Source organism: Microtus oregoni, unplaced genomic scaffold, assembly GCF_018167655.1.
Source record: "Microtus oregoni isolate MIOR12 unplaced genomic scaffold, Mior012 000025F_ref0000491, whole genome shotgun sequence".
NCBI lineage: Eukaryota > Metazoa > Chordata > Mammalia > Rodentia > Cricetidae > Microtus > Microtus oregoni.
Window position 1 is genome coordinate 33,958,042 of NW_024543084.1, and position 142,087 is coordinate 34,100,128.

Consider the following 142,087-nt stretch of genomic DNA (forward strand, 5'->3'; position numbering starts at 1 on the left):
GTCTAACCTTTTGGCATTGGATGGCCAGCTGGGAAGCACTTCCCAGAGAAGCCTATTTCTACCATAATCAACATTAATTTGTTGCCTACAGTCTTTTCTAGGGCTGTGCCCTCATGATATTTTTCCCTTTCATGTTTGCATGTCCACTAGTGTCCTTCCTTACAGATTTTTTTGGACAGCCATGTTGACAGGACTTCATGTAAGCATCTTCTGACATCTCTAAGAGACACAATAGCACAGCAAACTTCTGGATCCTCTGGGACTTACAGTCTTTCTATTCATCTTCTGTAATGATCTCAAAGTCTCATATCAGGAAATGTTTTGTAGATGTATCAGTTGGGACTGTGTACCATATAATCACTAATTCCTGCATTTTGATAGATTGTAATTTTCTGCAAGAGTCTCTGTTGCAAAGATATTTCTTTGGCAAGGGTGAGGTCCACACTTGTATATGAAAATTTGAAGGTAGGAACAACAGATGATATTTGACTTTCTGGGCCTGGGTTATCTCACTCAATATGATCCTTTCTAATTTCACCTATTTATCTACAAATTATGTAATTTTAACTTTTATGAAGATATATAGTTTTCATAATAAACACAAATAAGTTTTAATTATCTGTATATCAGTTGAAAGTCATTTAGGCTGTTTTCATTTCTGACTGTTGAGAATAGTGCAGTAATGAACATGGCTAAGCAATAACAGTGGAGTGCTCTGTAGAGTCCTTTGAGCATATGCTGAGAAATCGTAAAATTAGTTCAGGTAGAAGAATTATTTGTAGTTTCAGGAGTTACTCAAACTGATTTCTGCAGCAGCTAGACCAGTTTGCAATCAACATGGCCTTTCTCTTCACTCATTTGATTGTGTTCTTTAACTGTGCAGAAGAGTTTTAGGCTTATGAAGTCCTATTTGTGGATTTGACCTCAATTCCTGGTCAAATGGGTTCCTGTTCAGAAAGAGTTTTCCATCACACGTATTCTATATGGTATTGCCTATGTTTTCTTCCTGCAGTTTCTATACCTATACACAGGTAGATTTTCTATATACATACCACAAACATACATAGAAAGACATTATGGATACCTCTAATTAAAAATACTCTCAAAAAAGAAATGTTTAGTAATTAACCTAACCAAATATATGAAATATTTCCACAATAAAAATTTTTAATTTTTGAAGGAATTTTGAGGAAACACTAGAAAATGAAAAGACATTCCACGCTTGTTGGTTGGTAGAACTAAATCTACAGAAATGACTATTCTATCAAAATCCCTTTACAGATTCACTGCAATTCCAGTGAAAATCTGACATTCTTTACAGTAATACAAAAATTATCCTAAAATTCACAAGGAACAGTGGACTCCAAATACCTAAAAGAGCCCTTAACAAAAAGAACAATGTTAGAGATACTAACATGATAGGCTTCCAGACATATTAGAGCCACAGTCATAAAAGCAAATATGATGCAGACCCAAAAATAGACATGAAGGCCAATAGGACAGAATCAAAGACCCAAACATGACTACACATATATATTCTATAGCTATCCAATTCAATCAAGCTGCCAAAAACATACACTAAAGACAAGATAGCATCTTCAACAAACAGTTCTGGGAAACTGGATGCCCACATGTAGAATGAAGTTAGACCTGCTTCTATTACCTGGCACAAATTTCAAGCGTCTCAAAGACCTAAATGTGAAACCTGACAGTATTAGAAGAAAATATAGGCCGTACTCTATATAATATGGGTATAAGAATGGAGTTTCTGAATAGTACCCCAGGTACCCAGGAATTGAGACCAGCAATCGACAAGTGAGACTTCATGAAACTAAGAAGATTCTATATAGCTAAAGAAACAATCACTGGATGAAGAAGCACAAAGAATGAAAAAGAACCTTTGATAGCTGCCCATCTTATAGAGGATTAATATGTTGTTAAAAGAGACAGAACGTTGGTTTCCTGGCCGCCCAGACACAAATAATCACACAGAAACTACATTAATTATAACACTGGCCTATGGCTCAGGCATCTTTCTAGCTAGATCTCATATCTTAAATTAACTCCTTTCTATTAATCTATGTATCACCATAAGACTGTCTGAATTATCAGCTACATGGTGTCTCAGACTCTGCATTCTTTCTCCCTGCATGCAGTTTAATTTTCCCACCTAAGTCTATTATGCCCTGCCAAAATCAGCTTATTTATTAACCAATGGTATTAAAAAATATTCATGTCATACATAGGGGAACACATCAATATATACAATATATAAATAATTTTAAAATATCCAAAACAAAAACAAAACAATGTAAAAACTGGGCTTGGGTTCTAAAGAGAGTTCTCATAAGAAGAAATAAAAATGGTTAAGAAATATCTCAATTTATGTTAATTATAAATAGCAATTAGTAAAATAAAAACAACTTTGAGATTCTTATTTTCCTTGCTGTTATCATTATTTTATTAATTTTTATTGAGCTCTACACTTTTCCCTGCTCCCCTCCCTGCCTCTCCCCTCCCCTTCAAACCTCCCCTAAGGTCTCCATTTTCCCATTTTATACAGGAGATCTTGTCTTTTTCTATTTCCCATGTAGATTAGATCTATGTATTTTTCTCTTAGGGTCCTCATTGTTGTCTAAGATCTCTGGGATTGTGATTTGTAGGCTGTTTATTTTTTTTTTTTTTGCTTTATCTTTAAAAAAACACTTATGAGTAAGTATATGTGATAATTGACTTTCTGGGTCTGGGTTACCTCAATCAAAACAATGTTTTCTAGCTCCATCCATTTTCCTGCAAAATTCAATATATCATTATTTTTTCTGCTGTGTAGTACTCCATTGTATAAATGTACCACATTTTCATTATCCATTTTTGGTTGAGGGGCATTTAGATTGTTTCCAGGTTCTTGCTATGACAAACAATGCTGCTATAAACATAGCTGAGCACATGTCCTGTGGCATGATTGAGCCTCCAAAAGAAGGAAGAAAGAATCTTAAGCACTGAAGGTACAATAGAGGAAGTAAACTCATCACTCAAAACATTAAATTTAACACAAGCTTAACCCAAAATATCCAGGAAATTTGGGACACCATAAAAAGGCCAAACCTAAGAAGAAAGAGAAGTTCAATTCAAAAGCACAGAAAATATATTTAATAAAATCATAAAAGAAAACTTTTCCAACCTAAAGAAAAATATGCCTACGAAGATAAAAGAAGCTTACGGAACACCAAATAGACTGGATCAAAAAAAAAAGTCCCCTCACCACATAATAATCAAAACACTAAACATACAGTGTGATGATGTACAAAACAATCCCACACCAGTTCAGAATTATGAATAATAAAAGGGTTATTTATTTAAGGGGAAAACTTAGAGATTACTGTCCTAGATAGCAGTCTTCTGCAGAACAGGAATAGAGTCTGGCAGCCAGAAGCAGGAGCCAGAAGCAAGAAAGCAGGGACAAATGTACCACTGCTTTTACCATATAAGAGACCATGCCCAAGTGGACTGGTATCTTAAAGGCTATTGGCAGAAGGAGCAGAATATGCTCCCATAGCACCTCCCCTTATGTTTAAATAAGAGACTTCCAAACCCAATTCAAAACTATACACACTAGGAAGAGATACCAAGTATAATTAGAATTACAAACAGCATAAACAAATATTAAGCAAGGAACATATGCTAAATGTTATAATAAATATTCTATCCTATGGAGTCTTGTATAGGAAATGGCTTGGTCAGATAATAAGAATACAGTAACTGAATCTTTCTGGTCAGTCTGTAGGGGCTTCTCTCCCCGGCTATTGCCTCTCTTCCTATCCCATCCCAGCTTCTGCCCAGGCACCCAGTCCCTTCTTCGGGGACATAAGACCCCCCCAGCTCAGTCTGTATATGGGCCAGGACCGGGTGGTGAGTGCAATCGGGCGGGTGTTCCTTTGTTTCACTAAGCTTGCAGGCACCAAGCTAGGCCTTTTGTCTGCGAGGTCCCTGGACAAAAAGTGGTCCTGATCCTGTATCAGATGATCCATCCAAGAGCATTTGAAGGAAGAGATGGGCAGGCTCCAATACAAGAATTCCTCCAACAATCTGAAAATCAACAGGGTAACACCAGAACCCAGCGAACATACAATATGAAGACTTGAACACCCCAATACAGAAGAAGTAGAAAACATTGACATTATGAAAGCAAAACAGTCCCTTAAACAGGATATGAAAAACTCCCTTAAAGAAATGGATGAGAAGAATAATAGAAAATTTGAAGATACGAGGAAATCAGTAAAAGATACCCTAGGAAACCAAGAAAAAACAATCAAACAGATAGTGGAAACAGTTCAAGACTTGAAAACTGAAATGGAGGCAATGAAAAAAAACACAAACCAAAAACCTGCTGGATATGGAAAATCTAGGTAAATAAATAGAGATGACAGAGACAAGCATAACCAACAGAATACAAGATAGAAGAAAGTATCTCAGATTCTGAAGACACCATAGAGAAAATAAATGCACTGATCAAAGAAAACAGCAAATCCACCAAATTCTCATCACAAAACATCCTTTATTGTATAAGATTGTTTGGGATATCCTGGGTTTTTATTTTTTCATATAAAGTTGATTATTGTTCTCTCAAGGTCTGTAAAGAATTTTGTTGGAATTTTAATGGGGATTGTGTTGACTGACTGGGAGAAGATCTTCACCAACCCCGCAACAGACAAAGGTCTGATCTCCAAAATATATAAGGAACTTAAGAAACTAGACTTTAAAATGCTAATTAACCCAATTAAAAATGGGGCACTGATCTGAACAGAGAATTCTCAACAAAAGAAGTTCAAATGGCCAAAGACACTTAAGGTCGTGCTCAAACCTCCTTAGAGAGATCAGGGAAATGCAAATCAAAACAACTTTGAGATACCATCTTACACCTGTCATAATGGCTAAAATCAAAAACATCAATGATAGCCTTTGCTGGAGAGGATGTGGAGTAAGGGGAACACTCATTCATTGCTGGTGGGAATGCAAACTTGTGCAACCGCTTTGGAAATTGGTGTGGTGGTTTCTCAAGAAATTTGGGATTAACCTACCCTAGGACCCAGTAATACCACTTTTGGGAATATACCCAAGACATGCCCTATCATGCTACAAAAGCATTTGTTCAACTATGTTCATAGCAGCATTATTTATAATAGCCAGAACCTGGAAACAACCTAGATGCCCCTCAATGGAAGAATCGATAAAGAAAGTGTGGAATATATACACATTAGAGTACTACTCGGCAGTATAAAACAATGACATTTTGAATTTTGCATACAAATAGATAGAAATAGAAAACACTCTCCTGAGTGGGGTAACCCAGACCCAAAAAGATGAATATGGTATCTGAGCCTATAATTCATGATCCTAGAGAAGCTAAAGAAGAAGTTGAACATGAAGAAAAATATATAGGTGGGGGTAAGGGGAGATGATGAGAGAAAAGTGAGAAGGGGAGGATGGGGAGAGCTTGGGGGAGTGGGATGGTTGGGATGGAAGAAGGGTGGGTATGGGAGCAGGGAAGTATATATCTTAATTAAGGGAGCAATTTTAGGGTTGGCAAGAGACTTGACTCTAGAGGGGTTCCCAGGTGTCCAAGGAGATGTCCCCAGCAAGTTCCATGGACAGCTGAGTAGAGGGAGCATGAAATGGCTCTATCCTATATCCAAACTGATGAATATCTTGCATATCACGATAGAACCTTCATCTGGTGATGGATGGAGATAGAGACAGTGACCCACATTGGAGCACTGGAATGAGCTCCCAAGGTCCAAATGAGGAGCAGAAGGAGGGAGAACATGAGCAGTAAAATCAGGACCGCGAGGGGTGCACCCACCCACTGAGATGGTGGGGCTGATCTAATGGGAGCTCACCAAGGCCAGCTGGACTGGGACTGTTGGAGCCTGTGATGAAACTGGACTCTCTGAACATGGTGGTCAATGAGGGCTGACTGAGTAGCCAAGGATAATGGTACTGGGTTTTGATCCTACTACATGTACTGGCATTGTGGGAGCCTAGTTTCTTTGGATGCTCACCTTCCTAGCCCTGGATGGAGGGAGGAGGACCTTGGACTTCCCACAGAGCAGGGAACCCTGACTGCTCTTTGGACTGAGGAGAGGGGGGGGAAGGAGGTGGGGGAAGAGTGAGGTAAATGAGAGGAGGGGAGGAGGTGGAAATTTTTAATAAAATTAAAAAAAAAGAATACAGTAACTACGACTATCTAGTGTTCAACCCCATCGAAGGCCTGAGAAGGGAGATAATATTACTTGAACAGGCAGGAAGTACAATCAAGTAGCGTCCAAAGTGAGCAATATATGACAGAGACAATTAGCTACCTGAGCAATCACCCAAAGTCTCATTTTGCGATACTGAAGCAACCAACTTTGGCTAAAACCTAGCATAACTGACAGACCATTTTCAGAGGCAGGAAAATTTTCATAACCATCTTACCCTGTCTTGACAAGATTTGTCAGTCCTTCTTATCCATTTCTGGATAACATGTACCTTGTCAGTGGTTAAGATAGTGTCAGTTTCTTGCCCAGAGGCCAGTTTTGCCAAGAAGAAAACAAGCTCCAAGTGGAATGTCCTTGGTGCTCAACATTCTCTTGGGAATAGATTGGTGCTGTCAGAAGTAATCATGTCTCATGTCAAAAGAACCCTGAGTTATTTAAATGCCATGTTCCACAGATCCTTAAAGTGGTTGAAGATTACCTCTATAGACAAAATACAGTCTCTATGTTTCTAAGGAACCTAATTGATCTGACTGGATATACAACAAACATGAACAACTATTGTTCTATAATAATTAATACCTTTATAACTTAAAGACTAAAACTTCATGTCAGAATATTAAATAATCTGTAAATAATGTGCAACAACTGAGTAAAGTTACCTCAAAATGTGAACAATCTATAAGTATCTTGATCAGAGGTAGGAGTAATATATAATGCAATATGAAAATATATCCTAAACGTTGTACCATATACAAAATGTCCTAAACAGAGATAAGAACATACATATATACAATCTGACAGAATACATTTCATAATTGTACAAATAATATAAACAAAATAACAAATATAATTTTGTTATATACAATAACTATACCAATGTGATGTAAATTATACATAAATAATAGCTCACAAGTATTCACTCTTTTACCCATTATTATTATCCCTCTTTTTTAAACATAGTTTTCACTCCAACCCTTTATCTAGTACATGTAATAATCAATAATCCCTAAACCATGTTCCCAACCCTAAGGACAAACATTAGGGGATAGGGTGTATTGTCCTCTAGAATTGCTTCCTGCTGTCATGGGGGCAATGTTCTCTTAATAGGATCCTGCAACAATTAAGTAGTGGTTAAATTCCAAAACTACTGTCTAGTATAGTTGCAAACAATTTCTGAGCAGTCAATAGGGTTTTGTTTTGTTTGTTTTTGTTTTGTTGTTGTTCTTATTTGGAGTTCTAGCCAGAACATCATAAGAAGGTATACAATTTAAGCAGCTGGTACCTGCCCCCCACAAAAAAAAAATGGTCTTAGAATAGCGCTGTCCACATCACAATGTCATCTCAATTAGGTGGAGTTGTTGCTCTGGGGCCCCATCTTCTTCCTGGAAACTTCAAAGATTACTGCAGGAAAAGGATCTGTAGGAAACTCTATTGTTCATTGTGGAAAACATCAAAATAATTTATATAAACACACATTCAATGAAGAATACGATATAGACAAAATAGGCATGGAGAAAGTAAAAGTTTTCCTAAGATCTTCCTTCTGCCCCATGCCAGATGGCTCCCATGAGACAGAAACTCTGAATGTTCCTTTTAACAAGATTGTATTTAGAGAAGTACAGACCAATTGTCCAACTCCAAAACCATCTGAATATATTAGCATGTATGTGTGTACTTGTGTGTAAATATAAGTGTGACCCATACCTGCATTCATAGACCACATTCCATTTTCCAGATGCTCCTTAGTGGCTAGGTATTTTTTCTACTGTCAACATTCAAATATCTCAGGGTTTTTAAATTTTTGTTGATGTGTATTTTCCTGTAAAGATAAGAACAGAACCCTGCCCTTACTCTTATGAGCTTTTCTTACCACCTGTATGATTGTCACCATTGTGGATGAGCTGTCATTCCTCTTTTTCAAGAGCTTTCTCCATTTCAAAGCTAATCTTTATTAATTTTGATGGTATCCATAATTTTGCTTCTCCTGTGGAAACAAGAGCAAAACCCTTTCCCCAACATAGCATATCTCCTGGTTTCCATTGTGAGGTCAGCACATCCTTGAAATATACTGATTGATTCAATTCAGAAGTTTACTCCATTATCCAATGCCTCTTTGCTGCTGTTTTTTCCTTTCTTATTAGGGTTAAGAAAATTTAAGATTCATAAAGCATTATGCAATGTATTTCTGGGGGTATTTCCATCATTTTCTGTTTGTGCAGCATTTCCTTTATAGTACTATTTGACCTTTCTATAATTATCTGACCTGTAGGATTATTTGGTATACCTGCCATGTGCTTTATATTATATTAAGCAAAAAAAATGTTTTATTTTCTTAGGTACATATGCCAGACCATTGTCTGTCTTTATTTGTGCAGGTATACCCATAATGGTTATAACTTCCAATAAATATGTGATTACCTCGTTTATGGAAGTATGCCAGAATATACATTTTTCTCTGTCCTACTGAAGTTTTTTACTCATCCTCCACATTTAACACATCATTCAGACCAGTATTGTTAACAGCAGGCATTGGATTATTTAAATTTTCCTGTTGAGATATGTTCTCTACAGTAATTATAAATGACTGGAACACATCCATCTTGAGGGCCTGCAAGAGGCCCCCCATGGTGTTTTCCAATGGTGTCTGGTTGCTTTGTCTATCTTTCATTTACCTACATTCATTGGTCCATTTATAGCCTTTGACAGACCTCCTACACATACCTAAAGGCTGAGTCCTCCTATTTTTTCCAGTCCATGAGGAGACATTATTCTCAGAAATCCATTGTCTGCAGTCCCTTCTTAGATGTCCCATTCTACCACAATTAAAACATTTGGTATTTTGATTCTTCTCTTACCATTGGAAATTGGTTCTCATATCCAAGTTTCAGTACCATAGTCAAGTGTCTCAACATTCATTATACCAAGACCCATTTTATCCATGGGTGCTGACCTGATCTTTAAAGGCCCAAGAATCCATTTGCATTCTATGTTGGCATTTTCATAAACCAAAGATTCAATTATTATATGTCTAGCTTCTGGGTCAGTTACCCCTATTTGTGCAGCCCTAGTTAGTCTTTGCAAAAAGTCACTGAAAGTTTCTCTCTGACCTTGTTTAACCCTAAGGTATGATTCAACTCTATTTTCTAGTTCCTGAATCCTGTCCCAAGCTTTTAAAACTGCTGTGATACATAGGAATAAAATGTCTTCATCATAAAGAGCTTGACCCTGAGGATCAGAGTAAAGTTCTTCACCTAAAATTTGATCTAGAGAAATTTCAAGTCCTTTTGCTTTTTCTTGTTGCTCTAAAATTTTTGCCTCTTCTTTAAAAAAGCACCCATAAAGTAATTGCTGTCCACTTTCTAGGATTGCTGATAATAACTGAGTCCAATCTTGAGGCATTGCTTTGCTACTGAAAACCCACATTTTGACTACTTCCATAACAAAGGATGAATGTATTCCATAAGCTACAATTGCTTGTTTAATTTCCTTTAAATCAGTCATATGTATGGGCTCCCATGTATATTCTTTGACAGCCTTAGGTTACTTGGGGCCAGATACTTTTCCAATGTTATTACTGGAAAGGCAGGCATAACTCTGGTGAAGCTATTTTATAGATTTTTTTTATATGGAGGTTAAATTTTTCCCTTTTATCTTTTGTTCCTAGTCATCAAATTTGATAATTTCCTCAGTCTTTCCAAATCTGTTTATCACTGCCTTTTGTTATATCTGGATCTCCTGTCCAATGTTCTGCCCTCATTAAAGATTCCAAGATATGTAGTCTGTCCAGTAGAGATAATGTTTCATCCTTGGACATAATCTTTATAGTACACATATTACCTTCCTGGAGAGACATTCTATCATATACATTTGACAGAGTGCAATTAATACATTCAACAGAGCAAATTCTCTCAAATAATGTTTCAGCATCCACTGTCATTGATTGGGTTTTATGTGCCAAAGTGGCTGTTTCCTTCTCCAGAGTGCTGAATATTCCTTTAAATAAATTACTATCAGTCTGTTGACTGAGTTTTGTTAGTTAAATTGATTGTATCATCCTTCAGATTTCTTACTTCTTCTTAGAGAAGCTTGGTACCAGTCTGTACCATTTCTAAAAGTACCTCAATTGACTGAGTTTTGTTAGTTAAAGTGGTCATATCCTTCTTCAGATTTCCACATTCTTTCTTGAGAAGCCTGGAATCAGTCTGTAAATACTGTACCATTTCTAAAAATGCCTCATTATTAGCCCTATTATCAAACCATATCTTTGTGGGTTAGTAAGTGTATGTGTGTGTGTGTGTGTGTGTGTGTGTGTGTGAGAGAGAGAGAGAGAGAGAGAGAGAGAGAGAGAGAGAATGTGTGTGTATAAGGGAACAAAAGAAAGACTGTGTGTGTGTGTGTTGCATGTATGAATGCATGCCAGCCCATGCTAAGATCCAAGCAAATGTTGAGGGTATTCAACTGTCACTCTCCTTCTCATTGCCTTGAGACAAGGTCTCTCATGGCTATGACAACATACCAACTGGTAAATACTCGTTAACTGTGAAGATAAAACCAAAAATCCATCCAATGAGGAAAAAACAAAAAGATTTTTCATTAACTTCATACTTGAAGAATGGAGTTAACAAGTTCTAGAATGAAAACTAAATGATTATAAGGGAAGCTGGAGCTTCATAATGAAAAGAAAAAGAACTCATTTTTTTCAAGATTGCTCTATTTTTTATTCCTTTTTTATTGTTTTATAAATATTACCATTTAAAATTCTCACTTTCTCCCCTCCTCCCTTTCCCTCCCCTTCCACCACTCACCCTCCTCCCCACTCCCTCCAGTCCTACAAGAGGGCAAGGTACCCTGCCCTGTGGAAAGTCCCAGCCCCCCCCCAACCCATCCAGGCCTAGAAAGGTATGCATCCGAACAGACTAGGATCCCAAAAAAACAATACATGCAGTAGAAACAAATCCCAGTGCCATTATCAATGCTTTCTCAGTTAGACCCATTGTCAACCATATTCAAAGGGTCCAGTTTGATCACATGCTCAGTCAGACCCAGTCCAGCTGGCTTTGGAGAGTTCCCATTAGATCAGGCACATTGTCTCAGTAGGTGGACCAACCTCTCGTGATCCTGACTTCCTTGCTCATCATCTCCCTCCTTCTGCTCTTCAACTGGACCTTGGGAGCTCCATCCAGTGCTCCAATGTGGATCACTGTCTCTATCTCTATCCATCACTGGAATAAGGTTCTATGGTGTTATTTGAGATATTATTCATCAGTGTGATGTAATGGCGTAAATGAATGCAGACAGATTGTAAAAATATATACAGCATTAATGGAGAAATAGACTTACAGAACCACCGTTCCATCAGAGACCAGGAAAGCAGAAGCGAGCGCTGTGAGCATGCTCACCAGATTTTTAAGGAAACATTAGCCTTAGGCAGACATGCCCCCTAAGGGGCGAGACTTATCCCTACATCTCCTTTTTTTGTCTAAAAAAGACAGAACTAAACCAAATACAACTATATACAATAATAACAAATAATAAATATAACAAACAATATTGAGAACAAAAGTTTCGCTAAACATTCTATCTCAAGGAGTCTAAATAATGTAGAGAGTAACTACAATTATATAATCTTCAACTCCGTCAAAGATCCGAGAAGGGAATAAATATTACTTAACAAATGAGATATATCCAAAATGTGCAACAATTGACAGAGACAACTGACTACCTGGGCAATCACCCAAAGTCTCATTTGCAATGTTGAGTCAACCAACTTTGGCTAAGGCCTAACATAACTGATATATCATTATTAAAGGCAAGGAACTTTCTTAGAACTTTCCTACCCTGTCTTGGCAGGATAAGACAATCCTGTTTCATTGTCAGAAGTTGAGGTATGGGCTTTTCTTAACCCAAAGGCCAGTTCTGCTAAGAAGACAAGCTCCAGTGGAGTGTCTTTGGTGCTCAACGTTCTCTTGGGAGTAGAGTGGCATTGCCAGGAGTAATAGTGTCTTGTTGGCACAGAATTCTAGGTTAGATTAAAGGCCATTTTCTACAGCTCTTCAAAGAGGCTGAAGATTATACTATCTATCTTGAAGACCAAAAGAATAAACAACTGTGCAATATATGAAGACAATGATCTTCACCTGTAAACAATGTCATTACATATCAAATGTAAACAATGTTATTATATAAATAGTATCAGAGGTAGAAATGTACATTGTAATATGGTAGATGTATCAATACAATATAGACAAAGTTATAAGCATGCTCTTATACAAAAATAGAGGTAGGAACACTCACATTCAATATTCAATATATCAATATACAGGAAACAGTACCAATACAATTTTCTAAAAACAGTAATTCACAAATACCAATCATCCCATCAAACCAGTTAATCCCCCCTTTTTTTACTTACCCCTAATTCCATAAAATATCTCCCCATCCCCTCAACCCTAAACCAACCACTAAAAGATGTCCCTAACCCTGAGGGAAAACTCTGTTGGGAGAGGGGACGTCATCCTCTAAAATTATTTCTAGCTGACATGGGGGCGACGTTCTTCTTAGGGTCTCCTGTGAAAGCAAATGATGGTAAAATTCCCAAATCAATGTTTTTAAAATTGCAAATAGTCTCTGAGTATTTTGTGCAGGTCTAGACAAAATGTTGTATAAGATGTGCACCATTTAGTTAACCAAGTTGGAACTGTCTTGTGCAGCTGGTATCCAAAGCAGGTCTTGTAGTAGGGCTATCAGTATCATGACGTCATATCAACCAGGTGGAGTTTTGTTATGGGGCCCCATCGTCTTCCTGGAAACTCTAAAGATTACTGTAGGGAAAGTTGTTGTTTGTTATGGGAAATTTAAACATTAACAACAAGGACATATACTGACATATAAAGAAAGACACAGATATTAGGAAAAGCAAAGAAAGTTTTTCAAGTACATAATTATTCTTATTCTGTCCCATTTCATGGCTCCTGACCTGAGACATTAAATATCTCTTAACAACAGGCTTGGGATTGAAGAGGGACTGAGCCATAGTCCAACTCCAAAACCAGAAACATATTTACAAAGAAATGTTTTATAACACACACACACACACACACACACACACACACACACACACACATATATATATATATATATATATATATATATAAATTAATACTTAAAAAATGTGTCCATCCATCAGTAATTAAATATTCAGGGTCCCTTAATTTCTTTGAAGATGAGTATTTTCCTGTGGAGATAAGAAAAGAACCCTGCCTCCAACCTATCTGTATTACTTACCATCAGTATGCTCACCATCCTTGTGAATGAATTGTTATTTATCTTTTCCAAGTGGCTTCTCTTCTTCAAACCGAACCTTTATTAATTTTGATGGTATCCACAATTTTTCCTCACCTGTGGAGATAAGAGCAAAACCCCTTCCCCAACACAGCACATCTCCTGGCTTCCATTGTGAGGTCAGCACATCCTTGAAATGAACTGGTTGATTTAGTTCAGTAGACTTTTCCATTATCCAATGTCTTTCTGCAGCAGCTGTTCCCTTCTCATTAGCATTGAGAAAATTCAAGGTTAACAAAGTATTATGTAACCTATTTCTGGGGGTGTTTTCCACCCCTTTCTGTTTGTTCAACATATCCTTTATAGTTCGATTTGATCTTTCTATGACTGCTTGACATGTAGGATTGTATGGTATACCTGTAACATGCTTGATATTGTAATAATCAAAAACCCGTTTCATTTTCCTAGAGACATAAGCAGGACCATCATCCGTCTTTATTTGTGTAGGTATACCCATGATTGCCATGACTTCTAATAAATGAATGATTACTGAATCAGCTTTTTCTGAACTTAAAGCAGTTGCCCATTGAAAGCCTGAATAAGTGTCAATGGTGTGATGAACATATTTTAATTTGCCAAATTCTGCAAAGTGGAACACATCCATCTGCCAGATTTCATTCCTTTGGGTGCCCTTTGGATTAGCCCCTGCAGACAGTGGTATTTGGTCATAGAAAGAGCAATTAGGGCATTTCTTTACAATCTCCTTAGCTTCTTGCCATGTAATTGAAAACTCTTTCTTCAAACCTTTGCTATTAACATGATGTTTTTTATGAAATTCAGAGGCTTGTAGCACACTACCAATCAATAATTGATCAATTTCTGCATTACCTTGTGCTAGAGGACCTGGAAGACCCGTATGGGATCGGATGTGTGTTATGTACATAGGGCAAAGCCTGTTCCTGATCAAATCTTGAACCTGGAGAAACAATAAGGTTAGTTCTGTATCATCAGGTATAAATTCAGCAGTTTCAATATGTAAAATAATTCTTTCTGCTTATTGTGAATCAGTAACTATATTAATAGGTTCTTTAAAATCCCTTAGCACCACAAGAATGGCATATAATTCCGCATTCTGGACAGAATCATAAGGACTTTGTTCTACCTGACCCAAGTCTTCTGATTTGTAACCTGCCTTCCCTGATTTATTGGCATCAGCAAAGAATTATAGGCCCCAGTTATTGGAGCATCATGGATGATTCGAGGAAGGATCCAAGAAGTTCTCTTTATGAAGTTAAGTCGCTTGCTTTTTGGATAGTTGTTATTAATGTCTCCCAAAAAATTAGCACAAGCTCTTTGCCATGGTTCATTATCTTCCCATAATTTCTTTAGTTCATCAGCAGTGAAAGGCAGTATAATTTCTGCTGGGTCTATGCCTGCTAGTTGATGAAGTCTCAGCTTTCTTTTTATAATTAACTCAGAGACTTTTTCCACATAAGTTTTCAGTTTCTTACTTGGTTTATGTGGTAAAAAGACACATTCCAAGATAATATCATCTCTCTGCATTAAAATTCCTGTAGGAGAAATTTTTGATGGTAGTATGATGAGAATACAATCGAGCTCTGGATTCACCCTGTCCACATGTGCCTGTTGTAATTTTTCCTCAATCATTGTCAGTTCCTTTTCTGCTTCAGCTGTTAATTCTCTGGGACTGTTTAAATCTTTATCACCATCCAAGGTTTTGTTCAAATGAATTATTAGATCAGGTGTTATTCCAATAGCTGGTCGTAGACTGGAAGTGTCTCCTAACAGAATTTGAAAGTCATTAAGAGATCCGTAGGCGATCTCTCCTAATTTGTGCCTTTTGTGTCATACTTTTTGCAAACCTATTTTATAACTTAAATAATTAACAGAATCTCCCTTCTGAATCTTTTCAGGAACAATTTGCAATCCCCATTTAGGTAAAAGTATCTTTATTTCTTCAAACAATCTGTTCAAGTTATCCATGTGTGAATCAGATAACAAAATGTTGTCCGTGTAATGGCATACTATAGATTTGGGAAATATCTTGCGTATTATTTGCAATCGTTGGTTCACAAAATATTGGCACAGGGAGGGGCTATTTAACAAACCCTGGGGGAGGATTGCCCAGTGGTACCTCCTCGAAGGTTGAGAATTGTTATAAGTAGGCACTGTGAAGGCAAATTTTTCTTTATCTTCTTTTTGTAAAGGTATAGTGAAAAAACAATCCTTTAAATCAATAACTATGAGAGGCCATCCTTTTTTGTAATAAAGAGGGCAAAGGAATTCCAGATTGCAGAGGGCCCATAAGTTGAATAACCTTGTTGATGGCCCTGAGATCTGTCACCATTCTCTATTCACCTGATTTTTTCTTAACCACAAATACAGGAGAATTCCAAGGGCTGGTAGATTCTTCTATATGTCTAGCATCTAATTGTTCTTGTACCAGCTGTTCTAAAGCCTGTAACTTTTCCTCAGCTAAAGGCCATTGCTTTGTCCATATTGGTTTCTCAGTCAACCATTTTAGAGGCAAAGCTGTTGGTATCTCTGAAGGGACATCAATTGCTTGTTCTTGAACAGCCCGAATGGCCGGTTTTCTCCGTTTGTAATATCTTTTAATATTATTCTCAGAAATATAGGCTCTAGAAGTAGCAGAAATGTTAATTTGGGTATTCCATTGTTGTAATAAGTCACGACCCCATAAATTCATTGCAATATTGGCTACATATGGCCTTAATTTTCCTATTTGTCCCTCTAGCCCTATACATTCAACCCATCTCATGCTCTGCCTTACTCGAGATAGGGTTCCAATTCCCAGGAGCTGAACATTTACATTCTGAAGAGGCCAATATGGATGCCAAGATTCTGGGGTAATGAAACTTACATCAGCACCTGTTTCCAGCAGGCCAGTAATAAAAATGCCATTTGCGCACACTCTCAGCTTAGGTCTTTGATCATTTATAGAAGTTTGCCAAAACACACATAACTCATCTTTCTGATCATTGTTGCTTGTAACAGTAGGCATGGGGCATCCTAATTGTCCTGACGAGGCACCTTCTCTGCAGAAACTGGAAATGACTGAACCATGTTTGCCATGGGGGCCTGTGAGGCCCCTCCTCTCACGTTTCCCATCTGTATCAGGTTGCCTTTTTCTATCTCTTGTAGACCTGCATTCATTAGTCCAATGTCTGCCTTTTCCACATCTTCTACATAAACCTGAAGGCTGAGTCCTCCTATTTCTGTTATTTCTAGAAGATGCATTATTATTATTTCTGAAAATCCATTGTCTACAATTCCTTTTCATATGACCCATTTTGCCACAATTAAAACATTTGGTATTCTGGTGTCTCCTTTCACCATTGGAAATTGCTTCTCCTACCCATGCTTCAGTGCCATAGTCAAATGTATCAACATTCAGTGTATGCAAGACCCATTCTTCCAAGGGCGCTAATCTGAGCTTTAAAGGGCCCTAGATCCTTTTGCATTCCACATTTGCATTTTCATAAGCCAAAGACTCAATCATTATATGTCTTGCTCTGGGTCAGATATCCCTATTTGTACAGCCTTAGTTAGTCTTTGTAAAAAGTCACTAAAGGGTTTTCTCTGACCCTGTTTAACTCTGACAAATGATTCCATTCCCTGTCCTGGGTCTTGTACCCTGTCCCAAGCCCTTAAGGCTGCTGTACTACACATGGAGAGGGTGTTTTCATCCACATTAGCTTGTTCCTCAGGGTCGGAAAAGAGCCCTTCACCTTGAATTTTATCTAGGGAAATGTCAATTCCCTTTGCTTTTTCCTGCTGTTCTAAAAGTCTAGCCTCTTGCCTGAATAAGCATTTCCATTTCAATTGCGGTCCACTCTCAAGTACCACAGAGCTCAGCTGGAGCCAGTCTGAGGGGGTTGCTCTGCTTGTCATGGCACAAGATTTTAGCATCTCTTTAACAAAAGAGGCGTGCATCCCAAAAGTCATGACAGCCTGTTTAATTTCTTTGAGATCATTCATAAGGACAGGCTCCCATGTATCTTCCTTGATGACCCTAGGGTTTCTGGAACCAATCACCTTCTCTGTTGTTATTACTGGAAAGGCAGGTAGAGCTATAGGTAGAGCTTTGTGGAAATTGTCCCAGAGAGATTTACCCACAGATGTAGTTAAAATTTGCCTTTGCTCTTCTTAATCAGAATTTAGAAATTCTTCAATCTTTTCAATTCTATTCACCATTGCCTTCTCCAATGTCTGAATCTCCTGTCCAGAATTATGTTCCAAAGCCTTCATTGAGGATTCTAAAGTATGAAGTCTGTCCATTAGAGATAACATCTCATCTTTGGACATAATTTTTTTGTCATAAACTGTGCCTTCTTGTATTGACAATCTTTCTGCCAATCTGTCATAAGCTTTAGACAAAATTAGATTGTCACATTCAGCAGTTTTAATTCTCTCAGTTAATGTTTCAGTTCCTACAGAAGCTGTTCCCTCTTCCATGGTAATGAATTTCTCCTTCATATCAGCCACTAATGTTTCAGTTCCTACAGAAAGGAACTGAAGCTTATGATCCAAATCAGCTGTTCCCTCTTCCATAGTAATGAATTTCTCCTTAACATCAGTCTGTACCTTTTTAAAATTTTGCTCAGTTGATCAAGTCATGTTAAACAAAGATATGTTCTCTTCCTGGAGAACTTCAAACTGATTCTTGAAAAGATTGTTGTCATTCTCAATTGTTGTTAAGCATTCAATCTCTGCCTTAAGAATCCTGGATTATTCTTGTAAAGACTTTATCATATTTCTATATTCAAACCATTTAGTGCCAATGAAAACTATGAATCCCAGAAGGATCCAAGGATCCACAGATGTGGGGTGATAGACACCTCTTGTAAAATCTCCCACATGGTACAATTAAAAATACTGTTAAATTCTTGAATGGTAACGTGTTCAGACATTTAATTTATAAAAGAAAATTTTTTTTTACCTGCAATGACCGGTTCCTGCCAGTGGTGGTGTCTGTGGTTTTGGAGCCTGTCCTGGAACTAGCTCTTGTAGACCAGGCTGGCCTCAAACTCACAGAGATCTGCCTGTCTCTGTTTCCAGAGTGCTGGGATTAAAGGCGTGCACCACCACTGCCTGGCTGGCCTTAAACTCACAGAGATCCACCTGCCTCTGCCTCCCAAGTGCTGGGATTAAAGGCAGAATCCAGGAAAGCAGAAGAGAGTGCTTTATAGGTAAACATTAGCCCCTTAGGGGGCGGGACTTATCCCTACAGTGTGACAATGGGAAAAGGCCAGTTCAGGCACCCTCTCCTCTGCTGCCTAAGGACCTAGCTGGGAACATACCTGTGGACACCTGGGATCCCCTCTAGAGACAAGTCTTTTGCCAACCCTAAAATGGCTTCATTAATTAAGATATCTTCTTCTCTGTTCCTATATCCAGCCTTCCTCCATTTCAACCATCCTACTCCCCCAAGCTCTCCTGAACCCTTCCCTTCTCTCTGCCATTCTCCCTTTCCCCACCCCTCTACCCCCACGCAATGCTCCCAACATATGCCCGGCAATACTGTCTGCTTCCAATTTCCAAGGGATCTATTTTTTTTCACCGTTGGGTTCACCTTATTATTTGGATTATCTAGGATTACGAACTATAGGCTCAATGTCCTTTGTTTATGGCTAGAATACATTGATGAGTGAGTACATACCATATTCATTTTTTGGGTCTGGGTTATCTCACTCAGGATAGTGTTTTCTATTTTCATCCCTTTACATGCAAAATTCAAGATGTCATTGTTTTTTGCCTCTGAAGAGCACTCTAATGTGTATATGCTCCACACTTTCGTTATCCATTCTTCCATTGAGGTGCATCTGCTATGAACATAGTTGAACAAATGATTTTGTAGTATGATTGGGCATTTCTTTGGTATATTCCCAAGAGTGGTATTGCTGGATCTTGAGGTAGGTTGACTCCCAATTTCCTGAGAAGCCACCACACTGATTTCCAAAGTGGTTGCAAAAGTTTGCATTCCCACCAACAATGGATGAGTGTTCCCCTTACTCTACATCCTCTCCAGCATAAGCTATCATTGGCGTTTTTGATTTTAGCCATTCTGACCAGTGTAAGATGGTATCTCAAAGTTGTTTTGATTTGCATTTCCCTGATTGCTAAGGAAGTTAAACATGACCTTAAGTAACTTTTGGCCATTTAAACTTATTCTGTTGAGAATTCTCTGTTCAGTTCAGTATCCCATTTTTTGGGGGGGGGGGGGTTATTTAAAATTTTAAAGTCTAGATTCTTGAGTTCTTTATGTATTTCAGAGAACAGATCTTTTTCTGATGTGGGGTTGGTGAAGATCTTCTCCCATTCAATAGGTTGCCCTTTTTGTCTTAATGAAAGTGTCTTATGCTTTACAGAAGCTTCTCAGTTTTAGGAAGTACCATTTATTCATTGTTGCTCTTCTTGTCTGTGCTACTGGAGTTATACATAGGAAGTGGTCTCCTGTGCCAGTGTGTTACAATGTACTTCCAAATTTCTTTTCTATCAGGTTCAGTGTGGCCAGATTTATATTTAGGTCTTTAATCCATTTGGATTTGAGTTTTGTGCATGGTAATAGATATGGATCTATTTTCATTCTTTACAGGTTGACATCCAGTTATGCCAACACCATTTGTTGAAGATGCTTTCTTTATTCCATTGTATAATTTTAGTTCTTTTGTTGAAAATCAGGTGTTCATAAGTTTTTGGATTAATATCCAGGTCTTTGATTCGATTCCATTGGTCAACATCTCTGCTGTTAAATTCTAACTTTATTCCATGTGATTTGATAAGAGACAGGTGGTTACTACAATTTTTTTGTATCTGTTGATGTTTGCTTTGTTACTGCATATGTGATCACTTTTTGAGAAGGTTCCATGAGATGCTGAGAAGAAGGTATATTCTTTTTTGTTTGGGTGGAATGTTCTAAAGATGACTGCTAAGTCAATTTGATTCATTACCTCTGTTAGTTCTCTTATTCTCTGTTAAGTTTCTGTCTGGTTGACCTGTCCATTGGTGAGAGAGGAGTGTTGAAATCTCCTACTGTTAGTTTGTGGGTTTTGATGTGTGCTTTGAGTTCTAGTAATGTTTCTTTTATATATGTGCATGCTTTTATATTAGGGTCATAGATACTTCGGATTGAGACTTCATCCTGATGAGTTGTTCCTGTTATGAGTATAAAGTGTCCATCTCCATCTCTTCAGATTAAATTTAGTTTGAAGTCAATTTTGTTAGATATTAGTATAGCCACACCCACTTGTTTCTTAAGTCCATTTGATTAAAAAACCTTTTCCCAACCCTTTACTCTGTGGTAATATCTGTCTTTGTGGTTGAAGTATGTTTCTTGTAAACAGCAGAATGCTGAATCCTGTTTTCGTATTCATTCTCTTAGCCTGTGCCTTTTTAATAGGTGAATTGAGTCCATTAATATTAAGTGATATTAATGACCAGTGGTTGTTAATGCTGGTTATTTATTAATTAATTAATTAATTTATTTATTTATTAGTGGTAGAGTTTGTGTGTTGACCTTTGAGTTGTGCTGGTGGATGGTTGTCAGATGTCTGTGCTATTATGGGTGTTTCTGGCTTCCTTGGGTTGTCATTTTCCTTCTAGTACTTTCTGTAAGGCTGGGTTTATATCTATGTACTATTTAAATTTGTTTTTGTCCTGGAATATCCTGTTTTCTCCATCCATGGTGAAAGAAAGCTTTGCAGGGTATAGTAGTGTGGGATTGCATCCATGGTCTCTTAATGTCTGCAGCACATCTATCTAAGACCTTCTGGCTTTCATGGTTTCCATAGAGAAGTCAGATATAATTCTGTTAGGTTTCCCTTTATATGTTACTTGACCTTTTTCCTTTGCAGCTCTTAATATTCTTTCTTTCTTCTGCATGTTTTTTGTGTTGATTATTATACAGTGAGGGGATTTTTTTTTGATCCAGTCTATTTGGTGTTCTGTATGCTTCATAGGAATATCCTTCTTTAAGTAGGGAAAGTTTTCTTCTATAATTTTATTGAATATATTTTCTGGGCCTTTGAGCTATAATTCTCTTTCTTCTACCACTATTCTTAGGGTTGGTCTTTTCATGGTGTCCCAGATTTCCTGGATGTTTTGTGTTAAGAATTTGTTGGATTTGCTGTTTTCTTTGATCAATGAGTTTATTTCCTCTATAGCATCTTTAGTGTCTGAGATTTTCTTCTATCTCTTGTATTCTGTTGGTTATATTTGTCTCTGTAGTTCCTGTTAGTTTACCCAGAATTTCCATATCTAGACATCCCTCAGTTTGTGTTTTCTTCATTACCTCCATTTCAGTTTTCAAGTCTTGAACTGTTTCCATTACCTGTTTGATTGCTTTTTCTTGGTTTCCTTGGGTATCTTTGAGGAATTTATTAATTTCTTCTAACTTTCTGTGTGTCTTCTCTTCCATTTCTTTAAGGGAGTTTTTCACATCCTTTTTAAGGATCACTTTTGTAATGTTACATTTAAAGTTGATTTCTTCTACTTCTTCTGGATTAGGGTGTTTAAGTCTTCCTGTTGCATGTTCACTGGATTTTGGTGTTATCATGTTGCTTTTCAGGTTGTTGGAGGAGTTCTTGCATTGGTGCCTGCCCATCTCTTCCTTCAAATCTGGTCAGGAGAGTCTTGGCATCTTGGTCCAAGATGTGGCTGACTGTGTACTTGGGTTTTTTTTTTCTTGGTCTGCCCTCTCTTAGGTCCCGTTAGGACTGGAGTTGGCTCCCAGATCCCCTTTACCCTGAAGTAGGCTGTGGTGGTGGATCTAAGGACCTTGCAGAGGGGAAAGAGTGCTTGGTGGCAAGATGGGATGGGGTAAATAGAGAATGCAATAGCTGGGGAGAAGCCCAGCTGAATGGACAGAAACATCTAGGGAATTGGAGGGGGCTTGTATTCCATTCCTGGGGTGACCAGCCAGCCAGGCAGGCACACACCTACCACTCTGGATGGATCCCCTCAGTACAGGAGAAGGTCCTCTTGCTGGCCAAGGACCTACCAGACAAAATGCCAGGTTTGGCAGAGGCAGGGTCATGTGCAACAAAGAAACCCCTTTGGCAGGAGCACTCAACACGGGTCTCCAGACCCTCAGGCCTGAAGTATGCTGAGTTGGGAGATCCTAGTACCCCGCAGATGAAAAGGGGTGCTTGGGGGCAAGCTGGGATGGGATAAATAGAGAAAGCCAGTAGCCAGGGAGATGTCCCTCTGAATGGCCAGAAATATTTAGGGAATTGGAGAGGGCCTGTACCCTGTTCCCGGGGCCCCTGGCCAGCCAGGCTTGCACACACTTACTCTCCAGATGGATCCCCTCAGGCAAGGATTCATTTTTTAAATATTGGCAAAAGTTTACAGGTTTAAACATAGTCAAGTGTTCCTATCTCCTTTTTTAAAAAATTAAAATTTTGCTTAGGATATAAAGTGATGGGTTTCCTCTGAACATCTTCATAGACACAGGTCATAATACTTTGTCTCCACTGATACCTACTCTCTTTGTATGGTGTTCAAACCTACCATTGTCCACAGAAGCAGAGTAAGGGTCTGCATTATTCTAGGCAAATAAAGTTTGGGTATGAGTCTAAAAGAAACAAGACATGAAGTTGACAAAATCAGGCTTTATCAAACTTTAAATTTCTGCATAGTAAATAAGCAACAGAACCAGAGAAAACATCAGAAAAGGGGGGTAAAAAGAAGAATATGCAAGGAATTAAAAAAAATTCCCAAACAGAGAAAAACCTCAAGCAATCACAAACAATGAACAAATGACATCAATAGGCAGTTTTCAAATGTGTAAACATACAGGAAAAATTACTCAACTCCAGTAATAACTAAGGAAACGAAAACTAGAAAGAATTACATTAAAATACATCATCCCAGCTGACTATGCCAAAAATGGCAGAAATAATATAAAATATTATAGACATCTCATAGAAAAAGGAACTTGTTTATTTTAGGTGTGAATGTTAATTAATGCAGCTATTTTGAAAAACAACATAGATATTTCTCAATAAATATATTGAGACTTACATCATTTCCAGATTCCACTGCTGGAAAGTTAGAGACATCTGTACCTGTAGGCTTCTTGTAGCATTCCTAAAAATAAGCCAAATGTAGAGTACAATTAAGTGTTGGGTAAAAGTGTGTGTGTGTGTGTGTGTGTGTGTGTGTGTGTGTCCATAATAGAGTGCTAACGAGTGACCAAAATGTGAAATTATGTCAACAGCAGAAATATGACTAAACTGAAGGACAGTGTGTGAAGTGAAATAATACTCACACAGAAAGACAATGCACACAGAAGGAAGAAGAGTTATGGAAATAAAGTAACAGTAAAATGGTGGTTATTAGAGGCTGGAAAGAGTCTAGAAAGTTAAGTGAAAAAAAGGATGGGACAAGTAGAAGGAGCAGTTGTTTGGAGAAATACCTTCTCATGCTCTATAAGACAACAAGATGATTGAGGGATGCCAATTAATTACACATTTCAAAATAGCAAGTAGAATGTCAAATCTCTCTATTGAAAGGAAATGATAAATGTTTCATGATAGATGTACCTGTTGCCCCAATATGATCATGATACATTGCAGTGAAATATTACAGTGTATTCCTTGTATATCTCCATGTGTCCATTCAAGAAATAAAAAACTACACCTGAAATATCTGTGACTTTTTTTCTGAAAGTGTATTTATTTTACTGAGAGGTGGTGGTGATTTCCTTTAATCCCAGCAATTGGGGGTCTGAGGCAGGCAGATCTCTGTGAGTTCAAGGCCCACCTGGTCTACAAAAACTAGTTCTGGGACAGGCTCCAAAGCTACAGAGAAACCCTGTCTTGGAATAAAAAGAAAGAGAGAAAGAAAAAGTATATTTATTTTTATTTTATGTGTATGATTATCTGTCTGACAGTTTATATGTGTGTCACATGTATGTCTAGTGCCTTCAGAGCCTAGGAAAGGGTGAGCCCATGTAACTAGAGTTATAGTTTTGAGCCACCACAAAGGTTTTGGGACCCAGATCCAGTTTGTCTGGTAGGGTAGCAAGTCATTTTAACCACAGAGCCATGGCTCCATCCCCATTCAAGGGCATTTCCTCATGTTAAGGATACAGTTTTAAAAAATAATCTACAAAGCTCTATTCACATTAGCCACAAAAGCTAAAATAATGAGCAAAAAATTTGAAGAAGGAAGGAATAAATCTCTATGCAGAAAACATAAACTATAAAAGAGATAGAAATAGATACAAATGAGTGGAAAGGTATCAGATGCTGATAGAATAATTGTTTTAATTATTAAAGATATGCAAATTGATCTAAAGATTACATGTAATACTTATCAATCAAAATTCTAAAAATTAAGCTCAAAATTTCTATGAAAATCCCAAATGTTAGCTAGCCAACTCAATTTTAACCTTAAAGAGAAAAGCCTAGGCTGGGAGATTCAGTTGGTATCAAGCTCAGTTGGTAAAAGTATTCAGGTTCAGTTGGTAAACTGCTTGCCACACAAGCTGGCTTCATTATAACATATTGGGGAAACAGCACTCACATGCGAAAACTTGAAATTGTACAGGTGTTTCTTGCAAAGTCAAAGCTCAACTCAATATGGGTTAAAACATGAACCTAAGAAGTCAATAATCATCATAGAAATTCCATTCGAAACCACATGTGATTAGGTAATTCACATTAGCCACAAAAATTAGCCTTTTTGTTGATGTGTTTCTCCTAAACTCACTCTCGAGAGATTGTTCCTGCTTTCTCCTTAGATTTAGCTAAAGACTAAAGAAGCAGTCTACTCCCACTCCCAGGGGACGCACTTCAAATATGTTACGTATAATCCTGCACATTTAAGAAGACCCCAGATGACAAAAATGAGCTCACTCCTCTAAAACTCTAAACGCCAGGTTAGAGTTTGCATATAGAGGTGGGGGACATCTTCTTTTCCCATCTGGACTAAACACAAGCATTAAGTTACAAATAACAAGATAATAAATTTCACATTGTGTAACATTCCACTGGATAGCAATTAGGAGGTGCTAGGCAGATTCTAAATGTCTTGGTTTACAGCACAGCTGTAACATTTAAAGAATGAAAGCAGTTTAGACACCACTACGACCAAGGAAGAGATTTCTAACATTGCTCACGAAATGCTACATCATTTTTAGTAATTAGATTTTTTTGCTTCAAAATAAATGAACCATAGCTGTTTTTATTTATTTATTTATTTTTATTCAGTACCATCTACCTATGGTGACACCAAAAAGAACATTGTTCAATGAGTAACAGAAAAGACTCATCTTTTGTTTTGAGGATTCAGTGTTGTAAATTTGAGTTGAAGGTTTCAAATAGATTCTAGAATTGAGAATTGAGGCTAAGGCCTCAAATACAGAATAATCGTATGTAAATAATTTGACAAAATTAATGGTACCATGCAAGTGAATTACTAGATGAATATATTTCACACAAATGAAATCAATGAGATTATTATTTCAACAATCTGTATATACAATTAAAATGAAGCTAAACATTAGCTATATGTTTCTTTAAAGCTTCACAAAATCAATAAAAACAATGTTTTTACAAGTAGCTTATTTTGTAAGATGTACTATTTCAACAGCTAGCTCTCTAAGCAGTATAATGCTTTTATGTTGATTTGGAAGAACGTATTACATTTTCAGGATACTGCCATTATTTTTTTCTAGTTTTAATAAATTTTACATATATTAACAGAGAAAATATTTAAAAACTATGTGTTTGTGTCTCACAGAGTATAAAAAAATCTTCAAACATATACATGCAAATCATACATTTTCTCATTTAATCCTCAATAATTTGGAGACATAAGCATTTTTAGTCAATCATTTAAAGAAACTAAGTTTTAGGCACAGCAAGTGGGATGGCCAAGAATGCTTAGAGCCAAGCACAGCAAGTTGCTTGCTCATTCCATTTCATTGTGTATGATTTTCTGACCATCAATGAGAATAAAACATATATAATTTCCAAAGCTTATATGTTGATATTTTAGGTGATTTACATAGTTTTTCTTTTCACACTTTTTCAAACTTCTCATGAAAAGACTCAGACAATTGTTCAAATGCTAAAACAACGTTGTCTTCTTCATTTTCACACAGTTCACGTAAGGAGACACTGCAAATAGAAGAATACATATATATACTATTAGTCAACCTGAGGGTCGTGAGTATTATCTTAAAAAAGACTGTCCTGTAAAGAGATGAAATATTATTAGCAAATTATAAGGAATACTTATAAGAAATAAATCCATTAACCAAATAATGTATGTACAAACAAATATGAAGGAAAAAGGAACATAAGACAAGGAGTTTTGTGCAGTGTCTTTATTACCAAAGGGTAATTAAAAGGCTGCCAAATTCTATGCCCTTGGATCCTTGCTCCGTTAAATAGTACAACAAAATTTCTTTTCTCTGTATATCTTGTGAAAATACTTTGTGGGGTTTTGTTGTTGTTTTCTTGTTGTTTGGTTTTTGTTTTTGTTTTGTTTTGTTTTGCTGCTACTGCATTCATAAAATACTGTAATTCACAATAGAGAAGAAAATTTTCTTTATTTTCCCAGGTAGGTGAGAAAAAAATGAAAGCGGGATGCGGCCAGTAGAATAATGGTCCTCATCTAATTCATATGTCCTCACCTAAATCCCCAGAAACCTGTAACCATGTTATACTCCATGTCAATGCGGAATTATATCACAGAAGAGGCCACAGGTAATAGTTAATCTTGAATGCAGGGGGTTATTCTGGGTCCTCCAGGTGGAGCCAATGGACTTCTCCAGAGTGCTCATGGTGTGAGGAAAGTGAGAACTGATGTCAGAGGGGTGGGATGTGGACACTTGATTCACACTCTCAGCTCTCTTCACTGAACATCCCTGACCTCAAAGCCATGAGGAAATAATGAGCAAGGAACCCCTAAAATGATGCAGACAAGCCTTAAAAGTTGGGAAAGAGACAAGGTTTTCCACCTGAGTGTCCAGAATCCCAGTTTTACACAGTGGAACACACTTTTGACTTTTGACCTCCAGAACAGTAAGATGATGCATTTAAATAGATTTATATCATTAGGTGACAACTCGTTACATCAGCATTAAGAAACTGGTACAAAGGTGTGAAGAAAGGAAGAAGAAACACCACACTGAACAGTTCATAGAGTAGCCTTGGCTGAGATCAAGCACAATCTGACATCTTATTTGCCTTTCATTGTTTAATATTTTGCCCTTACTAGAGATCCATCTTCCCTGGGTCTTTACTCATCAACAAACTGAAATCTTTATCAGAAACATTAATTTAGTTCTCCTCAGTTACAGACTAATCACTGTGATGATGTCCTCTGATATCCACAACATAAATAAATTCTAACTATTTTTTGTACATAATCACAAATGTCACTTTCATAATGTAGTGTGTGTGTGGTGTGTGTGTGTGTGTGTGTGTGTGTGTGTGTGTGTGTGTGTGTGAAAGAGACAGAGGGAAAGAGAGAGATTTATAATTTAAACCTTGGCCATCTTTAGCCACTATATGAACTTCGGAATCAATGTTTCAATTACAAGTATTTGTGGAGTTAATATCCCGTATCATTACTCTGTTTCCTTAGTTCAGACCTTCATTCATTTCTGACCACCCTCACTGTTGCACACTCTGAGACAAACTGACACATCTCCACCACATAGAAAGACTGTAGATCTACGCCACCCTCACATTCACTGCTCTGTGTCCATGATGCTCAAAATATGCAGGCCTAATTCTAAAATGTAACACTGAATTATCTTCCTGAATCAGACTCAGATTTCTCAGGAACCATAAACTAAACTAAGTCTGTCTTCTTTCTATAAGTTGCCTTGTTCACAGTGTCTTATCACAGCAACAGAAAAGTTGCTAATACAAAAATTATTAGAGCAGAAGTTAAAAATCCTTGTACCTCAAATGTTTAAAAGTATCTCAAACCAATGATACAGCCACGTTGGTTAGATGAATGAATGAATTAATGTTATTTTTTCTTTTTCAGCCTGGCTTTGGACTTAACTCTAGTATCTCTGGAGGCTACTGAGTTACTCTTATGATTATACTTTGAATAACTTTGTGCCACCTCACCTAGAGATGTTATAGATCAGTGATCTGAACTTGGGGGTCATATATTAGATATTCTACATATCAAATATTTACATTATGACTCATAATAGTAGCAAAATTACACTTATGATGTAGCAATTGCATAATTGTGTGGTTGGGGTTCACCACAACATGAAAAATTGTAATACAGGGTCACAGCACTAGGATGGTTGAGAACCACTGCTAAAAATGAACAAAGCTATTCCCTCTGCTCTTGTATGCCTCAATTTCACACCATGTGTGTATATGTGTCTAATTCAGCTCTTATCAAGAATATAAAACAAATAATTTCTTATTAAGGATGTAATAATGATAATATTTATGATCACTTTTAATATATCTGTGATAAAATAAAGAACCCCTGTTAAAGTGTTGAAATACACTTAGACCTGAGGGACTGGATGATGATCATTTAGCTAGGTGACATTATATGGCCAATAGAGCCTAAGGATGGGATGCTCATATAAAGTTTAATATTGCTTGTGATTAACTGGGCTTGTTGCAGATCAAATCAGGAAGTAGCTATGCACTGACATTCAGACAAACCCCATAGAAAAAAAATAAGTTTTAGCAAGGTACTCAAAGTAAGCACATGATATAACCTGGAGACCTGATGGTACATCAGAAACATTGTTTGTTTAACAAGATTTTGCAATTGAGACCACTGGGAATATCAGGATGTGGTATCAACGATGCTCTGGACTAGTTTCCTGTTAGTGTTAGTGCCTGATCCTGAGACTCTCTCTAGACAGACCTTAATCTCCAAAGTAATATGTAATTAATTGTATTAGAGAACATAACCAAGAGGTTGTACAAATGGGGATTTATAAGCCCTCTAAGACGTGGAAATTAATGGTATGTGACAGGCTCGATGATACTTTTCCATACTCGGATCATGAAAAAATTACAATTAAATTTCTGAAAAATAGGAAACATGTAACATACCTGATAGATTTAATGGTAAGGTAAAAATCTTTCAACAAATGGTAAGCTTCACCTTGATGTATCCTAAACAACAGAAAAAGTGAAATTAATGACACAAAATTATTTAGTATTATTAATTATACCCCAAAATTATAGCTGTCTTAGCCATGATAACATAAGCAGTTTCCTATGTTTGTTTGTTTACTTGTTTGTTTGGGGTTTGGAGGTTTTTCATTTCTTGGTTTTTGTGTTTTTTAAGTGGGTGGCTCACAATTGGTCAGAGTCCTGAGGATAAGTGACTGCTGAGCACTAATACCTATTTGGAACATCTGTGTCACCTCATCAAAGAAGGACATCACAGAAGAGGAGACAAGAAGAACAAGAGCTGGAAGTGAGGGGAGTGCTGTGAAATGCCAGCTTCAGGGCATGGCATGAATCATGACTCCCAGCAGCTGAGGTCACCTGCACAGGGTCTGTGCAAGAGAGGGACCATTAACACGATGGCATGGATGAGAGGTAGATAGGCTCATAGGGTCTGCGAGCTGAAGAAGGGAGAGTTGTTTTTCTTCAGAATTGTAGTCACTGGTGGGTCCCTGTGCTCCACACTCATGCAGTCAGCCCTCATATAACTCAGTGGGTCACAAAATGAAAGAAAACAAAATTCGAAGACTCCAAAATGAGAGGATGATTTGCCAGGCTTTAGGGGTAAAATTGGGAAAAGATAAACGATGTGGATGAAGTGTAGCCATGTTGTTTTATATACAATTATAAGATTATCAATGATTAAGTTTAAAAAACAAAAAATATTATTTGCTAACACAACAACTACTTTCTTGACAATAATAAATCAAGTTGAATAGACAAGAGTGTTCTAGGAGTTTTCTGAGTACTATCAAACTTTTTATATCTTAAGTATTGTTCATATTTTCATATCACATGTAATATATTTAATTCATTAGTGTATTTGGCTCTAGATGTATGTGTTTCTCTAAACATACATATCTAATGTACTTGGCATAACTAATTATTTCTTGAAGTTATCAAGAGTGACGATACCTATTTACCAGTTCAAACCTCAGAAGGGATTCTTTCTTACAGCAGTTAAGTGCAAATGTGTTATGTGGCAGTTTTCTTCCTTGACTGTCCAACTTTTGTGTCCACAGCACAGTAATTGTATACAGAGTGACCTAAATACTGTTTGGTTTTTCTTATAGAATTGGCTTCCCTGGCAACAAACTAAAATAACGGTCTCAGATTCAGATATTAAACTTAGATACTTTATATTCTCTCAGGTCTTAAGCAACACCAGATTGCTACTTGTCATTAAAATATCAAATGATGCTTACATAGAACTCTAATAAGTATAAAGATATATTATATTTGAATATTCACAAATATACATTTTGAATATATATTTAGGTTAAGTCAGTTGGTATCAATGCCAAAATTTTGCTGACAAACTAGAAATAAAATAGTATAGTATTTCATCATCTTTGCCATCAGTCTGGAAGTGAAAATCTAACATACTTGGCAGGGTTAACCATTCCTTGGAATTATCAGGAGAGAACATACCTATTGTCCTGTTCCAATCCCACAAGTGATCCATGCTTATAGAAGTCAAGTGCATATGCATTAAGTGGCAATTTTCTTCCTCTACTATCGAATCTGTGTGGCCACAGCACTGGGGCTTGGGTGTGATTGATACCAATTGTGTGCAGAACGACCTAGAAATAGAATTTTTGAATGGTTATTCACAAGGAGAGAAGGTTTTTGACTTAGAACTTGTAGTCATTTCATCTTCATCAATGCTCTTCAAGAACACTCTGTTGGTAGAAGAGCAGCTGCCTTCTGCACACACTGAGGCAGAGCATCCTAGGGCATGGATTAACTCCACCTGTGAAGAGCACTGTCCCCAGAGCCTGTCAATGGCAAGTCCACCAGCCTTGCTGGAATAGAACAACACTGACTAGGAAAAAAAAAGTTAATTAAAAATTTTCCACATCTCCTTAACAATTCAGAGATTACCTTTGCAAATGCAGTTTCACAGAGCAGGAAGCCTTCAAGTCACAAGAGAATATTTGACTGAACAAACATACTGGTTTTCTGAATCAACATCCAGATTTTAAAAAAAATGTAGAGAGAGGATAGAAGAAAAACAATAAAAAAGAGAAGAAAGCAAACAATCAGTTTTCTGTCTGTGTTTTATGAACTATCTGCCTCATGGAAACAAACAACAGGAGTTCTGATATATACCAAGCCATGTGACTTAACATAGATAAAAATTACGGGTTAATTTAAGAGCTAGTTAGTAATAAGCCTGGATGATAGGCCAAATAGTCTATAATTAATATAAGTCTCTGTGTATTTAGTTGGGAGTGAATGACTGTGGGACCAGGCAGGGCAGAAACTTTTGTCTACAAATGGTGCCCAAAAGTTTGATAAGAATATCCACATGATGCCTGAGAATGCTTTAAAAGAAAAGGATTCTAGACGAATAAGAACAGAATCAATGTAGCTTCTAGGTAACTGTCTGTACTCCCGTTATGCTCTGTTTAATGGCAGCAAGCAGAGACTGGGCTCCTTTACAAAAGGTTCCCTGACTCAGGGTTAACATCAAAAAAACTCCCAGCTCTTTTAAAAGGCCTTCCACCAAACCCTTACATGGTGTTTATGAACAGTGGGTGGCATGCTTCTTGAGCCTAGGAACTCCACAAAGTTGTTGCAAAAAAAGTGACTTCTTCCAGTACCTCCACCATGAACCTAGATCCAGGAAGACAAGGAGTGGGGCAGATCCACTTGCCAAAGTCACTGCTTTAATCCTAGCCATGCCTCTCAGCAGATTAAAGACTCAGAAGAAGTTATAGATGAACAGTAAAGACAAAGTCACACAGTAAAAAAAAAAAAAAAAAAACCTTCTAGTGGTTTATAGTGTGTTTAAAAATAGGTGGGCAGTCCTTGGGCTTCCCACAGGTCAGGGAACCCTGATTGCTCTTTGAGCAGATGAGGGAGGGGGACTTGATCAGGGGAGGGGGAGGGAAATGGGAAGCGGTTGCGGGGAGGAGGCAGAAATCCTTAATAAATAAATTAATTAAAAAAAAAGAAAACAAAGCATAATATTTTTTTTTAAAAAATATAGACTTGGAAGGAAAATAAAAGAATAAAGAAAGTCTTAAAAAAATAGATAGCCGGGTGTATTAGTGCATGCCTTTAATCTCAGGCCTTGGGAGGCAGAGGCAGGTGGATTTCTGTGAGTTTAAGCCCAGCATGGACTACAGAGTGAGTTCCCGGACAGTAGAACACACACAGAGAATCTCTGTCTCAAAAATTAAAACACTTTAAAATTAAAAATAAAGAATTAGAACAAGAAAAAAAGTCGTAGAAAGAAAGAAAAGATACTGTATGTTATTGAATTGTTTTCTGAGGATTGAGCAACAACAGCTTAAAGACATTTGCTTATTAATGATGCTGGGTTAATCCACCCTGTATATTTTGAAAATGCCTTGATTTCAAAATTCAAGTGAAAAGATATGTTACTTTGAAGAAAAAAAAATTTGCTTTTGTTACCACAGGAAGTGAGAGGTTGTAGATTCATTCTTGGTTAAGAAAAATAAAGTTTGATTGAGGACTACCCCCTGAAAAAATCTACAATGGGAACAAATAGATGATCCAACATTTTAGAGCACCTATGTTGCAGTTTCTTCTGAGTTCTGCATCCAGAACAGCTTCAAGGCTGCTGGCTAAGATGATTTAGTCATACAGAATACTCCAGGCAAGACCTGACCAAAATTTGAAAATCCTAAATTTTTTTTTTTTTTTGGATTCCTGTAAGATTAACCGCACCCCCAAACATCAGGAAGTAGCCTAGGAAACTTTGCCCACATTTCCCCCCAAAAATGGATTATGAATGTTTGTCTTTACTTAGTGTGTTGGTTACAAGTTGCTACAGACAATGGTCAAAAAAAAAAAAAGCTAAACAAATGAGATGAAATTCAGGGTCTCATTTTGAAAGGAAAAAGGAAGAAATGCTGTATACTGTAAAGATTTGTTAGTAGTACTGGTTTAATAAAATGCTGATTGGCCAGCAGTCAGGGAGGAAGTAGAGGCAGAGCAGCCGGACTAAGAGAATTCTGGGAAGAGGAAAGGCAGAGGAGCAGTTGTCATCCAGAAGCAGAGGAAGCAAGATGAGAGTGCTGCACTGAGAAAAAGCACCAAATCACATGACTAAGATCTAAGAATTATGGGTTAAGTTGTCAGCGTTAGTTCATAATAGCTACAAAAACAGATGAATCTTACAGATATTAAACTAAACACAGGGAAAGATACTCCAGGAGAGTAAAATTAGCCATTTGTTCTTTTTTATATGATAAAACACAAGCATAAAAAATAGCCATTTGTAAACTGAATTATTTTCAGAAAAATTTGAAAAGTTGGGTAACTTAGTAGAGCACAAGGAAATGAAATACAGAAGAGGCATGAGTCTTCAATTTATGTGTATTCCTCTCTTTATAAGCCACTAGAATATAGCATTCAACTAACAAATAATACAAGTAAGTGAAATTTTTAGAGAATACACCTTATTCTAGTAAAACAAATTTATGTAAAGTGAATTGGGTCAAGTAAAAATCAGGCTATGGTCAAGTGGCATGAGTCTAAATACTTATAACAGATGCTTCAAAATGAAGGAGACAGAAGCAGAAGCTGCTTTCTAGAACTCTGTGGGCAGCGAGGGTGAGTTGGAACCCTCATGGGAGTTCAGGCATGCGCCTAAGTTTCTTCTAATTGATGCTAATGAAAGTGAGAGGGAATGAGTTCATGCACACACCTTCTAATAGATGCTGATATTGCAGCAACAAGATTCAGACTTTCTAGTTAATTCTTATTGTGTAAACACCCATCTGAATTTTCATGGAAATCTTACATGTAAAAAGGAAGTAAAGGTGATTGTTATATTTTATAAATTAATTGCATAATAAATGGAAAGCAGAATTATTTTGCTATTGTCTTCCTCCTCCTCTTCTCCCTCCAGTCCCTTCTCATCTTGAAACAGGAAGGCACTATAGCCCTGCCTGGAATTCATTATACAATAGTCAAATATGTAGCAGTCCTCCTGTCTCAGCATCCCCAGTTATGTGATAGGCATGAGCCATCACATCCATCTTGAAAAAGGAAATTATAATGTTTAAAAATTAATAGTGTTTATTCAACATTCATAACTACCAATCTCTTACATATCCAACCAGTTTTTTGCAGTGATCCATGCAAAATGAAGAAATCAAAACTTCTAAAAATTATTTTTTGTAAAATTATTTTTTCTTGATATGCCTGACTAGGTGATAATACGGGAGGCCCACAATTTTCTGAAAAGAAAGAAGGAGTGTATGGCTGGCAGGTTGAGAGGGAAGGTTGGGGGAAGAACTAGGAGGAGAGGAGAGAGGGAGAGAAAATTGTTATCTGTGATCAGGCTCGGAAAATTAATAAATAAAAATATTTTTTTACAATGGAAAGTACAATGTTTTATCATCTGTATGCTAGTGTTCCACAGCCTCGACAGCAGTCTGATACAGTACACCACTCAGACTGGAGCAAACGCCCCGAGAGACTGATTAATGAACATCACAGTTTACTCACGTTATCTGAAACTCCTGGATGAAGCAAATCCACATCAAAGTTTCCAGACAGACAAACAAATGGTGAAACTGCCGTCCTTCCTTCCCTGCAGCTCATCAGGTGAGACACAAGTGGCGAGTCTTCACGTTCCTTACCTGTGAATTCTGACCAGAACAGGCTGAGATAGATCCATTATGTTCTTCTTCCTTTAGATTTTATTTTTAGACCACAGCAGACCTGAGCAAGTGGGAGCTCACTGACTCTGGACTGACAGCTATGGAACCTGCACAAGACTGAACTAGACCCTCTGAAGCAGGTGGCAGCTGTGGTTTGGACAGTTTGTGTGGGACAGTGGGACCAGTGTTTATTTCCTACTGCATAAACTGGCTCTTTGGAGCTCTTTTCCCTATGGTGGGACACCTTGCTCAGTCTAGATACAGGGTGGAGGCCTTGGTCCTGCCTCAAATGATGTGACAGACTTTGTTGACTCCCCATGGGAGGCCTCACCCTCTTTGAGGTGTGGATGGGGGGGGGGTAGAAGATAGGGGGGAAGGAGAAGGAGAGGGTACTGGGATTAGTATGTAAAAATAAGATTGTTTTAAAAATAAAAATAATAAAAAAATTCCTCTGGTTTCTCTTGTCTCAGAGAAATCCTTGCTCCATTTTCTAGGACTGAGCCAAAGTCAGCCCTTAATCAAAACCGTTTAAAAATGACTCAAATTGGTTTCAGTTTCATTCTCCACTGCCCTTTTCACTGCCAGTCACAACCTCCCCAACTTTCTTTTGCTTAGCTTTTTTTTTCTTAGCAGAAATAACCCAATTATAATAAGGCAAGCTGACTTTTCTGAAGTGCCAGCCTTCTGAGATAAAAATGGTAGAATTGGAGACTTGGAGCACTGCCAATGACCTGCATCCCTGACATCCATACATGTCCTTGGGCAAGACTATTACTAAATTGCTCCACAGGGAACTGAAACACACTTACCAATTTTTGACAAGGGGAGTTGATATTCCTGTTTCATATCAGCCAATCGGGACACAATTCGCAGAAAAGCAGCAAAGTCCTCTGTCACTTGTGTGTTGTACTCAAGCAGGGCCTCACTGAAGTCCTCAGGGAGGTCATCAAGGAACACCTAAATGCCAAAGGTTTTTCAGAAAGCAGAGAACACCTTCCTTAAAAACTGAGAAGTTATAACAATGAAGGTAAAAGACCACACAGTATAACTTTATTGTTTCCAATAAAACCACTTTTTCTTTTTTTCTTGATTGAAATGAGGTTAAATTATTTTTGTTCTTACTTGCACTTGAAAGAGCAAATGCTCTACTCATAACACTTGCTCTGAAGCTCCCTAATCAAAAGAGCTCTTGTAAGAGCAGAAGCATGTCCTCCACTGCCACTGGACTCATGAGTAATTTCAAAGGTTCTAGGGACACATTTGTAGAACAAAGAAGATAGATCATATTTTCAAGCTCAGAATCAACTGCACCTGGTTTAGAGGTTTTGAAACTCTCACTGTCTTCATTGGACTTACACTTTTGATCAGTTTTTCAACCTGTACACATGAAAGCTCTGTATCTCTAATTTTTTTCTAGGTTTGTGTTTGTAAACTACAACATATAAAATATGCCCCCACAAATCATCTTCATTTAAGACTTCTAGAGTAGAACTGAAGAACTGTGAAGAAAAGAACTGCACGTTTATCATCCATGCCATCACTGCTGTATCAGGAAGTTACATGAATATTGCTAAGAAAAGCAATGCAAAGCACCAAGAAGAGCAGAAAGAGTGATATAAACAATCTCATGGAAATAAATGTAACTGTTTTAATTAAATAGACAAATGCACATTTTCAAAAATGACCAAGCAAGATTAAAATATTAAAATTGGAAAGCTGTTTCTAAGATTTAGACTCCAGAAGTCAAGGGACGGTTTCCCAGACAACTTTGTAATGCTTTCTCAGAGATGACATTGTGACATATTGTCACATCTCCAGACACAATTCAACAATGAGGGTGGCTTTGGGGCTTAAATGTATAATTATCTGCATTTCATGTGCGTGTGAACATGAATATGTGTGGGGGTGCTCTCCACTTAATTTTTTGAAGCAAGGTCTCTCACCATACCTAGAGCTCCCTAATTAGGATTGCCTGCCCCAGGCAGCTCCAGGGATCCACATTTCTCTGACTTTGCAGTTTTGGGATGACAAGGCATGTCACAATGTCCATCTCTTCACGTGGATGCTGGGAATGCACACTCAGAGCCTCATGAGTGCATGGCAAGCACTGTATCAAGTCATCTTCCCAGCCCCTGTACACCCTTACATTAATACTGCATTTGAATGGAATTGATTAAAACCATGAATGTACTTCCTTCCTATTTATCCACATGGTATGTAACTTTTGAACACATTCATAGAGGGACTTTTGAGTTATTGAAAAAATCACACTATTTACAAAAGGAACGAATTAGTATATAAAACACATTAACTACCCCATACTCATAAAAACCTATTGCTGCTGAATCATTTATGGCAAAATTTATATAGTATTATTAATTAATTTTATCAGAAGATTTTACCTTTGATTGATAAAACTTGACGTTAGCATCTTGGAACTTGGCTGGAATATATTTTCTTCCAAAAAGATTTGCCAATACTAAAACCAGCTTTTCCATTATATCTTCAGAGAAATGTTTCAAGCCTGTGAAAAACAAAAGTTCCGTGTCATATATGTAAAAAATGGTTACATTATTTTTTTTCATTTCTAAAATAAATGCTATGTTCATTTCATAACAACTTTAGGGGTTGGAGAGATGGCTCAGAGGCTAAGAGCTCTTGCTCCTCTTCCAGAGGTCCTGAGTTCAAATCCCAGCAACCACATGGTGGCTTTACATCTCTCTATAATGAGACTTGGTGCCCTCTTCTGGCAGGCAGACAAAAACATTGTACACATAAAAAAAAAAAAAAAAACCTTTCTCATAACAACTTTAGAATAACTTCAGCTGTGGATGCTTCTCACTTGAGCTTTTTTGTTCCTGCATTTACCTTCATTATTATCTTTATCTTTCCTACTACTGGACCTTGCTTACTTTGACCAAATTTTGATAATGTCTCTGTCTTTTCAATGTTCTATGGTTGTAAGGAGACACAATGACCATTTCTTACAAAGAAAGCATGTAATTGGGGGGCTTATTTACAGTTTCAGGTGTTTTGTTCATTATAATCATGGCAGGGAACTTGGTGGCACACAGGCAGCAGCAAAGAAAGTCCATTTACACATTTCCTTCAAAAAAGGAAATCTTGCCATTCCCTGGTGAGCAAGTATTGAGCCTATGGGAGCCATTCTCATGCTAACCATGATAGCCTCTCTCACCTAATCAATAATATTTTATGCCTTCTCAACGCTTAAGACAAAAAAAAATCCAAAACTAAACCCGCAGATAACCTTCCTCAACTCAGATGGAGCCATAGCGCATTTGAGTCACTGCATTCCAAGAGCATGAAAATAGTAGGAATGGCCAAAATGTGAGAGTCAGTAACTTTGGATCTAGCTTCAGGCTAGTTACATTTGAGTATTGTCTCTGACTTCTTCAAAGACTAGAAACTTGTCCATTTATTTAACTTCTATATGCATTCTTTATAAAGTTATCAATTTTGGCTGCCTCTGTCAGCAACAATAAACATAAGCACACTTTCTCTTGCATGAAATGATTTTATCTTTTACAAATTTGGGAGGAGCAAAACTTTCTGAGGAGTCACAAAATGGAACATTTTTTAGAGCATAAGGACTACAGGTGTTGTACAAGGCAAAATATTTCCATCAGCTAATGATAGAAGAGAGAGCAGGAGGCATTGAAGACACCATGCACCAGGAAATATCACAACATTAAGCACAAATATTAGGAGAGGGCAATATTTATTTCAGAGACACTGTAGGAAGAATTTATTTTGAAAGTTGAGCCCAAAGTTTTTCCATAAAAGCTGTATGGGATTTATTATAACAATTTTGCCCAATATGGGCAAAATTTATATGTACAACTGACCTCAGACACATAATCCATGCAATAGCAGGTATTGAGGTACACTGTATAATTATATTAAAAGAAAATAGTGTTGCGGACAATATTCACAGATAATACTAGTGATTATCTGAGGGTGGAATTTTGAGTTTCATATTTTAATGTTTTCCTCCTCTGTTCTTCAAAGTTAATCATACATTTAATTATAAGGAAAACATTTATAAATATTGTATATTGTGCAGTATGCTCAGAATCCTGGAGGAAACACAGTTTTCAGGTCACAACTTACAGTATTGAATATTTTAAAATCATTGTCACAGTATAGGACATCTATTACTACTGATTTCACTTTATCTTATTTGCAAACCCATAATTTGCCTATGTAATTATCATTCTCCTTTTTACTTAAAATAAAAATACTAAGATATATATATGTGTGTGTGTGTGTGTGTGTGTGTGTGTGTGTGTGTGTGTGTGTTTGTTATGCTTAACTGATATTTTCTCAAGTGGTTATTGAGTAAATGTATTCCTGAAGTTCTAGTTTTCTATAAATCTGTCAGGGTTTTTTCCCAGCATGGGAAGATTTTATACACACATATATATAATTTTACACATATATAACATATACCTTATATTACTTGATAATAATCATATACTAATAATGATACATTATTTAAATGCCGTATATATAATAATAAAATATTATTTTGATTATACACACATGCACACACACACTATATAACCCTCAAACTTACCTTCATGAGTTGGCTGACAGAGATTATGGAAAAGACCTCTTACAAGAAAACTGACAAAAACAAGATTAGACGGTTCATGGTAATGTAAATGTGATACAAGGCCAGCAAACCCCGTAGGGTTACCTTCTTGATCTATATGTCCCTAGAGAACAGAAATGCTTTGTTAGTTTGACTCAACTCACAGAATTAGTATCAAGTAGATTGTCCATTATCAGTTTAAATTACTACATGCCAATAAGAATATAATTACCAATTAGCCCAACTTTAATAATTGCATGAATTACAAGTAGCAGTACTCATTGGATATTGTCGTCTAAGATGTACAATAATGCAATGTGATTAAACAAAAATCTAGGGCTGGAGAGATGGCTCAGCAGTCAGCAGCACTTGCTGCTCATCCAGGCAACCTGAGCTCAGTTTTACAGAATCCACACTGGGTGCCTCAATTGAGTCAGCTACAACTCCAGTTTCAGGCACCCTCATGCCCTCTTCTTGTCTCTATGGGCACCTACAAATATGTGACATCTATTCACATATATACATGTATGTAGATAAAATGTTTTGCAAACTTGTACAACCATTCTGGACATCAGTATGGCAGTTCCTTAGAAAATTGGGAATCAACCTACCTCAGGACTCAGCAATACCAATCTTGACCATATACCCAAAGAATGCTCAGTCATACTACGAGGACATTTGTTCAGCTATGTTCATCACAGCATTATTTGTAAAAGCCAAAACTTGGAAACAACCTAGATGACCCTCAACTGAAGAATGGACAAAGAAAATACTGTTCATTTATACAATGGAGTACTACTCAGAGGTAAAAAACAATGTCATCTTGAAATTTGCATGCAAATAGATGGAACTAGAAAAAAACATCCTGAGTGAGGTACTCCAAGCCCAGAAAGATGAACATGATATGTACTCACTCATAAGTGTATACTAGCTGTAAAGCATAAAAACCCTGTAGTCCATGACCATAAAGATACTAAATAACCAGAAGTCTAAGGAAAACATATATAAACCCAACGTAAGGAGAAATAGACAAGAACTCCTGACAAAGTTGGGAGCATGGGTGAGGGAGAAGGGACAGGAGAAGGGGAAGATGAGGGGAGGAAATCTTGAGGGAACAGGATAGTAGAAATGGAGGCAGGACAGAGATGAGAGCAAAGAAAGAGATATTGTGATTGAGGGAGTCATTATGAGCCAAAGAAGAAAACTGGCACTAGAGAAATTAAGATGACCCCAGCTAAGACCCTAAGTAATAGAGGAGAATGTACCCGAACTGACCTCACCCTGTAGTCAGATTGATGACTATCTTAAATGTCATCATTGAACCTTCATCCAGCAACTGGTAGAAACAGAAGCAGAGACCTGCAGCAGAGCACTGTGCTGAGCTCCCAAAGTCCAGTTAAAGAGTGGAAGGAGTGAGAATACGAACAAAAAGGTCAAGACCATGATGGGGACCCCCACTAAAACAGTTTACTTGAGCTAATAGGAGCTCATCAACTCCAGCTGGACAGGGAAGGAACCTGCATAGGACCAAACTAGTCCCTCTGAATATTGGTAACAATTGTATGACTGGGGAATACTGCAGGGCCACTGGCAGTGGCACCAGGATTTTACCTACTGCTTGTACTGGATGTTTAGAAACCCATTCTCTTTGGATGGATACCTATTTCAGCCTAGATATAGTAAGGAGGGCCTTGAACTTTTGTCCAGGAACGTGCCTTATACTCTCTGATGAGTGGATGGGGACTGAAGTGGAGTGGGAGGTGGAGGGAAGGGAGTAGGGGAAGGAGTGGGAACTGGGACTGGTATGTAAAATGGAAAAAGATAGTTAATTTTCTTTTTTAAAAAATAAAAATAAATATTTTTTAAATATTAAAAGATCAAGCCTGCTACTTAAAAAATTCTGTCTATATAGTAGGAAATTTATTACACACAGGCAGAGGACAGAGAGAGTGGATGAGAGAGAGAGAAGTGTGTGTGTGTGTGTGTGTGTGTGTGTGTGTGTGTGCGTGTGTGTGTGCGAGAGAGAGAGAGAGAGAGAGAGAGAGAGAGAGAAAGAGAGAGAGAGAGAGGTGCCTGTGTGTGTGAGAGAGAGAAGGGGGGGGAGTTGGTTCCTACCTCTTTCACCAGGAACTGCAAAGAATATAAGAAGTAAAGCTTTAACATGTCTGTGACTCGGGGACGTTTGAAGGATAACAATGAGTGCCTCAGAACTGACAGTGCCTGCAAAGAAAAGCATTTTAATTTAGTAACATTAAATGAAATGTCTTTGCAATAACACAGACTAAATTACATATAACAAGCAGAAACACACACACATATCACATAACTTATATAATGTGGATTACAAGATCTATACCCCTAAAGCAAAGTGAATCATTGTGGATTCCCCCTTTACTACTTTATTCTTTTCCAAAGGCTGTCTCCTCTCACTACAGCACACAAGGAAAAGGGGGTACCCTTAAAAGGGTTCCTTTTGGTGCTCTAGGTCACCCACTGTATAGGATACAAAATATATTACAGAACACAGCAACAATATACAAACTTCAATTAGATTTAATACAACACAATTTCCTTCATCATATAGCACATCACCTAACATAGCATGTATGTCCTTTAGCACACTAAAGAGCACTGTGGAAGTTTGAATGACATGGCCTTATAGGTTCCTATGTTTGTATGCTTGCTCCCTGGTTTATGAAACTGTTAGGGAAGGATTATCAAGTGTAGGCTTTGGGGCTTGAAAAGCCAATGCCATTTTCAGTTAGCTCTCTGTCCCTACATTGTGGTACTGTCTCAAGCTGGGAAGCCTCACCCACTACTCCAGTGCCCTGCCTCCCTTCCTGCTGCCCTGTTCAGGAACATGATGGTCAGGGACTCAAATGTCTCCAGCAGACCGTTCCTTCTATATGTTATCTTGGTCATGGTCTTATCACATTAGCAGAAAAGTGAATAAGATAAGCACAGAAAACAAAACCAGAAAAAAAATGTTTCTGAACAGTCTGAGCAGAAAAGTTATTATAAGTTTCAGAGCATGCAACATATGAGTTGCATGAGAAGGGGTTTAGATATATTATTCTGTATTTATGGCATTACTGCAAAATTATTAGAAGGAATTTGGCTGAAGCCAAAGGAGTGAAAATGTTCATTCATCTCCAGCGCCAAACAACTCTCTTGTATGTGCAGTATTCAACTTTTGTCTAAAATATCTATGAACTCACAATAAAAGCAAACTTTTTTAGCACCACTCAAATGTCAACCTGTCTACCTTTAGGTTGGAGAGTTTATAGAATGCAAGAAAAATCTCTGCTGTCCTTTAAAAATAACAACAAAAACAAGAACGAATTATTTTGTTTTTCATTATGTGTATACATGGAGGGGGCAGTATATGCAAGTACTCATTGAATCAAGAAGAGGCCATCAGACCTCTTGGAGTTATAGGGTGGTATGAAACACCCAGTATGAGCACTGGGAACTGAACTCAGGTCCTCTGCAACAACCTTACGTGTTCTTAACATCTGAGCCATATTTCTAACTACTACTGTATTTAAGTCCTATATGCTTAATGGTAGGACAGGAGGAAGAATAAAAGGGTTGAACTCCTCCTTTCCTTTACAGTGGGTTATGAAGGGAACCAAAAGGTTCCTTTACTGACACCCCTTTTCCTTGCATACAGGAATAAGAGGAGGAAGCATTTGGAAAACAGCAAAGTGGTGAGGGGATGTGGGGGGAAAGGAACTAATATTGGTTTACTCTGTCCTGGAGGTACAGAGCTTATAACTAAAGGCATACTAGCATGATAGATTAGTATTGTCACTGCTATGAACTGAGAAGAGCAACATAAATGAGGAGCAATTTATTTTGGGCACATGATTTTAAAAGTTGTTTTGATCCATAATGTGCCTGGCTCCGATGTACTGAAGCTGCTCACTTCACAGCAAGTCTGCACAAACAGACTTCCACTCTCCTTCTATCAAGGACCTCAGTATGAACAAGGCCACCTTCATTTGAGGACATTGCTGTCCTGCAGGCTAACTTTTCTCTAGGGAAGGCTCCACAGATCTTTCCAGAAATAAAGTATATATTAGTAGAATATTGTACCTAGTAGAATAGGTCCTGTTGTGGTCTGAATGTGGTCCCTAGAACATGCTGAAATCTAATCTCCATGCTGGCGATCTTATTGAGGGCTGGGACTTAGGGACATGATTAGAAGCAGTGGAAGTCTTAAGAGTAGAAGGTTCCCATGATGGAATCCTCTGTGATTGTACAAGAGGAAGGAACAGGAAAGGTCAGACAGGCCGGGAATTTCCTGATTACCAAACGATGTCCTGTCATTGGAACACTTCAAGAAAGTCTTTCACTAAATGTCACCCTGCAGCATTGAACCTCTGTAATCATGAGCCAAAACAAACCTCTCTTCTTGATAGTTCACGCCACCTGTGTCATTCTGTAACGGCCAACAGAAAACGAACACCAGTCCTTCTAACAGTGTGTTGTCACAAAAATAGAAATTAAATAATCTAATTGTGAGTTTCAAATTCATGGTCTCATACTCCTTTTATCAGACCCTAAAACATCAAAACAATGTTTTGGTTATGTTTTGATGTCCACTTGCTTACACTCTTATAAAGTGTGCAATCATACCTTGGAAAAATTTACTGAAAAACAAAAACAAAAATAATAATGTGCCTGGGCAGTGGTGCTACACACTTTTAATCCCAGCACTCAGGTGGCAGAGGCAGGTGGATGTCTGTGAGTTCAAGGCCAGCCTAGTCTACAAGAGCTAGTTCCAGGACAGGGACCAAAAACTACAGAGAAACCCTGTCTTGAAAATTCAAATAATAATAATAATAATAATAATGTGATCATTTTGGTAGAACTAGGCATGAGTATTTTTTTGGTTTGGGTTTGTTTGTTTTCCAACTTTCTACATTTTTCTAAACATTTATAATTAACTTACACTTTGTCTTATGAAAAGACATTTATACATTTTACATTTATAAAAATAAATTCTTTCTGTTTCTGAATGCTATAAACAGATGATAGCTGGCACTCTCAGTACAAGACAATACTGTCTATTATGCTAGAAGACAGTGATCATGGGAACACTTTAGTAACCACCCAGTCATAAATTCTGTCTAACAATGAAAACAAGCACAACTTATCATTGTTTTCCTTAGCGTTCTCCATCCCTCTCTAGAGAACATGGAGAAGCATCCTAAGCCTGATAACAGCACAGTAGAGCACAGGCCAGCCAGACCATTGGTAGAGGCCCAGGCTGGGAGACACAGCACCTTTGCCTTGCCGTCCTCTGGGTCATCTGCCTTGGAGGCCAGCAGCATAAGTCTCAGAATGAGAGAGATACTGAGAGGAAACTGGCCTCTCAGCTCAGGCACTTTGGATTTTATGAGTTTTTCTATTTTGGGCAGTGGAATATCAAAGAAGTAAACATCACCCAGCAGGTCTTGTCCTCGTCTTCCAGCCCGACCAGACATCTGGAAACAGAGCAGAATCATGCTGTGAGAACCATCTGAGTGTTTTTCCTAAAAGAATGTAAAGAACTAAGCCTTTTATATTGTTTTGGGGCACATATACTGTGCCTAGGGGTCAGCTAAAATAAATAGCCTTCTATTTGAAATCTAAAAAGTTCATCATATCTGAAGTAGGGTTATTTAAAATAATGTATCTGTCATTCCCATGTATCATTAATCATACTAAGTATTTGTGTAATGTTGTACAGAACTAGATCTATTTATAAAATCATATATCTAATGCTATGAATATACTATGTGTTGTGTAATATATAGTTATCAATTCCTGACAATGACTTATGACATAAAATATTCTATGACTATATATATTATGTATATAACATTACATAGTATATGATATAACATATATTTTGACACTATATGATAATGTATTGTTAATATTAATTAAACACGTCCACTATGATTTGAATTTGACTGGATATAACTACATTTGATGCTGCCAGCAGAAATATTGACCAAACATTTCTGAGAAGGTAACTCTATAAAGACAAACTCTGTTGTCTGCAGAACATAATAGAACGAGAAGAATCAATAGCAAGGAAAATGCTTTAATATCCAAGATCAAGACTTTGTGGTGAACGGCAACTGTTTGGGGAACTGAGGAAACCCTGGGTGAAGTGAATGAAGTTCTATATGAATGTATATCACTGACAAATATCATTGACATAGGGATGGGTTTGTCAAGGACCCAGTGCCTCAGACCCATGGGAATGTCAAAATCCCTTTTCGTTCCCCACAGGGAGTAAAATCATTTTTCGGATCCACATTTGGATTGTAATATAGTGTATGCAGAAACTGTCCATTGCAGCTTTCTCCTCCCAGATATTTTTGCCTAAAGACTTCTCCCCTACAGAGACTGCCCCTAAAATTAGCCACCCTGGCTACTTGTTAAACTGTATGCAATAACCCCACTTTTATGTTCAACTTTATATAAGAAACACACTGAGCTTCCGAGTGATATAGTTTCTCCATTGGGAGTCAAATCCACATGCTCCCAGCTTTTCTGTGTGTTTGTGCATCTGTGCATCTGTGTTTTTCTCACTAGCTTGTTAGGTCAGTTAGGTCAGTCTCTGGAGCTGGGCAGAGCATGGCAATACTGCGTGTACAGATTGTGGGAAAACAACCAAATAACACCACAGGAAAGTACAGACATTGGTTTGGAAACAGACTGTGTATCTAGAGTCAAGAAAAGTATTAAAAAAGGCTCCAGAATAGAAACCCATGCTCAGTTGCTCAGTAAATTAGAAAGTAAATGTTTCCATTTATTAATCCAGTAATCTGTGATATGGATCCTTTCTTATAAATTGCTTTATTTAGCCTGTGTGCATGACATGAAGTAATGATCACCCAGATTCTGCAGACAAGAGAGAAGTTTGAATGCCTTATCAAAGACCATACACATGATTAGCAGTGGTCAAATAATCTCATAGTCCTATGCTTACTCAATACCAGACAGACACCTACAGTGTTCTGCCATGAACTGGAACATTTACTAAATTAGTAGTTAAAGTATTTTTTTTTACTATTTCATGGCTGCCTAGTATGAACACATTATTTTACGTTAATATATATTTATTTACCTGTCTGAAATTTAAAGCATCCAGATATACTGAGTTTTGAGCAAAAACCACAGATTTACAAGGCATGTTGATTCCTAAAGCAAGTGTTCCCGTAGCTGTCACCACCTAAAATGGAATAAAACAGTGATTTTACACACTGATATTTTGGTTGAATACAAGTATTTCCATGAAATTGCTAAAAAAAACTTTATTTAAATCCCAATAAAACTGCAGTGGACAAACCAAGGGGACAAGACATATAATGTTTCTTCTTACTTTGCAAACATAGACAGTACATTCTCTAATGGAATCTGTTATACCTATTTCTTTACAAGGAATATATACTTTAGTCTTAATTGTGTAGTACAAATGTCACAGAGGAACTTAGAGGTCATATCTAAAATATTTATATTCTCTCATCACCATCTATCTTTCTGTTCTTTGCATTATTCCCTTAATATCTCTCAATATCACTGTCATTTTGTATACTATTAAAATACTAAAGTCTAAGACTCTTTTACTGTTGTATCTCGAGAACCAAGTAACACATCTGACATGGAATAAGTATTACATTAATCATCATAAGTAAAATATTAGGATAGGAATTTCTCTGTGAGAGGGCAGTAAAACTTTTACAAGCCTACATCCTGGTAACTATTTGATTTACTAATGTTCACTGAGAAATTACATAAGAAGAAAGTACATTTTATCTTTCTGTCATGAATTTTCATTATCACTAATCATAAACAGAAAACAATGTAAAGTTTATTTACATAATCTAACTTCTAGTTCATTTTTTTCTGATGTAGTTATTATGTCTTGACCTGTCCTGTCTTGTTGTGGAATTCTCTTTTTGTACTTTCAGAAGATATGTCTTTGCCAAGGCACCTTCAGATTGGTTTAATAAAGAGCTAAATGGCCAATAACTAATTAGACAGGACTTCCAGAGACAGAGAAGATGCTGGGAAAAAGAAAAAAGAAGTTGCCAGTCAGATAAGAAAAGAAAACAGAAGGTGCAAGATGGTAAAAAGGTAACAACACCGTGCAGCAGAACATAGATTAATATAAATGGATTGATTTGTTATCAGATCTACTTGGTATAACCCTAATCTGTCGGCAGAGTTTTCATAATTACTAATATGTCTCTGTAGTGTGTGTGTGTGTGTGTGTGTGTGTGTGTGTGTGTGTGTGTGTATGTGGCAACCTGAAGAAAAGTCCCTCTTCACTAACTCTTTAGATCAATGCTGTTTGTGGTTCTGATTTGTGAAGATGCTTTAGGATGTGAAATAATGTTTTTTAATTGTTTTGTAACTGGGGCTTATTTATGCCTTTGTCAAAATGAAATATGCTACTTGCTAAATTATATTAAATTATTTTTATTCAAATCTTTTTAACAAGTATAAACATTGAGAGTGTAGGAGCTTTACATTTAGAAAATGAAAAGAACAAGTACCTTCCTAAAATGTCTTCTCTGATGTAGCCATTTTGTAGCTATTATATATCAGTTGCGTTATTCTCACTTTATTAGTGACTAAGACATTGCTGTCAGATACTATTTTAACCATATCTCTTTCTCCTTTTTCTTTCTCTTCATCCTATCCACTCTTTCTTTTTACCTATGTGGTGAAAGAGAATTGTCTGTATTCTGTCAATCATGTTTTAAATAAATGCTGATTGGCCAGGCAGGTGGGAAAACCAGACAGGAAGTAGAAATGATGCAATGAGAACAGGAGAATTCTGGGAAGGAGGAAGTTGATTCCTCCCACTCCTGCCCATACCACCAAAGCAGCAGGATGTGATCTGCCCCACTGAAAAAGGTACTGAGACACATGGCTAACATAGATAAGAACAATGGGTTAATATAAGCTATAAGAGCTAATAAGTAGCCTGACCTAATGGGCCAATCATCTTTATAACTTATAGAGATCTCTGTGTGATTTTCTTTGGGGCTTGACGGTTGTGGGGTGGGACAGAAACCCCAACAAGTTAGCCCCTTCATGTTACACCTATGCCTTACAAAATGTAGGTTTAATAACTTTTAGTAGTCAGAGTCAGTTTTTAAATATTGCTCAAGATTCATATTTACTTGGCAACAATCTAATGGTCCTCTGTACACTTGCATGGATTATTACAATAAGCCTAACCAGGATGTACTAAAGAAAACACAGTAAGAATGTGCCCTGAAAGTCATTTATGGCAATCAGTAACAGTAGAAATGACATTCTGTACAACAAACATATTTACAAGCTCTGTTAAGCTAAGTTGAAGCCCCGAGAAAGCAGATATCTGTGCTATGATTTCAGCTGCCACATTAGAAAAAGATCTTCACCAAACTAAAATATAAATCCTTTCTAAATTTGTGTAGAGAATGTTTGTAGCAAAGCCACATCAACGAACCCTACATATAAAAACATAAGAATAAGTCATGCACCGAAGTCAACATAGAGATGCTTTGGTTTTGTGGGCAAATGTATGCAGTGAATGGTACCAGTCAAACCTCGTTCCCCAGTTAAATGACATAGAGCATATGCAAAGGTACCGCAGCCATTAAACAAAGTCCACAGCCCAAATAACTTAGGTATATGGGGAGGGGGGAGTAAGGAGTGGCTATATTTCTTCATTTCATGAACATTCTGCTTCATGTATTTACATTTTCAAATTTTACAAAAAAAAATTGACCCACCCTAATGAATCCTTTCCTAAAAAGAATTTCCACTAACTGCTTTTCTTTGGCGCTCATAGAGCTGTGATGAAAGCCAATGCCCCTTCTGGCCAGTTGCTTCAGTGTGTCACCTTTCCTTTGGTTGTCCACCCGATGAAACACCATCTGCAATGACTGCAAAATGAGAGATTTAAAGTATTACTTACATAATGCTCATTCAAATATGTTCAATTAAAATAATATGCATATTATATAATAATTTGGCCAAATGATATCACTGTTTGGCCTTTGCTCTACATCTACACATCATCAATCATCATCATTTTCAATAATAACAACAAGAGAACATTTTATGGCAACAAACAGTCACTACAAGTAAATTTTTCTCAGTTCTTGACATTCTCACTAGCTCTGGAATAGAAAACTCTACCAGCGTAGTAGATAACTCCAAGGGAAATGCAAGACTGTGGCTCATTCCCACTGGGACAAGATCAAGTGATGGTGAAAACTTTTCTAAAGTTCTTCCCGGAAAGTAAAGCAAAACTTTTATACTATAATAAGGTCAAGAAATGCCTTTATCCACATTGTGTCCAGTCGGATGTGCAATAGATACCACTACATGGTAGAATGCAAGTGCCCTCATCTTCCTATGTTCAGAAATAGCTTATTTGTGTAGTTAAGATACAAATGTAAAGTCAGTGTTCATGACAAAGTGATTGCAAAAGACGGGTGCTTTCAAGGGTCCTGGAGAATACAGAGTGATTATCTAAGGGTCTCTAAGAAGAAAGGAGGAAATCTAGTTGTGCCCAGTGTTATATAAAAAAAATCAACACTTGGAGAGAAGAGACAAGTTTAAGTTTCTAAACATAAAAGGATATTCCCCAGCTATTTTTGATTGTACAGTTATCTATAAGACAGAATGTCAAGGATCAATTAAAATAATGATGTACATACTGGACAGATTATGAAGCTGGCAAAATAAGACTCATGAAACAATAAAAATAAGCAAATGCATATGTGAGTGTGTGTGTGGTTTGTGTGTGTGATGATATTGCTTGTATTGAAACTGGTTGCATTGTTATATATGTTGTCTATAAACAGTAATAGTTTAGAGATGAGGGGTTAAACCAATTATAGATATCCCAATGACTTTGGTGAATTTTTTTAGCTGTAATATAGAAAGACCCTAATTTTAAGAAATGCTGTCGAAATTTAAATATGTTAGTCTGTATGGGTTAAAATTCTGACGTTATACAGGCTTTTATAGAAGATACCATGCAAAAACAGACACTTAGGTGACCTGTTGAGACACAATCAGTCTACAGATTCTAATCCTATCCTAAGGGTAGATTGGAAGGCCCTTGAATGCTGTATGCAGCAAAAGTTCCTGTCTGCTACATCTCTAGTTCCTAGAGACTTCAGTTATGGTAGCAATTGCCTGCAGTATGGCCAACACTGCCTACATGGAGGAAGACTACACTCTAGGAGCACTGGTCCCTTCTGGGTGCTGACCTCATCATCTATTGCTTTTTGATCAGCATACGTGCAGTCCTGGGGAATCTCCAGATTCTTCTCCAGACTCTTCATGAGGTAATCGCGTTCAGCTTCACTCATGATGCTTTGATCCAATCTTCTGGAAGGCTTTTGGCTTTTTTCATCTCTTTACAAGAATAATATTACAAGAAATCAGCATTTGCAGTCAATCTCTACAGAAATCTCAGAAATACTGCTTCATGAATTTATATTATCATAACTCAGTTTTTTCCCCCAATGTGTTTGCTCATCAGCCCCTGGGGCCTACGATCCCTCAAAATGAAGCTATTATGAATGTGACATTTTTTATGTAGTGTTTCCCAATGGCCACTGTATATATTTTTAAAATACAGAATAATCTATCTCCTAATAAAGAAAACAGAACATAAAAAATGTATAAGTTCAAGTTCAGGAATGTAAGAACAGATAACAAATTTATGGGAACAGATGATACAAACAATAACAGTGAAATACTGAAGAGGCAGATATTTGTGCCCATAGAAAGACAGAGATATAAGAATAAATGAAGTGAACAGAACCATAATATCCTAAAAGGGAAGTGGCAGAAAACACATGTAAAATAGTAAAAACATAACCCCAAATTGTTGAATAGTCAACAGCAAAAGTTAGACCCCATCAGATAGACGGCAGGGAAAAGAATACCAAACATGGGGAATTTTAACTGATTTCAAAGTTTATTCAGCACAGGTAGCTAAGTTGGAGAGTAGTGAAGTTGGAGAGTCTCAAGTCCTTAATGACCTCTGTGAACATAAGGAGGATAGGAGTTTCCAAACAACATAGTCACTGAAGGTGGAGAAGACCAGGGCAAGACACATTTTAGCTACACACTGAAAGCAATGACATTCCAAGGGTAAAAATGGTGTTGTGATCCAATCTAAAACTCACTCTATGGCTCACATGGTGGTAATGAGCCATGAGTTGAGGCAGAGTTGCATGGACAACGTGGGATGATCATATCAAGTTCTATAATACACACAGACTGGTAGAATCTAGACCTGCTTTAAACGAACATAAATTAAACTGTTCTATGCAAGTAAGGAATATGTGATGCAAGTCACCTATCTTCAAACAATTATCCCTCTGAAATTTAAAAACAGAAACAACCAAGCAGGAATTAGAACTTCATTATAGAACAGTTTCAATGCATGTTCCTACTAGGACATTTGGGTTTTACAAACCCTAACGTGGCAATTTGCTTAGTGAAACACTTACCCTATCTTTTGTTGTTTCTCCAAAGATTTTTTAACTTTTCGAAGTCTGTTAGCCATGACATGAGCTTCCTTATCAGCTTTGGGAGGCCTTTTCTTTTCCTCTTTCACCTCTAGGAAATCACAAGCATTTTCAGCACATCCTTCTACAGAATTTAATTTAAATCTGGAAGCAAACAAATATGTATTTAAAGATATATTATAGTAAGATTCAGTTTCTCTATCTTTTCTGGTGGTGTGTTACATTTCTCATGGCTATAAACAATGGCTGAGAAGAAGTAGTTATGGAAGGGTTTAAACGGGTTCACAGTTTGAAAGGACACAGTTACTTATACTGGGATAAGAGTAAGCATGGCAAAAAAAGTAAGAGGTAGCTAGTCACATCGTATCTATAGGCAGGAAGCAGAACACAAACAGAAAGCGGGATTAGCTCCAAGACTTCAAGGCTTGACCTCAGTGGCCCTCTTTGGTGGTTTGACTTGAGAATGGTCCCCACAGGCTCATGTATTTGAATACAAAGTCTGTATTTGGGAAGGATTAGGAGGTGCAGCCTTGTCACAGAAGGTGTTCAACTAGGATCAGGCTTTAAAGTATTAAAAGCCCAGGGCATTCCCAGTTAGCTATCTCTCTCTGAACCCTCCTTTTAATTATATAATCTCCTAGATCATTTGAAACAACAACAATTATATCAAACATTATTTCAACGCTGTCATTTCTGTACCACAGATGAGAAAATGGAAATATAGATTAAGGGGTCTACCCATGAGTATACACAGCATGGATGTATCAGAGTGTGTCTTCTTATCCTTGTCTCTGGTGGTGTTATTATGGTATTATTTTTTATATCATGCAGGTTCCAGTCATTTCTGTCATAGTGTATCTCTTTTCAAAAATCTATATTAGTTGAAAATAACTGTGCTTCTTATGCCTCTCTGATACAGAATTACATAGAATGAAAATGACCTAGAAATTGCACATCAGCGATTAATATTTTGTACCACCGAACTACACACTCATGACTTTTTGATTTTAGTTTCACCAAGATTCTCAGTATAGTTACAGTCATGGAATAGTTGTCCATCAATGATAAGGCTAAAGGGGAGAGCAGTAAAATTTATGCTGAGGCCTGCCCTTGAAATGTATGCCCTTAGGCACATATTAACATTTCCAACCTCTAAACACAGTCCACACTCTTTTTTCCAGACATCAGGGACAGACTGTTGGGGCTATCACTATATGATAAGTCACTAAAGATTAACTATCACACTGTGTGTAAGAAAGGATTTTCATAGTTTATCTTATATAATAATCCTTTATTCCTTTAAAAGGTATGAATTCCACACGTAGAATTTTACTTGTCATATTTTGATATCTTATGAACGCACTAGTATTCTTATGATTTTATCTGGGTACCTTTAGAATCTTGTTGTTTCCCAAAGTTCTTCCCTCTGAATGTTATTGAATGCCTTCCTGAAGTCAATGTAAACAACTTATAAGTCTTTTCCAAATTCTTCATATCTTTCTGCTAGTTTCCTCAAAGTGAAGATCTGATCTATTGTGCTCCTATTAGCTCTGAATGTGCCTTGGGTCTCTGCTAGGATTTCCCCTTTCTTCTGTCCTTGGTCCTTTGCAGGAAAATGGAGGAGGATAAACTCTTGCTGCTGTGGCATGACAAACTAATGCTCCTGTAATTTGAGCAGTCTAGCTTGTCCTTCTTCTTGTATATGTGAATTATGACTCAGTGCTTCCATTCTGTGGGAATCACTTCATATTCCCATATCTCCCTGAAGAGTCTGAAAGTGCCTCAGCCCGCGAGCCCATTGTAGCCACCCCCAACTCCTCTACCATGATGTCATCCAGTCCACTCCTGGGCTCTTTCTGTTATTTACTTTCTTAATAGTTTTTTCTATTTTGCTCATGTCAATATTAAATATATCCTCATCATCTCTGATGTTTGAGTGGCTGCCAAAGTTTTTCTCATTGTAATCTACATGATAGCTGTAGGGTCATTGTATAGGGTGTCAAAGAATAGTTTTTTTTGTTTTATTTCCCCTGGTTCTGTTAATAGATGACCTTGTCCATCTTTAATCACTGGAATCTGAGGAGCATATCTGAAAGTTATCTGTCTGACAAGATGTGTTTTATTATGGAGTCTAACCACTTTGACCTCTTTGCATATACCATATCTATATATATATATATATATATATAGATAGATAGATAGATAGATAGATAGATAGATATACAGCTCTCTATCCTTTTATGCTCTTCTTTTGACTTCCCTGCACAGATAGTTGTGGTGTTTTGTTGCCTTTGGATTGTCTCTTCATTTGTTCTTTCGTTTCCTTCTTTCTCCCTCCAGGTTGATTGTATCTGCAGTAAGTCATTCTACTGGTGTTGCCCTTTTCGCATGATCCATCATCTCCTTTGAAGCCTCCTGTATCACTCTTTTGATGTTCTCCCATTTGCTTTCTATATTTGTAAAGGGGTGTTTAATGATTTTCTTCATCTTTTGTTGAGCAGTTCTCTTATGCTCTCTCCGTACAGCTGAATTCATAGTTGTTTACAATTGATCTTCCTGTTCGCCTTGCCTGGCATGCCTCTCCTAAGTTTCAGTTGAATGTTGACCATAACAAGTTGGTTATCTGACCGTAAGTCAGCACTAGGAAATGACCAGCTGTTTTGCATGCTAGATAAAAGTTTCTTGCTGTCCAGAATGTAGTCAATTTGGCTGTGTGTGCATTTGTTAGGGGATTCCCACATCCAGCATCTTGATGGTTTGGAATGATTGAATTTTGTGTTAGATACGTACAAATCATTGCATAACAGAAGTCATGCAGTCATTCCCCTCTATCATTACCTACAATGGCACATGACCATTCATCATGTCACGGTTTTACAACTTTGTGCATTGTTCAGTCCAGGGTGAAGTGTCCATTTATACTGTCATTGGGTCTTCATTTCCTTATGAAGCTCCCTTGCCAAGTACTATTTATTTTAATCACCATGTATTCTTTTCACCTATTGACCAATTTAATTCTTTCAACAAGATAAAGGAAAAAATGCATATGCTCATATGCATGTGACTATATAAATGATAAAGCATTGTTTTCTGATTTCAAGACTGCAGTTAAGCTCTCAGACGTCTACACAGAGAATGGCTCCTGTTTCTAATATTCCATGGCTGTACTTGGAAGTGAAGCAAAAAAGCTATACAAATTATTCATGGCACAGAAAAGAGTTTTCCATTGCCCTCCATACAAAGGCAAAAGGAGCAATTTTATAGCAGTGTCTGAAAATAATCAAATAGGACCTTGTATCACCTGCTACCATTGTCTGAGTTTCTGGCACTAATGAGGATTCACTACTATATGTTTCTGTACATTTTCATAAGTATTGAACTTTATAATACAATGGTTTTATTTATTTAATGATTCTGTAGCTTGAGAATAATTTGAAATTGTCTCCTGTAAATAAAGTATTCTCTTATTGTTACATAGATAAATGGTTAATCTGTATACCTTTATCCACTAACTAAATTATTCTTTGTGCCATTTTATTAGAATTAGATCCATTAAACTAGTATGTTCAATTTTAAGTTATTACATTCTATAACATGAAATTTGGTAAGATATTATTGGCTCTAGGTCATAGTATCATCACAATTAGTTTAAATTACCAAAATATTTCATCAATCTATATTGCAGCATATTAAAAAAACTTAAATTTTGTGTGGGATAGCAATACTGATGGCTGTGTTCAATGGGTTCTGTGAAGAACCAAGATCTGAACTGAAAATAATTAATAAAACCTATAACAAACAAAAACAATAGTCTACAGTATAAAAAATTAGGTATCAATTTTAATGAAGAAAAATTAATAGAACATGGTGTGAAAGGTCCTTTTATATATGTGCTACTTTCATTGGTTAATGAATAAAGAAACTACTCTGGCCTGTTGATAGGTAGGAGAGGAATATGTAATGGAATTCTGGGAGAAAGAAAGCAGAGTCAGAGAGACATCATGGATTCGCCAGAGACAGACACAGGGAATTTTACCTGGTAAGCCACTGCCAGGTGGCAATACACAGATGAATAGACATGGATTAAATTAAGGTATAAGAATTAACCAAAAAGACTAGAGCTAATGTGCCAAGCAATAATTTAATTAATATAATTTCTATGTAATTATTTCAGGGCTAAGTTAGCTAGGAGGCCAGGATGAACAAGCAGGCCTTTCCCTCAACAATTGGAGCTCCAACATGTGCTAGCTAAATCCATGTAAAACCTGTTTATTTAGGTAATATTATATCCTTCTGGAGTCTTTGGTGGAGTTAAAAAATAGATAGATAGTTATACTTTTCTATAGTTAAGATAAAGAGAAAGTATATATAAATACTGTAAATGCGATTCTGTTTTGTTAATTGTAATTGTACTATGTTAAAACCTTCCTTTTTGTTTAAATAGAAAAGGTGAGATGGTGTGGGAGGTTCTTCTGTCTATGTGCTGCTTTCATTGGTTAATGATTAAAGAAACTGCCATGGCCTATTAATAGGGCAGAACTTAGGTTGGCGGGGAAGACAGAACTAAATTCAGGGAGAAAGAAAGCAGAATTCAGAGAGATGCTATGGATCCACTGGAGAAAGACACTGGGAATTTTACTCAGTAAGCCACTGCCACATGGCAATAGACAGATTCATAGGAATAAATTTAATTAAGATGTAAGAATTAACAAATAAGAAACTAGAGCTAATGGGCCAAGCAGTAATTTAATTAATATAGTTTCTGTGTGGTTATTTTGGGGCTAAGCTAGCCAGGTAGCCAGAATGAACAAGCGGGCATTTTCTCCAACAAGAACACTGAAAATATTTTTAAGAACTTAACTAAAACTGGGCATAATGGTAAATGCATGTCTACACTTCCAGCAGTGGGGAGGCTGAGGCAGGAAAACAGGCCTTGACACATACCAAGATCCTGTTTCAAACAACCAAACAGAGCCAGAACAACAAAAAGTAGAAAAAGAAAATTTTGTGATTTTAAATAAGTCATATGATTTTGACAAATAAATGAGCACCTCTTATAGTAATAAATACTAGACCATAGCAGTAACATGTATATCATTTCCTCCGCATTAAAGGAAGGAGCCTAACACAGATTATGTCACAATGCTAAATAACTTACAAAAAGAACAGTGCAGGCAACTTATCCATTTCCCTGAGCTTCTCAACAAGATGCGGAAAAAAGTCCAGCATCTGTCCTGAGTAGTCATGAAAATCGGGACTCAGCTTCTGCAGCACCATTCTGGCCTGTGACAGTGAACAGAAAGTGTTTGTATTAAAATGTGCATAGCAAAGAGAGGAATGGCCACTCGGACTAAACTCTTTTCATTGTTGTTTAATCTTTGTTTTTGTTGTTCTTCAAACTAATCCAAGGACACTACTGTGGCAAACCACAAGAAGGACACACACAAACTACAGACTTACTAACAAACTTCTGATGTACTGTACACCACACCTGTAATTGTTTGCGACAACACAAATCAGGCAGGAGGAAACGGGTTGCTTAGTTAGTGATGCTGTTTCCACTGTAGCAGGAGAAAGTACCCCCCTCCATGCAGCAGAGGCACACACAGACAACCTGACTAAGAGGTTTTGAATGACCAGATAAACACAGGGAAATGCAACCTAACTATAGCAGGTTTCCAATTGAAAGAAGGAACAAATCAAGGTATGAGGTGGGGAGAGATCACATGAAAAAAATATCATGTATGCAATTAAAAAAATTGCAAATCTCAATTTTTGATGATAAATTAAGACTATAAGCTTAAACAAAATAAATGTGTAAGCATATATTTCCAGGTGAGACTCTAGTACTTGAATAGTTCTTAAATATAAAATAAAAAGCATAAAGAATAAAACTCCAAAAACAGCTGCATGACAGGGACATGGAGCACATGAGCACACAGCAGTGTGGATACCTGCAAAGGAGTTCATAAAATCAGTCCTGAAGTAATTTCAGCATAACTGAGGAGGGGCTCACAGAGTCTCACCCTAGCTGACGAGCCACTGCCAAAGATGGCTGCTGTGGGAGAGGACACTCAGTGTTCTTCACATATGCTGATAGGTTGCCCACATTCCAGTGGACGGCCCCACACCTACTAACACACTGGAAGCATTGAGTTTAGGAAAGACCATGTGAAGTTGAAAGGGAAATGATAGGGGGACTATGGGAGGACTGGGAGGAGAGAGCTGGGAAGTAGATTTGAAAACATTATACACATGTACATGAAATTCTCAAACAGTGATTTTTAGAGAATTAAACTCCAAAACTAAGAATGGAAGAAAAGTATAAATGTGTTTCAGCTACTTGAGTCCCATCTCTATGCTGCTAAAACCATCAAATAATAATCCCAAACACGAGCCCTCTATTTTCTTGCATCTGCCATCAAATTCATGAAGAACCCATAGTCTCTTACCAAGTTTTAGGGCACTCTAGAGAAGAGAGAAAAAAAATGTTCTCTCTCTCTCTCTCTCTCTCTCTCTCTCTCTCTCTCTCTTTCAGAACCACTACATATCAAATCAAACTTAATCGTCTAAGTAAACATTGAAAACAACAAGGGAGAGATATGGTATTGTTGGGTGAATGACACAACTCAGGAAAACAAAACAGAGTGCTTTGCCCAAAATGCATGAAATTACCTGCTCCTCATTCCCATTTTTAATCCAGTTTGTGAATTCTTCCTTTAAGCTCTCCTCATATTTTCTAGCATCCAACTTTTTTATGACTATTTTGTTCTTTAAATGAGTGAAGTTCTCTGGACACAGGTTCTGGAAAAGAAAGACCAGGGAATTCTATAAAAATAATGCCAGAAAACTTAAAAGCATTTCTCAATAATATTTTTCATTGACAGTTTTATGATCTCTTAGGCTACAAGCAGCTGAGATTCTCTTACCTACCCGTAGCTTCTAGTATATAGAACTATGTTTGAACTCTTCAAAGGCAAAACGACAGAGCAAAAAGGCTTCCAGGGAAAACAACCAGCACTCAGAACACAGAGAACAATGTGAGAAGAAAAGGATCTGAGGACTAGAAAACCAGAGTGGGAAAGGAGACCCAGATACCACACTGTCTGGGAAGGAGAAAGAGGAGACATTTTCAGGAATTAACATAAAACACCATTTCTAGTCAATTTAATTGAGAAGGTATAAGGTAATCGGCTAATCATTTTAAATCACGAAATGTAAGTGGTAGAAATGGTGACCCTGTGTTTCTGAAGAGCAATGAGGGCTCTACCATAACAGCATGGATTCCGTGAAAATTCTTTACCTGGGCCTGGGGCCAACTCTTCCAGACTTGAAGCATAGCATCATATAGCTGGATGCTTTCTCGAGGTGAAAAGGCAAGGTCAGAAGGGAATCCATACTTTTCAATCTATGATTAAAATAAAATCAAACTTATTAATATTTTATTTTACCTAGAGGGTGTGAATATTTATAGGAAATGCTTTGATCAATAAATGTTAAAAATGGTGAAGATTGCATTAAGATGATTGTCTTTTAACCACGAGGGGTGCACCTACACACTGAGACAATGGGGATGTTCTATCAGGAACTCACCAAGGCCAGCTGGCCTGGGTCTGAAAAAGCATGGGACAAAACCGGACTCGCTGAACATAGTGGTCAATGAGGTCTACTAAGAACTCAAGAACAATGGCAACGGGTTTTTGATCCTACTGCACGTACTGGCTTTGGGGGAGCCTAGGCAGTTTGGATGCTCACCTTACTAGACCCGGATGGAGGTGGGTGGTCCTTGGACTTCCCACAGGGCAGGGAACCCTGATTGCTCTTTGGGCTGATGAGGGAGGGGGACTTGATTGGGGGAGGGGGAGGGAAATGGGAGGCGGTGGCGGGAAGAGGCAGAAATCTTAAATAAATAAATAAATAAATAAATAAATAAATAAATAAATAAATAATTTTTTAAAATTATATGTTTATGGGGGAGGTTCTGCCCCTTACCCCCAGGTCAAAAGAGGGTGGCAGATCCCCTGGAGCTGGAGTTATAAGCTGTTGTGAATCACCCAGTGTGGATGCTGGGAAATAAACTCAGGTTTTCTGCAAGGTCCTCTTAGCTGCAAAGACATCCATCTGCCCCCAGCCCCAAAGCTAGCTTTGTGTTCTCTTTTCAGTTATCACTTGAGAGTTGTTACTTTTGCAGTAAAACTAAAATGAAATAAAAATTAATCCAAGAATACACATAAGTTTTCAAATACATATCTTCTGTAGGGTCAAAGTCTTAGGGATGCTTAAGTTTCTTACCCTTTTCCATAGAGTTCAGTTTCCTGATTTCTAAAATAAAATATTAGTTTTGTCCTTGTCACTAATTTGCTGCGAGAAATAAACTAGGTAATAGATATGTGATGTGGGAGTGTCATATATCAATGTGTTGACTTCATTGGTTAAGTAATAAAGAAACTGCGTGGCCCTCATAGGTTAAAACATAGGTGGGAGGAGTATACAGAACAGAATGGTGGGAGGAAGAGGAAATGAGCTCAGACTCGACAGCTCTCCTCTCCTCTCCTGGGCAGACGCAGGGATAGCTCTGCTCTCTGAGGCACACGCAATGAAGCTCTGACCCAGGATGGACGTAGGCTAGAATCTCCCGGTAAGCGCACCTAGTGTTGCAACACAGATGATTAGAAATGGGCTAGTCCAGGTGCGAGAATTAGCCTAGAAGAGGCTAGATAAAAACGAGCCAAGCAGTGTTTAAATGAATACAGTTTGTGTGTTGTTATTTCGGGGCATAAGCTAGCCAGCCAGGCGGCCGGGGTGCTGGGGATGCAGCCCCGCTGCTCTTATTACAACAGAATGGCGCCCAGACGTGAAGGACTAAATCCACTTAAAAACCTGAGAAGGCTTAAAAATAAAGGAGAGAGAGTTTAACACAGATTTTTGCTGTTTGGTGGTGGTGTGCTGTAGAGAGATTTCCTGATTCGGCAACAGCAACAGAAAAAAACGCTGTGTCAATTTAAAGCACAGCTTCTTGGGGCTGTGCTGTCAGCGTGAACTCTGGCATTAAAGCATTCCAGTGGCTTTTATGGGACTGAATGTTTGTGTTCCCACTTGGGATTGGAAGGAGAGTGCTCTGCGACATGCTGATTGCTCAGTGCTCCCCGCATGCACCTGGGCAGAAGGCCGAATCAGGTTTAGGCAGGCGGGAGAGCATGGCATACGGAGACGTGTTTTTAGACTGCACAGTGCTCTGTGTGTCAGATTTGGATGTAACTTGGATGAAAAGAATTTCTGTGCTGCACGCTCAGTCTCAGAATTAAAGTGTTGAGTGCCGCTCTTACCTGGCAGCCCCAGAGCTAGCACAAAATGGTATGTCCTCCATTTTGAAATTTTCCTGACTCAGCAGCAGGAAAAAAAACCTGTGTTGTTTTAAAATGCTGGCTTTCTGGGCCGTCCTGCCAGGGCAAACTCTGACTGTTTGAGGCAGGAGGGCCAACTACAGAGAGAGGACTTGTGTGTTGTCTGTGGACATAATGCTGCAACTTACTTGCTGGCAGGAAGCTTGAAATGCCATAGAGTTGTGGCAGTAAACATGGCTACAGCCAGTACCTCAGCCATGAGGCTGGAAAGCTAAGGAATGGACTGGATCTAGCTGGCAAAGCCATGGCTTTAGTCCTACTGATATTGCTTGGTAAATTAAAGACTCATGTGGTCAGAAAAAGAGAGATATACAGTAAAGAGAGATTCAAAGAGAAAGAAAATTTCTAAATGGTTTACAGTATGTTAAAAATATATGCAAGCTAAAAGTTGAAGTTCTTAAAGTAAAAAAAAAAAGAAGAGAGTTGTTGTGTGTGGTAGTACACACCTTTAATCCCAACACTTGGGAGGCAGAGGGAAATTGACTTCTGTGACTTCAAGATGTGGTAGCACATGCCTTTAATCCCAGTGCCTTCAGAGACAAAGAGATCTCTGTGAGTTCAAGGTGTAGTAGCATATGCCTTTAATCCCAAATGCCTGGGAGGCAGAGACAAGTGGATCTTTGAGAGTTCAACGACAGCCTGGTCTACAGAGTTATTCCAGGTCAAAGATACAGAGAACCAGTCTCAAAAAGCAAAAAATAAAAATAAACAAAATAGAGGTTAAAATAAAGTGCACAAAGATGGAAAATACACAGAGAATTTTGATACTGTATGCTATTATGCTCTCTTTGAATTGTTTGCATGCTGAGGAAGGAGCAACAGCTGCTAAAAGATATTTGTTTATAAATGCTGTTGAACTAATCCAACATAGATATTTTGAAAATGCCTTGACTTTGAAATTTGGATCTAAGTACGTGATGCTTTGGAAAGGAGTTTCTTATTTTGTTTTCACAGAGGATGAGACCCTGTTCATTTCTTCTATTCTGATATTGTATGATGGACCACGCCCTTCTGAAGGGTTGCTGTGAATATCTTCAGAAAATTGCTTCGCTCAACTGCCAACTGAGATGAAACTAGCACACAGGTTATACCATGAAAGACCTAATTAACGATGCCCCCATTCAGCAGGAAGCAGTTTGGAGAGAAAAAACTGTGCCCATGTTCCCAAAATATTGTTTATAAATGTTCTTTTACATTTAAAAGGGGAAATGATATAGGTATGAATAATTTGCATTGGTATGGATTTTAAGGTCAATTTTGTTATATGTATATGTATTTCTGCTCTTGATTAAGGTATTGTGATTGTGTAGTTCACTTAAAAATGTAGTGTATATAGGTTGTTAATAGATAATCATTTATAATAGTCAAGTTTGTAGTCATGTTAGTTAGATTTTCTAGATGTGCATGGATATATTTCAGATAGGTATTCTTCATATCTTTCATAGACTATGAAATATGCTATTTAATGTTTTAATAACTTAGGGTTTATCATGACAATGAGACACTCTGTTCCTGGCAGCACCTATCTACTTCAAGAGGAAGATGGGCATCGAAGAGGATCCTTATGGAGTTTGATAGCCATTTGGGATCTCTGAGAGATCCCATTTGGGATCTGCCTGGACTATTGCATAAACTGGAAACAGAACCCGCAGAGAGAGGACTACTGAACTTGCCTAAAGGTGAGATGATCTTTCGGGGTTCCTGATTCATGAAGGAGTCTGCAAGACATTCTTCAGGACAAGCAGATAGTGACTGCCTTTGAAATTTCCTGCTTTGTGGAAATGTCTGCTGGAAACTATGGGCCTGTAGGCCGAAGATGGATGCCCCAACGGTACAGAGGAACTTTGGGTGACTGTACAAGCAGCGAGATGTCTCTGTCCTTTCTAGAGTTTTAAAAGTTGCTTACTTTTTGTTTGCTTAGGTAATATTGTATTCTTTGGAGTCTTTGATGGAGTTGAAGAATAGATAGATAGTTATAGTTTTCCATTGTTATGATAAAAGATAAAATAGATATAAATATTGTAACTGTAATTCTTGCTTGATAACTGTTTTGTTATCTGTAATTTTGCTATGTTAAAGTTAAAGCCTTCCTTTTTTTGTTTAAACAGAAAAAGGGAAAGTAATGTGGGAGTGTCATATATCAATCTGTTGATTTCATTGGTTATGCAATAAAGAAACTACTTGGCCCTCAAAGGTTAAAACATAGGTGGAAGGAGTAAACAGAACAGAATGCTGGGAGGAATAGGAAGTGAGCTCAAACTTGACAGCTCTCGGCAGCAAACGCCTCCGGGAGAGATGCCATGCTCCCCTCTCCTGGGCAGATGCGGGGATAGCTCTGCTCTCTGAGGCACACACAATGAAGCTCTGACCCAGGATGGACGTAGGCTAGAATCTCCCGGTAAGTGCACCTAGCGGTGCAACACAGATGATTAGAAATGGGCTAGTCCAGGTGCAAGAGTTAGCCTAGAAGAGGCTAGATAGAAATGGGCCAAACAGTGCTTAAAAGAATACAGTGTCCATGTAATTATTTCGGGGTATAAGCTAGCCAGGCGGCCGGGGTGCTGGGGACGCAGCCCCACCTCTCTTATTTCAACAGATATGAATCTTAGCCATATGTCTGACACAGCTATGGTTTATCAAATAATTTCATGCTTCAAAAGTATTAAGGAATTTAACAATTCTATGTTCCAAGATAGGGCTCAATCTAGTTGTTTGATTCAAACTGGCAAACTGACAAAAAAAAAAAAAAAACCTAAACCAAACTAAGCAGAGAACAAAGAAGTAATAGTAAATCACGATATAGTAACAGTAAATCATGATATAGTGGCATTCTATCTTTTTGTTTATTTGTAAATACAAGAGTTCCTATGCCACCTGTGTTCTTCACATTCAGTCCACACTGAGCAAGAGATGGAAGTGTTATTGTGTTATTTCAAGTGTTTCCCAGGGCTGACAGCTCTCCAGACAGCAGCAGCTGTGCCTGGATGGCATGGTAACTGATGACAAAGGTCAAACAAGGCTTCAGTTTGCCAGAAACAGAACATACATGGCCGAGGGCAATACCTCACTGGTGATCCCTTGCTTTTGTGGGGTTAAGGACAGCTCATTTGTACTCTCTTATTCTTACTTTGGGAAATCATTTTTCTGATATAGCCATAAAGGTAACAGACAGTTAAATGATTCTTCTCTTTATGTTGCTACAATTTATCACATTTTGGGATATTCTAAGCCACTTAGTTCTTTCATTTAATCTAAGTATAATAGAAAATATGCATATTTTTTACACATTTAGAATTTATACTCATCTCTAATTTTGTTCTATAGGAAATGACCTATGTAAGTACAAGCTATGAAAGTGGTTGGTAAAATTTATTGAACAATACTAAGGCTAGCATTTACTCTATATATTTGCTACCAAATCTTAAGACAACAGCATGATCTTTATAGAAGTCACATAGGGTCAGACCACACTGTAACCAATCTATTGCTTTTCAGTTACTCCATTAATAGCTACCAAGAAGAGAAGGAGGCACTTGGAGCAAACTCTGAACCAGTATACTTGAAGCTGTTTAAAGATATCATGCCTTAATCACTTTACACAAATCTAGTAATTTTTAGCTATTCTTAAAGACACTGGATAATGCTGAGAATGTCTCACCATGTATAGTTATCATCAAGGGTGTGAGGACACAAGGAAGGAAAGAAGGGGAAAAGAAGATAAGAAGACAGGGAGGCAACAAATGGATTTCTTTGTTATTGATGACTGAATTAACATATTCTTAGTATTCTATATTCTTAGTATTAATTGAGGCAATGAATTTCTTTCCTATTTCAGTTGAATTTGGAGTCTAAATTGGGATATTATCACTTATAAGAGAAACTTTCTTCAGAAACATTTTCCTAGAAAAACTCCATATTCAAATTTATTTTATTGCTTTAGAAGTCATTGCAATACACAGCCAAATACTGTCACATGGTGCTCATATATAAATGATATATTTGTGAACATATGACATATATGAGCATGTAAACATGATATACATAGTGAATCAGTATGTATTATAGACAAAACTTTCATATTCAACACAAAATTAATCAATGATTCTGAGATAATGAATGAATTACAACATTTACTTAGTGGTATCATAGTGACATAGTTGTCCATGTCTCACTTCCATTATTTGTAAAATGAAACTGTAGTGGGACCTCCATCATACAATTGTGGTGCTTAAAAGTTGTGAAATGTGCGACTATTTTAAAAACATAATTCCAATCAGCTACCCTTTAAAAACAGCTAGTATTCACACAGCAATGTGGTAGTAACTGGAGATACATGAGATTTATAATGCAGTCATTATTTCAGAACACTAAAAGACAAGGATTCCAAAGGTCCTCCTGTCTGTTCTTATGTCAATACTAGGTTGTTTTCATTACAGCTCTGTAGTAGAGTTTGAAATCAGAGATTGTGATGTCTCCAGAAGTTCCTTTATTTTATAGGATTACTTTGGCTATTCTGCTCTTTTCTGTTGTTGTTTTTTCCATCTGAAGTTGAATATTGTTCTTCCAAAGTCTGTGAAGAATTTTTCTGGGACTTTGATAGGCATTGCATTGAATCCTTAAATTGCTTTTGGTAAGTTGTCATTTTTAGTATGTTAATTCTACCTACCCAAGAGCATGGGAGATCTTTCCATTTTCTGGCATCTAAGCCTTTTAATGAATAGAATTAAAATTAAGGAGCCATTATATAGTATCAGAATGTAGAATATGCTTCATTTTTCAGGTCTTGGAGGAAAGAGAAAGAAATGTCTATTATTTTAAGCGCCAATGAAAGTTTGAATGAACCTTTCAAGGTTGTAGAAGAAAAAAGGAAGAAAGGTATATGCATGAAATGAAGAAATTATCACCCACTAACCATTCAATAGCCTTGTGGACATTATTTAAATGTCCACAATTGCTGAGTTATTACCAAAGAGCCATAACTTTATTGTCATGGCAATAGGAAGCATGTGTTCCTATTTAAGATCATACACATTAGTCATGTTTTCATGTATGAGGCTTTTCCGCATAAGGCTGTAGCAGCACTGAGAGGAAAGGGTAAGCACTGGCCTTGACACTCCATTAGTTGTGAAGACGTGGGTTACTTAAGAGAGCCAGGCAGACATGGGTCCTTAACAAAGGGGGATAAAAGGAAAATGAACAGAAATAATGTCCCCAGAGTAACAAAATCATCAAGTAAAAGTGTTTAATAATTTTTAAACTTTGAGGATTCTGATAGTATCATGACATTGAGAAACTAAAGAAATGAGAACACTGTTGTTCATTTTTTAAACCAAAAGTTTAGTATTCCCTCTGCATTCTAGCATCAGGTTGCACTTCAGTTGCATTCTGCACAGCATTATATTTTCAGCTGTTAGCCATACAGTGCTGTTCCTTGGAACAACTTTGGCAAAGGTCGTTACTTACATGATCTATGGTTAGTGCAGCACAGGGGTGAAAATGATCAAAGCAAACGTCACCCTGTCTCACAGAACATACATGCTTCTCCAGGTCATTGTATCTCTCTCCGTAGATCACTGAAAGGGGAAGAGTGAGATTTCCAAATTATGAGAAATGTGGTGAATGGAATACTTTTAAAGCAAATAGCCAAACCAAACAAAAACAAGGCTATACCACTACACAGAGCATACATACCAAGTCTAACTTTGTATGACTGTCTGGTTTGCCCTTGGTCTTCATGATGACTGCCACGGGAGCCAGAATTTCTTTTGGAAAAAGTTCTTTTCCCCATTGCACTGTCTACTTGTTTCCAGTACCTCTTTACTGACTGGAGCCACCTTTAAAAGTAAATATATTAGGTATGATTTTAATAAGTATTGTGCCCAATGTTTCATGTTTCAAGTACTTAGTCCAAGTCTTTGGTATTAAACGCTACAGAGTCATTAAAATGTGGGAACTGTGTAACAGAAGTCTTTGAGGAGTAATTGACAACCAGAATCAGCTATCACAAAGGTTAGACTAGCCACTGGTTCTTATCTAGCTCTCTCTGCTTCCTGTCTGCTGCCATGCAAGCAAACTGCCACCTCAGGCTCCCTCTTCTATGATTGAAGCCTCCCATCATTGCCTTTCCCACTGTGATGGGCTGAAATCTTTCTAAAACTCTGTGTCTAAATAAAGGCATACCTCCCTTAAGGTATTTTGTTTACTTCAACCCAAAAGTAACTCGTACATTATTTAAGCAGAAAATAGAAATAACCTACATGAAATTAAATAATTAAATTCAGAAAAATTTGTGTGTCTTAAAGTTTTCACAGAATTAAATAAGTATTATAGTCACATAAACTGAAATAGAATTATAGCTTCTTTACTATTAACTCTCAATCCTACATGAAGCATTTAATATTTCTGTGCCTGTCTTTCATGTTTAAAAATCAACAGACTTTTTAAAACTACTATTATCTAATAATAACAATGGAAATACTAGCACATCTGATATTGATAATATTTAAGATAAATTACTATATGCAAAGTACTAAGGAGAAAATGTGACATATGGGAGAAGCTAAGGAATGTGTTGTTATCAGTGCTCAACATTCAAACCCAAAGACAAGATATGTGACTTCCCATTAATAAAGCTTTGCTCTTGTTCTAAATAAATAAATCTATAAAATGTGATGATCTTGTAATCTATGGAAAATGTATCATTCTACCACCTTTATTTACTTTTCCTAGTAAAGGGGGGTAAAGAAAAATAAAAGAAATATGTAGCTATCATTGTATTTTTGAGCTATGACATAAATACTTCCTACGCAACTGAAAATCTGAGCCAAGGGTCACTGGGTGTTGGTGAAGCTGCACATTCATTCCTGCCTGTTCAGACCCAAAATTATTACACAAAACTGCATTAAGTAAAACACTGCTTGGCCAATCACTTAAACATATTTCTAGCTAGCTTTATATCTTAAATTATCCCATTTCTATTAATTTACAATTTACCACTACACTCGTGGTTTACTGGTAAAATTTCATGGCACGTTTGTCTCCTGCAGCAGCTACATGGAGTCTCACTGACTCGTCTTCTTTCTCCCAGCATTCAATTTAGTTTCCCTATCTAGCTCTATTCTGCCCTACCACAGGCCAAAGCAGTTTCTTTATTCATTAACAAATAAAAGAATCACATATTCAGAAGGACTTCCCACACCAGCTGGGTATTTCTTTGTAGAGAGTAGCCAAGACTTATCAGAAGGAACTAAACAGACAGTAGCTTGAATTCACAGAGTGCTATGAGTGAACCAGAAAATGAGACCTAAGCCCCATAAAAGATTATGAAATTCAAACTATCACAATAAATACACATTCTATACAAAATAGAACCTAATCCATACTCAGTAAGATGCTGGGGGTTGCTTATGGTAGCTGAAAGGGCCAAAAATGGACAACGGATTGTGACAAGGAGATGCTCCCAGATTTCTGCTCCAATTTCTCCACCAAGACAATGTACCTACAAAAGAAAAGAATGTTTTCAATTCACAAGTTAGTTTTAAGAATGGCAAGTTAAAATAACGTAAGGTCTTAACTTGGTCATAAGTATTTCTCATCAACTCCAGTTCGACTGGGAAAGAACAAGCAGAGGACCAAACTAGTCCCTCTGAATGTGGGTGACAATTGTATGGCTGGGGAAGACTGAGGGGTCACTGGCAGTGGCACTGGGATTACTCTCGACTGCATGTACTGGCTTTGGGGATCCTATTCTCTTTCAATGTATACCCTGCTCAGCCTAGATGTAGTAGGGAGGGCCTTGGACCTTCCATAAAGCAAAGTGCTTTAGGATTAGAGGGGGTGGGGTGGGAGGGTGTGTGGAGGGAATGAGAGGAGTGGAGGGAGTGGGAATTTGGATTGTTTGTTTTTAAAAATCTAATATATTAAAAAGAATACATATGATCTCTGAAAAAAAGAAAATATACTTTTAGAACCATATTTGAATTGATCGTTTGTTTTACTTTAAGATAATGATAGACAGAATCATTTTTCATTACTTGCTGGAGCATAAAACCCTTTGTTTTGGAGACTGGACTGGATTTCAATTTTTGTGTCATGAGTTTAATTCTGTTCCCTCCACAACAGCATCACCATTGAAGACCGGTTCCTCATGCATGCAGAACTGATGTGGGAAGGTCATTGGTTAATCAATAAAGAAACTGCTTGGCCTCATAGGTTAGAACATAGGTGGGTGGAGTAAACAGAACAGAATGCTGGGAGGAAGAGGATGTAAGCTCAGACGCCATGCTCCCCTCTCCTGGGCAGATGTGAAGAAGCTCCAACCCAGGATGGACGTAGGCTAGAATCTTCCCAGTAAGCGCACCTTGGGGTGCTACACAGATTATTAGAAATGGGTTAAGAGACTGAAACTAATGGGCTAGGCAGTGTTTAAATGAATACAGTTTGTGTGTTGTTATTTCTGGTATAAAGCTAGCTGTGCAGGAAGAAAAGCAGGCCCGCAGCTCCTTCAACACAGAACTCTCACCATTTCACACTGTTTAGTCACAACAGAAGTGAGCCAAGAGAATGGTTTAGCTGGGGAAATGGTCAGAAGAGAATTGCGTCCAATCTGGACTCCATCCAAAAGGCAGATGTTCCAAAGCAGAAAAGGCATAGAGTATTTATGAACAATAGGAAGTTAGCCTGAGATGTAAAATCAAACCTACCTCATCAAATATGACGTATCTGATCCTCTTTACCCAGCTTTGGCGATGAGGAGCCAGTAGCAGAATTTCAAAGCAGGCAGGCACAGTAACAAGGACCTAAAAACAGCAGTAGGGTGTGAAGTAACACTTAGAATGTGCATAGGTATAAAACTACATGAGGCAAAGCTTCATGAATGTATCTTCTAATAATGAAGATCTGATACTACATCTAAGAATTGGATTCATTGCACGTGTGATAATAGTTTGAACCACATGAAAATTTCAATTTTCCTGGACAAAATAATAAAATATCAAATTTGAAGTGCAGATTCTTGTTAATGAGCCTTCAAAAATGTGTCCAGCCCTGAATGGGACACATTTTGATCTCTTTCCAAACACAACAAACAGGAAAGGAAATGGAAAGAATAGAGAGCCAGGGGAAGGCATAGTGTATTGTGAACTGCCGTCTTCTGAACCAGGCCTGGCAGTTCCACCCATGCACTCATAGTAACTTGGTTATCTCTGTACAAAACCTGCAGATCAAACCAGTCAACATTCCAGCATGAATGAGGAAGCACTCTCAAGGCTACACCCCCGCAGAGGAGTTATTGGCAGGTGGTGGCTGTTGGGAAAGAGACTTGATACTTGGAGGCCTGTGGAATGGAGGGAGGGAAGGAAGGTAGAAGGAGAAAACAGGGTAGGTGGATATGATCTTAATACACCTCAAACACTTACAAAATTCTCAAGGAATAAATATAAATATGTTAATTAAACAAATATTTTAAAAAGAAAAATATATAGGAATCAAAGTCATTAATCTTAACATTCTTTTTGTTTTTCAAAACAAGGTTTTTCTGTGTAACAGTCCTGACAGTTCTGGAACTCACTTTGTAGACCAGGCTGTTCGCAAACTCACTGAGATCCGCCTGCCTCTGCCTCCCAAGCGCTGAGATTAAAGATGTGTACAACCACCACCTGGCTTAATTTTAACTATTTTGATTCCTTTCAAATCTAACACTAACAAAGAATTTGTGTTGGAAGGTATTTCTTTGAAAGCAAATTTTTGTAATACATTGCCTAATCTTCAATATAATGTTCTATAAACATGTCTTATCTTTCATTTCATCCTAATTATTAATCTGAAAATTCAATAAGAAAACTAAAACTTCATTAACAACACATTCATTAATTACAACACACTACTTTTAACTAAAATGAGTATATTTAACAAGAGAAAGTAATTATGATAATACTTTGCTGTCCACTAAGTTTCCATAGTTTAGTAAGATCTTTGAATCCTTTTGAATCTCATTGTAAAACAACTTGATAATGAACTATAAACTAAAATCTTAAATCAAAATGAAAGCATCTTTAAAGAAAATGAGTTCTATTTTTTACATTATTTAGAATGTAAACAAATTTATATTTTCACTGAAGCAAAATACAACATTGTTATATAACCTAATATCAAGTTTATTAAGTAGTATGGCAAACCTGGCAGTTCAGGGCATCGTGACGATAATCCCTAGTGAAAACGCCACACACAACTTGACCAGCTGGCAGAATTTTGGTGTAACGATTTTCAACAGTTGCTGCCACTTGATTCACAAGTGCCTGATTGACAGGAAAACAGATGTAGTAGTTATATAATAAAGTATAAATCATTGAAAATTAATGGAATGATGGAGATCTTCAAAACTATATTCTGTTATGAATTCAGAAAACTTAATAAACCCCTTTCTTCCAAAGTTTCTTTTGTCGTGGCATTTTATCACAGTAATAAGAACACCTAATGAAGACTACCCTAAATGAAAGTGTGGATAATTCCAATTCCACGAAAATGTTAATATTATCATTAGAATGAATAACTGTAATAAGCTAAGGTAAAAGCCTGACCCATGAAGGTATATTTCATTGTGGTTCAGAAATAGGTGTATTATTCATTACACAAAATCTGATGAATTAATACAAAGGCCAACTTCTCCATTATAAAAAGTAGGCAAATGTATGTCTGCCTCTCCTCTACCCTCAACCCCTCCACCACCCCCCCATCAACACCTGAGGCAGAGGGAACAGCAGGCCTTGAAGTCATAAGAACAGAGAACTGTCTGTCTGATCCCCACCAGCTAAAACTGGAGAGAGGTCTTGTTGCCTGGGTAACACAACAGAGCTAACTCTATTGGCACAAGTGAGGGTTAGCCAGCTCTGAAATAGTGAGCAAGGGACAGCTGCCCCCATCACTCATCTCTCCTGTGAAGGTATGAGGGAGCAAGGGAGAGGTTCCCTCCTCCCCACTCCCCGCCTATCAATGCCTGAGGCAAGATTAAGAACCACTCCCCGCCTATCAATGCCTGAGGCAAGATTAAGAACTAGCCCTGACAATCTTACCAAAAGCAATCTACAGATTCAATGCAAAGCCCATCAAAATCCCTGAGAAATTTTTCACAGACCCAGAAATAACAATACTCAATTTCAAAAGGAAAAGTAAAAAAAACCAAGGATAACCAAAACAATCTTGTACAGTAAAGGAATTTCTGGAGGCATCACAATCTCTGACTTCAAACTCTACTACAGAGCTACAGTACTGAAAACAACCTGAAGCCTGGTATTGTCATAAAAACAGACCAAAGGACTAATGGAACCAAATCAAAAACCCAGATATTAATCTACATATCTGTGAACATGTGGTTTTTGACAAAGAAACAAAATATATAAAATTTTGAAAAGAAAGCATATTCAGCAAATGGTGCTGGTATAACTAGATATCAACATGTAGAAGGATAAAAATAGATCCATAGCTATTGCCAAGTCCAAATGGATCAAAGACCTCAACATAAAAACAATCAGATTGAACCTCACAGAAGAGAAAGTGGGAAGGACACTTGAACACATTAGCACAGACCACTTCCTAAATATAACCTCAGTAGCACAGACACCTAGAGAAACAATTAATAAATGGGACCTCCTGAAACTGAAAAGCTTCTGTAAAGTAAAGGACACGATCAACAAGACAAAACAGCAGCCTACAGAATGGAAAAAGGTATTCATTCACCAACCCCACATCAAACAGCGGTCTGAGCTCCAAAATATACAAAGACTCAAGAAGCTGATCATCGAGACAACAAAAAATTCAATAAAAAATGGAGCACAGATCTAAACAGAGAACTCTCAATAGATAATATAAAATGGCTGAAAGACACTTAAGAAAATGCTCAACATTCTTAGCTACCAGAAAGTTTCAGATCAAAATAACTCTGAGATTCCATATTACACCTGTAAGAATGACCAAGATCAAAAACACTGATGACAACTTATGCTGGAGAAGATGTGGGGTAAAGGGAAGACTCCTCTATTGCTGGGGGGAGTGCAAACTGGTACCAACAGTTTAGAAATCAGTATGGCAATTTCTCAGAAAATTAGAAATCAACCTACCTCAAGACCCAGCAATACCACTTTTGGGTATAAACCCAAAGGATGCTCAATCATGCCACAGGACATGTGCTCAACTATGTTTATAGAAGTTTTGTTTGTCATAGCCAGAACATGCAAATAACCTAAATGTCCCTCGACCAAAGAATGAATAAAGAAGATGTGATACATTTACACAATGGAGTACTACACAGCAGGAAAAAATGATGACATCTTGAAATCTGTGGGCAAATGGATGGATCTAAAAAACATCATATTGAGTGAGGTAACCAAGACCCAGAAATACAAATATAATATGTACTCATCATAATTGAATTTGAGACATAAAGCAAAGAAAAACCAGCTTATAATTCACAATCCCTGAGAACCTAGATAAGAAAGAGGACCCAAAGAGAGACATACATGGATCTAATCTACATGGGAAGCAGAAAATGACAAGATCTTCTGAGTAAATTGGGAGAGTGGAGATCATGGGGAAGGAAGAGAGGGGAGCACAGACAAATATATTGCTTAATAAAAAGTAAAAATAAAAGAAATAGCCTAAAGTCATAGGAACAGGAAAGCTGTCCTGGCCCCCCACTAGATGCAAATCTTGGGAAAGCAGGTTCTGTACCTCACCTGGGTAGCACAATAGAGCCAAACTTGTTGGCAGAATTGTGGATGAATCTACTGCAAACTTGTAAGCATGGCAGAGCTGTCCTCACTACTCCTTTCATGTGGTGGCGTAGGAAGACGTGAGATGCCCCTTTTTACTCCACACCCCTCATTGCCTGCAGCAGATAATAGAGCTGACCCTCCTCCTCACCAACTGCAGCACTCAGGAAATAGCCCTGACCCTTGCCTGGGCAGCACAGCAGAACTGCCTGGTGGTCAGATGTGAGGATGACCCAGTACCAGTGTTGTGAGCAAAGGAGAACTATCCCCATTACTCACTAGACAGGGGGTAGCATGGGCAGAAGGAAGATGTTCTCCTCCCACCTCACATCCATCAATGCCTGAGATGGGTAGAGAAGTTAGTCCTGGTATTATAAGAAAGGGAGGGCAGTCCCTGCTGCAGCACTCAGAAGAATGGCCCCTGTAACTCACCTGAGCAACACAATGGATCTGACTCTAATGGTATAGGTGTGGGAGGGCATGAAAGCAGGAGAAATGGCCACACCCTTACTCATTGCTGCAAGAGAAGAATCAGCCCCGGCAAGGTTGGAGAGTTTACACTGGTGGTGATGAAAAGGGAGAGCTTGTTGGTGGACCAACCCAACAGCTGCCCAGGCCCAGAACTAGGGTCATTCTTTGGGCCACCCCAACATCCACCCCATCCATGATCTGCTGTAGCATGTGAAGGCACCTGATCCACAGACCCAAAGCTGCAGGATCTCCACAACACGGGGCAACAACAGAATATCCAAGAAGAGTCCTAGTGAGGGCCCAGCATCTATAATGTAAAAGAAGCCAGAGGGCTTGAACCAGTCAATGACTTTTTGCTATGAACACTTGAAAGTAAAGATCTATGGGCAAAGGGGTTACTGTTTGACTCACTGTGTCACACTGCAGGTTTCATGATGAGATTTTTAATTTTTACCTTTTTTTTCTTTTTTCTCTTAAATTTCGCTGTATTTGGGAGGGTGTTTAGGTGTGGACGCAGATGTGAAGGGACAGGGAAATGAATGGGATAAAGATACATTACATAAAAGATGCACAGAATAAACAAAAAAAGTAAAAAGGAGAAAAAGAAAAAAAAGTAGGCAAATGTGTCATCAAGTCCATCATGAATAAAGAAATAAGAAAGACCAAAAGTCATAAAAATAATACTGCCCAAATCATTAGCATTTAGAAGTCAAAATATGCAAATATACAAAATGTACATCTAAAAATTCTACTACTTCTGTGTATAGCAGAAACTCACTGAATAACAACAGAATTCTTGAGAAAGATTTGAGATTCGATCTCACTCCAATTAGAATGGTTAAATTAAGAAAACAAATGTTAACAGTCAGGGAAAATATGTGGAAAGAGGAACCCTTAATCACTACTGTTAAAAGTATAATCTGGTATATTCATTATAGAAATCATTACTGAGGTTTAACAAGGCATGAAAAATGAAACTACCTCATGTCCTAGCTACATCACTCCTTCCTGGGTATAGACCCCAAAGTCTTCCAGTCTTACTAAAGAGATACGTGCACATCCATGTTCATACTTCCACTATTTCAATAGCTAGAAAACAGAAGAAATCTTGATGTCCATCAGCAAACTAATAGAAAAATGTTGTACAAATATACAACTCTATTTAAACAAACACAAAAATGAAATTACAGAAAATGGATACAGCTGGGTATTATTATATTGAACAAAATAAAACAGGCTCAGAAAGACAAATGACATATGTTTTCTCTTATATTTGAATTATAAAATTTATATATATATATAAAATGTGGGAGACAGTGGGTATAGGACATTAAGGGAATCATGAGAGGGAGATAGGTCATAAGAGAAGAAGGGAAATAAGATAATAAAATATATATGACTTGAAAGTGGAATGGGGGCTACATGGGAACAAACGGGAGCAGTGGAGGGGGATTACATCATGGGAGATGTAATGGTGAAGAAGGGTCAAAAATTATGTACAAATATTCTATTATAAAGCCCATTATTTTGTATGCCAATTTTAAACAGTCACAATAGATAAACGAAACTAGATATACCACATATCCATGTCTAATATTTGAGTAAGCTTTGGAATAAAAAAAAATATTCCATGCACTGGATCCCTACCTTTGTGGGTGAAACATACACAATGACGCCTTCGTCACTCTCCTTCAGCACCTTCTCCATGCAGTAGTAGGAAGCATAGGTTTTGCCAGAGGATGTGGGGGCAACAATCACTGCAGATTCGTTGTTATCCACCACATCCAGGAGCTCTCGCTGCAGGGGTCAGACCATGATTTGCATCAATCAAACAAGTCATATGCTACCCAAATAGATCATTCCTTTACCATTCTGATTTTTCTGAACCTCAGTGATGGAGAGCTGCAGACACACAAAAAAAATTTAAAAGTAAACTCTGATAGATGGTTCATTCTCTCAAAAGATGCAATTTGTTTGCTTTTGAGCAGCTGAGAGATAAGTCTTACATGTGAAAATGGAGTAGAAAAACTAAAAAGAACTGCACAAGAAAGGGAGACTGTTCAGGAAAAAGATGGAGCCAATGAGGAAGGCAGTGAAGCAAGGTGTATTGACAGAAATGTGACCAAAGTACACACATACATGGAGAAAAAGACCATAATGAAACATGCTCTTTTGTACAAAAAGAATCACTCAAAAGTTGTTTTAGAATAAGATATTACTATTAGGAAGATAGTTTTTAATGTTTTATAGAAAAGTATAGTTGTTAGAACCAGCTAACACACATTTTTATGGCAGTAAGCAAATGGTTGAAGCACAGAAATATCAAGGATTCTTCATTTTGCTGCTTACCCTTGAAGGGTGACTATTTGGGAGTATCATCTTTGGAATCTATTATTTCATTTATCAAGTTGATGAATAGTCAAAAGAATGGACAACCTATGTGAAGGACAGAAGACAGAAGGTACTCTCAAATGACAACCTGCCATTCTGTGAATCTCGTCCTCCCCACATGCCACACATCAGGATGAAAAGGGCATAAAAAAATTAGAAGGTGTATGGAAAATAGGAATAAATTTTCCTGCCCTTTAGCCTACACTGAAATAAGACGTTGGTCTCCTGCTCATGGAAAAATCAGGATTTTAATATACAAGGTCTCAGCCCAACTAGCTTTCTCTATTTCTTGCTTTCAGTTTTAGGCTTCCTCACACAAGCTGATCCACCCCAATGTGATGCCATTCTGTTCACAAGCTGGCACTGGAAGTTAGGCTCATGGAGTCATCTGAGTATCTTTACATTAAAGCCAGGGTATCTCGGGTTTTTCATTACATTAATGAAAAGTGACTTACAAAATATGAACTGACTGAAAAGCTAGTCAGATTGAACCTACAAACTTGCATTTCTATAGGTAAATAATGCTCAAGTTATCATATATATATGCAGAAATGGTTACTTACAAATTTTGTAGCCATCAATATTTATCTTATGTGTGCTTACAGATATATAGTTAGAATGGTAGAAAATACATAAGCAATTTTCCCACTCTTTGCACTACACAAACTTCTTCATGAGTATATTGTTTATGTATGAAATTCTATTGACAGAAAACCTGGACCGTGGTACAGAATGATAATAGCTGTATAGCACAGACATCTTTAAACTTTGACTCTATGTATGGGAATTCATCCAACACCTTACCAAGGAAATGGTCTGCATAGTAAATGATTATTTTTAAATTTCTTTTTTTTTCAGCATCTTTATCTTTTTTTATTTTTTAAAATTTATTTATTTATTAAAGATTTCTGTCTCTTCCCCGCCACCGCCTCCCATTTCCCTCCCCCTCCCCCAATTAAGTCCCAAAGATTTCTGTCTCTTCCCCGCCACCGCCTCCCATTTCCCTCCCCCTCCCCCAATTAAGTCCCCCCCCAGCCCGAAAAGCAATCAGGGTTCCCTGTCCTGTGGGAAGTCCAAGGAACCCCCACCTCCATCCAGGTCTAGTAAGGTGAGCATTCAAACTGCCTAGGCTCCCACAAAGCCAGTGCATGCAGTAGGATCAGAAACCCATTGCCATTGTCCTTGAGTTCTCAGTATTCCTCATTGTCCGCTATGTTCAGAGAGTCCGGTTTTATCCCAGGCTTTTCCAGACCCAGGCCAGCTGGTCTTGGTGAGTTCCCAGTAGAACATCCCCATTGTCTCAGTGTGTGGGTGCACCCCTCGCGGTCCTGAGTTCCTTGCTCGTGCTCTCTCTCCTCTGTTCCTGATTTGGACCTTGAGATTTCAGTCCTGTGCTCCAATGTGGGTCTCTGTCTCTGTCTCCTTTCATCGCTTGCTGAAGGTTAATATTCAGGAGGATGCCTATATTTTATTTCTTTGGGTTCTCCTTATTTAGCTTCTCTAGGATCACTAATTATAGGCTCAATGTCCTTGGTTTATGGCTAGAAACCAAATATGAGTGAGTACATCCCATGTTCCTCTTTTTGGGTCTGGCTTACCTCACTCAGGATAGTGTTTTAAATGGAAAATATTAGTCCAAATGAGATATTTTAAATAACAATTAACTTTAACTGAAATTCTTTTAAATAAAATAATTAAATATTATGAAATCCATAGAAAATACAAATACTAACACAGAGAGAGAGATGACAAAAACAAATATTAAAACAAGAGAGAAAGGGGGGGAAAGAGAGGGGAAAGAGAGAACGAGAAGGCTAGAAAAATAAGAAATTCCATGATGCACAAAATTCCATGATTCTTACTTGATTATAAAATATAATAATTATTTTTATTCATATTTTTACCTGCCATGTATCAGGAATAAAATCTTGGACTCTGGGGTCTGGATCTTTTCTTTCTTCTCGTATCAAATGGTGGCCCATATACTGTAGTTGAAACCTAACTGGCCCAATTCCAACTGAATATTTATTCCTTTTTTTCATTTTTATGTCATCTGCTTCATCCTATATTGTTTTAAAAGATTATTTTGAAAGTAATTTAGGTTATACCATGATATAAATGTTGAAATGTTTATAACTGACTTTCTTCAATATGGAAACAATTTTAATCACCCTTTAAACATCTTGAGGACATTGCCACTTTTCTGAAACACAAGCAAATCAGTAGAAGTCAAGATTTTCAAACACTTACTCTAATATTTGTAGCTACAGACTGACATATTTACATCATCACCATTATAGATACAAGCTGTTTTGTTAGAATTAAGTATTGGGTTAGTTTTAAAAGTCTTCAGAAATTATTTGACATTTAGTCAATTAGTATAAAAATTTATAATTCTTGAGTAACTCAAATTTAGTAGTTGGATTAATCAAGATTGTATTTTTATGATAAATCAACATAAAAAAATCACTGTATTTGAAGGATGCTTTATGTATAGCAAATTACAGCTGTGTAAAAATGAAGATTTTACAATATGTTACCTGAGTTGGATACAAAGAATTTGCTAGTTCATCAAACCCTAAACACATAAGACATTTGGCTATGAGTTTCCGATCTGCTTCTTGCAGAAGTTCAGAGTGTTTGTCCAACAAGGAGTGAATTCTCTTCATCATATCAACAGCTATGCTAAAGTCTTTTGTGGTTTCACCTTCATACAAAATGCAAATAATAAAATTGTTATAAAAGTTATCAAAGTAACAAATGTTTATTAACAAGAGCAATCATCTAGGCTATACACTATTATTTATGAAACTTACTTAGCATTAACAAATGTTTGAGAATAGAAAGGACTAGATAAAAATCTTACAATTCATTATTAAAATATTCACTTGAAGTTTATAGAATTTTGTGAATTATAAAGCTTTCCTCTGTCTCATATGCCTATGTCCCCTTTGTTAAAAGGAAATAATTGCATGATTTTAAATATAAGATTATAATCTTAGCAACATTCCTTTATCCCTATTGTTCACAGAGAGCTACTGCATGTAAGCACCGAATCTGTTGACTCAATGCAATCCATCTCTTCCAGCGATCAGACCTAGACTCAGACAATCCCTCCATTCTCTAGCATCACACACACTGTTTCTCCCCTCTGCTTACATGTTAATTCTCGCTTCTGTTTTGGTTCCACCTTTCTTTTAGTTGGTGCACACTCTCACATATTAAACAAGTGCTACCAAACCTATATTGAAAGCTCTTATCCAAGAGGATGCCAAGTAAATGAAATAAAGGTCTTAACCTCCAGGAGCATTCAGTTCACTTACATAGTATGTGATATATGATTGGCCCACACAGAACACGAGAAACTACAGACATTATGGGAATCTGTTTGCTAAAAGGGGCTTTATGGAAAGATATTTTATGAACTGAACTTGGAGGATAATTAAATTCTGGTTGTATGAAAAACAAGGAGAAGGGCATTTGTGGCAGTTTCTACTCTTGATTTCTCCATCCACCATGTATTTCCAAAGATCTCTTATTTATGTCTGTATGGTATTGGGAATTCTACATACCTAGGTAAAAGTATGTGTTTCCTTGTCCTCCTTGTGATTAAAGTTGCCTGTGACTAAGTTTTGACTAAGGATATCTAAGAATACGATTTTGGTGGCCAGGAAAGTACATTAAAGGAGAAGGAAGAGCTGGAGAGATTCTTTAGTGGTGACAGCTTTCACCACTCTTACAGAGTTGGATTCCCAAAAACAATGTCAGAAGCCTCACAACAACCTGTAACTCCCGCTTCAGGGAATCTGACTCCTTTTCTTGCATCTGTCAACACTCAACACAGACACATACACACACGCAGACAAATAATAAATCTGAAAACACTTCAGTGTGCAAATGGAGAGTAAGCCAGAGTTATGTGAATGACTTATAGAAGGTCACAACTCTGGGCATGGGCACAAGGACATTGAACTTCTGACCTTTCCTGGAAAGATCATCTTTGTTCCTTAAGAGACTGCCTCTGTTTCTACCATGGGTCCTGCCCAATTTCTTGTTGCTGGACAGAAGAATCCAGAAATCCCAGCAGGGACTCTGCTATCAGTCTGCAGCACCTACAAGGAATCTATCAATGGAATAAGCACTATAATTTAAGTCACTCTAAATTCTGATCTCTATCGATAATATCCAGCTTCACAACCTTACTCAGTGTCTTGGTTGGAAAGAAAGATAAATACTTGCTAAGGTACATAGTACGCCTCTATCCAGTTTACACATCTCTACCTATCCAGTCCCACTTTATCCTTATCATCCCTATTCTCTTTCTTTGTTTATCCTATTTCCCTCCATAGAAATGTAAAGGAGAGTACATGAAATTGCCTCTGTGACTTTGGAAGAAGTCTGTATGGTAGGGGTGATCAGTGTTGAAGTCTGTTTGGTTGGTGTTGATTGCAAATTTTACAGGATTTATAATCACCTGGAGGACAGGCCTCTGAACATGCTTGTAAGGGATTATCTTTATTAGGCTAATGGACACAAGAACACCCCTATGAACTTTGAGTGGAACCGAGTCTTCTGCATGAATTTTGAACTACATAAAAGAGATACTGAGCTAGGCATGTATTCAATTCATCCATCTCTGCCTTCCTATTTAAATATGATGTGACCAGCTGCTTCATGCTCTTCCTACTTGGATATGCCCTCCACAACAATGAAGCATACCCTTGAGCTATTAGATAGAATAAACTCTCTAATCATTAAGTTGATTATATGAAAATATTTTTTATCACAACAACCAAGGGGAAATTAAATGAGTAGGCAAGCATAAACACCAACTTATTCAGAAAGAAAATATTTATCCTTTGAAACTCAAAAATAAATGATGGGTTCTTGCTGTGTCTTACTGTTATTGGTTCTGCTAACAATGCTCTCTTCCTGGTCAGCAGTTAGTTTAAAGCTATCTCCAATTGTGCTTATGAATAAGCTTTGTCTTTGCTATTGGTCACCTCTCTGAGATGCCATTGCTCATTGATAAAAACAGAGGAAAAAACCCTTTATCAGTCTTACTATACAAATTCTAGTTAGCAGGTGACAAGGCACCGTCTTTACATCTCTTTGAACTCTAGCTCATCAAGGAAAGCCACCCGAATAACACCCCACACACCTTCAGCTCGGCAATGCTCCTTCCATGCTGTCAAGCAAGCCGTTAACCCAGCTTTTTCAGCCTGAACTTTCACTGAGTTACTTTTACATGATTTCAAAAACTCTTCCAGCTTCTTCATCCCAGAGCTAAAATTCCTTTTCATCTCCTTCTCAATAGAAGATGACAGGGTATTCCATTTTTGTTCTTCTTTTTGTTCTTCCTTGGCAATTAACCTCTTCTTATTCTCTCTAGCAATTATGTCAGCCTTGCTCTCCTGCCCAAATGGAAAGAAAGACAACTCATGACAAGAAAGAACTATTCCAAATTGACAATTCTTGATGAAATATTTTAAGTATGCTCAGATGATTTTGATCATCACCCCATACCTGAGTAGTTGTAAAATTATATTTTTAATTAAGACTCTGTTCATTGAAAACATAATTCAACTTAATGAATATAAAGACTTGCAATAGATAATTTTCTAAATTTCTATGTAGTGTTATATATTAAAGGGTAAATGTAATAACATCAAAGAGACCTTGCAAAGGTTCATTTAGGTCTCCATGCAGTGACACCTGCTATTCTTTCCTGGATTGCATTTCTGTTACCCTTCCTACCAAGTCACCTTCCTACTCCGTACGTGATCATGATGTTTCTATCATGAAGCATTGACTTTATACCTTAAAAAAGTGAAAGCATTAATTATATAAATACTTTGAAGAAAGCATAGAAATCTGTATAAGTCAGGCAAAGAAATCCATGTGTTGTATGCTTATTTTTGCTGAATTTTGTGAAAAACATTCTGATTATTATTAGCTAATAAACTATATTTTAATATTATTGCAAAATTTTAAACCAAACCTTCATTGACTTAATGCTTTATTTGATTCTCTAAATAGGTAGATGTTATTGCATAAAGGATCATATCTAGAAAGTCTAGAAGTTAGACTTTCTAGCAGGTATCATAATAAGTATGATTGTTCTTTTTGTTACTTTTCTGTGCTGTAGTCAAATGACATGGCCAAGAAAATTTATGGAAGAAAAAAATTATCTGAGCTTGTGATTCCAGAGGGCTAAGATCTGCTGATGGTGGTACAGAGGCATGGCACCTGGAGCAAGAAACTGAAAGTTTTTGTCTTAAACTGTAAGCAGGAATGGCAAGGCTTTAAGCTCTCCAAACAGGCCTTCAGTGACACACTTCCTCCAGCAAGGGCAACTTCGTGAGCCTCCCCAGACAGTACTGCCAACTGGGAGCCACACACTCAAATGCTCAGACTGTGGGAGACATCTCATTCAAACCACTACACCCAAATAAGAAAAAAGATGGAAAGAAGCCATCAAAGTGATGAGAACCACCAATTTAATAAAGAATGTCTCTCCTGAGTAAACTGGGAGCATGGGGATCATGGGAGAGGTTTGAACAGGAGGGGAGAGGAAGGGAGGAGGGCAGAGAAAAATGCAGAACTCAATAAAATCAATAAAAAACAAGAACAGTAGCAAGAGCTTTTAATGATAATGGAATTTACGGAAACTTACACGTGTCTTTGTGCTCCTGGACTTACTGCAATCCTTCTTCGGCTTAGCACCTTGAGTTATGATGAGCTTAGAAGGCACTGATTCTAGTGAGTTCCCATAAAATCGTTGAAAAACATGATATTTCTGCACACTTCTAAGATAACGGGGGTCTCTTGTATACTCTGAAGAAGAAAAAACTTAAAATGTAAAATGATTAGGCTTTCTCAGAAGCATCTCTAACTCTCCACACCACTCCATAAACAGGTGCAATTCTTTCTAGTATACAACAGCAATTTTGCCTGAGCAGTTTGCCCAAAACCTTAACCAAAATTGTCTTCAATTGGGCTATCTCATCTATAGAATGACTTTCAAAATGTCTACAAAAGTGGCAATTTTTCAAATATATATTCAAATATATATTTATAATATATATAGATATATATATACATACATGCACACACATATGTGTGTGTGTTGTTTATGGAATTGAACCTAGGATCTCCCACATGCAGTTTAAGGGTTCTGCTACTGGTCAACAACTCCCAGCAGCTCAAACACTTTCAAGACAATTTTTCACACTCTGTTTCCAAAACAAAATACTAAGAATTTTATTTAATTTTATTGATTAAATGTGTTCTATCATAATGGATATAGTACACTCTAATTACTTACCTCAATCTCTTTTAGATCCAATCTAACCTGTCATTTCCCCCATCTCCATAAAAGTCTTTTTCCCAAACTCATGCATTTTTGTTTTGATTTCTGACTCATTAATTTTAATGAGGACTCTGAGATTTTCCACTGTACAACTACCGATGAAGCCCTGGAGCACACCACTGGGTACACAACGGAGGTAATGGCGACCCTCCTCCAGAATCCATATGATTAACCTTAAGGAATAGGGGTCCATGAGTACCCTTTCTTCCAGGTGTTTTGGGTTTTCTAAGGGGTTGTTTTGTTTTAGAGACAGACTCTAAGTGTTACTTATTTGTGCCCTGTGAATGAGCTCCAGTAGGCAAAATCAAGAAGAAAGCCATTTGAAGCATTCTGGTTCCTTGAATTATTAGATAGGAAAGAATAAGACCCTCATCCTGGGACACAGTCATAGAGCTAAGAGCTTCAACACTATATATTACACTTCAAATGACATCCAGATTTCATAAACTACAAGCCTTATTTCCTTAACACAGTGTCAAACACAGGAGACAGAAATCACAAATGCACTCCTCTGCCTAGACCACCTACACCCTTTACATGAATAACCACCAGTAAACAAAGGGAGAAATCTCTGTTAACATCCTTCCTGTTGTCCATCTGAATGCCCTGTTGAATGTTCTTCGCCAAAACTTTTGATCTGAGTTCATAATGTGATTTATGCTTTGAAATAAAAGCCAGAGTGATGTAGATTTCAATTAGTTTAGCAGAATCGACAAGCTCACCATTGAAATTAGCCTTTGTCCTGTCATAGTCATCACTGAGAGGTCTGTGGGAATGCCAGTGCACAAGCTCATCGAATTCCTTATGCTTAATCAGCGAGGAAACAATGGGGTCATCACTGGGAGACAAAAAGAAATACAAGCGCATTTCAAATTCCAGGCCTCCAAATCCAACACATTTTATAACTTTGAAAATCATAGTTTCTTCTTATCTTCCTGGGATACAACATGTGTAGTTGAATACAAAAAAGCATTTTCTTACAAGCTTCAGAAGTCAGGACCACTTCAGGTCTCCAACTCTCTCAAACATTCCTTGTTCTATTAACTTAAAAATAGGAGTAGAGTGCTTTGTTCTCCAATAAAAATCACACAGATATCATAAAGATGGGCAAAGGGGAATATGCTGCAAATATATATTGCATGTAATTTACTATCTTTAATGTAGCATATTTCTGCAGTTTATTCAGAAAAAGCCTTCTCAAGGAATATTTAATAAATGACTATTATCCATTCCAAACAAGTACTTATTAATACATATGGAGGTCTTACTTCTTTAGGAAAGGCAAGTCTTTCAAAATGTCACCAGTAAATTCATCAACCAAAGCACATGACATTGGAATAAAACCCAAATTTGGCATCTTTTCTTGGGAACTTTCTGTAAAAAAAAAATAAATATGATCAAGTTAAATGTGAAATTTTCAGAAAAGAAGACACTATAATTGTTTCCCAAGATTTCACCTTTAAAAACATTTAATATTTATTTATATTTTAATTTCAATTCTGCAACAGTTAAAGTACTTTTCTCCCTATAACCACAGAGATCAAACCAGAAGCAATGAGAATGACCCTCAGCCAAAGTTATAACAGGAACAGGAGAATAAATAACCCAGCTCTCTTGCTCCTTGCAAGAGATGTTTCCAAGATAGTGTGAACCCCATTCTAAGGTTCCCAGTTGGCCTCATGTCTCCCAAAGTGGAAACCTGCTAATGGACAGGCTCTTCATAGTGCTCTTCATTTCCTGCCCTAACCTAATTTGAACCACTCTCTGACTGCTACAGTTAACTCCTTGCTCCTGCGTTCTTTTGTTGGGTGGAATTCATTGTCAAAGACCACAAGAATACACACACACACACACACACACACACACACACACACGTACGTATATAAGTATTCACTCTCTGACTGCTACAGTAAACTCCTTGCTCCAGTGTTCTTTTGTTGGGTGGAATTCATTGTCAAAGACCACAAGAATACACACACACACACACACACACACACACACACACACACACGTACGTATATAAGTATTCACTCTCTGACTGCTACAGTTAACTCCTTGCTCCTGCGTTCTTTTGTTGGGTGGAATTCATTGTCAAAGACCACAAGAATACACACACACACACACACACACTCTCTGACTGCTACAGTTAACTCCTTGTACCACTGTCCTTTCGTCTGGTGGGATTCATTGTTATAAAAGACAAGAATACATGTATACATATGTACATACATACATACACACACACACGTATGTACATATGTAGGTATCCTAAGTTCTTAGTGAACATTCCTTTTGATACTTCCTCTAAAATCATTTTTCTTAAATTCATTACAATATTAAAGATGTTATTATGACTAAACCATTTTTTGTTTTTCTGCAAATATTCATGCTATCCTTTACCCTTATATAATTTAATAATTACATAATTCTGTTACATTCTGAATTTCATCATTACTGAGAAATCTGTCACTTGACTAATTCTTTAGAGTTAATTGTGAATCCTATGATATGTTCTGTAGATTTTACATGTTGCAGTTTCCCTTTGTGTGTCAAGGGAGTGCATTCTTCTGGCTTACTAGGTTTTTGCATTTAACTCACCTGATTTGACATCCTAAATGTATAAAATTTGTCTTGATTAATGCAGGTAAATGTTAGGTCATTACTTGCCAAACATGATTCCACTCACGTCAATTCCTTCTTTCTTTCCAAGTTTCCAAATGAACCAAAGGTTAGTTTTTAGTATCCATGTCTTTTAATATCTTCTGTGCTCAATTTTAATTTTATATTTATTTCAGATATATACCATACTTTAATATACTTATTTTGAAACATTTGTATGTGTGTGAAGATAGATAGATAGATAGATAGATAGATAGATAGATAGATAGATGATAGATAGGAGATAGATTGATACATTGATAGATAGAATATAGATCAATGATAGTTATAGGGATATATCCTATAACTCCCCTCTGTATGCTGTAATACCATTGTTAACAAAGAAGCAGTTTTGGCCTGTAATAGGGTAGAATTGAGCTAGGCAGAAAAAACTAAATTGAATGCTGCAAGAAAGAAGGTAGAGTCAAGACATGCTGTGCAGCCACCAGAGGGGAGAGTCAGCTGGAAGCTTCCCAGTGGGCCACGAACTTCATGGTAAAATATAAAATAATAGAAATGGGCTAAGCAGAGATATAAGACCTAGCTAATAATTACACTTAAATGATTAGCCAAGCAGTGATTTAAATAATATAGTTCCTGAATAATTATTTTGGGAGTCTGGGTGGCCAGGAAATGAACAAACAGCCTCTTACAACAGATTGGCATTTCTGGAGTCTTTGATGGAGTTGAAAGAATAGAAAGTTATAGTTATAGTTTTCCTTAGTTATGGTAGATAAAGTAGATATAAATATTGTAACTATAATTCTTGCTTAATACCTGTCTTGTTATATGTAATTTCACTATATTAAAAGTAAAGCTTTCCCTTCTATTTAAACAGAAAAGTGGAAGTGATGTGGGAAGTCCTTCTTATATGAGTTGTTTTTACTGGTTAATAAAGAAGCTGCTTTTGCCCAATGGCTTAACAGAACATAGCCAGGCTAGAAGAGATATATATATATATAGAGAGAGAGAGAGAAGAAGCAGAGTCAGAGAGAAGTCATGTAGCTCCAGAAGAGACAGATGCCAAACAGAATTTTACCCAGTAAGCCACAGCCACGTGGTAACACACAGATTAATGGAAATGGGTTAGTTTAGGATATAAGAGTTAGCTAGAAATATGCTTAAGCTATTGACCAAACAGTATTGCAAATAATATACTTCTGTGTGATTATTTTGGGTATAAGTGGGAACGAATGAGCAGCTTCTGCCTAGACACAGCTAATTGTGTTCTTAGTTGTTCCTCAGCTCTTCTGTGAATTTTATCAACATCCATCTTTGACACATAATCCTACAAAATGTTTATGATTTCTTCCTTATAATAATTTGCCAGATCTTTCCGATCACTTTCATTTACTGGATTAGAGAGGCCTTGTGGCCTAACAATTTAAATTCCAAATTCTCATGAGTGATTTATTATTCTGCAGAAACAGTGTGACTTCTTTGTTATTTCTGTTCACTGAAAGGCAGGTCTGGGAGGAGCTAACCTGTGAGGTTTGCTCCTATGGACCTTGGCTTTCTGAAGACTGTCAGTTCTACCACCTCCTGGCTCTGGCCTCTTCTCCCGTGTCTGTCACCAAAGACACTCTGTATATCTGCGGCACAGAGAAGGCAAATGCACTGATTTGGGCAAAGTCTTTCTAAGGTGGATGCTGGCTCCTTTTATTCTTTAGCATCTCTTACTCTTCCCAACACAAGTCTACTGTTTACTTTGTTTCTATACAACACAGATGCTGAATGTGTTACCACGCTAATTTCTTTGATATTGTAGATAGGTCTCAGCCTCCCCAGTTATTTTACAGGCCTCCCCCATTCTAATATTTGGAGAAGAGTCACCATGATGTAATAGGATATTGAAAATTTTTGTTGACAGAGGTCACATTGCTAGAAAGAGAATTCACTTACATATGGTTTGACTTTTTAAAATGGCAATATTAATTACAAACAACATATAAAATTTCAATATTAGTCAAAGCACACCACCCCATGGACATGACAACTATTCAAACACACAAATACTACAAAAAGATTTCTACTTGGAGATTTCCAAGAGGGTTTTTTTTTCTTCCTCAGTTTAAGTTAGGAATCAGTTATCTTTGACTGGTGATGGGATCTTTTTAAAGAAAATGACATTTAAGTTAGGAATCAGTTACCTTTGACTGGTGATGCTGTCTTTTTAAGAAAATGGCATTCTGTTGTTCTCAAAGGAAATGAATTTCCCACTTCAAATTTTCCCACCAACTTTGACACTGTGTCCCAGAGATGTCCATACTCCTTCATGATGGTATCTCCTACTTTCAAATCCAGGCCTGGTTCACAATTAAAAATTCACTGTTAAGAAGCACTGACATATGCATTAAAGCACAAAACATCACTAAAGTCACTAGGCTCTGAATTACGATGCTAACAGTGGAATTTTCCATGAGCTTCACACTGAATCTAAATGAAAAAGATCAAAGCTGTGGACAATGCCACGGAACATATTAAAACTTATCTTGTATTTATGCTTGAAACTTAATATTAAAAATTTATGTCTTAACTAATGATAACCAACAGCAGAGATTTAATTTTTTTAAGATGATAAAAATATTATACCACATATAGTTTCGTAACCAATAACATTGAATAAAACTAAAATAAAAAATTAACAAAGCTCACCAAGGTCAACTGGACTGGGACTGAAAAAGCATGGGATAAATCCGGACTCTCTGAATATGGTGGACAATGAGGGCTGCTGAGAAGCCAAGGACAATGGCACTGGGTTTTGATCATACTGCATGTACTGGCTTTGTGGGAGCCTAGCCTGTTTGGATGCTCACCTTCCTAGACCTGGATGGAGGGGGGAGGACATTGGACTGCCCACAGGGCAGGGAACCCTGACTGCTCTTTGGACTGGAGAGGAAGGGGGAGGGCAGTGGGGTGTGGGAAGTGGGGAGAGGGGAAGGGAAAAGGGAGGAGGGGAGGAGGCGGAAATTTTTAATAAAAGAAGAAAAAAAGGCAAAAAAATTAACAAAGAATCATTATTTTCAAAGTAGGTAATTAATTTCATTTCCTAAAATATGACAGGAAAAAATCTTGATGTCAAAGATATTTCTATACTACTCACTCAAGCACTGTTCTCTTAAAATGTGTTTTCTTTTACTTTGGCTATAAAAGCACAAGAAAAATATTCTATCAAATAAACAAATTACATAAAAAAGTATAAAGATTATCCCTTAGAAAACTTAAAATCCCTAAATATCTAATAAAGTGAAATGTTTCTATTCATGAGCAATTTTATAAATAAACATTATATGCCATGCATGAAAACAAAGTGTAATAAACTGTCAAACACATGAACACACACTTTTAACAAAAATAACTATGGAATAATAATAAGTTGAAAAATATTTTGAATTGTTATATTCATTCTGATTGTCACAAATAAAAAATTATAAATAAAGACTAGGAAACTTGAAAATAATTACTATTTATACAATAGAGTGTAAAGAAATGGTTTTGAAGCTTGAAACTCTTCATGAGCCTTTTCTCTAAAGAAAGGTGAGGTGTATTATATAGTAAGCTGATACCTTCTGCATTTTCATTTTCATAGTAAAAAGCAATATTCTTCAACAAAGGCTCATCACTAAAATCAGAAAGGTGAAGTAAATCCAAACTCCAAAATTCACTCATGTGCACATTACTTAGGATGAAATACTCACACCACTGTTTCTGGAAATAAAAAAAAAGTTATTGGCAGCTTTCATGTCCACAGTAATACGTAGAATTAATTACCCCATACACCTCTATAATCCAAATGAAAGGCAGATAACAAGACTGTCCAAATTCTCATTAGAATGTAAACCCACTTGGTCAAAATGAGAATTATATTATTCCTTAAAAATTGAAGCATTATATAAAATAAAAACTGACTCAAAAATGAATTTAAGCTGCACATAATCCCAGCCCTTGGGAGGCTAAAGCAGGAGGATGCCTGCCAGATTAAGGCCTGTCTGTGTTACACAGTCAGTTTCAGACCAACCTGGGTTACACAGTAAGATCTTGTCAAAAAAAAAAAAACACAACTTTTTATTATGAATTAAAGAAATATTTATTTATTTACTATTCATTGTTTCCTCCATTGTGATCTAAAATCTCAAAAACTATATATTTCTTCAGTTTTTGAATGTGCTTCTGTTATTCACTTAGGTTTCGTTGTTTACTTTGTGTTCTCAATGCTGGGCTGCTAAGGGTACTAGAAAGAAAAACGTTTCCCATCCACCAATGTTGATAGATCTCCACCAACTTAAGGCTGCACCATGATATTCCATCATAACACAGACAGAATGTCTGCACAAACAGCATTTACATCTGGTCACAGTAGACATGAGTCTTTTTCAATGGTATGGTTTACAGAGAGGCTCCCAAGTGATATTTCTTCACCCGATTTCCTTAAGTATTAAAACCTAATGCTTCCCAACATAAAGAGGAGAATGAAGCTGCTGTTTCTGATCAACTAAAATTATCAGGTATCTCCTGCCAGGCCATCTTAGAACATTGCCAAATATTTCAAGATATTTTTATAGTGTCTTTTAACCTAAACCACATCCCAGTGTCTTAAAAATTGTCAGAAAATCTTCATTGATAAAGTTGTGCAAAGGAGGCTTCCATTCAAGTCTGTATCACACCTGCAGCATTCACGCCAGCTCCCAAATGTAGACCAGACTTAACTACATAAAGTTGACACAATAATTTAATATAACTGAGAAATAAATTAATTATAAAAGTCAAAGCACATTACTAGTGCCACAAGGTTTATTTTAATTGCAGATACCAATAGATATAATATATTAACCTAAAATGACCCATATTAAAGAATTTAAATAAAAATGGGATTGAGAAGTGGAGTCTTCCTATCTTTCATTAATAACAGAGTCACACAGAGCCTGCTACTCTTAGGCTCTAACAAAACACCTAGAGGAATGTCCTCCTATGGGGTTTAGGATACAGAACTTTCTCTCAAGAATCAATAGAACCTACACAGAGCCACCTTCACCATGTGTAGTATTTACTCCACCGTAGAACTCTGTAGAAATTCCATTACAGCAGCTATGAATGTTCACCAGTGCACATATTCAATACATCCTGACCCTGTTATGTATGGCTATAAGCATGGTATGGGTGTGTGCCAGTGTGCAGAGGCCACAGAATGACTTCAGGAGTCTTTGCCTCGTAAATCCCACTTTACAAATGTGACAGGGTCTCTCATTGGCCTGGAGCTTGAGCAAGTAAGATGGATGGTGAACAAGCGATCTTCACATTTGCCTATCTTTGGAATTACAAGTGAGCATCGGCACACCTGATTTGATGTTTTGCATGGTTCCCCATTGAAGATCAAAGTCTGCTTCTCAGGCTTCCAAGGCACATGCTCTACCAACTGAACCATCACTCATGTGTCCTATTCCTTACCTACAATTCCCACCCCAGGTAACATTATGCTAATATAGTAAATGCAATACAAGCACTATCAAGTAAAATTAATATGACTTAATTGCCACTTTAGTCCCTGTCAAATCAATATACGTCATGAATTTCCTTCAATTCTCCCTTATTGGACTTTGAGACAGGGGCATTTATGCAAATGCTATTCCTCACTGAGTAAGAAAGGCACACTCTCCATGCAGCTTTGCTGCCTCCAGGTAGACTTAAGTCACTCTTCAGAGTGCTACTGTAGAAGTATATTCAGAGTATAGTGTAGAGGGCTCAAAAGCTCTTCCTTAGTCTCTAACACCATCAACAGGAAGGTAGCAGAATATTCCTCTAATACCCCCAAATCCAGTTTTGTAACTACACTGTGTGGTCTACATTCCAAGTCAAAAAAAAAAAAAAAAGAAGAAGTGCCATTTGCCTACATACAAACCATTTAGTAGGCACTCAGTGAATGTATGATGAACTTAACTATCCTGTCCTACAGGATGCTACCTCATTTGTCTCTTGCCCACTACTTCAGCTTCATCACTAACCTTTTGTTTTCTGTCCTTGATACAAGGAGTGGACCTCAGTTCCTTGGCTGTGATATTTTTAGGACAATCACACACAGTGCTTCTTCTCCCACAATCTGGTTTCCTTTCTGTCCACCCTGCTACCCATCCTTCAAGACTTGGGTCATATAACTTCTTCAGAGAAACCCTTGCAAACTTGGCTAGATCTTTTAACTATTGGTTTCAAAAGTACTCTAGTTCTTCCTTCACAGTAAGTCTGAAAATTCAGTCTATGTCTTCACTATAAGATATAATTGTCTGGAAAAGCTAGGGTGGAATGATGAAGGGTATTCATCTCACTACATCTCCAGGTCAAAAGAGCACATTCTGAATTTCTTTGGGCATCAGAAACTTTTCTTGACTATTTATCTCAGATTCCTAAAAGAAAGTCTACATGGCTAATATATGTTTAAATACACAAATATAAACATATGATATTTATTTATGTAAATAAATATATATACTGCACATATATTAAGATGCAACTAGTAGTCATTAAAGATGATAGCATCCAATACTATAAAGTAAGAAAATGCAAAAAGAAAAAAATGTATATGGATATTTTCCATGCTATAAAAACAAAAAAAATTGTTCATTTAAAATGAAGAGTGTAAACTGGAGTGTTAGCAGATTCTAGCACTGATTTGCACAGAAGACTCTGGAGAGATTTTTTCTTTCTGGTCTCCTAAAGTCTCCAAAATCTCTGTATCCATAATCTATAATGGAAAAAAAATAATAAAGCTTTGCATCCATTTTCTCATCTCTTTCTCAACGCAGAAGATGGTGGTCATCAGGAACTTCCTCATAAATGACACAAATCTTCACACTGACAAGAATTTTGCGAAAGAAAATGTCAAGAAGCTCCTCTTTGGGTTGGATGCATGTCATGATGGTTGTTATTAATAACAATTTATCACTTAATATGATTGTTAAAACTAGTCAAGTGACTGATTTAAGCAAGCCCATAAAATTTTAACACCAACAATACCTCAAAATTTAACACCACCCTGTATAAACCTGTTTGAAGATTAATGTATTTTATATGTATCATGTAGTTTAAACAAAAGTAAAAATGAAAGGCGAGTATATTTACCATTTTAAAGACAGTCTTGAGGTCCTTAATCCAATCAGAAGTGACAAATCTTGAGCAGGCTCTCTGGGAAAGAGGTAGGTGGAGTTGGAAAACCACACTGAGGCAATGGAGCTTACAGAAGTCTTCTACATCCTTCAGGGTTAAACAACTACCTTGTTGCTGTAGAAAGTAAAGAAGGTGAGTAGAGAACAGTGGGCTGGGAGACTACACACTCAATCTGCAGAAGCCCAAACTTTGTAGCTAAGCTCTCTAGGTGGGAATTCCACATTTATACATTCTCCGTTTCTGAGACAGTACTTATCCAGAAACAAGGCTGTGTTTAAACACGTTTGAGAAAGAGGGGAAAGGAAGTGTAGCTTTGCAGAACCTGGTGTAAGGCATTAGTCAGTATTTTCAGGGACTCTAGATATAAACTAATAAACTAGGTGATGAACGAGAAGTTCCAGGGGACCTTGAGTGGGTGGAGCTATATGCTACATTCTCCCTTCTGTCTTTAACAACCTACTCTGAAGGCAATATTATGAACTACCTCCATGAGGACAACAGAGTGGCAGTGTAGCTCAAGGCTGTAACTGCACAATGAGAACAGAGGTAAATAAGTAAATATGCTTAGCATCATGGGGCAGGGACACCATTGCTATTGGCAAACATTTTGGCATGTCTGGGAGAAAGGAGACTTCGATGGGATGCTCCTAGGATGCCAGAGAGGGTCTAATGTTTAGAAGTTCCAAAGAGTAAATGTTGACTTACTATCATGATTTAGAGATGAATTAAATTGGAGGTCTAATCATGCAGAAAGGTCCCATTAAAAATTATATTTAATGAGATACTGCAAAGTGAAATATTAAAAACTGGTCCTTGTTCATTTTTGAATTCAAGATAGGATTTATAAGCTGAGACTCTATAGTACTGAGATTACATATAAAATGGAATGTGTACATGTGTATACTTTAGTGCCCATGAGAACATATATGCAGAGATGAAATTTTAGTCATAGCTAAATCTCAACTGGCCACCAGATTCTTGACCTTTTCTGCAATAAAGAAACTAAGAACAGTAGTCTGTCCCCCAGGAAGTAAGGAAACACTGTGTGAGTCTATCTTTTAAAGTCACTGAGAAATTTGCACATGATAAACCTTAATCCAAACTACATTACTATTTATCACCTTGGGTTGGAGGACTGCTACTCTCAAAAAAACAAAAGTCTGTACTTTAATAGTGAAATAGAAATAACAATTCTTTCCTGAGCATTTAGTGAACTGTGCACAGAAAAAGCCCAAAGCACAGTAGCATAGCAGGTTGTTTCTTCCTTTGTCTGTCTGCAGGTGATGAAGACTACAAATATCCCACATGAAGTACCTGTAGGAAACACACTAAGTCATGGAACAGCATATTCCTTTATGACATGAATCGCAGGGATTCTCCTATTTCTGCTGTTCATATAAGCAAGAGAGAACCCGGTGCCCACATGGAGAAATGGTTGGTGAAAGCAATAAAATGGGTAAGAACAAGTGCATCCTAGTGCAGCAACCACACCTGTTTGACTTTGCACATCTTCTTGGAGGATTTTTTCTCTCTGTTCTCTAAGAAGCTGTGGTACATTTCCAAGAAGAGGGAGCATGAAGTGACACAAAGGGCTCGCCGGATGTCAGAGCCTTCTGGCCAAAGTTGCCTGAGCAGAGACATCATCTCACAAGCCTGTCACCACAGAGAATTATAACACGTCATGACAATTAGAGAACTGTATTTATATATAAGCGATTACGTAGTAAGAAATGAGTCTATATGAACATATGGAAACTGTTTCCACTAAAAACATTATGAACACAATTTTTGGGTGGTAAAATTATTTCAAAAAATTTTGAGAAAACTCAAAAATCTGTAAATAAACAGGAAAATTCATGACTTTAAATGCTAATTCTCTAATGAAACCCAAATAGTGAGAAAATGGAAAAATGTTTATTTTCTTTAGTAGTATAAAATTACATTTTTCTTTGATAATATCAATACATTTTTTCATCTTTAACTACTTTAATAACAGCACCAGAATTCATGGGGTGTCAGTTCTAATACTCTGCTAATGAAGTTATAAATGGGCAAAGGCATATGACAATACATTTGTCATTCAATATGTTGATACTTTTTATTCAAGTCCTAGAGATCTAACCTAAAGGAACAATCCAAAATCTGCCCAAAGATGTGGGCACCAAGGCTTTCATCATAGAATTATTTGGAAAAGAAAATCTTCAAGCAATTTAAATCATCAGCATTCAAGAAATACCATATATCCATAAAATAATACTTGTAACACTTTAGGTCCCTATATTATATTTTCTTAAATTATAATCATATATAATTTTGTGGGTAATACACATGATTTGAAGCAACACATATCATAGCAATCAACATTCTGAATGTATGGGTTGCTTTTACAGTTATTATGCACATAATCTCCTCTTCTGCATGAGTTAAAAAGGAAAATAGTAGTACTGGGAACAGTGATGAAATGTGTAGGGGGAATAATATATTCCTTCTGGAGCATTTATCAAGTTCCCGGCCATACTTGGGATGCCTCAAGACTAGTAGGGACCAAAGAGAGATTCTACAACCTAATGAGAAATACAAAGGATTGATATTATTAAAGAGTGAATTAGAGCCATCATAAGAAATACTGAATCTGCCATAGATATGTAAATGCTATTTTTTAAAATAATTTTTAATCTGAAATTTTTAATTTTCTATTTTTTTAATTATTTATTTTACTTTAAGGTGTGAGTATATTGCATGCCCATAAGATTGTACCTCATAAATGTTTGGTGTTCACAGATGTCAGAAAAGAGCATGGGATCCCCTATAACTGGAGTTATGGGTGGTGGTTAAGAGCATCATTTAAAATTACAATAATCACTAAATATGATAATATAAGGAATACATTGAAAATTACTGTCTCTATATCAAAATCTTTGTCATGTAATGAAAGCAGTGTTCAGAGAAAAACATATCACACTAAGCAATGTTTAATACCAAAAGTGAGAAAATAGATCAATTAAATACTTTGCTAAAAAAGTAGATAAAAAGAAACAAGAAAATCAAAAGAAAGTAAAAGATGAAATCATAGCCTAAGAGAATAAAATTTTATATATCTAGTCAATATATATATTGACTCAATCTGAAATTAGACAAACATTATTAAACAAATAAGAGAAATCACAGATGTACAAAACAAAACAAAAAGCAGAAGAGACACTGAGACAGAAACCTACTTCATAGTAGGCCTAAATACACCAACATCCACATCACAGGTAAAGTGACTAAGAAACCATCCCGACAAATATGTGCCAAGTTTCAGGCAGAAAAATTTACAAAATTATCACAGATTGGATAATTCCTCTGGTTTAGACTGGATTTCAAAATACTAAAAATAAAGCCTGAACATTCTTTTCTGTAAGCACATAAAATGCTACAAATAAATGTAAGACAGTAAAAAGACTGAAATTACACTAAAGTATCACTGATGCCAAGCAAGGCAAAAATTCAACAGGAAATAGAGCAAACAGAACCCAAGACCATATTAACAAAACCATTCACCATGATGAAGCATATGGATACCAGGAATGGAATATTTAAAAATTGTGCAAATGCATCATGACCTCAATAAAACTAAGGGCAAAACAACAGTACTGTGGTATAGTTACACTACTGTATTCATGGTTTAAACAATAGGAGAAGCTCAGGGTCATCTTCTTTACATCAGAGTCTAGACACATCTTTATCTGAGTCCTACTTAACAGGAAGAAATAGAAACATTTATTTTTAAACCAGGAATAGGAGAACTATTTCTAGTATCTCTCCCACTCTCCACTGCTACAAGAGACTTGTTACTATATCCATTAGACTAGAGAAATAAAAGAAGTTTGCTGGTCTCAAACAAGGTAAAACCTTAGAAGTAATACGAAGGGTTGTACTCATTCCTACACACACACACACACACACACACACACACACACACACACTTTTATAAAAATAAAGTTCAATTAAAAAGTGTTTTTTTTAAGGTCTATTACCTTTTCCACCATATTATTGAATGTCAAATCTCCAAATAGAGTTGTTAAATCTAGGTCTCTATATTTTTTTAACTGTTGAATCAGGGTTTTGTAATCAATCATAATCTCTCTCTCAAACTGCAAAACAAAATATTATAAATTGTCATAAATACATCTGTTTTTCAGCTACAGAACTCAGAAATTGAAGAAATAGTCAGATTACAGTGCAGTCCTGAGTTTACAATCTACCCTGCTGTGATCAAGGACGGTCAGCAAGGCTTGGAAATCATTCCAGGCATCACTTGGTTATCTCGTCTGGCTATATATCACCTGATTTTAGCATTTCCACAAAGATACAAATGATATAAAATCAGTGTGTTTCACTATGACACATTTCAAGCAAGCACCTAAGAAGAGATTAGAATCCTCTCCCCCTGGGCATCTATGGTACTGGAAACAGTCATTGCCAACAGTTTCAATGCCATTTCCAGTAGTCTACAAATGGAGTCATAAGTGATATTCCATTGTATTTTAAATTCTAAGTACTCCCCAAATCAGTTAATGTAAAAACGTTTCTTTAAGGTGAATTTCAGTAAATTAAGGTATAAATTATTTTATAAATAAAATTCTGCATTAAAATGTATTCTAGGCACAATATTTGTAAGGTTTTTCAAGTTCAGAAACTGCTATCAACAGAATGCTAAACCTACTTTGATGAGCTATGGAATGATATTCATATACAGAACTCACCTCACATAGTGAAAAATAAGCAAACTATATTTATTTATTAAGTTAGTAAATGTGCTTTACTCTGAAAAATTCCAAAAATTAGTTCTCAAATATACCAATTTGTAAGTGTCAAGAACTATTTTACAATAAGAACTAATTAGCAAATTACTGTATGTTATCACTATTAATTATCATTATTATTAACCTATATATTAACCTGTTGAAACTAGAATAGATTCTGTATTATGGGTAGAGTCAATATTGAATCAAGATAGCTATTTTTTAAAGATTTGTTTCATTTTTAGTTTTGTGTGTATGTATATGTATCTGTCTGTCTCTCTGTATGTATGCATGCATATATGTAGTTATGTAGGTATGTGCATGTAAGTGCAGTATACACAGAGGCCAGAGCTGTCAAATCCCTTTGGGCTAGAGTTATAGGCAGTTATGAACTACCCGACATGGGTACAAAGCTAGCAAGCATTCTTAACGAGCCTTATCTTCTGAATTAATTTAAAACTGTTTATAAATCTCTAGAAAATTGTCTTTAGATATATATTACCTGCTTGAAAAACAGCTGCTTTGAATATGAGCTTTGCATAAAATATGCATAAAGACGGATGATGTCAGATGTTTGTCCTGAGAAGAGTGCAATGTTGACCTTTGCTGCCCAAGACTGAATGACTAAAAAGTTGAAAAGGTGTGTCTGTTGGTTGTTCAGGCCTTCATCAGCAAGAATCAAAAAATAAGGGCAACTCTGACTTAAGGTAATACTCCACTCTTCTGACAAGCATCCAGAAAATTCAGTCCACACATCAATGGCAGTATTCTTCTGAAGGTGCATAATTAAAGCAGTTCTCAGTGTAAGAAGTCCGGGGACTCTGAAGTATGTATATTCAGCATCCTATGAGGAGGAGACAAAAGACAGAATTTAACAAGTGTTTTGATAGTTCAGGCAGTTATCATATATCATTAAGGTCATTGAAGGAACACGGTACAGAAGGTTTGGGTTTGTATTTTTTTAATGTCCTTTAGTCAGTAAATTGACCCTGGAATTTTTCTATATCACAAATGTATGCTATAATTCACATTTTAAACCTAAGAGTAAGCAAGCCCATAGTACCCAGAGTTCATTACTCTTTGTCTTCCAGGCTTTTAATCATTCTCCTGTCCAACCTTATGTCAAGAAGACAAAGGACAAAAATAACTATGAAAATAATAATTTGTAATTATAAATGTTCTGGAATTGGGAACTGAAGGAGAACATGTTATTCTAAAGAATAATTCTAGATACAGTGACATTTCTTAAACAACAAGGGTTTTTCTTAGGAGATTAAAATCTGTGAAAGAATTGTAAACATAGAGCAAAACCCTGCTTCCTTGAACGAAATGCTGCTGGTCAGCAATGCTCAGAAATATACAGTATCGTGAGCAGCAAACTGATTGAACATCCACACGAGTATCCTTGAGTATAGCATTAGCTGCCCTGAATATAGGAAAATGAGGATATGGTAGCAGTAGATATACCTGTATTTGAATTTATCAAAATTTTATTTATTACACCAAATATGATATTCCCTCATCATTATTTATAACAGAGCACACAACAGAAAAATAGGGTTAGTGAGTTCACATGGGCTCAGATACACCTAACAATGTATTCAAATAAGTTGCCTGCTGAGTTTTGAAGTCAAAGTAGTTCTCAGAGTTGGAAAGTAGAACTGAGATCAGTGGGGCTACTGTTCAGAAGTTCAACAACTCTTGTGACTCTGTCCACTAAAGTTTCCTATCACTACACATTACAAACAATCTAACTGTGCTCATTCCAGAACACTGCAATGCTAGGTAATTGCTTTGTTCTCCTCTTCCTTTTAAATTGTTTGACTTTTTATTTGTTTTGTTTTGTTTATTTTTTTGTTTTGGAGGTCGAGCCCACAACCTTGCACACACTAGGCAAGTCTTCTATCACTAAATTGCATTTCTAGATTTTTTTTTTTCCTTTAAGGTCTTTCCAGGTTGGCTAAACTACTCATCAAGTCACTAAGTGAGGCTTGGGTAGCTTCCAACTTTGAACCTCCATGCCTTGGGCTCCATCTTATTTTCTGAACTTTTAAAAATGTATTTGGCTCTGCAGTCAGTGGTGAAAATGTTTATATAATTTTATAAAAAAATTTGATTTATAACAAGGGGTGGTGGTGCACACCTGAAATCCTTTTGCTTGGGAAGCAGAAACAAGGGCATCATGAGTTCAAGGCCAGCTTCAGCGACAAAATTCCTTGTCTCTAACTAATCATACAAACGAACTCTGTTTTCAGTCTTCAGAGGATAAAAAGCTCAGGTGGTCTGTGTTACCTTGAAGAAAACTATGGCAAAATGTCCTCCTTTGCTAATGACATCCAGCAGGTAGCGCTCAACCAGGTAGAAGAAGTGGAGACTCTGCCCCGGCTTAAGTGACTTCTCACATACACACGTGACAAGCAAGGAGTCTCCATCAATCAGAAAAAACTCAGATTCAACAAAATCATTGAATAAACTGGAATAACTAAAAAAAGAAAAGCGTTGGAATAAAGCACACATGGATGACATAATACCCCCAAACAGTACAGTTGTTATTATCTCATTGACATTAACAACCTAAAGTGCTGAATACATATTTTCATGTAATTACATATACTTCTATCATGTATGTAATGTACATTCTCTCTCTCTCTCTCTCTCTCTCTCTCTCTCTCACACACACACACACACACACATACACACACACACACAGATGTAGGTACACATCAATATTACCATATAAAGTCAAATATCTCTAGAGAAAAGGGAAATATTACACATGATTTCAAAACTCTTGATCACCACAAAAATACTTACTCAGCCTTTGGCATATTTTCCAAGATTAATTTTGACATTTCCTCTAAAATTCCTGTGTAATGTTCTTCTAAAAAGGGAAATAAGAGGGATTTTTTTTTAGTCAGTCTTTTTAAGGGAACTCACAGTTATTATTTGAGAAATAAGAAACAGTAATGTAGCCATTTTAGCTGTTTAATCTGTGAAGCATGTATGTTATAATGTTATAAATAATATTTTGAATTTAAAATTACCCATTCTTGCTGATCTCAGTGTCTCCAACCTGAATTAAAAAATATTTATCATGAAATATCCTTTACTCTGTCTCCTCTAAATGGTCATTATTAATGAGATGCAAAATCTGCAAAGAAAGAAAAAAAACTGATCAACTTTCCTGTTAGCAGAAATGTGCTGAATGACTATCTTTCCAATTAAATATTGAGTAGCAGGGACACAAGAATGAGTACAATCAACATGTGATCTGTTCTCAGGGAATAAAAGTCAAGAGGACAACCATTAATCATAATCGCATACACAATAGAAAATCATTAATGCGACCAAGTCAAAAAATGAGACATTCCATAAAGAAGCAATGCCCAAGGAAAGTTCTAAAGAATTAAACAGAATGGAGGAAGGTGAGCGTCCAGACAGAGACGAGCAGCATATCATCACATGTAACATGCAAATGGCCTGTGTCACGAACGGATGAAGGTGGAACCAGGTTCCTTCAGGAACCAGGAGGCTGGAGTGGAGAGTGGGAGATGGTGTTTGATGCTGAGAGAGGGTGTGAGAAGCATGCAGGTCCCTCCAGCATGTGGCAGAGTCACTAAGGATTTTAAGGAGATGGGACAGCTTTGCATCTTGGAAAGATTACTCCAGCACTGTATATCAGTGGGAGTCAAGTTCTTAACAGCAGAGAGAGAGAAAGCTGTGGCTGGGTAAAGCAATGATGGCAACCAGATCCAGAGAAAACTAATTCAACCATGATGGCATGGTGTATTGAATGTGTCAACAGCACAGGCACAGGGAACCAAAGAGCTCTTTCGTAAGGCAATATCAGATCCTTTTACTCAGAGGTACAAGAGTGGGGTATGAAGAAAATGAACTACTGAAGCCTGCTGAAGAAGATAAGGCATGGCAGCCCAGGGAGAAAAGTCAGCATCATGTACCTTAATACACAGGAATATGGTACTGCATGATGGATTTGAAGATTCTGTGGTCTGTTCTATATGGCAAAGAATGGGGTGACTGCATAAATAGCAGTAGCAAAAAACACTCAATAGCCTCCTTGGTTATCCAAATGAATGTGCGGAGGCACATAGATGCACTCATGCAAAAGCATGCATCATACATAAAATCACACACACACACACACACACACATACACACACACACTAATTGCTTAAATAATCAGAAGTAAAGCAGCAAGATCCTAGTTTTCAATAAAATAATTTTTTTTTTTTTGGTTTTTCGAGACAGGGTTTCTCTGTGGTTTTGGAGCCTGTCCTGGAACTAGGTCTTAATTTTAAGATTAAGGATGTAGCTTGGTTAAGAAAAGAGCACTTACTATCATGTGTGATACCTTGGCTTCAATCTTCAATACCATAAATAGAAAATACCAAACAGTAAATTGAGCCTACTATAGTCTCCAGGTGTTAATCTGGATACTACACTCATGTTGTCTGTTACCATAAAAACTAATTAACATAAAAGTTTAATATGAAAGTTAGGCTTCATTAAGAGAGGCAATATCCTCAGTGAGGTAACCCAGGCCCAAAAAGATGAATATGGATATGGTATGTACTCACTCGTAAGTGGATGCTAGCTATAAATAAAGAATATTGAGCCTATTGTTCATGATCCTAGAGAGGCTAAGTTATAAGGTGAACCCTAAGAAAAACATATAGATCCCTCTGGAAAGTGGAAACAGACAAGATCGCCTGACAAAATTGGGAGCATGGGGGTTCTTGGAGAAGGGAGGGTGGAACGATATTGAATTCAAAAGTGATTGCAGGAAGGAGAAAGTGTGAGTATCCATCCACACGTGCCCTTTATTCCACTGTGAGCAATGACCCCAGCATCCAGTCATACCCAAAAGCAATAACAGTGAGAAGGCTTCCCATATAGCAGAAAAACTTCCCTGATGACATTAAGAACACGAATCCAGGAGACAAAAGTTTAAAAGAAATTGAAAAAAAAACTCTCTCTTTTTTTTGCACCAGAAAAAATATTACAAACTATCTTGACTTGTGGCCTTATGAAAAGAATTGTTAACAATCCTGGGAAAACTTGTTACTCTTCTCCTACCAATTTCAAAGTGGTTAAAAAATTCGATTCTGACAACCCCTGTACCCCAATTCTTGTCTCTGGACAATTTTCCCTGAAGACCTTGCTGATTGACCATCCAATAATTTCATTCCCACTGTCCCTGATACTGTGATAACATCACCTGGTTTGTCTCACCTAATACCGTTTTGGGGGGAAAGGGGAATTATGACGAATGTTGAGAAGTAAACACCAACCAAACCCCTTTTATTTTTTCAAATTTTAACAACTAAAAAATGTAGATGGCTATTTGCCTATCCACCAGGACTGTACTCCCATGTTCAATTCTGCCTGTCCTGTGGGTCCCTAGCATCTTTCAAGGTTCTTCTCACAGGGACAGATTCTGTGCAAAACCAACAGACAGTGATTACAAAGATTGAAAAGAAGAATACAAAATAAACCAATAAGGTGAAGCATTTTATAAAAAGTAATTTGGAAAAGAAATACTTATTAGAGCTATATTTGCTTGTTTGTGTTTTTTATCTGCAGTTATTATTTATTTATTTGTGGTGATGACCAAAACTGTGAATGACAAAAGACTTAGACCACCCATTAGAGCTGTGCAGGAAGCCTAGTAACTGACAAAGCAATATAATTGGCATTGCCAAAAATCAAACTAAAATAGTTGTCTATAAAGTTGCATTTAAAAGATATTTTAATTTTTGTTGAGTTTTAGTTCTTTGTTTTGAGCATGTGCACATATGTCTACAGAGAAATGTAGAGGTCAGAGGACAATCTCAGGAGTCAGCTATCACCTCCCACCAAGTGGATCCTGAGATGGAGCTCAGATTCTCACACTTGGTAGCTAGTGCACTTATCTGCTGAGTCACTTCATTGGCCCCATTTAAAAGATTTTAAAAACAGATACTTAAATAAACTTAACTTCTTTAATGTCACTTTCCTAAAATGTCTGACAACAAAAACATGATCATCTAGATTAACCATAAAATCTGATTTTTTAAATGTCTTCTTAGCAGAGAAGATTAATAACTTAACCTAATTTTTAAAAGAGGACTGGTTTCAAGTTTTATAAAAATGAACCAAAATTTGACTTTAGGAATTCCATCCTTCACAAAGTCTTTACGACTTTGTTGGTTCTCCTGTGAAGTCAAGAGAACCTCCCGATATTGCCCTCAGCTCTTCTATTCCATCTTGGGATATTCTAGTCTTTATCCAAGGACAAAATGGTATTTTCCTCTGTGACAAAATCCTTCTTTATTTTTAAAGAAATCCTCTTTTATTTTGAGCTATCTTTTTAGTGAAAAGTGCACCCTCTTCCTATTCCATCCTTTTATCTCCTACTTACTTACTCTTTTTATTTTACACTCTCATGAGAAAGAGCAGCATAACAAGCAAATTTACAAAACGTATTGAGGAAGAAGAGAATCTAAATCTCACTTAGAACATAATGCAACAAATTAAGAATAACTCACAGTCAGCAGCACACCAAGGCTGTTGCTGTCCCTATGAAGAACTTCTGGGTTTTAAGAGTCTTACACATTTTATTCCCCTGGCTCTCACACGACTCTGAGAGCTGTAGGATGCTGCAATCCTGCAAGAGCAGGCCAAAGAGCAAAGATTCTGATGACCTTGTACAAGTGAGAAGTGATAAAGATACACGGAGAACCAAAAATTCTTTTATGTTAACCCTGTAGTTCTTCTAAAGATCTGGAGGAAATAGCAAACTCTTCTCTAGGCCAATGAAAAGAAAGTAAAAGGGTATCCAGTATAAGTACAAGATGGGCAGGAAGCTCACTGTTGGGCCGTGACCTGTAGCATCAGGATACTGATTTTAAAAATACTATATATAGCTATGCTGGAAAGGGAAGCAGCTATGAAATCTTCACATCTTCAGATTTTCACTTCATGCTTTTGCTCCAAATCTAATTCCCTAGTTTCATCCCCAGCTCTGTAGCAGACTGCAGGATATTGCCTCCCTGCCCCATTCCCAGAGCACTGAGCAGATCTGCGTGGCATACCCTCCTTTCCTTCCTCCTGTGGACCCCATTGGCCCATTCCCCAACCCATTTTCATCCATAAGTGTCAGCTCAAAAAACCAAGAAACTCATTCTAGCTTGAACCTCCAGTGGTCACACCAGGCAGGATCTCAGTAGCATTTCTTATCAGGCAACACACAGCCTCCACGTGGAGAGGGTGACAGGATGCAAAAAATGGACCAACCACCCGAAAAATACAAGATCACATATCAGTACTTAGAATTACAGTCACCCAAAACTAGCCTAGAAGCCAGTGTAAAAGCACAATCAATAACAGCCGGGACAATATGTCTCTACTAGAGTCTAGCAACCCTACTACAGTAGGCCCTGAGAAATGCCATATGGCAGAAACACAAGTCAAGGACTTAAAAATAGGCCTTATGAATATATTGGAGGTTCTTAAAAAGGAAATGAGTAGATTGATTAAAGAAATCTATGAAAACATAGACAGAAAAAGGAAATGGAGAAAACAGATCAAGACATGCAAGTGGAAATAGAATCAATAAGGAAACCCAAACTGAGGAAAAACTATTACTAAGAGATTTAGCAACTCAAAGAGAAACCTCAAAGGCAAGCTTCACTGACAAAATGCAAGAGATGAAAAAGAATTTCTCTTTGATGACAAGACAGAAGAAGTGGGTACTTGGACAAAGAAAATGCTAAATTTAGAAGAATCTAGACATAAAACATCCAGGAATTTGAACACTACAAAAACTCAAAATTCAGGAACAATAGGAATAGAGGAAGGAGCGGAAAACCAGGTCAGTGGTACAGGCAATATTAACAACAAAATCATAGAAGAAAATTTCCCCAACCTAAAGAAGTCCCTATCAAGGTACAAGAAGCTTACAGAACACCAAATAGACTGAACCAAGAAAGAAAATTCCCATGTTACAAGATCAAAACACTAAACATACAGAACTAAAAAAGAAAATTAAAAGTTGAAAAAGAAAAAGACCAAATAATGAATAAAGACAGACCTATTAGAACAATGCCTGACTTTTCAATGGAGACTCTTCAAGTGAGAGGGGCCTGGAAAGATGGTCTACAAACTCTAGAGACCACAGATGCCAGCTCAGACTTCACTCAGCAAAACAATCAGTCACAATGCATGAAGAAAGAAAGACATTCCAAGATAAAACTAAATTTTAACAATATCTATCTACAAATTCAGTCCTAAAAAGGGTCTAGAAAGAAATATTCAACCTAAAAATACTAAACACATTCAAGAAAATATAAGGAATAAATTATATCAGATCAAAAGAAGGAGAAAATATAAAAATAAAACCCACACCACAACAACAATGTAACTGGAATCAACAAATATAACTCATTGATAATTCTCAAAATCAGTGTTCTCAATTTTCCAATAAAAAGACATAGAATGGCATCAAAGTCAGGACTGAAATCAAAACAAAAACAAATAAACACATATCTTCAACAAATGATGCTGGTCAGATAGTACGGCTCCATGATGAAGAAGCCAAATAGTTCCATAGGTATTACCCCACACAAAACCCAACTCCAAATTGATCAAAGATCTCAACATGAGGTTAGATAAACTGAATCTGATAGAAGAGAACATGGGGAATAGTCTTAAACTCATTGGCACAGGAAGACTTTCTGAACAGAATACTGATATCACAGAAATTAAGAACAATTAATAAATGGAACCTCAAGAAACTGAAGGGTTTTTGTAGGGCAAAGTACACCACCATTAAAACAAAATGGAAAAATGTTTTCTACACCTCCACTAGAGAGCTAATATCCAATTTCATAAAGATGCACCAAAGACTGACCATCAGGAAAACGAAGAACAAAAATTAAAAATGAGGATAGATCTAAACAAAATTCACAAAAAGCAGAAACTCAAATGACTGAAAAGCACTTAAAGAAATGTTTGTTGCCCTTAATCATATTAAAATACTTTGAGATTTCATCTTACACCAATCAAGATTGTCAAGATCAATTTTAAAAGTGACAACTGGCAAGAATGTGGAAACAGGGGAACATTCATCTACTGCTGTTGGGAATGCAAGCTTGTACAGTCACTATTAAAATCAGTGAGTGTGTCCGATCCTCAGAAAGACGGGAATCATTCTAGCTCAAGATCCAGTTATATACCAGTCTTAGCCATATATTCAAAGGATGTTTCATTCTACCACAGAGACAACTGCTCAACCATGTTTATTGCACTCTATTCATAATAGCCACCTATTAATAAACAACACAGATGTTCATCGATGGATGAAAAGACAAAGTAAATGTGGTACATTTACATAATGAATTATTACTCGCACATTATATCAATGAAATTCACAGGCAAATGTATGGAACTATAAAAAAAGCATCCTGAGTGAGCTGACTCAGACGCAGAAAGGCAAATATTATATATATATATTCACTCATGTGTGGATGTTAGCTGTTAAATCATTTATAAGCAAGCTACAATCCATATAACTAAAGAGCTTAAGTAGAGAAGAAGGGATAGGATGAAAGTTGCATCTCCCCAAGAGGGCAAATAGAATAGTTAGTTATGAGTGGATGGGGTTGTTGGGGTCGGGGCTGGAATGGGGAGCAAGGGTGATGAAAGAGAGAGAGACAGCTAGAACCAAGGAATACTTGAAGGTTCATATGGAAACCTAATACAGTAGAAGCTTCCTATCATAAATGCATATATGAAGTCAATCTAAATGAATTTGCAAAACAATGGGGGAGACAGAGCCACAATTTGATATCTCCTATTACCAAATGAGATTCCAGTACCAAAAATAGGTTACATATAATGTAGCTCATGCTCAAAAAGTCTCAAGGGAACCCTCAAATAACCCCAGCTATTGCCAAGGCTGTTGGTGGCTCTCTACAATTTAACAGTAAGGCCCCACTAATGAAGACAATCTCTAAACAACACATTGAACATGGAGAAATCAAGCTGGTGCCTACTTAGAGACTTCATTCCCATAGACTAGATTTCAGGCTACTGTAAGGAACTCTGGAAGCTACCAATGGAGAAAGGTAAACTCCAAATGAGCTATAAACCCTTCAGTCTACAAGACTGACCTGCTAGTGCAATATGCTAGCACAATATGCTAGTGCGATGGTGGCACAGAGCTTGTGCAAGTAACAAACAATAAGGCCCATTCCATGAGATGGAACCCATACCCAGTGCTGCTGGAGTGAGCAATAGACTAGACAGACTAAGGACCTAGGAAAAACAAAATACTACTGTTCTGAAAAAGAAGTACAACAATAAAATGAGTCCTGATGACAGTCTGTTATACTCATAGATCTCTGCCTTTTTCGGCCATCATCACAGAAGCTTCCTCTTGCAGCAGATAGAAACAAATGGAGAGATCCACAGTCTATTTGTACAGACACTTAGCCCTAAAAGGAATATCTTCATCAGCCCCCTTCCCTCAGGACTCTGGGAACTCCAAGAGGAGGTGGAAGGAGTGTAAGGGTCAGAGGGGACAGAGGACACCAAGGAGCCAAAACCTTCTAGACACAACAGGACTTGTGCACACATAAACTCAGAGACTATGGCAGAGTGCAAAAGGGCCTGCATGAGTCAGCACCAGATGGGGTCCTAGAGCTGAAAGAAGAGAACATAGGTCCCCATCCCTAACCTCAAAGCAACTCCTAATAGGTAGTCACCTGCAAATGAAATATTAATTTTCTCTGAGGGAGTCAAGTGGGGGAGACAATCTATTCTTAAGGGTAAGCCTCATGTCCAGCAGTATACAGCCAACAGAAACTCAAGGCATCTTTGGAGCACTTTGTCTCATGGTGTTGAGTCAGAGCATTTTATTTCCTATCGTAGAGGCCCTTAGCATATGTAATATGGCTTCTGGTTTTGTGTTTTATGGTATTCCTGTGTACATAAACATGTGTATTTCTGCAGTTTGTTCTATGGGTGTTTCATCCTGAGATGGTGATAGGAAAGGCAGTTGCTTATCACCCTAGAAGCAAACTGCTTTATTTCTCATCTCCAGCCAGCAGGCCTCAAAAATACAGACCACAGACCAAGGCAGAAAGTCATCCCAGAGCTCACTCTAGCCCCACCACTACAGACCCTCTTGGAACACTGAATCTAGTTAGTATCTACAAGTATCAACCCTGTACTCCTCCAGGAATTACCTGGGCTAGAGCGCTCACTCACACCATGCAAGACTTTAACAGTAATTTGTACATGGCAAGCTGCCAGTAACATGCATGTGTATACTCTTTTCTACAACATGGGATACAAAAGAACCTCCAATAAAAGAAACATAAAAGTGGCCTTCCCCAGAGTTAATCAACCTAGGATTAAAATATGGAAAATTCTTAGATGATAGAAGTGAAAAGCAGACATAAAAATAGAGAAAATCCTAAGAAAACAAATGTCAGATTAGAAAAATAAAGTGGATGGAAATAAAATTGATCAAGTATATAGTTTCAAAAAATATTCATTGTTAGAACAGAGCTTTAAAACAATCAGTTGGAAAGCTTCTCCAAGTATTGAGGAAAAAAGACAAGCAACAAAATAACAAGAAAAATTAAAACAAAAAACAACAACAATAATGAAGTGGACAGAGACACCCATATTGCTGATAAAACACCTAGGTTTAAGTCCCTTCTTTTTTTCTTTTAAAGAATTATTTAATTATGTATACAGTTTGGAAGAACAGGCAGTGTTTTTAACCTTTAAGCCATCTCTCCAGCCCCAGGTTTGTCTTATTGACAAACATACTATACTGCTTTAAGTTACACAATTTATTTACTTTCAATATGTATCAACCTTTAGAAATATATGAACAGGTAGCCAGGCAACGATAGTACATGCCTTTAAAACCCAGCACTATGTAGGCAGAGGTAGGCAGATCTCTGCGAGTTTGAGGCCAGCCTGGTTTATAAGAGCTAGTTCTAGGAAGGCTCCAAAGCTACAGAAAAACTCCATCTTGAAAAAAACAAATGGATATATATTTGTATAAACAGTTATAAAAATATTTGTTTTATGTGTGCCTGGTAGGCCACTCTAGAGAATAAAAGTTAGCAATATTGGTGGATATTTTGTTGAGAAAAAAAATACATTTTCTTATTTCTAAAGAAAATGTCATAAAGCCAGAATTCTGCATCAAACATGATTTAAGTTCATAGAGAATGCAAAAAGATATAATTTGTCACTAAAAACTGAGAAATTTCAGCAACTTCCTATCTTGAATTATAATTTTCTTTAAAGGAAGTATGGAAATGGACAGGAAAATACTCGGGAAAAAAACTTACAAGATAAAAAGATTCAGTGGAGCTATGCACATAATTTAAATGCAGCAAGTCTACTTCCAGTTGTAGTCACAAAGATACAAACTCCATTTTTCAGTCAAACAAAAGATTGCATCTATAATGAATAGTATTTCCATAATTGGGCCAATAAAAATTGTATAGTGGGTGAAAGTGCATGCCTGAAACACAACCTGATGACCTGTGCTCAATCCGCGAAACTTGCAGGATACAGGAAGAGAACAAAGTCCTGCAAGTTGTCCCCTGATCTCCACAGGAACACTGTGCCTTTAAGAAATATGTACGTATGGGGCTAGAAAGAAGACAGATGACACGATAATCAAGACTGTGCACTGCTGGTGTAGAGGTCCCGAGTTTTGTTCCTCAGCACAGAGGCTGACAAGTGCCTGTACTCCAGCTCCAGGGAATTCAATGCCTCTGACATTTGCACTCAGATGCACATTTCCATATACCACACCACACACACGCACACACACACATACACACCACACACACACACACACACATACACACCACACACACACACCACAGACCACACATACCATGCACACAAACACCATGCACACACACACACACACCCCATACACACAATTTTTAAAAATCTCAAAACTATATACTGGTTTTTCACTTTTAACTCACTCTGGAAACAAAGCACAAGAATCATCACAAAATCCTTCAAAACATCCTAGACCTTGATTTACTATAAAGAGAGCAACTGAATCAAGAGAATTGTTAAAGGTCGCTAGAAGAAAAGGGAGGAAGGATGCTAAGTGCCTTCTCCTCCACAAAGTAAATAGAAACAGTATCTAAAGATAATGGATCAAAATCAATTTCTAAAACTAAGTTGTTCAGCTATCTTCCTGAAAGGATTATATCTAAGTCACTAATCACTCTAAGGGACAATCTCTTCCCTAAAAGCAACCCAGCAATAAACAGGGAGGGAATCAGTAGTATGCCACCATTTTACAACTCCTAGGCAGGAACAGATCCTGATAACAGTAGAACACATATAGAGGCCAATGTCTGCACCCAGATGGATGTGAGTAACCTATCCACCCTTTCGCCCTGAGAAAGCCAACCCAGAATTTGATCAGAACTCTAGCCATAATGCCTAATTACAGGTCATGAAGAGAACAGAGACATATTACTGACACTACAAAAATTGGGAGATGTCTATAGGACACTACACATGTAACTCCAGTCCTATAAATTATAGTGGGAGAGAAGAAATTCAAAAGGCATATCATCTAAACTCAGCATTGTCACGATTATATTTGTATTATGCTTGGAGAAATCTTGAATAAAATAATAAGAGGAAGAAAATGGGGGAAATGAGGCGAAGAGAGAAAGGGAGGGGAGAGGAAGAGATGCAGAAAAGTAAAGGAAATCATGAGTATTGGAACAGAATGTTGGAGCTGCTGACAGAAGAGGCTTGGAGAGCCGGGTGATGGTGGTGCAGACCTTTTAACCCCAGTCCTCAGCCTCAGGAGGCAGAGGCAAAAAAATTTCGGTGAGTTCAAGGCTCTCCTGGTCTACAGAACAAGTTCCAGGATAGTCTTCAAAGCTACAGAGAGAAACCATGTCTCAAAACACCAACAAAACAAAACAAACAACAACAACAAAACTTCCTGGAGAAGAGGTGATTTACCCCCAGTGGGTCAGATTTTAAGATGTCACCAAGCCTCTGCCATTTTGCTTCACTGCCTTGCAGAACTTCCTTCCTTTCTTCCCTTTGCCCACTCTTCTTGTTGTTGTTGCTGTTTCTCTATTTGTTTGTTTTTGTTTGTGTTTTTGTTTTTCGAGAAAGGTTTCTGTTTTCCTGGAAGTAGCTCTTGTAGACCAGGCTGGCCTCAAACTCACGGAGATCTTCCTGCCTGTGTGTCCCAATTTTTGGTACTAAAGGTGTTCACCACCAACGCCCGGCCCTTATCACCCTTCTTAACAGGACAGTCTCTCTAGCTACTAGGCTACAGATAACAGAAAGTCCCCTATAGGCTTTTAAGGCACTGCCAATTGTGAGGAGCGATAATGTAGTTTTAGAAACTGAATCACCGACTGGCATTCAACAACTTGGGGAAAACGGGGAACTCCACTCCTCTTACTGACTTCAAGCAGCCAGAATGAGCGCCCAGGGTCTGGCAGAATTTCCTAGCCCTGGCAGAGACCTTCAATTCAGGCTGAAGCAACACCAGGTTGTGCAAAAGCGGTGAGCCTGAGCCTGCCCAGGATCGGTAAACTAATACATTCGTTTTGTTTAAAGCCATCGAGAGTGTGCTAGTTAGTTATGCGGAAACAGAAAACTAATACCTGTTCCTTGCAAATGAGCACGTTAAATCTTAGGTGAATAGAACAGGGAGACTGAGGCAGGAGGGCTGGACTCCTAAGTGCCAGGCTGCACAGGAAGATAGCCTTTAAAAAGGAAGCATACTAGAGGATGGGAGATTATTGTAATAAAGAATAAATTGTTTTAGCCACTGAAATTTAAGAGGGCCTAGAATTCATCTGGGTTCTTGTTCACATTCAGCTTCCAGCTCGGCAAGTCTGGAGTAGGGCTCCCTATTCTGCACCCAGGAGAAAGACCGCTGATGTCAATGCCTGACTTCTATTGACTGTGCACCCATCAGATGTTCCTACTTATTGATTCCTCCCCGAGATGCCCCATTATGACGACGAGAGTTCAAGACTCTGAGCCCCATGTCTTCGTCCTCCCTCCTCCCTCATCATGGATATCCCTTCCTTGGCTGTCCACTGGGCTCTGGCTTCTGGGGTAGGCAGGTCCTAGTCCTGTGCCCCTCAGCCTCACAGCGCAAAGCATCCCCTCCCCCGCCGCTCTCCTCCCTCCCCAAACCCAGACCCCCAAACCCAGAACCAGGACCTGCTGCCTGCTGAGAGCGGCAGGACTGCTCTGCAGGAACCCAGAGCCGGGAATCCAGAGACGGAAGCTCCCCGGAAGCTTCTGAGCCACCCAGGCTGCCTGAAGAATAGTTTCAGTTTCCATTCTTCGCCCAGAAGCCTTAAGTTTCGATTTCCACTCATCACCAATCCAATTGGAGAAGAGGACTTGGGAAATGTAGCGTTTAGCATCCTTCTATAAAGTCAGAACTGTCAGAGAGGGAAAACTGAGGCTTTGGGATTCTTGAGGTAATTGTGGAGGGAACCCTGACTGAGAAATATGAGGATGTCTAGGCTCTTGTTCTTAAAAAATATCCCTTGGGGTCCCCCGCCCCGCAGCAAACTCTGGCGGGTCCCAGCAGTGCCGGGCGCCGGCTCTAGGGTCAGGCACCCGAGAGCAAGCGGCTGCAGCTTCTCACCAGCGGGAGGGCAGGCACGCAGCGGGTCAGACATATAAACACAGAAAATAGCCATAAATGTTTATTAAAAAGGGGGAGAGAGAGAGAGAGAGAGAGAGAGAGAGAGAGAGAGAGAGAGAGAGGAGAAAGAGAAGAAGGGAGAAAGAGGAGGAGAGAGACAGAGTCCCGTGTGTACACCACAGGGGAGGAAACAGAAAGAGAGAGAATGGTGGGCGAGGTCAGAGGTTAAAAGGAGTGGGCGTGGCCAGGGCAGGGACCAAAAGAATAACGTAGGCAACAGTAACAGTGGAGAGGCCAAAAAGGCAGAACACCAGGTGTTCTGCTTTCCTCTGCTCCCACTGGTGTGCTAAAGACATTAAAGTGGGGGCAGCAAGAAACTTGAGAATACTTGAGTTTCTTACTGAAGTCTGTGATTAATCTATATTGGATCTTCTTTGACCAATAAACATCACTAAACAAACTGAAATTGGAATTACTTGCTTTTATTTCTACCTTTATTTCTTTTCTTCCCTCCTGTCCCTCAGTTCTTTTCTCCTCCCCTCCCTCTCTCCTCCCCTCCCTCTCTCCTTCCCTCCCTCCCCCTCCCTCTCTTGCTCTCTCTCTCTCTCTCTCTCTCTCTCACTCTTTCTCTAAACCTGTAGATTCCTGCATGTGCGTTGGCTACCTCTCTAGCTTAGTATCCCCAGTAACTTTAGGAAGGCCTAAATAAGCAAATTCTCTAGAAAGTGGGGAAGCCTTGCATTTGGGTGCTCTTGATCTGGGACTGGAAGCTGTGCTCATTACCCAGTAAGGGAGTGGCAGAAATCTTCCCATGGGGAAAGAGCAACAAGTTACAGTAAACAATAAATTTCCCAGTCATAAATATGCTCGGTAACAATAAACATTCACCACTTTGAAGGCTATTAAGCATGGGCCCCTCCCTCATGGTCAGCTTTCCACTTACCTCCTGTTTCCTTGGTAACAGCAGAAAGGGAAGCATCAGCTCTGGTCCTCCTTTGCATTAAAAAAAAAAAACACATGAAAAGGCAGGGTATTGGGCCAATTCACAGAAGGATAAGAGCTGTTTGAGAAAATGTGATCTGAGTTCTACTTCTGACCCTGGGAGGAGACATGAGGTTTTGATATGCCCTCAAAGTTGGAAAATTACGTATTATTATCTCCTTCTCAAGAGTTAATACAAGTGCATACGTCTCCCACCTGGCTAGAAGACCACATCTCAATAAAACTGCCTCACCTAAGGACATTCTAGGGAGGTGGGAGGGATAATCCCCTCCTCCATTAGACACTGTACAGCAAAGCCGCCCCATGCAAAGGTTTGTAACCTATAAGATAAGACCTTGCAGAAGAGGTAGCTTCCAGGAGAAAGGTGAGAAGGGCCAGAGACTTGTACCAGGGCTGAATTGATTGGTTAAGTATTTTCTCTGGCCTTCTATTTAAACCTTATCATCGCATCAAAACTCAAAGGTAGATTGGACACTCACTGTCAATCACATCAGGACCCTAAAGATGGACTTAGACGCTCACTGGATCTTTTTACCAAACATCTTTCCATTGTGGCCATATTGGATAGATCTGACTCTGACATTTCTGTTTTTCATTGCTATTATTTGTCTCTTTTAATTGAGTTTATGGAAGACAAAATCCTTTTGTTCAGAACAGAGGAGATACACATCTGAGTTGCTGGGACAACCAGAGGCAATTCTTTCCTTTTTACTATTATTGATTCTTAATTTAATATTTCATAAATTCATTAAATATATATGTAACTTAGTTTGATCATATTATCCTCTTAACTCCTTTTTCTCCCACTAAATCCCTTCTTCTATCTAAGTTCACGTCCTGTTTTCACGTCTTTTTTTTTGTTATTGTTCCTGACCCATGGCATTTAATTAGGATGGTTGGCATAAGCATGGTTATTTACTGGAGCAAGGGCAAATTATCTATGGCTACCACTGAGGAACGTGACGCCCCCAGCAAACATTGACTTCTTGCTGGTCCTCAGGGAGAGGGGAGACCTCATGAGCCTCTCTCTCGCCCATGATGGGACATTGACGGGCCTGCCTTGTGTAGTAGTCACTGATACTCTGAGTTCACAGGCATAACGGCCATGTAATAAACAGAATAAGTTGTGTCACGCTTTTTCCATTTGAACGCCTGAATTCTTTCCATACCTGTTTCCATAATATACCTAGATCCTTGGAGGCAAAGACACAGATGTCTCATTTCAGCTGTCACTGACTCACTAGTTAGCTTCTGCATTAACCATCACCCATCGCAAACAAAAGCTTCTCTGACCAAAGCTGGGAGCAGCACAAATCTATGAATATACATACACATACTTAGAAGGAAATTTGACATCATGTCCATATAACAAAACAACAATAGCAAATCCGCTTTTAAAGCCTGCAGCTTCCCCGTTCATGGGTTTTAGACTAAGATTACATTGCCAGGCATGGACTCTTCCTGTAGAATAGACCTAAAATCCTAAAATCAGAAAGTGGTTATTGGTCATGTCCAAAACAGTCCATCACTATTGTACCAGTGGGCAAATCTTATCTGAAAGGATACTATACAAAAAAAAAAAAATCATGGCCTTTCTAGATCTTCTAGAAACAACTCCTGATGGCTCCTTGATTTATGTCCCGTGCAACTGACATTGAGAACTGTCTCATTTGCAAAGCCTATACTTCATCACTGTTTGTTTGTTGCATAAATCTTGTTTTACAATCCAGATACAACTGTGTCTGCACCATTGCATAAATACTGTTAAACTCCATTACTGCCTCCTCTGACAAAAGATGGATACTTCTATGATGATGTAAAATATCTCATAGAGATAGAAAAAGCAAAAATCATTTCAACATTTGTCACAAAGTCCCTCTGTTATAAAGAAAAGCAAAAAAAAAAATCCTTACAAAACTACACACCAATTCCTCATGTGTTGAAGTATCCAAATCAATAACAGAGATTGCAAAGGAGTCACCACTCTTTGCGGGTTCTGGGATTTTTACCCCCAAATCCTATATTGTTGTCTGACATTTTGATTACATTCTGGTGCTCTGAAGACTGACAATAAAGTTTTTTTTTTCAGACGGCAGAGCTAGCTATCCAAAATTGATTATGGAGGTTTTAGAAGACTGATAGAAAAATGGGAAGTAGTTGGGTGGGGCTTAGAGAGGGTCTTGGACCTTTTAGATTGAAGAGCTGAAGAAATAGTAGGTCCCTGGTGATTTCTCTCCCACTTCTCTTATCATTCATCTTCTTACCACAAATCTGACTCCCAATTTTTTATTACTATTTAAATTATTACTAATTTAGAATAATTAGATAAATGCTTCACTAGATATTCTGTATATTGAGACCACCTAAAGGGAAACCCTTGCTTATTTCCCAGGGAAACAGAGAGGAAGGATATGCAGATCCTGCCATGGCTGCTCAGGATGCAATGGTAACTAAGTCTGGCTGTCCCCCTGACTAATAGAGCTATTGATAGAGCGAATGGAGCTGGTTCTGACTCCTTCCTAACTGTGCGATGTTGCAGGTCCTGTGGGAAGCTTGCCAGCAGAAGACTGGGGAGCATAAAACCATGATGCAGATGATCCTGTGCAACAAGAGCTCCCCACAGCTCTGGCTGGGTAACTAGAAACAGGCTCTCTACAGCTCTTTAACCAGTTGAGTGACATACAAGTAATTAGGATAGAAGAGGGACTGTCACTCAGCAATAGAAAAAAGCCATGTCTATACAGTATGCCTCGTTTAATGGCACCGCTAAAGAATAAAACTCTGCCACTAAATTTTCTCCATTAACTAAATCTTAGAGGTTTTACATACAGACTCCTAAAAATTACCTATACCAGGTACTTTATATTGTATTTGAATAATCTCCAGTGAGTTTACTATGGCCAACCCCTGAGTCAAGGTCTTTGTTAAAGACATTGTGATTTACGAAATAGCCATACTACCTACTGATCTTTGAGATGTGGTCACATTAACCTCCACTTGACTTTCTCCAAACTCTGCACCTTTCCTTTCCATTATTTTAAAGCAAGTTAAATGCAATTAAATGAAAAGTAAAGTCCTATCAATTTTTAGCAACAGCCTACTCCAATCCAACTATGCTTCTCTTACTTTATGTGAGTTAAAGATTAACACTAACAATAACAATACTTCTTCACATTTTAGTTGAAATGGCTGAGAACTGAACATTGCCAAGGATAGAGACAAATGAGTGAACCAAATAAAAAAAGGTAATTTATTTGAACGCTATTTTATGTTAGTAAATGAATCTGTGAATGGTAATCTTCTGTTCCTCAAAATCACTCTTCTAAACTCTATTCCTAAACATCACTCAGAGGATTTTTGTATTTAGCTCTAACAGAAAGTTTCCTGTTGACAAATGAATTTAGACTGTCGATTATATATGTCTTATGAAAATGGATCATAGACAAGAGCTCACTCTGAGTCTTCCCTCCTTCTAAATCAGTACTTTCTAGTCATTGAGTTCCAGTGGGGGTAACCATTGTTCCCCAGCTCAGCAATAGCAGGTCCTTAGAGTCCAGGGTTCATGCAAGTTTTAGCATTTCATAAGATCTATACTTATTGCCGAGAGTAGATCCTTCATCACAGTGGGTAGCAGCGCTAAGAAATGCTTCAGAGAAAACAATCACCATTAAATGTATAGTAAAATAGCCATAGTTTATCCTTTAAGTTTATGATATTTATGAAAATCTATTTTGAGTTGCATAAATTTTTTGCATTTTTTTCCAGGAATTTCAAAATATTTCTGGCCAAAACCTGGTGAATGCTGTCAAATACTTTTACGATGGCTACTTCCAGGAACTGCTGGGTGCAATTGGTAAGCTGTATTTTGTATGATGAAAAATACACCTTTCATTCCACAGTCAATACTGACCAGTTCTGGCTGGATTAAATGTATGAGCAGGATTTAATTGAAACATTTTTCTCGGTGAAATTATTTGAAAGTTCTATAAACTCCAGGAAATTTCATGAGCTAGTGGTTTGATGCAATGAACTGTCGACCTGGAGACATTAATGAACTACCATAATTGCATAAAATAGGCTCAACTTTTGTATGAGAAGAGAATCTTCAAATGCCCTGTCTCAGGAATTAACTTCCCACAGCTTTAAATCTATGCTAGGATCATTGAAATCCACTCTCTTGTCACGATCAGATAAATGCTAACAGTGTGACTGTGTTCTTGTCTCCAAGAAGAAAGGATATTTTCAAATTTTTCTTTTGATTATTTTTATTATTTTATTGTCTTTAATGAATTTGCTTTCAGGAACAAATCATATTATCAAAAAACCCTAAATTGTGAATTAGCAGTGAGTTCCACAGGCCTGCCTCCTGAATGTTATCTAAAATGATATGCCCACTATAGAAATGCCCATTGCTCTTATTCATAGAGACTATTCCCATGTTTATATTTTACCATATAGTCTGTGGCTTTGCTGCTCACACTTCAAAAAAGGTACATGAAGAGTCATTGTGAAATGCTCCATAATAGGTAGAAGACATATAATTCGTTATGTGCTAAATAAACCATTGTGAGTTTTCCATTCCACGAAAGTCTTGACACACAGCTGAGAAGTCACAGCATTTTTATGAAATATCCAGTAAGCAGATATCCTATGAAAATGATTTGGTAGGATTTATGAAACCTCTAAAGATAAGTGATGTAGTTGGTTTTTAGTATGAATGCATCTGAGAAACACATTTATATTCTGTCAAATTCCCAGTAGACTTAATAGGCATTCATCACATGTCAGCTAATTAGCAACAGAGTTACAATAGAGCAGGTTTCTGTCCTGCTCGGTTCCTGTAATCGTTAAGTCCCAACGAAATCACATAGAGGTCTACATTAGTTATAAACTGATTGGCCTTGTAGCTCAGACTTCTTATTAACTCATAACTTATATTAGCCCATTATTCTTATCTAGGTTAGCCACGTGGATTTGTACCTTTTTTGGCGAGGTAGTCACATTTTGCTTCCTGTATGGCAGGATCAAGATTATAGGCTATGTCCTCTTCCCAGAATTCTGCTGTTCTCATTGCCCCGTCTCTACTTCCTGCCTGGTTGTCCTGCCTATACTTCGTGCCTGCCTACTGTCCAATCAGCGTTTATTTGAAATATAATTGACAGGATATAGACCATTGTCCCATAGCATTAAATCATCAAATTCTAAAAGGAGCTCAAACAATGTGGGTCTGAGGGGAACAGAGAGTGGACATCAGGAAAACCAGAAAAGACTTAGCTGGTTCATTCCATCAATTAGTATAGAATGAGTGCCTACTGTGTCTCTAATTGGGTACTTGAGGTAAAATATCAAAGAAATAAAATAAAAATAATAACAGAAGTCCAAGCCTCCTGGGAACTTGCCTTCTAGAAGCAACTCAAGTAAGATAAAGATGAAAATATGGTCTCATGATCAAAACAATTACTTAAAGAAAAGCTAATAAGATTTTATTTTGAAGAAACAATATACCTCCTCATTTGTTACTTATGTATGTAATGAATCTATGTACTTTTTCAAACATGACTATTTGATGGTCTACAGTTTTAACTGATATCCACAGAGACAACTGTTGGGAAGGCTCCAGGATGTTTAAAGCCATGGCAAGCTTAGTCAAATAATATCTAAAACCAGAGAACACTTTACATTTGTTATAGCTTCTCCTTAAAGGACCTCTCATCTGGTTACAAATCTATAAGGAATCTGATGCCACTCAAAGAGCTCCTGGTCTAGACCAGTTTTGAAGACTATATGAATAGGCAGCATTCAGGAACATACATAGATAGTATGTGTATACAATGTTAATGATCAGAATGTGTTATTTTTAAAGCAATTTATTTCTCAGTAGAACATATTATTTATGCAAAAGAACAGGTTTGATTATGACATTTTTATGCATGTAAGTAAAGTATTACCAAAGATATTTGACAGGCCAATTTTTTGATATTTCCCAGCATGTTGGGGGAATTATTCTAATAGTTAAGAACATTTTTATTATTTGTCTTATACATAGGAGATAACTTATGCATAAGAATCTACATAGCCTCAGAACTCAAAAGAAAAACTCATTGTTCACAGCTTCTTTGCTTCGTGCAAAATAGCATCTTGAGCAATGCTGTAGGATAATTCAATAATTCCGCTCCAATGAGCCATGACTGTGCTGCCAGACTAAGCTTCCCCTGTGAATTACCCTGGGCAAATAATCAGTTATTCTGATTCCAGCTATGCCCTGATTAGGTAAAATTCATTCTAATGACTTATAAATTGAATCATAACCCTATATGTTCTAGGCAGAAAAAATAACATTCTTATATTGACAAATATTTTGCAGTTAAAGTTGGTTACATGTAAGTAATCCAAAATTCTTATATGAAGGGCTGGACTTTGAAACAACTGTCAGCAATCTGTTTTAATTCCCCCAAAACATTGTTTGTCATAAAGAAACTCCAAATGACTGACATTTTAAAAATAAAAACTTGTTCAGATAATTTGTTTTAATCACTTCAAGTCACAGATTCTTTTTTTGTTTTTGTTTTTTTTTTTGTCATTGACACTCAAAACATTCTTGATTAAAAGTTAGAGTATGCTGACTGACCACCAGATGAAAGCATTATTCTATTTCGAAGGCATTTGAACCATCCCAGAAGGTAGGCCTCATACATCCCCAGCTGTGGTTTTGGAGGCATATAGACCTGCAAGCAAACTGCTGCTGAAAAGGAAGTCAGGCAATGTGGGACAGACCTTTAAAGTGCTGGTTTCTCTACCCACCTTTCTTCACCTTTTAGGACTTCGGCTTCCATAGTAAAACTGTCAGCAGGATTCTAATCACCAGAAGTGAAATATATGTGATTTCCATAGGGAAACGTTACAAAGAGAGATTTGGGAAATCCTTGTTTCATGATATCAAAGTAAGCCTACTTTTCATGTTTGACTTAATCTCACATTTTGTTCTTTCTGGACCATGAATAAAAGCTTTAATTTAAGCAGCTTGATGATGGGATCTGGAAAGCTACGTATCGGACAAGGATGATAGACTTTAAGAGAGCAGACACAGTGTTCAGTGCTTTAGCAAATAAATCTTAACCCGCGAAGTCATTGCACCTTGAAAGTAAAACCTTTCTTTCATTACTTTTAATAGTCACCCGCTATGACGGTTCTTTAAGGGTTCAGTTCTCACATGAATATACAGGACAATCTGGATGGGGCCCTGGCCCTGTATTTATAGCTGCAACCTTCACACTCAAATTACTGAGGCTGAGACAGGAAGATCAAGACTTCAATGTCAACACTTAGCTTAAAATCAAGTAGAGACTAAAACAGGCTCCTTGAAACCTTGTCTCAAAACACAAACACTCAAACAAAAAAAAAATTGGGAATCAGGGAAACTATTCTTTGTTACAAGAATGCTTTAACTGTAGGAAGGATTCCTAACTCACTGCCGCGCTCCTCATAGCATCATAGAAGGCCAGACAGTAAACACCATCAGCTGCTAATCTGAAGAACATTATTAGTGGATGGGTAAAGCCCTACGTGACCACCCACTTCAGCAAACAGAGGGCAGGAAAATAAGAGTTCAGAACTAGCAAATCAATGTCTTATTCTGACCTTTCAATACTTTCATTAAATGTTTTCTAAAACTTGGCAAAAATGGAAAGATATAGGTTATCTATGGAATCTGAATGCTCAGTCTGAAAATAAAAACACTTAGTTTCTTCTCCAAAAAAAATCAGAAAGGTTTTCAGGGTGAAGAGAATGGAGCATCAGAATATACACAGTAACTGAGACTATGTCTTAATTCATGATTTGTACATTCACATTGCTTTCAAATGTAATTTGAAAGTCACAAGAAAGAATATTTTAGCTCCTTGAATTATCCAAGATACAACTCACACTCTCAAATATTATAGCCACAATTACAGAAGGTTTTCTAGGACTTTGTAGGAGCCAGAGTGGTTCTAAGACATTACGAACAACATTGAATAAATGGGACCTACTGAAACTCAGAAGCTTCTGTAATGCAAAGGACACTGTCACTAAGACAAAAAGGCAACCCACTGACTGGGAGAAGATCTTCACCAACCCTGCAACAGACAAAGGTCTGATCTCCAAAATATATAAAGAACTCAAGAAACTAGACTTTAAAATGCTAATTAACCCAAATAAAAAATGGGGCACTGAGCTGAACAGAGAATTCTCAACAGAAGTTCAAATGGCCAAAAGACACTTAAGGTCATGCTCAACTTCCTTAGCGATCAGGGAAATGCAACAAAACAAATTTGAGATATCATCTTACACCTGTCAGAATGGCTAAAATCAGAAACACCAATGATAGCCTTTGCTGGAGAGATTGTGGAGTAAGGGGTACCCTCATCCATTGCTGGTGGGAATGCAAACTTGTGCAACCACTTTGGAAAGCAGTGTGGCGGTTTCTCAGGAATTTCGGGATCAACCTACCCCTGGACCCAGCAATACCACTCTTGGGAATATACCCAAGAGAGGCCCTATCATACAACAAAAGTATATGCTCAACTATGTTCATAGCAGCATTGTTTGTAATAGCCAGAACCTGGAAACAACCTAGATGCCCTTCAATGGAAGAATGGATGAAGAAAGTATGGAATATATACATATTAGAGTACTATTCAGCAGTAAAAAACAATGACTTCTTGAACTTTGCATGCAAATGGACAGAAATAGTGTGAGAAATACTCACACCATCCTGAGTGAGGTAAGCCAGACCCAAAAAGAGGAACATGGGATGTACTCACTCATAATTGATTTCTAGCCATAAATAAAGGACATTGAGCTTATAATTCGTGATCCTAGAGAAGCTAAATAAGAAGGTGAACCCAAAGAAAAACATATAGTCATCCTCCTGGATATTAATCTTCATAAGGCAATGAAAGGAGACAGAGACAGAGACCCACATTGGAGCACCGGACTGAAATCCCAAGGTCCAAATCAGGACAAGAAGGAGAGGGAGAACGAGCAAGGAACTCAGGACCGCGAGGGGTGCATCCACACATTGAAACAATGGGGATGTTCTATCGGGAACTCACCAAGGCCAGCTGGCCTGGGTCTGAAAAAGCCTGGGATAAAACCGGACTCACTGAACATAGCAGACAATGAAGACTAGTGAGAACTCAAGAACAATGGCAATGGTTTTTTTTTTTTAGGTTAGAAATAAATTTATTGTTTTTTTTTTATTGAGAAAAGGAGGAAAAAAAAACAAGTTTCCACCTCCTCCCAGCCTCCCATTTCCCTCCCCCTCCTCCCCCCCTACGCCCTCTCCCACCCTTCTCCCCCTCCCCCCACTCCTTTCCCCCTCCCTCTCCAGTCCAAAGAGCAGTCAGGGTTTTCTGCCCTGTGGTAAGACCTAGGACCTCCCACCTCCGTCCATATCTAGGAAGGTGAACATCCAAACTGGCTGGGCTCCCACAAAGCCATCACATTACGTAGGATCAAACGCCCGTGCCATTGTCCTTTGCGTCTCATCAGCCCTCATAGTTCGCCATGTTCAGAGAGTCCAGTTTTATCCCATGCTTTTTCAGTCAGAGTCCAGCTGGTCTTGGTGAGCTCTCAATAGATCAGCTCCACTGTCTCAGTGGGTGGGTGCATCCCTCGTGGTCCCGACTTCTTTGCTCATGTTCTCCCTCCTTCTGCTCCTCATTGGGACTTTGAGAGCTCAGTCCAGTGCTCCAGTGTGGGTCTCTGTCTCTATCTCCATCCATCACCAGATGAAGGTTCTATGATGATATGCAAGATATTCGTCAGTATTGCTCAAGGATAGGGTCATTTCAGGTCCCCTATTCTCAACTGCCCAACGAACTAACTGGGGACCTCAGCTTGGGCACCTGGGAGCCCCTCTAGGGTCAGGTCTCTTGCCAACCCTAAAGTGGTTCCCTTAACTAAGAATTGTGGTTCCGTGCTCCCCTGTCCAACCTTCCTTTATCCCAATCCTCCTGCTTTCCCAAGGCCCGACCTCCTTCCCTTCTAACTTTTCTCTCCCCATCTCCCCTTACCCCCATCCCACCCCACCCCAAGATCCCAATTTTCTCCCCGGCAATTTTGTCTACTTCCCTTAGCCAAGAGGATAACTATATGCTATTCCTTGGGTTCCCCTTCTTACTTAGCTTCTTTAGATTCACCTATTGTAGACTCCGTGACCCTTATTTATGGATAGAAACCAATTTTGAGTGAGTACATCCCATGTTCATCTTTTTGGGTCTGGGATACCTCACTCAGGATAGTGTTTTCTACTTCCATCCATTTGCATGCAAAATTCGAGAAGTCATTGTTTTTTACCGCTGAGTAGTACTCTAATGTGTAGATATTCCATACTTTTTTCATCCATTCTTCCATTGAAGGGCATCTAGGTTGTTTCCAGGTTCTGGCTATTACAAATAATACTGCTATGAACATAGTTGAACAAATGCTTTTGTCATATGATAGGGCATTTCTTGGGTATATTCCCAAGAGTGGTATTGCTGGGTCCAGGGGTAGGTTGATCCCGAATTTCCTAAGAAACCGAAACACTGACTTCCATAGTGGTTGCACAAGATTGCATTCCCACCAGCAATGGATGAGGGTACCCCTTCCTCCACAACCTCTCCAGCAAAGGTTATCCTTGGTGTTTTTGACTTTAGCCATTCTCACAGGTGTAAGATGATATCTCAAAGTTGTTTTGATTTGCATTTCCCTGATTGCTAAGGAAGTTGAGCATGACCTTAAGTGTCTTTTGGCCATTTGAACTTCTTCTGTTGAGAATTCTCTGTTCAGATCAGTGCCCCATTTTTTAATTGGGTTAGTTAGCATTTTAGAGTCTAGTTTCTTGAGTTCTCTATATGTTTTGGAGATCAGACCTTTGTCTGTTGCGGGGTTGGTGAAGATCTTCTCCCAGTCAGTAGGTTGCCTTTGTGTCTTAGTGACAGTGTCCTTTGCTTTGCAGAAGCTTCTCAGTTTTAGTAGGTCCCATTTATTCAATGTTGCCCTTAATGTCTGTGCTTCTGGGGTTATACATAGGAAGTGATCTCCTGTGCCCATCTGTTGTAGGGTATTTCCCACTTTCTCTTCTATCAGGTTCAGTGTGTTCGGGCTGATATTGAGGTCCTTAATCCATTTGGACTTGAGTTTTGTGCACGGTGAAAGATGTGGGTCTATTTTCATTCTTCTACAGGTTGACATCCAGTTGTGCCAGCACCATTTGTTGAAGATGCTTTCTTTCTTCCATTGTATACTTTTAGCTCCTTTATCAAAAATGAGGTGTTCCTAGGTTTGTGGGTTAAAATCCGGGTCTTCTATACGATTCCATTGGTCGACTTCTCTGTTTTTATGCCAGTACCACACTGTTTTCATTACTGTAGCTCTGTAATAGAGTTTGAAGTCAGGGATGGTAATGCCTCCAGAAGATCCTTTATTGTATAGGATTGTTTTGGCTATCCTGAGTTTTTTGTTTTTCCATATAAAGTTGATTATTGTCCTCTCCAGATCTGTGAAGAATTTTGATGGGATCTTGATGGGGATTGCATTGAATCTATAAATTGCCTTAGGTAGAATTGCCATTTTTACTATGTTGATCCTCCCAATCCAAGAGCAAGGTAGATCCATCCATTTTTTGGTATCCTCTTCAATTTCTTTCTTCAATGCCTTAAAGTTCTTGTCAAATAGATCTTTCACTTCCTTGGTTAGATTTACCCCAAGATATTTAATGCTGTTTGTGGCTATCGTGAATGGTGAAGCTTCTCTGATTTCCCTCTCTGCTTCCCTATCCTTTGTGTATAAGAGGGCGACTGATTTTTTGGAGTTGATCTTGTATCCTGCCACATTACTAAAGGTGTTTATCAGCTGTAAAAGTTCTTTGGTGGAGTTTTGGGGGTCGCTTAAGTACACTATCATATCATCTGCGAATAACGAAAGTTTAACTTCTTCCTTTCCAATTCGAATCCCCTTGATCCCATTATGTTGTCTTATTGCTATTGCTAGAACTTCAAGTACTATATTGAAGAGGTATGGAGAGAGTGGACATCCTTGTCGTGTTCCTGAGTTAAGCGGGATGGCTTTGAGTTTCTCTCCGTTTAATTTGATGTTAGCTGTCGGCTTGCTGTATATAGCTTTTATTATATTTAGGTATGACCCTTGTATCCCTAATCTCTCCAAGGCTTTTAACATAAATGGATGTTGAATTTTGTCGAATGCTTTTTCAGCATCTAATGAGATGATCATAAGGTTATTTTCCTTCAGTTTATTTATATGCTGGATTACATTGATAGATTTTCGTATGTTGAACCAGCCCTGCATCTCAGGAATGAAGCCTACTTGATCATAGTGGATAATTTTCCTAATGTGTTCTTGGATTCGGTTTGCCAGTATTTTGTTGAGGATTTTTGCGTCGATGTTCATGAGTGAGATTGGCCTGTAATTCTCTTTCCTGGTTGAGTCTTTGTGTGGTTTTGGTATCAGAGTAACTGTAGCTTCATAAAAGGAATTAGGTAATGACCCTTCTGTTTCTATATTATGGAATATGGGTATTAAGGAGTATGGGTATTAGCTCTTCTTGGAAGTTCTGGTAGAATTCCGCATTGAAACCATCTGGTCCTGGGCTTTTTTTGGTAGGGAGGTTTTTGATAACAGCTTCTAATTCTTCGCGACCAACAGGTCTGTTTAGATTGTTCACCTGGTCCTGGTGTAACTTTGGTATATAGTATTTATCTAAAAAAGTGTCCATTTCTTTTACATTTTCCAGTTTTGTGTTATACAGGCTTTTGTAATATGATCTGATGATTCTCTGAATTTCCTCTGTGTCTGGGGTTATGTACCCCTTTTCATTTCTGATCTTATTAATTTGCGTATTCTCTCTCTGCCGTTTGATTAGTTTGGATAGGGGTTTATCAATCTTGTTGATTTTCTCCAGGAACCAGCTTTTTGTTTCATTGATTCTTTGGATTGTTTTCTGTGTTTCTATTTTGTTGATTTCAGCCCTCAGTTTGATTATTTCCAATCTTCTACTCCTCCTAGGTGAGTCTGCTTCTTTTTTTTCTAGAGCTTTCAGGTGGGCTGTTAAGTCTTCAATATGTGCTTTCTCTGTTTTCTTTAAGTGGGCACTTAGTGCTATGAACTTTCCTCTTAGCACTGCTTTCATAGTGTCCCATAAGTTCGAGTATGTTGTTTCTTTATTTTCATTGAATTCAAGGAAGACTTTAATTTCTTTCTTTATTTCTTCCTTAATCCAGGTATGGTTCAGAAGTTGAGTGTTCAGTTTCCATGAGTTTGTAGGCTTTCTGGGGGTAGCATTGTTGTTGAATTCTAACTTTAATCCATGGTGATCTGATAAGACACAGGTGGTTACTAATATTTTTTTGTAACTGTGTAAGTTAGCTTTGTTACCGAGTATGTGGTCAATTTTCGAGAAGGTTCCATGAGCTGCAGAGAAGAAGGTATATTCTTTCCTCTTCGGGTGGAATAATCTATAGGTGTCTGTTAAGTCCATTTGCTTCATTACTTCCATTAATTCTCTAATTTCTCTGTTAGGTTTCTGTTTGATTGACCTGTCCATTGGTGAGAGAGGAGTGTTGAAGTCTCCTACTATTAGTGTGTGTGGTTTGATGGCTGCCTTGAGTTTTAGTAATGTTTCTTTTACATACGTGGGCGCTTTTATATTCGGGGCATAGATATTCAGGATTGAGACTTCATCCTGATGAATTGTTCCTGTTATGAGTATATAATGTCCCTCTCCATCTCTTCTGATTGATTTAAGTTTGAAGTCAACTTTGTTAGAAATTAGTATGGCCACACCTGCTTGTTTCTTAGGACCATTTGCTTGATATGCCTTTTCCCAGCCCTTTACTCTGAGTAGGTGCCTGTCTTTGTGGTTGAGGTGTGTTTCTTGTAGACAGCAGAACGTTGGATCCTGTTTTCATATCCAATCCCTTAGCCTGTGCCTTTTTATAGGTGAGTTGAGCCCATTGACATTAAGTGATATTAATGACCAGTGGTTGTTAACTCCGGTCACTTTTTTAGTAGTAGGGTTTGTGTGTTTCCCTTCTTTGAGTTGCGCTGGTGAAAGGTCTCTAGATGACTGAGTTATTGTGGGCATTGTTGGACTCCTTGGTTAGTGATTTTCCTTCTATAATTTTCTGTAAGGCTGGATTTGTGGCTACGTATTGTTTGAATTTGTTTTTATCCTGGAAAATTTTGTTTTCTCCATTTATAGTGAACGAAAGCTTGGCTGGATATAGTAGTCTGGGCTTGCATCCATGATCTCTTAGTTTTTGCAGTACATCTATCCAGGACCTTCTGGCTTTCATGGTTTCCATAGAGAAGTCAGGTGTAAGTCTGATAGGTTTACCTTTATAAGTAACGTGGCCTTTTTCCTTTGAGGCTCTTAATATTCTTTCTTTATTCTGTATATTTTGTGTTTTGATTATTATATGGCGATGGGATGTTTTTTTTTTTTTTTTGATCCAGCCTATTTGGTGTTCTGTATGCTTCTTGAACCTTCATAGGTACCTCTTTCTTCAGGTTGGGAAAGTTTTCTTCTATAATTTTATTAAGTATATTTTCTGTACCGTTGAGCTGCACTTCTTCTCCTTCTTCTACTCCAATTATTCTTAGGTTTGGTCTTTTTATTGTGTCCCATATTTCCTGAATGTTTTGTGATGAGAATTTGTTGGTTTTGCTGTTTTCTTTGATCAGTGTGTTTATTTTTTTCTATGGTATCTTCAGTGTCTGATATTCTCTCTTCTATCTCTTGTAATCTGTTGTTAGTACTTGTTTCTGTCATTCCTGTTCGTTTACCCAGATTTTCCATCTCCATTCTTCCCTCGGTTTGTGCTTTCTTCATTGCTTCCATTTCATTCTTCATGTCTTGAACCGCTTCCCTAACCTGTTTGATTGCTTTTTCTTGTTTCTCTTGGTTTTCTTGCGTGTCTTTGAGCTATTTATTCATTTCCTCTACCTTTTTGTTTGTAATCTCTAATTGTTTATGGCAGTTTTTCACCTCCTGTTTAAGGTCCTCTATTATTTTCATATAGTTCACTTTTGAGTTGATTTCTTCTATTTCTTCAGGAGTAGGGTGTACAATTCTTCTTATTTCGGGATCCCTGGTTTCTGGTGGTGTCATGTTGCCTTTCAGATTGTTGGAGGAATTCTTGTATTGGCGCCTTCCCATCTCTTCCTTCAAATGGAGCCAGGAGAGGCCTGGTGTCTTGGTCCAGTCTTTGCTGTGATTGACTCTCCGGGTATATCTCTTCAGTGTAGAAGCAGGAACCGTTCCTGTCCAGATGGGATTCCTCCGCAACCGTCCTGATGGGATTCCTCAGCAACTAAACAGGGCCGAGGCCGGTAGCCCAATGATCCAGGGCCAACAGGATGAATGGAGCAAGTGGGGGGGGGTGGTATCCAGGAGCGCGCAGGAAGCCTGGCACCGGAGCTGAAGGTGCCCGGCTCCCTTACAGGGGACCCTGAGGCCTGCCCGGTAGGCAGGCACTCACCGCTCTGGGTGGGTCGCCTTTGTTTAGGAGCTTAAAACTAAAGTTGAGCACTGGTCCTAGCATACAGCAGGGCAGGGTTGGGGAGGGGTGCTGGGGGTGCTGGGTCGTGCGAAAGAAAGACAGCCCTGCAGAAGGAGCTGGGGGAGGGGGTTTGTGCTCTCTTCCGGGACAGTCCGCCCCTGCGTAGCACACACTCACCCGTCCTGATGGGATTCCTCAGCAACTCTGGCAATGGGTTTTGATCCTACTGCACGTACTGGCATTGTGGGAGCCTAGGCAGTTTGGATGCTCACCTAACTAGACCTGGATGGAGGTGGGTGGTCCTTGGACTTCCCACAGGGCAGAGAACCCTGATTGCTCTTTGGGCTGATGAGGGAGGGGGACTTGTTTGGGGGAGGGGGAGGGAAATGGGAGGCAGTGGTGGGGAGGAGGCAGAAATCTTTAATTAATTAATTAATTAATTAATTTAAAAAAGAAAAATCAGTTAAAATCAATCTTATTGTTTTTTAATCTTTGATAAAATATTCCTTATGTCTACCTTGAAAATTCAGAGCCATGAGTGACGATGAATATGTACAATTGAGAAATAGTTGGAAATTAGTTTCTAACTAAATAAGCTAACATACATACACTCCTTGTCATTATTCCCAGCTGACTTGAAGACAAGGAAGAATAATACAATGCTACTATGGACTTGTGAGTCTTAGTTGCACAGTATTGTGTAAATTGCACAGCACTGTATAAAAGATCATTAATAAGTTAAGTGATTTTTATGAAGCTGGATTCTATAATGACCTTTATTCAACCTTCTGTACTAGAATATTTAGAAATGGAAGAAGAACATAAAGAGAGAACAAAATAGACCTACACTAGGGTAGTTACCCAGTAATAATTATTTTGCAGGCCCTATAATAACTGGTAAGCATGTGCTTCCCAGATCCCTACATTGAAACCCTAATCCCACAAAGAAGGTGTTAGGAACATGGCCTTCAAGAGTTAAATCATGAAGTTAGAACCCATGACCAGTTATTTTCCTTACTGGAAAAAGAAAGGTCCGGGATGTTACTTTTTTCCTTTTGCCATGTCAAGCTGGAGTCTATGAAGAAGTATGCTCTCAGTGAGAAAAAAAATGTGTTGCCACCTAGATTTTCTATTGAACATATATTTACAACATCTTAAGCCACCTCATTTATGGAAGCACTAGGAGACTAATATAGACACAGTTGATCTTTCTCAAAAGTGCATAAAGAATAACGTTTTGCTGTCAAACAAATGATTTTATTAAACCAGGACATCTCCTTGTATAAAACATACTATGAAGAAGAAAAACTATCTTACAATAATTACCCATTGCTTTTCAAGTTCCCATTGATATGCATAATGTTTCATTGATATGTAACATTAATACAAAGAGTGGGAGCCTTTGTTTGTCCCAGTCACCCAGCGAACTTACACCAAAACTAACCACCCAGAAACTCTATTAATTAAAACAATGCTGGTTCGTGATCCTAGAAAAGTTAAATAAGAAAGTGAACCCCGAGTTCCTGCGAGTTTCTCCCTGCTCTCTGCATCTGGCCTCTGGCTTCTAGCCACTTCCCTCGTGTCATGGCCCCCGAAAAGGCAATCTGCGCTTCTGCCTCAGTCCAAGAACCCAAATCGGCTCCGTCCCCGAAACTAAAGGACAAGTCTGCCTCTCCAGGCCTGCCGAAGGGAGAAAAAGAACAGCAAGAAGCAATTGAACACATTGACGAAGTTCAAAATGAAATAGACAGACTTAATGAACAAGCAAGTGAGGAAATACTAAAAGTAGAACAAAACTATAACAAACTCCGCCAACCGTTTTTTCAGAAGAGGTCAGAATTGATCGCTAAAATCCCAAATTTTTGGGTAACCACATTTGTCAACCATCTACAAGTGTCTGCACTGCTTGGGGAGGAAGATGAAGAGGCTCTGCATTATTTAACCAGAGTTGAAGTAACAGAATTTGAAGACATTAAATCAGGTTACAGAATAGATTTTTATTTTGATGAAAATCCCTACTTCGAAAATAAAGTTCTCTCCAAAGAATTTCATCTGAATGAGAGTGGTGACCCATCCTCAAAGTCCACTGAAATCAAATGGAAATTTGGAAAGGATTTGACAAAACACTCAAGTCAAACACAGAATAAGGCCAGCAGGAAGAGACAACACGAAGAGCCAGAGAGCTTCTTTACCTGTTTTACTGACCACTCTGATGCAGGTGCAGATGAGTTAGGAGAAGTCATCAAAGATGACATTTGGCCAAACCCCTTGCAGTACTATTTGGTTCCTGATATGGACGATGAAGAGGGAGAGGCAGAAGATGATGACGATGATGATGAAGAAGAAGAAGGCTTGGAAGATATTGAAGAAGGAGATAAAGGTGAAGAAGATGAAGATGATGATGAAGGGGAAGAAGGAGAGGAGGATGAAGGCGAGGATGACTAGCACAGAAGACTGATGGATTCCAACTCTCTTTTTTATTTTATTTTTATTTTTTTAAATTTCTCCAGTCCCTGGAAGCAAGATGCAGTCATTTCCCTCCCGTCCCCAATCCCTCTTGTGCTCAGTCCCCTGTTTCTGAGGTCTCTCTTCTCAATACCATGGTTCTCAACTTATTTTGGGGGAAATGTCTTGAGCAAAATACAATGGGAAAAGAATCTCCACTACTCTGTTCTACATTCATTTTTATCTTTTCTTGTCTTGAACTGTGGATTCAATACTACCACCACTGTGCTCTGTGGGAAAAAAAAAAAAGCCCTCAAGCCCCTTGGGCTCTGCTGGAGGCTGGAGGGGGCTAGGCCCCTGTGTAGTAGTGCATAGAATTCTAGCTTTTTTCCTTTCTCTGTATATTGGGCTCAGAGATTACACTGTGTCTATGTGAATACAGACAGCATTTACCAACATGTATCTGTCTACTTTCTCTTGTTTAATAAAAAGAAAATAAAAGAAAAAAAGGGGGGATTAGAAGGTCAGCAAGGGTGGGTTTGAGGTGTCTGGGGGGGTAAGTGGGCATTGTGACAACAAGGCTTCTCCTTTGGCATGTTTAATTGTGATGTTTAACAGACATCCTTGCAGTTTAAGATGACACTTTTAAAATAAAATTCTCTCCTAACGATGACTCGAGCCCTACCACTCAGTGGGAGTATCAGCAGAACCTGTAGGGGTTTATTTGGAGTTCACATTCTCTGTTGTAACTTTATTTTTAATTTTTTTTTTATTTTTAGTTTTTTGGTTTTCACTGGAAGGAAAAGATGCTCATTTTAAATGTTGAAGTGTACAAGTTGCTTTGTTACAATAACACCAATGTGTACACAAAAAAAGAAGGTGAACCCCCCCCCAAAAATATATATAGGCATCCTCCTGAATATTAACCTTCATCAGGCGATGAAAGGAGACAGAGACAGAGACCCACATTGGAGCACCAGACTGAAATCTCAAAGTCCAAATCAGGAGCAGAAGGAGAGAGAGCACGAGCAAGGAACTCAGGACTGTGAGGGGTGCACCCACACACTGAGACAATGGAGATGTTCTATCGGGAACTCGCCAAGGCCAGCTGGCCTGGGTCTGAAAAAGCATGGGATAAAACCAGACTTGCTGAACATAGCGGACAATGAAGACTACTGAGAACTCAAGAACAATGGCAATGGGTTTTTGATCCTACTGCATGTACTGGCTTTGTGGGAGTCTAGGCAGTTTGGATGCTCACCTAACTAGACCTGGATGGAGGTGGGTGGTCCTTGGACTTCCCACAGGGCAGGGAACCCTGATTGCTCTTTGGGCTGATGAGGGAGGGGGACTTTCTTGGGGGAGGGGGAGGGAAATGGGAGGCGGTGGTGGGGAGGAGGCAGAAATCTTTAATAAATAAATAAATCAAACAATACTTGGCCATTACCTCTAACTTCTTTTTTTATTTATTTATTATGTATATATTGTTCTGGGCACCAGATCTCATTATAGATGGTTGTGAGCCATCATGTGGTTGCTGGGAATTGAACTCAGGACCTCTGGAACAGCAGTCAGTTCTCTTAACCTCTGAGCCATCTCTCCAGCCCTACCTCTAACTTCTTATTGGCTAATTCTTACATCTTAACTTAACCCATTTGTATTATTCTGTGTATTGCCATGTGACTATGTTTCAGCGGCAAGATTCTAACCAGTGTCTGTCTCAAGCAGAAGATCCATGGTATCTCCCACTCTGCCCTTCCCAGCATCCAGTTCTGTTCTCTGATTTATCAGGCCCAAAGCAGTTTCTTTATCCATTAGCCAATGAAAACAACACATGAGCAGAAGAACCTCCTACACCATAACATTATGATACATATGTGTTTATAGTTCTCTGTTCTCATCCATAAATGACAAGAATTTTAAAATCCATTTTTTATATTCCTGAATTAATGAGTATAAATATTTTAATATCTTTTGAAACACATTGGCAATGTCCAGAAACCATCAATTAATAAATTAATATTAGGGTACTGTTTTCAGTTTTCTGTCTTGCCGGGTTCCTGCAATCATTAAGTCCCAAAGAAATCACACAGAGGTCTACATTAGTTATAAACTGATTGGACCATTAGCTCATGCTTCTTATTAACTCTTATAACTTATATTAGTCCATTATTCTTATCTGTGTTAGCCATGTGGCTCAGTACCTTATTCAATAGGGCAGTCACATCTTGCTTCTGTGGTTGTGTCAGGATTGCAGAAGAGTGGGCTTCTTTCTTCCCAGAATTCTCCTGATCTCATTGACCTGTTTCTAATTCCTGCCTGGTTTGACCTGCCTATACTTCCTGACTGGCTACTGGCCAATCAGCATTTATTTAAAATATAATTGACAGAATACAGATCACTGTCCCACACCAGGGTACCAATTCAGAAAGCTGAAGAGAAGATTCATTTTATCATTTTATTGTGCTCCAAATGAACATTAAAGTCATCAGTTTTACATCAAACATATTGTACTGATTATAACCACAGCATTATTTTTTAATAAGTTTCACCTTGAATAGGGCTCACAAAATCTTTAGACAGAAACATAAATCATTTTGTGAAGACTAACATTCCACAAATCTTACATACTGCAATTAGAAGAATTGCAGTTGATTTTTTGAACCATGGAGAGATTTGATTTCAAGTGCCTGTATTTTTTAATTTTCAGAATTTTGCTTCAGGGCACTATGAGAAAGCACTGCTTGACATCTGTGCTGGTGATGTGGAAGACTATTAAAATGAATAAAAATGGGAGGACTCGCAGGTCTTGTAACCCTCTTTACAGTCACCTCAGATATAGACTGTAGAACCTGTGCTGTTTTTGACACTGAAACACAACCATAGAATCATATTTCTCTTCTATCTCTAAAATTATTCTGAGAAATAAACTACTGTTGAAAATGTGTAATCCTGGATTTGTACCCTCCCTCAATTGGTAATTAATTAAATTGCATGTGGTGGAATAAGAAAAGCATGCATTGGAGTAGATTTCTTTTAGTCATGAATCAATTCCTACCACAGGAAAGTCTGCTCATGACTGTCTTTAGGATCAGTCTGAAACCTATAAAGCTGAAATGTGTGACCACTGTCAGCATGTGACCCACCCTCAGCATGTGACCACCTCAGCATCTACCCACTCTCAGAGAAACTGCCTGGACTCCTGAACAAACCAGTAAAGCTGAGGTGAGGCCCTAAAACAGCCTTTAAATGAAAATACCCAAAAGTAAAGTGTACCAAGATGTATACTTACTGGATTATTAGTTGTACAAAGATTTGGATGAAAAAAATAAGGGTTAATGTGCATCTCTGTGTTTACCTTGACTGTGCTAATGCCACTCCAGTAAGATAATTAAAATGCTTTTAAAAAGTTCTTTCTTCCATTTTTGGAGGAAGGGTAGTTGGGCACATGTACTATAGCACATTTCATATCAGGCTGTCTTTCAAACTCATGTCCTCTTTTTCTTTAATTGTTGTTGTTGTGTTTGTGTGAAAAAATCATGAATACAGTCTACTCAGTCTATACAATATTACTTGCAGATATATGAAATGAAGGCTAACCTTTTGGCTTTTGATGGTCAGCTGGAAAGCTCTTCCCAGAGGAAGCCTATTTCCACTATTCTCAACATTAATTAGTTGTCTACACTTTTTTCTAGGGTTGTGGCCTCATGAGATTGTCTCCTTTCATGGTAACATGTCCACTTGTGTTCTTTCTGTTCATATCCTTTTAGGCAAGCATGTTGATGGGACTTCACGTATGTATCTTCTGACATTTCTAAGAGACAATCCAACAGCAAACATCCTGATCTTCTGAGTCTTACAATCTTTCTGTTCATCTTCTATAAGGATCTCAGAGTCTCAGATGCAGGAAGTGTGTTGTATCAGTTGAGGCTGTGTACATATAATTACTAATTCCTGCATTTTGATGGGCTGTGATTTTCTGTAAGAGTCTCTGTTGCAAAGATATTTCTTTTGGAAGGGTGAGGTCCACATATGTATATAAAAATTTGAAGGTAGGAACAACAGATGATATTTGTCTTTCTGGGTCTTGGTTATCTCACTCAATATGATCCTTTCTAATTTCATCTATTTATCTACAAATTATGTAATTTTAACTTTTATGAAGATGGATAGTATTTCATAATAAACACAAACATGTTTTCATCGTCTGCAAATCAGTTAAAAGTCATTTGGGCTGTTTCCATTTCTGACTGTTGCCAATATTGTAGCAATGAACATGGCTAAGCAATAACTGTGGGGTGCACTGTAGAGTTCTTTGGGCATATACTGAGATGTCCTAAAGCTAGCCGAGGTGGAAGAATTATTTGTAGTTTCAGGGGTCCCTCAAACTGATTTCTGGGGTGGCTAGATCAGTTTTCAATCAACATGGCCTTCCTCTTCACTCAATTGATTGTGTTCTTTAGCTGTGCAGAAGAGTTTGAGGTTTATGAAGTCCCACTTTTGGATTGTTGACCTCAATTCTGGGGCAAATGGGGTCCCGTTCAGAAACTCCTTTCCTACACCTGTATTCTATATGGTACTTCCTATGTTTTCTTCCTGCAGATTTTATACCTATACACAGATAGATTTTCTATATACCTACAACAAACATACAGAGAAAGAGATCATGGGCACATTTCCATCGATATAGTCTCAAAAAGGAAATTTCTAGTAATAAACCTAACCAAATATGTGAAATATTTACACAATAAAAATTTTAAATTTTTGAAGGAATTTTGAAAGAACACTAGAAAATGAAAGGACATTCCATGCTTATTGATTGGTAGAACTGAAGCTAAAGAAATGACTATTCTAACCAAAAGCCCTTTGCAGATTCAATGGAGTTTCAGTGAAAATCTGACATTCTTCACATTAATACAAAAATTATCCTAAAATTCACATGGAACAACAATGGACCCCAAATACCTAAAATAACCCTTAACAAAAAGAGCCATATTAGACAGACTGACATTCTAGGCTTCCAGACATTAAAACCAGAGTAATAAAAGCAAATATGGTGCAGACCCCCAAATAGACATGAAAGCCAATGGAATAGAACAAAGACCCAAACATGACTACACATATGTATGCTATAGCTATCCAATCAAGCTGCCAAAGACATACATTAAAGACAAGATAGCATCTTCAACAAACAGTTCTGGGAAACCAGATGCCCACATGTATAATGAAGTTAGACCTGCTTCTATCACCCACCACTAATTTCGACTGTCTCAAAGATCTAAATGTGAAACCTGAAAGTATTAGAAGAAAATATAGGCCGTACTCTACATAATGTGGGTATAAGAATGGAGTTTCTGAATAGGACCCTATTTACCGAAGAATTGAGACCAGCAATCAATAGGTGAGACTTCCTGAAACTAAGAAGATTCTATATAGCTAAAGAAACAGTCGCTGAATAAAGAAGCACACAGAGTGAGAAAGAACCTTTGCTAGCTGCCCATCTTATAAAGGATTAATATATTGTAGAAGGAGACTGTACGTTGGTTTCCTGGCCACCCAGACCCAAATAACCACACAAAACTACATAAATAATAATGCTGTTTGGTCTGTGGCTCATGCATCTTTCTAGCTTACTTTTCCATCTTAAATTAACCCATTTATATTAATTTATGTATCACCAAGAGGCTGTGGCCAACTGGTAAGGTTCTGGCATCTTTGTCTATCGGCAGGTACATGGCATCTGTGTGACTCTGTCTTCTTTCTCCCTGCATGCATTTTACGTTTCCCACCTAGCTCTATTCTGCCCTGCCATGGGTCAAAACAGATTCTTTATTAGCCAATGGCAATAAAACATATTCACAACATACATAGGGGAATCCCACATCAATATATAGAATATATTAATAATTTAAAAACAGCCAAAACAAAACACACACACATAGGCACACAGAAAACAACACAATTACTGGCTTGGGTTCTAAAGAGAGTTCTCAAAAGAAAAAATAATAATGGTTAAGAAATATCTCAATTTATGTTTATTATCAATAGCAATTAGAGAAATGAAAAAAAAACAACTTTGAGAGTCTATCTTATCCCACAAATTGACAAAGATCAACAAAATAACAAACAGCAAACACTGAAGAACATATCTTAAAAAGTGAACCTCCATGACAGATAATGGATATCTCATAGACTTTTATCTTTGTGTTTTCAAGTCAGAGTCAAAGACCATCAAGGTTGTTTGAGTTTCTTTTTCTGAGTATAACTGTGTACAGAGAGAATGAGTGACTCTGTATATGTGAACAAAAGTGTGCATGAGATTTGTGTATGTGAGAGTGTGTATGTGTGTGGGAGATAGAGTGAGTGAATGTGTATATATAAGAGAGAGAGAGAGAGAGAGAGAGAGAGAGAGAGAGAGAGAGAGAGAGTGTGTGTGTGTGTGTGTGTGTTGCATGTATGTACGCATGCCAGCCCACTCTGATGTCAGAGCAGATGGTGAGGGGATTCATCTATCACTCTCCTTCTCATTGCGTTGAGACAAGGTCTCTCATGGCTATGACAACATACCAACTGGTAAATACTCTTTAACTATGAAGATAAAACAAAAAAGTCATCCAATGGAGGAAGAATAAAATGATGAATGGAAAACAATTTCTAGAATGAAAAAGAAGATGATTATAAGGGAAGTTGGAGCTTCATAAAGAAAAAAAATAATTCATTTTTAAATATTGGTACAAGTATACAGGTTTAATATAATCAAGTGTTCCTATCTCCCCTTTTTTTCAAATTAAAATTTTAGCTTAGGATACAAGGTGATGGGTTTCCTCTGAGCTTCTTCATAGATACAGGTCATAATAGTTTGTCTTCACTGAAATCTACTCTCTCCTGATTTGTGAGATGACATAACACACATACAAACTGTCAGGCAGATAATCATACACATAAAATAAAAATAAATATATGTTTTCTTTCTGCCTTTCTTTCCTTCTTTCTTTCTTTCTTCCTCCCTCCCTTCCTCCTCCTCCTCCTCCTCCTCCTCCTCCTTCCTCTCTCTCTCTCTCTCTCTCTCTCTCTCTCTCTCTCTCTTCTTTTTACCAAAACAGGGTTTCTCTCTTGCTTTGGAGCCTCTCCTTTTGTAGACCAGGTTGGCCTCGAACTCACAGAACTCTGCCTGCCTCAGACTCCCTAGTGTTGGGATTAAAGGCAATCGCTACCTCCACTCAGTAAAATAAATATACTTTCAGTAAAAGAAATGTCACTGATATTTTGGGTGTGTTTTTTATTACTTTAATGGACACATGGAGATATACAAGGAATATACTGTAACATTTCACTGCAATGTACCACTATCAGATTGGGGCAACTGGTACATCCAACAACAAATATTTATCATTTCGTTGCAGTAGAGGGATACAACATTTTATTTGCTATTTTGAAATGTGTAATTAATTGACATCCCTAAATCATCTTGCTGTGTTTTATAGAGCATGAGAAGGTATTTCTCCAAACAACTGCTCCCTTCTACTTGTACCATCCACTTTCTACTCAACACTCAAGACTTCCCAGCCTTTAATATCCACCATTTTACTGTTACTTTATTTCCATAACTCTTCTTCCTTCTGTGCGCATTGTCTTTCTGTGTGTGTATTATTTCACTTCACACACTGTCCTTCAGTTTAGTCATATTTCTGCTGTTGACATAATTTCACATTTTGGTCACTGGATAGCACTCTATTATGGACACACACACACACACACACACACACACACACACACACTTCTGTAACCACTCATTTACCCAACACTTATAATTATACTCTACAT

The 142,087-nt window shown here is 37.7% G+C and overlaps 1 protein-coding gene and 2 pseudogenes across 1 annotated transcript; 2 read left to right on the forward strand and 1 right to left on the reverse strand.

The window, feature by feature from the left end:
• Positions 1–25,824: 25,824 nt before the first annotated feature.
• Positions 25,825–102,622, reverse strand: LOC121462564 (probable ATP-dependent RNA helicase DDX60). The gene is made up of 37 exons (XM_041674201.1): positions 102,619–102,622; positions 102,389–102,455; positions 101,867–102,056; positions 100,077–100,418; positions 98,807–98,923; positions 96,279–96,440; positions 94,743–94,901; positions 91,199–91,340; positions 89,783–89,938; positions 86,243–86,348; positions 85,697–85,812; positions 84,279–84,439; positions 82,764–83,016; positions 80,143–80,309; positions 79,507–79,665; positions 76,859–77,008; positions 72,152–72,271; positions 70,679–70,774; positions 69,359–69,474; positions 67,668–67,810; positions 67,440–67,549; positions 59,876–59,980; positions 59,248–59,376; positions 57,731–57,855; positions 52,555–52,716; positions 51,301–51,448; positions 49,810–49,962; positions 47,148–47,252; positions 45,310–45,510; positions 42,134–42,238; positions 40,001–40,142; positions 37,806–37,927; positions 36,213–36,360; positions 35,249–35,391; positions 31,193–31,344; positions 29,642–29,704; positions 25,825–26,707 (listed from the first exon to the last, which is right to left on the reverse strand). The coding sequence occupies exons 1-37, from the start codon at positions 102,620–102,622 to the stop codon at positions 26,608–26,610; spliced, it is 5,139 nt and encodes a 1,712-aa protein (XP_041530135.1). The 3' UTR covers positions 25,825–26,607.
• A 13,560-nt stretch (positions 102,623–116,182) lies between these two features.
• Positions 116,183–137,042, forward strand: LOC121462565 (annotated as a pseudogene).
• Positions 132,857–134,263, forward strand: LOC121462899 (annotated as a pseudogene).
• Positions 137,043–142,087: the final 5,045 nt, after the last annotated feature.

Bases quoted from the DNA above. Each gene is read 5' to 3' on its own strand.
- LOC121462564 (XM_041674201.1), bottom strand. The intron at 86,349-89,782 runs GTAACTGATTCC...TTTTTTTTACAG, and splicing joins GACAGCATCACCAGTCAAAG to AAAGTTCCCAAGAAAAGATG. The intron at 80,310-82,763 runs GTGTGTGGGGTG...TTTTGTATGAAG, and splicing joins GGAGCATTGCCGAGCTGAAG to GTGAAACCACAAAAGACTTT.